Source organism: Mixophyes fleayi, chromosome 6 (assembly GCF_038048845.1).
Source record: "Mixophyes fleayi isolate aMixFle1 chromosome 6, aMixFle1.hap1, whole genome shotgun sequence".
Lineage (NCBI taxonomy): Eukaryota > Metazoa > Chordata > Amphibia > Anura > Limnodynastidae > Mixophyes > Mixophyes fleayi.
Window position 1 is genome coordinate 182,150,232 of NC_134407.1, and position 144,179 is coordinate 182,294,410.

Consider the following 144,179-nt stretch of genomic DNA (forward strand, 5'->3'; position numbering starts at 1 on the left):
CTCTCTCTACAGTTACAGATTTAACTAGTCCCTTCCACAACACAGGCTCACACTTTCACAACTCTCCACAACTGCCACCAGCTACGTATAAGGACTCTAGCAAGCCTATGACTTAATTATCCAATTGTGCACACTCTGCACTCTGATAGGTAAAAGAATTAACACTTCCCACCCTGATATACTATGCTCCTTGTTACACGCAGGTCAGTCCTGCACACACCAGTAATCAAAGGGTTAATGCTTAACACCTCAAGGCCCTGTGACACAAGTGTACATGCAGGCACACACTAGGCTTGGTACACAAATGTATTACATTTACATAAATGTGTACCTTTCACACATTAGCATTTAAAGGGTTAGCGCGGTCAAGCAATCTTCTTGATAAAAGGCTGTGAATTTGTTTAGAGCAATAAAGACATCACTTATTAAATATTCAATTTAATATACAAAAAGTGCAATGCTTACAGGTTATAAGAACAATTAATAAAAGATGGCATAAACACAGCAAAACAGATTTACAAATAAAAAGGACAAAGTTTCAGAATTATAATCTTACATATGAGTTGTATAATCTGTGTTTCCCCCCTTCAATAAAGCGGTCATAACCTCCCGCACATTTAAATACCAAATATGATGGGTTTCCAACAATATCAGATCTCATTCCGAAAGACATGTGACTACGGCTGTTCCCTGTATAGTTGGTATCTACGCTTTATAACTCTTGTGTGGTTTTTGCCCCTCAGTACGGAGTGGCACACTGATTTCCCAATATATGAAATATAAAGGCATTTTAGTTCAAGTTTCTATTTCTATATTTTGACCTAAGCCAGGGTTTCCCAAACCCAGTCCTCAGGGCTCCCCAACAGTGCAGGTTTTCTGGATCACATGTGACATAATTAGGACCACCTGTGAATCTGTTATAATGTGTCACTCAGTAATGAATGCACCTGTGCTCCAGCAAGAAGATATGGAAAACCTGTTGGGGAGCCCTGAGGACTGGGTTTGGGAAACCCTGGCCTAAACTGTTCCTCTATCACCTAGTTCTACCTAATTTACACCTCACACCTAGTGGGTGCTTTGCTTTGTACAATGCCTTGTTAGACCATCTCCTCTAAATAGGAAACACATGACTGATCTGCATATCTTAATTAACATCCTGACACAATGTCTGATGAACCTAATTGACCAAATGTTTTAAAGAAAAAAACAACTTTTATCTGAGGGGAAATCATGGTCATTTCTATTTATCAATTTAATATTTTATTTGGGGCCCTGACACTTAATATTCTATTTAGGCCCTCATCCTGACAATATATCTATTAATATGTTTTTATATTCATATATGTTATAGATAGTTTATATATTATATTATGTTTACGGTATTAATGCTATCATGTTCATTGTATTTATACATGCCCTATCTAGTAGTATAGTCAGGAAGGGTATAGAGATCCAAGAAAAGAAGGAAAACACTCCTAAAACAACCCAACCGTTGATGTAATTTATTTAAAAACCCAATTAAAGGGTGTCATTAATTGGGGTACAGGAATACTCCATAATGGAGACATATGATCAGTTAGTTCTTTTCTGTCCTTAAAATCTGTTAATATGCTGGCTGGCAATAATTATAATGGCCAATGTGTTTCTACTACAAAACTGAATTTCTGAGCACTGACATACCTCTAGCCACTGCGGAATATTTTACATTAGATTTCTTTTTTCTAGAGCTAGTGTAAGATTTAAATCTTGCTTCTTGTAAACATTCTTTTTACCAGTAGAGGGAGGGCTTCCTAAAGACTTGACTATAATGTGAGTGTAGTTCACCCTCTTGTAGACTTTTTGCCTTCAGTACTTTCCTAAAGTTGCAAACAACAAAACAATTGACCAAATCAGTCATTACATACGTGGAACTTTATTCAGGCATCTTTGTCCCTGCATTAGTGGAGCTTCTGATCTTGTTTCCATACCCCAGACACACAACACAAGCTAAATACGTCTTTGGACTGTAGAAAGGAAATCCACATGAACAAGGGTAGAGCATACAATCTCCTCCCAGATAGCACCCTGGTCGGATTTGAATACAAGGCAATGTGGCAGAAATTCTAACCACCATATGAATTGAAGCCATGTCAATAGGTTTACAGGTTTCAAAGTTAAAAAATAAAATCGATATATATATACGTATTGTCCTTTATTGCTCCCAAGTAGTTTTTAATGGTCAATAAACCAAACATTCTTTATATATAACATTCACATATATAAATTAAAATGTTAGAAAAAATTGTCATAACTAAAAATATCTGAAATAAGGACATGCTTTCTGGGTTAATAATATTTATTTTTTTGTAAATCTATTGAATAAAAATAGAAAGAAGCATTTCTAAAGTGAGAGCCACTGTTGTGTAATGTGCAGACAGTAGTAAAATAAAGGCTTGGACTGCCCAGCATTGAGCCATGACATTAATATACTATACATGATTGAATGGTTTTCCATGCAATAGGGCAGAGGTGCTCAAACCCAGTCCTCAAGAGCTACCAACAGGTCATGTTTTCAGGATTTCTGTCTGTAGAAACAGGTGGGATCATTACTGACCCAGGAAAATAGATTAACTCACCTGTGCATGATTAAAGAAATCCTGAAAATATGAACCGTTGGTAGCACTTCTGCCGTAGGGTGAGCACCTCTGCCGTAGGCTGAGCTAATCACATTAGCTAAAATAGTGCTTCTACTTGTACCAGGGCCAAATTTACCGCATTTGAGCCTATAGGTACACAAACTTTGGTGCACTAAGCCACACCCAAACTACTGGTCTTGTCAACCAACAGAATGCATTGGAACTACTCTACACAATGCATATACATAACCTTCAGTTAAATCAACAGGTCATGATTTCTGTCTCTCCCCCACTTAGCTATTGTATATCTTATGATTTTGTGCAGGACGGTCCCATGTCTTGGACACATAAAAAGGTGCTCAATAATAGAAAGTAGGTACAGCTTCATAGTGGTGTGGTTGGAGTTGGCAGATCAGAGTATGGTGTGGGCACGGCCTGGAAAATTACTATTTTGTTCCAATTGCGTTTTTTAAAATGTTGGAAGGTATTGTACTTGCCCTTCATCATTTTAAATGCCAATTCAGTTTTGTGAATCCCTTTGTCAGTGCATTTTTTAACAAATTTTGCTGCTGAAAAAAGCCTGACATATGCACTGTGCGGAGAAAAGCTGTCTGCCAGCATTGGCCTCTCACACAGGCCTTGTGTGCTTCATTCTAAATCAGAGTCCACTTAAAATAATGGGAGAGTACTCTGGTGTCACTAGACTGGTTGACAAGCTGGACCTAAGACTGGCCTGTGTTGCTTTTTTTTTAATAATATTTATTTATTAAGGTATAATATGTAATAAAAGGTATATATAATATAATAACAATGAATTGTATCATAATAGTAAAATTGAACAAATCAATTGGCCTGTGTCTTATCAATCCAACACATGAGAGGCAGGTGGCTAAATCGATTTAGAATCTAATAGTGTATTTTTATTGCATGATTAAAGTCCAATAATCCCACAACAAACCAATATTATGTTTCCATTGCAAATGTTTTTTCTGCTTTCAACATTGTAATGTGTGAGAAGCAAACACTTGTTTTGTGATTATCAATCTAAAAATGTGATAGTAACATGTGTAATATAGTGCCATATGATATGGAAATGTAGTTGAAAAAAAATGTTTATGTGAGGCAAGCATTAGTAAACCTCAAAGTGCTGAAATGCCTGAAATCTTGTTTATTAACCATTAACCACAACATTTCCCTCCCCCTTTAACCCCCCTCTTCTTCTTTCTACTTCTTTTCTTCCCCTTTATACAAAGCGTCACATTGTCAGACTTCGTTTCTGGGGCTATTCTCAGTTTTGTGTAACTATTATTACTACATTTGTAAATCTTAGACCTTCACTTTAATTATACTTGGTCACCACAACTTGCCTTTATCATAAGATATCATATATCTACTGTATCTTTTAACCTTGTTGATTGTAATTACTTCTTGTGACGAATCACGTTTTCTGTCATTACCCCCCTCTTACCTGCCTTCATTTGTGTCACTTATTATTCTGTGTCCTTCCTCATTCCCATAACAAAACAGTAGCAAACAATTATAAAGATGGAGATAAGCACCAGAAATACAAGACTTGTGTGGGCTTGGGGCTTAAAATAATCAGGAATTAGGAATTTCCATCCTTGAAAGATGTAGAGTGATTTTTGAAGTAAACACTTTATTTTGTGTGTCTGATGATAGGTCCACTTTAACACCATAAGGTGCTGAGCTGGCCATGCCCCCCGCCCCTCGTCCTCACTCTTCTCTACAGCCTGTCCTCTTGACCCCGTTCCCTCCAAGTTCCTCTGCTCCCTATCTCCCAATGCCTGTCGTCACCTGCTCACCTCTTTAACCTCTCTCTCCACTGGTATCTTCCCCTCAGCCTTCAAGCATCTCTCCTATTCTCAAGAAACAATCCCTTGACTCATCTCCTCTCTCTCTGTCACGGGCACTAGGAGTCTTTACCCAGGTATCACCAGATGATGGACTTACCAGAGCAGTATAGGTGGTAATATGGTACTCTGGTAGCGGGGTGATCACGGAACAGGAGACAGCAGATGGTAAGAGAATGCTCGTGGAAAGTCTATGACTAGCAGCACTGGTAATATGTAGATAATTGACACGAGGAACTGGATGGACAAGGAAACGTGAGGGTAGTCAGTGGTCTGCGGATAGCAAGTTGTACCACTGCTCTAGTGAGGAGGGATGTCCAGAAATAACGAGGAGGTGATGAGAGTCAGCGGTCTGCGTATAGCAAGTGGTACCGCTGTCTAGGTGAGGGAATGGAATCCAGGTGAAGGTATCCGGGAAGTCAGTGGTCTGCGTTAGCAAGTTGTACCACTGCTATGTGAAAGGATACTGGAAACGGGTGACTCAGGAAACAGGGAACAGTGGTCTGCCTCTAGCAAGTTGTACCACTGAATATATATATGTGAGGAAGAGCACGGGGAGATAAATGCAATGCAGAGTATACACGGGCACACTGAACTTGATCCCACAATGATATGCACAAATAGTAATAACTGAACAGCACTGCACAATAATACAAAGTCACAAGAGCTATCCAGGCAAAAGGTAACACAGTCAAATGATGGTAAATAGTCTCAGCGGATAGGCAACTCCAGAGGAGAACAACTCAGTCCAGCAAGATATGCAATACACCAGCACAGTCAATGAGAAGTATGCATACCGTGGTTCAGGAGAGCAGGCTGTCAGACAGAAGTGCAGGGATACCTGAACGGCTGGAGGCCGGCAGGATACCAAGTCCCAGGAGGGTAGAAGCGGTAATCAAGTAGGTGCAGCGCACAGGTAGGTAGACCAGCAGAGATGGAAACAATACTCAGGAAGCAGTAGTATATCGAACTGGAAACCTGGAGAACGCTGAAGAGTAGAGATGGTCTAGACGAGATGGAAGCAGCGGAGCGTTGATCCAATGCAGACAGGCGAGTTGACACAAGCGGAGACACTGTAGAAGCACGGAGAGCGGATCAGCTGGCTGCAGACACGAGGAGTACTGGAGGGTTGCGATGAGCAGGGTACTGCAGATACACGGAGGCAGCGGATAGGAACCAGCTGGAGCAGTCACGATGAAACACGGGAGAGTTGAGGTGAGCAGGATACTGTAGATACACGGAGGCAGCGGATAGGAATCAGCTGGTGCAGTCATGATGAAACACGGGAGAGTTGAGGTGAGCAGGATACTGTAGATACACGGAGGCAGCGGATAGGAATCAGCTGGTGCAGTCACGATGAAACACAGGAGGGTTGAAGTGGACTGGAAACAGTAGTAGCATATAGGCAGCGGATAGGAATCAGCTGGCACAGTCACGATGAAACACAGGAGAGTTGAAGTGGACTGGAAACTGTAGTAGCACAGAGGCAGCGGATAGGAATCAGCTGGCACAGTCACGATGAAACACAGGAGAGTTGAAGTGGTCTGGAAACCCCAAACGAACAACAGGAATCAGCAGGAGCTGAACACACGAGGAAACACAGGAACACCTTCAGAGGCTCATGGGGAATGAGACTCCAAGATCAGGCAACGAGGTATAGACAGCAGGTGCTTTAAATAGGGAGTGTTGCCTGATCAGCCAATTAACTAAAAGGAACATGAACTGAAGGTTTGAAAGGGCTGCACATGCGCAGACCCTCAGGATGGTGGACGGTCACAGTTCCTAAACACACGAGAAGTAGCACTCACAGTCCAGTGAGTGACACTCTCCAATTATCGCCTCAGATCTCTGCTACCCTTTGCTTCTAAAATTCTCGAACGATTGAATTGTCCGACCCACTTTCTTCCTGACCCTCTCCAGTCTGGCTTCCATGTCCTTTACTCAACTGAAACCGCCCTCGTTTAAGTAACAAACGACTTACTCTCAGCTAAGTCCAAATGTCATACCTCCCTTCCCGTGCTCCTCAACCCCTCTGCTGCTTTTGACACCGTCAGTCATTTACTTCTCACCACCACCCTTCACTCCCTAGGTCTTCATGAAACTGCTCCCTCCTGGTTTGCATCCTACCTCTTTGGTCGCTTCTTTAGTGTCTCTGCTCCTGACTCTACCTCCTCCCCTCTTTGTCTTTCTATTAGAGTCACCCAAGGCTCTGTCCTTGGCCCTCTGCTCTTCGCTACCGCTCTCTGCAAACTTATTCAATCATTTGACCTCCAATAGCACGTCTATGCTGACGACGCACAAATAAATTTCCTCCCCTGACCTCTCTCCCTCCTTCCTATCCCAAGTATCTAGCTGTCTCTCTGTTGTAACTACCTGCATGTCACAGCGCTTCCTCAAACACAACATCTCCAAATCCGAGCTGATCATCTTTCCTCCTGCCAATGTTGCTATCCTTCCCAATATTTGCCTTTTTGTTGACAACATAACTCTCTCTCCTGTCACCCAAGCCCATTGCTTTAGAATCACCCTTGACTGTACCCTCAGCTTTACCCATCATATCCAGTCCCTCATCAAATCCTGCCACTTCCTCCTCCATAGCGTCATCACGAAAATCCGCCCCTTCCTCTCTCAGGAAGAAACCAAAATCCTGAAACATTCATTCATTTCTCATCTCGACTATTCATCATCATCATCATCATCAGTTATTTATATAGCGCCACTAATTCCGCAGCGCTGTACAGAGAACTCATTCACATCAGTCCCTGCCCCATTGGAGCTTACAGTCTATATTCCCTAACACAAACACACAGACAGACAGACACACAGACTAGGGTCAATTTAGATAGCAGCCAATTAACCTACCAGTATGTTTTTGGAGTGTGGGAGGAAACCGGAGCACCCGGAGGAAACCCACACAAACACAGGGAGAACATACAAACTCCACACAGATAAGGCCATGGTCGGGAATCGAACTCATGACCCCAGTGCTGTGAGGCAGAAATGCTTACCACTAGGCCACTGTGCTATTGCAACCTCCTTCTCACTGGCCTTCTTGCCTTTCACTTTTCCGACCTTCAATCCATCCAAAATGCTGCGGCTAGGCTCATCTTCCTCTTCCGCTACTCCTCTGCATTAATTCATTCATTGGCTCCCTATCCATTTCAGAATTCAGTTCAAGCTCCTTACCCTTACTTACAAAGCCCCTTATCAACAGTTCTCTCCCTTACTTCTCTGTCATTGTCTCAATGTACATACCCTCACGGCCGCTCCACCCTGTCTCTGACCTCTTCCCATGCTCGCCTCCAAATCTTCTGCCGTGCTGCCCCCAAACTTTGCAATGCCCTATTCCTGCCTCACTCAACTCATCCCCAGCCTTCAATCCTTCAAACGCTCACTCAAGACTCACCTTTTCAAGCTTGTTTACCCTACCACCTCCTGTCCCTCTTATCAATCACTTCCTCTTCCTTCTCCTGAGTTGGTCCTACTGTCTCACCACCCCTACCTCTAGAATGTAAGCTCTCATCGGCAGGGTCCTCTCTTCTGATTGTCCCATTTCTGTATACTGTCTAAATTCCTAGTACGTCCTGTCATATCTTTGCTACACTCTGTGAGTCCCCATAGCAGTATTCACACTTATCTTTGCTGCTTATGTGTATAACCTCATCTATTTGTTACTTGCATCTTTATCCAGTGCTATGGAATCTGTGGCGCCTTAAATAAATAATAATAATGGAGCTCTTCCATTACTAATATAATAGGAATCACAGCTCCCAGTTCCAGGCAGCATACTTACTTTCTTCTCAAAATAGCATTGTCTCATTGTGAATTTATCATGCTATACTCTTCCCCACTATTCTGCCAAGAGTTCGGTTTGGCTCACTGATGGGCTAATAGGAATAAATAGTGCCAGAAAAAAACGAAAAATATACAACCACCTACTTGTAATATTTTTTACAATATGGTTGCTTTCCAGCTCATTAGATTTTAAGTGGACAGCAATGGACTATGACAAACCACAACTCACATTTTATTGGAAATACAGTAAAAATGAGAGCCAGACACTGCACAGAACCCTAAATATATCTGGCTTAGTAATGCATCAGTTTGGAAGAAACTAAGACTATTATTCCACTCTCTATTTTTATGGCCTCAAAATGCTTGAATTTGTCATCACTACTAAGCAGAGTCCAAAACAGTGACTTATTTTTCAATATGTTCACTATTTTAAAACAAGAAATTAAAGCACAGATATCTATCTTTTACCTTGGGTACAGACCAAAGAAGCAGCAGTTTACTAAAACCTCTAAAAAGTGGTGAGAGGCAGCAGATAGTTTTGTTGCATGATAACTAGTCTCATTACGCCATCATAGTGAGCAGGACAGTCTGCCAACTGTTCTAACTCTGGTGGGTAGTCTCTATTTTGCATGATTGTCTGGCTCAGTCAGGACTTTATCAGGGTAATTGAGAGGTATGTTCCACGTACTCTGCTCTGCTTTTGAAGGGGGAGCTGCGTGCACCTAACAATAGTGCTAACAGCATTGCCTGTAAAGAGATGAGAAGGGGTTGGAGACCATCTTAGCACTGTGTACAATGATAGCCATGCCCCATGCATGCTGGTCATGCCCACTGTGGCAGCGTGGAAACCCTCTTCTATCATTCCTGCATTCACACCCTGAGCATCCTCTCTTTATACAGTTAATCATCTGCTAAAGTCTGACCACAGTGCATGAAATAAAAAGGGAATTAACAAAGTGGCTCAGGAAATGTGTGACTAAGAATAGACTACTTAGAATCTGTCAACACTCTACACTTACTTAAAGCGGAGATATGACCTAAACAGTGGAAGCAGCATTTTTGGGAAGCACACAAAACTGTTGCCTCCACTGGGTGTAAGTGACAGGTCTACTCAGGGGCTGGCTGGCAGAATTTAGCCCGGGGGAGCAAGCACGTAGCATTGGCCCATAGGTAACGGCCCATCCTTAAAGGGTGGTTTTCAGTACAATATATATTTATCAATATAAAAAGAGGCTATTTTAGTGTTGCTTAACCCAGCGATACTTTATTATAAATGATAAATCTTAAATAATGGAAACAAATAATGCAACAAAAAACAAACCTCACTTTATATTGCATTTTATTTTATATCTTCCTTCTCCCTACAGCACTTTATTTATTTAAACACATACCTGGCTGATTATAATGGGTATAAATCATAGGTTATAGAATAATGTTCTATTACAGTACTGAGCATAGATGCTGATTTATCAAAATGCAAAAAGCCCTTTTGCTTTAAAAAGCTAAGGGTATATTTACTAAACTGCAGGTTTAGAGATGTTTAGCAACCAGATTCTAGTTGGCATTTTGTACAATGTACTAAATAAATGATAACTAGAATCTGATTAGTTGCTTTAGGCAACATCTCCACTTTTTCAAACCCGCAGTTTAGTAAATACACCCACTGATGTTTTTGCAGCTAAAGGGTTTGTTTTTTGCTTCACACTATATACTAATAGGGTTATTATTTGCTTTAGGGTTAACCTAAAACAAATATGAGGGGTGCTACTGGGAAGAGTAGTAGAGCACTAGGTGTCAATCTGACACTCTGGCCCAGTGCTTGATTAACACTCTGGGTGGCGCAGGGTAATTTAGACAGGGGGGGCCCTATGATGTAACATGGTTATTATTTTAGACAAATACACAGGCAATACTGTGTGCACTACTGTTAGGTGCACGCAGCTCTGCCTTCACGGGCAAGTGTGAAGCAGTACATACCTCCCAACTGTCCTTCCGATCAGACCAAATACTGACTAAGTGAGAGTCAGCCAAATTCAGGACTGCCCCACAGGACAGTTGGGAGACTATCTTGCTCTCTCCTACCTGTTCTCGGGGCCATCTTTTCCATTGGGAACGACGGGCAGGTGCCCGGGGGCCCCATGGGCAAGGGGGCCCCATAGGCAGGGCTCTTAATTAGAATAAATAATCCTGCAAAAGAAAAAAACTGCAAAAAAAAAACCTTCAAGGGTCACTGAGCAAGTACATCTATCTATCTCTATATATCTCTCTCTATCTCTATCTCTATATATATATATATATATATATATAGGGGCCCCGGTGCACTGCTTTGCCCGGGGGCCCATAATGTTGTTAAGATGGCCCTGCCTGTTCTTGTCACCACCTGTGGCTGCTGGTGTCTTTAGATCAGTTGCTGCTTGTCTGGATCCTGGAATGTTGATGGACCTATTTGTAAAAAATAAGGGGTACATAAGATTTAGAAAACTCCAACCAGCCCCGATGTTAAATCAAAATAGCACCCACGTTGCTCGCTTCAACCTGAAACTCACTTTTCACTCTGGTACGCAGAATTCACGAGTGAATTGTCACGGGCACTAGGAGTCTTTACCCAGGGATCACCAGATGGTAGGCTTACCAGAGCAATGTAGATGGTAATAGGGTACTCTGGTAGCTGGGTGATCACGGAACATGAAATGATGGCCGATGAGATGCTCAGGAAAGTCTATGACTAGCAACACTGGTAGTAATGAGGTAATAATACACAAGGAACTGTATGGACAAGGACACGTGAAGGTAGTCAGTGGTCTGCGATAGCAAGTTGTACCACTGCTATAGTGAGGAGGAATGTCCAACAGAAACAAGGAGGTGATGAGAGTCAGCGGTCTGCGGGTAGCAAGTTGTACCGCTGTCTGAGTGAAGGAATGGAATCCAAGTGGAGGTATCCAGGTAGTCAGTGGTCTGCGGTAGCAAGTTGTACCACTGCTATGTGAGAGGATGATGGAACAGGTGATACCGGAAACAGGGGTCAGTGGTCTGACATCAGCAAGTTGTACCACAGAATATATATGTGAGGAGGTGCACAGGGGAAGACTGCAACACAGGATATACACAGGCACCTTATACACGATCCACAGTAATATGCACAATATAGATATATATATGGATATAAATGACTGAGCAGGTCAGCAATCTAGAAAGTCTCTTGAAGTAGTCCAGCACAATGATAACACAGTCAATGATGGCAATAGACTCAGCGGATAGCAGACTCCAGAGAGAACCAAACACAGTCCAGCAAGATATGCAATACACAGCACAGTCAATGAGAAGTATGCATACCGTGGTTCAGCAGTAGCAGTCAGATGGGATTGCAGCGGTACCTGAGCGGCTGGAGGCCGACTGGATAGGAAGTCCCTGGATAGGTGAAGCAGCGGTCTAGCAGGTGCAGCGCACAGGTGAGTAGACCAACAGGGACACGAATCCACAGGAGTCAGCAACACGTGGAACTGGACTCATAGGAGACCCAGGAGAATGGAGATGATCCAGCAGAGGGTAGTAGATGAGATACAAATCCAATGCTGACAGGAGGGTAGAGACCAGTGGAACACGTGAAGGCGTGGAGAGTGGATCAGCAGGAGATGGACGATAGCGCTGACCACAGCAGCAGGACTCAGCGGCACACGGAGGTAACCAGTAGCAACCACAGGAACCAACAGCGATGGGAAACAGGAGTGCAGCGCAGGGCAGGAGCTGTTGATCACGAAGTGTAGCAGATGGTAATGAAAGCGGCAGTCTCGAGGAAGTCACTGCAAAGATGAGATGAGACTGTAGTGCACGGAGGCAGCGGATAGTAATCAGCTGGCAGTCACGATGTTGAACACAGGCGAGTTGCAAGCAGGAGACTGTAGTGCACAGAGGCAGCGGATAGTAGTCAGCTGGCAGTCACGATGATGAACACAGGCGAGTTGCAAGCAGGAGACTGTAGTGCACGGAGGCAGCGGATAGTAGTCAGCTAGCAGTCACGATGATGAACACAGGCGAGTTGCCAGCAGGAGACTGTAGTGCACGGAGGCAGCGGATAGTAATCAGCAAACAGACTTGATGAGAAGCAGGTGAGTGAAGTAAAAGCTGGAGTGCACGGAGGCAGCGGATGGCAATGAGCAAACAGTCACATAGATATAAAATAACGTTGAAGTGGTTTAGAAGACTGTAGTGCACGGAGGCAGCGGATAGGAATCAGCAACAGTCCCAAAGATATACAATAGCGATGAAGTGGTATAGAAGACTGTAGTGCACGGAGGCAGCGGATAGGAATCAGCAAACAGTCATGATGATACAGTAGATGGTAGAAGTGGTATGGGAACCACAGTAGTAGAAGTGGTTTGGAAACCACAGGAATCGAAGTGGCTTTGAAACCACAGGAATCAGCAGCGCTGAATACACGAGGAATACAGGAACACCTTCAGAGACTCATGAGGAATGAGACTCCAAGATCAGGCAACGTGGTGTTGACCACAGGTGCTTAATATAGGGAGTGTTGCCTGATCTGCCAATTGAGTTAAAGGGGTATACACTGAAGTATAGAAAAGGGCTGCGCATGCGCAGACCCTCAGGATGGTGGACGACCACGGTTCCTAAATGTCCGGGAAGAGGCACTCACGGTCCGGTGAGTGACAGTACCCCCCCTTTTAAAGGTGGGCACAGAACGCCTGGAACCGGGCTTGTCCGGATTTTTGGAGTAAAACTTCTTCAAAAGGGCAGGAGCATTAAGATCTTCAGCTTTGATCCAAGAGCGCTCCTCAGGACCAAAGCCCCTCCAATGAACGAGGAAGTGGAGGACTCCTCGCGAAATTTTTGCATCTAGTACCTCGGTAATCTCAAAATCCTCCTCCTGATGGACTTGAACTGGCTGCGGAGCTAAGGGAGGAGTTGAAAAACGGTTGATAATAAGAGGTTTGAGCAAAGATACATGGAAGGCATTAGAAATCCGAAGACTCTTAGGAAGAAGGAGTTTCACACATACTGGATTGATAACTTGAATGATCCTATATGGACCAATAAAACGAGGGGCGAATTTCATGGATGGAACCTTCAAACGAATATTTTTTGTGGATAACCAGACACGATCTCCAATTTTTAGTGGTGGAATAGCCCGCCTCTTCTTATCAGCGAAAGATTTATATTTGACAGATGTCTTCTTTAAACAGGTTCTGACCTGAGACCAGATATTTTTAAAGGTCTGACAAACAGTTTCCACCGCAGGAACTTGGGTGGGCGGGAGGGCAGGAAATTCCGGAAAAGACGGATGGTGACCGTAGACCACAAAAAATGGAGTTTTGGATGATGACTCATGGTACATGTTGTTATGGGCGAACTCAGCCCAAGGGAGTAACTCTACCCAGTTGTCTTGATTGGCTGATGAAAATATCCTTATAAAAGTCTCAAGATCTTGATTGACACGTTCGGTTTGTCCATTGGATTGTGGATGGTAAGAAGATGAGAGTGCTAATCGTATGCCCAAGGTTTTACAAAGGGCTCGCCAGAATCTGGACACGAATTGTACTCCTCTATCAGACACAATCTCAGATGGACATCCATGGATACGGAAGATCTCTTTAATGAAATGTTCAGCCAGGATAGACGAGGAAGGCAAACCAGACAGAGGGATGAAATGAGCCATCTTCGAAAATCTGTCCACTACCACCCAAATAGTGTTATGGTTCTTACTAGGTGGTAAGTCAGTAACGAAATCCATACTAATATGGGTCCATGGTTTGGACGGAATGGGTAGTGGTCGCAGCAACCCTGCTGGGGTTCTGCGGGAGGATTTGAATTGCGAACATAATTCACAGGAAGCAATGAACTCTTTGACGTCTCTCCTCATAGAAGGCCACCAGTAACTTCGAGAGAGGATCTCAAAAGTCTTGTGTTCACCGGCGTGTCCAGAAAAACGAGAGGCATGGAACCACGAAAAGATTTTCCTCCTTAGTATAGGAGGCACAAGGGTCTTCCCAAATGGTAGCGTTCTGGTGGATGAAGCAGCCAGTGAGATACATTTGGGGTCTAGAATGGTATGGTTGGAAACCTCTTCTATATCAGAGGACGTAACAAAGGCTCTAGATAAGGCATCAGCTTTTTTGTTCTTGGCAGCTGGTTTGAAGGTAATTATTAATTCAAAACGGGAAAAGAAAAGAGACCATCTTGCTTGACGAGGGTTCAAGCATTGGGCAGACTGGAGATATGACAAGTTCTTATGATCCGTGAAGATCGTCACCGGATGGCGAGCTCCCTCCAACAAGTATCTCCATTCCTCTAATGCGGCTTTGATAGCCAGTAATTCCTTGTCCCCGATGGTATAATTCTTCTCTGCGGGTAGGAGACCCCGAGAATAGAAGGCACAAGGGTGGAATTTTTGCTGTTCCGAGCGTTGGGAGAGAATAGCTCCTAAGCCCACATTAGAGGCATCTACTTCTAGGAAGAAGGGGAGTGTCACATCAGGCTGTCGAAGGATTGGAGCCGAAGAGAAGGACTCTTTTAATGTTTGAAAGGCTTGAATAGCCTCAGTTGACCATTGCTTAGGATTAGCCCCTTTTCGAGTCAGGGCCACAATAGGAGATGCAATGGAAGAAAAGTCTTGAATGAAGCGTCTATAGTAATTGGCAAAACCTAAAAAACGCTGGATCGCACGAAGAGTAGTTGGCTGGGGCCAATGTAGTACAGCATTTACTTTGTCAGGATCCATCTTCAGGCCAACTCCGGAAACTATATACCCCAAGAATGGAATCTGGGGTAATTCGAATGAACATTTTTCTAATTTACAGAACAATGAATTTTTCCGTAGCCTGGAGAGGACTTCTGCCACATGTTGGTGATGAGAAGGCAGGTCCTGTGAAAAAATCAATATGTCGTCCAGGTAGACGACGACACATACATATAATAAGTCCCGAAAAATCTCATTGATGAAGCCCTGAAAAACAGCGGGGGCATTACATAGCCCGAAAGGCATTACCAGATATTCGTAATGCCCGTCTCTGGTGTTAAACGCTGTCTTCCATTCGTCACCGGAACGGATTCTGATTAAATTGTAGGCACCACGAAGATCCAACTTAGTAAAAATACGGGCTCCCTTGATGCGGTCAAATAGCTCAGTGATCAACGGAATGGGATACCGATTCTTGATAGTAATGGCATTGAGTCCACGAAAATCTATACAAGGGCGTAATGATCCATCCTTCTTTTTGACAAAGAAGAACCCAGCTCCAGCGGGCGAGGTGGAAGGTCGAATGAACCCACGCTGGAGGTTCTCCCGTATATATTCAGATGTAGCTTGAGTTTCAGGTAACGAGAGTGGATAGACCCGGCCCCTGGGAGGAGTCTTGCCAGGAAGGAGGTCAATCGGACAATCCCAAGAACGATGAGGAGGAAGACGTTCAGACTGAGCTTTATCAAAAACATCGGTAAATAAAGCATATTGAGGAGGGAGTCCCGGTGAAATAGCTGAGATGGAAGCTTGCTGTACCTTGAGAGGAATGACTTGGGAAAGGCAATGATGGTGACATTCAGGCCCCCAAGACGTGACTTGAGGGGTGCGCCAGTCAATCTGGGGAGAGTGACACTGAAGCCATGGAAGGCCTAGGACAATCGGACTTGTCGTAACAGGAAGAATTAAAAACGATATCTCTTCATGATGCAGAGCACCAATCTGAAGGGTTACTGGAGACGTACTCTGGGTGATGAGACCGTTGATGAGACGTGATCCATCGATAGCCGTCACAGTAATGGGAGTTTTTAAGGTAATCACTGGTAGAGACCATTGATTTACTAACGATTTGGAAATAAAATTTCCTGCTGCTCCGGAATCAATCAATGCCTGTGACTCAAAGGTTTTGGTAGCAAAGGAAATAGTCACATCAAAAGCGCAGACTTTAGATTTCATAGACGATGGAGAGGACTCCAGGGACCCTAACTTCACCTCTCCAGAACTAGTTAGGGCCTGGCATTTCCCGATCTCTTAGGGCAGGAGCTGAGGACATGAGTGGAATCAGCACAATAGATACAGAGTCTATTCTTGACTCTTCGTTTCCTCTCCTCAGAAGATAACTTGGAACGTCCTATCTCCATGGGAATCACAGCGGGTGACACTGGACGAAATTGAGGGTTAGAGCGAAGAGGTGCTTTAGCAGAAGTCGTTTTCTCAGCCTCTCTTTCACGAAATCTCATATCAACACGATGGCATAGAGAGATCAAATCTTCAAGTGACGAAGGAAGCTCTTGAGTAGTCAGTGCATCTTTAATTTTATCGGAAAGCCCCTGCCAGAAGGCGGCAACTAGGGCTTCAGTGTTCCACTGAAGTTCAGAGGCTAAGATCCTAAATTGAATGACGTACTGGCCTACAGTATGAGATCCTTGTCGCAGACGGAGGATGCTGGAAGCAGCGGAGGTCACACGACCTGGTTCATCGAACACACTTCGAAATGTAGAAATGAATTTGGCACTATCTTGTAATATTGGATCGTTCCTCTCCCACAGAGGGGAGGCCCAAGCCAGGGCTTGTCCTGAAAACAAAGAGATAAGATAGGCCACTCTGGAACGATGGGTAGAAAAATTTTGAGGTTGGAGCTCAAAATGGACTGAACATTGGTTAAGGAAACCCCTACAAGTTTTGGGGTCTCCATCGTACTTTGACGGAGTAGGCAGGTGAAGCGTGGAAGCTGTAGACACCTGGGATGGCAATGGGGAAACGGAGGAAAGCACAGGAGCTTCAGTAGTAGCTGTCACAGTCTGTCCAGATGTTCCTTGGGAGGTTAATGACTGATAACACTGAAGTAACAGCTGTTGGCGGGCATCCTGTTGCTCCACACGGCTAACCAGATGTTGCAGCATCTCTTTGGCGGTAGGTTCCGCATCTGGGTCTGTCATGGCCTGATCTTACTGTCACGGGCACTAGGAGTCTTTACCCAGGGATCACCAGATGGTAGGCTTACCAGAGCAATGTAGATGGTAATAGGGTACTCTGGTAGCTGGGTGATCACGGAACATGAAATGATGGCCGATGAGATGCTCAGGAAAGTCTATGACTAGCAACACTGGTAGTAATGAGGTAATAATACACAAGGAACTGTATGGACAAGGACACGTGAAGGTAGTCAGTGGTCTGCGATAGCAAGTTGTACCACTGCTATAGTGAGGAGGAATGTCCAACAGAAACAAGGAGGTGATGAGAGTCAGCGGTCTGCGGGTAGCAAGTTGTACCGCTGTCTGAGTGAAGGAATGGAATCCAAGTGGAGGTATCCAGGTAGTCAGTGGTCTGCGGTAGCAAGTTGTACCACTGCTATGTGAGAGGATGATGGAACAGGTGATACCGGAAACAGGGGTCAGTGGTCTGACATCAGCAAGTTGTACCACAGAATATATATGTGAGGAGGTGCACAGGGGAAGACTGCAACACAGGATATACACAGGCACCTTATACACGATCCACAGTAATATGCACAATATAGATATATATATGGATATAAATGACTGAGCAGGTCAGCAATCTAGAAAGTCTCTTGAAGTAGTCCAGCACAATGATAACACAGTCAATGATGGCAATAGACTCAGCGGATAGCAGACTCCAGAGAGAACCAAACACAGTCCAGCAAGATATGCAATACACAGCACAGTCAATGAGAAGTATGCATACCGTGGTTCAGCAGTAGCAGTCAGATGGGATTGCAGCGGTACCTGAGCGGCTGGAGGCCGACTGGATAGGAAGTCCCTGGATAGGTGAAGCAGCGGTCTAGCAGGTGCAGCGCACAGGTGAGTAGACCAACAGGGACACGAATCCACAGGAGTCAGCAACACGTGGAACTGGACTCATAGGAGACCCAGGAGAATGGAGATGATCCAGCAGAGGGTAGTAGATGAGATACAAATCCAATGCTGACAGGAGGGTAGAGACCAGTGGAACACGTGAAGGCGTGGAGAGTGGATCAGCAGGAGATGGACGATAGCGCTGACCACAGCAGCAGGACTCAGCGGCACACGGAGGTAACCAGTAGCAACCACAGGAACCAACAGCGATGGGAAACAGGAGTGCAGCGCAGGGCAGGAGCTGTTGATCACGAAGTGTAGCAGATGGTAATGAAAGCGGCAGTCTCGAGGAAGTCACTGCAAAGATGAGATGAGACTGTAGTGCACGGAGGCAGCGGATAGTAATCAGCTGGCAGTCACGATGTTGAACACAGGCGAGTTGCAAGCAGGAGACTGTAGTGCACGGAGGCAGCGGATAGTAATCAGCTGGCAGTCACGATGTTGAACACAGGCGAGTTGCAAGCAGGAGACTGTAGTGCACAGAGGCAGCGGATAGTAGTCAGCTGGCAGTCACGATGATGAACACAGGCGAGTTGCAAGCAGGAGACTGTAGTGCACGGAGGCAGCGGATAGTAGTCAGCTAGCAGTCACGATGATGAACACAGGCGAGTTGCCAGCAGGAGACTGTAGTGCACGGAGGCAGCGGATAGTAATCAGCAAACAGACTTGATGAGAAGCAGGTGAGTGAAGTAAAAGCTGGAGTGCACGGAGGCAGCGGATGGCAATGAGCAAACAGTCACATAGATATAAAATAACGTTGAAGTGCTTTAGAAGACTGTAGTGCACGGAGGCAGCGGATAGGAATCAGCAACAGTCCCAAAGATATACAATAGCGATGAAGTGGTATAGAAGACTGTAGTGCACGGAGGCAGCGGATAGGAATCAGCAAACAGTCATGATGATACAGTAGATGGTAGAAGTGGTATGGGAACCACAGTAGTAGAAGTGGTTTGGAAACCACAGGAATCGAAGTGGCTTGGAAACCACAGGAATCAGCAGCGCTGAATACACGAGGAATACAGGAACACCTTCAGAGACTCATGAGGAATGAGACTCCAAGATCAGGCAACGTGGTGTTGACCACAGGTGCTTAATATAGGGAGTGTTGCCTGATCTGCCAATTGAGTTAAAGGGGTATACACTGAAGTATAGAAAAGGGCTGCGCATGCGCAGACCCTCAGGATGGTGGACGACCACGGTTCCTAAATGTCCGGGAAGAGGCACTCACGGTCCGGTGAGTGACATGAATGCTCTTTCTCGGTCATTTGACTAATCTGATGTGGCACCCTCAGCTGAACCTCCTCACATTCTCGAACCTTTCAGCATTCTGGCTCTATCCAGTGCCTCCAAGACACCTCCAGTTGGATGCTCTTATCTGGATCCCCACCTTCCCCTCAAAACCCTCCGTTGGGCCCATGCTACTAAATTTGCTGGTCACGCTGGGTTCCAAAAATCCTTCTCTCTCTTGTCCCGACACTATTGGTGGCCCACCCTCCGGACTGATCTTAAACAGTTCTTAGACTCTTGTGATATATATATGCCCAAAACAAGATTCTTTGCCTCCCCCTCTCTGGATTGCTTCTACCCCTACCAGTTCCTGAGCGTCCTTGGGTGAGTCTTTCCATGGACTTCATTACCGATTTGCCTCACAGTGAGAGTTTTAATATTATTTGGGTGATAGTCGACAGATTCTCGAAGATGGCCCATTTGGTACCATTGAAGGGGCCTCCATCTGCTCCCAAACTTGCTCAAGTTTTTATAAGAGGTGTTCCGGCTTCATGGTGGTCCACAGGAGATTATATCGGACCGTGGGGTACAATTTATATCATGATTATGGAGAGTCTTCTGTAAGATCTTGACCTAAAGTTTTCCTCTGGATATCACCCTCAAACTAATGGCCAGATGGAACTTGTAAACCAGAATCTTGAACTATTTCTCTGTAATCAAGATGATTGGTGTAACTTGCTTCCTTGGGCTGAATTCGCCCATAATAATCAAATACATGATTCCACTGGATCCTCCCCCTTCTTTACGATCTCTGGCTCCCGCCCCATCCTACCTGGTTTCTCTGCTGCTTTGGCACCTACGGTTCCGGCCGCTCACTCTCTGGTCCGAGATTTTGCTCGTATTTGGACCTCAACCAAAGAAAATCTATTAAAAGCTTCACAGTGGTATAAACAGGCTGCAGACCGCCATCGCAGATGAATTCCCATTCTACATCCGGGTGATAAAGTGTGGCTCTCCACACGGAATCTTAGCCTCCGGGTGCCATCTATGAAATTGGCTCCACGATTTATTGGGCCATATTTGGTGACACAGATCATCAACCTGGTGACCTACAGGCTGCGACTTTTCCCCTCTCTGAAGATTCACAATACCTTCCATGTGTCTCTGCTGAAACCACTGATCCTCAATAGGTTCTCCCGCAAACCTTCTCCTCCACAGCCACTGTTAACTGCATCTGGTAACAAGTATGAGATCAGTCACATTTTGGATACTCGTAACTTGCATGGACGTTCTCAGTACTTGGTACATTGGAAGGGCTATGGACCCGAAGAACGGTCATGGGTGAATAAGGAAGACCTTCATGCTCCTCGTCTTTTGGCTAATTTCATCAAAAGACAATCCTTGATGGACGCATCTTTCAGTAGAGAGGGGGGGGTACTATCAGGCGCGGTCCCCGTACACACGCTAGCTGCCGGAGACGGTCGCCTACGGTTCTGCCCGGCCGTCCCGTTGTTCCGGGGCTCTACAGGAAGTTCACGGGCAATCGCCGGCCAGCACTTCCTATTGGCGGTCAGAACAGCTGACCCCCGAACCCACATCCACCAATGATAGTCAGCACTCAGTATTTAATCTTGACTCTGGCACAACTAGGGTGCCAGAGTATCTAGTCCCCAGACTCCAGCACTGTGTATATCTTGTACTGACTGATTATTGGATTCTGACCCTAGCTCTGCCTGACCTTTCTTTCGGATTTTCCTTTGGACCCATCCTGACTCCCTGGTTTTGACCTTTGGCGTCCTGACTCTCTTCTGCCTACTCCTTTAGTACCTGCAAGCCCGCTCGGTTTTGACCTTTGGATTGCACGACTCCGCTTATTCACTTATACCTCACTGGTAGCTAACTGGAAGGGCCGCAACCTGCACACCTGTGCAGCTAAACCCAAATCTCCTTGCGGGGATCCCTGGAGAAGACCTGAGGCGTGTTTAGACTCCGCGCCTCCAAGGGTAGCAGCAGCAATACCGGCAGGTAAGGCCATCAGAGCAAGTCTGTTCGTAACACAAGGTTAACAGTGGAGTACACCTGTATTTTTTCCAACTACTAATAAGACTTAATATCAATAAAAGACAATCAGATAGGGATCAGTGTTAACATCAGTTTATGATCAGTGTCCATGATAAAATTAAATAAAAAGGGAACGGGAAAGGACAAGAAGAGAGGGCAGGTTGAAAAGACACATGGAAGGCTGGGTATGTTAGTACAGGGAAGATAAGAGGAAATGAGGGGTAGAAGAAAGAAATTAGGATAGTAGAGAAGTATGAACTCTTAAGGCATTTATAAATCATTCAAATTGAGGGATAGAGAAATCAAGTAGAAAATAGTTATACCAGGACTTCCAAGTTGATAAAAATTGGTTGGGATGATCATTAATGATACTGGTAATGTTCAAATTTGTAAATCTGCCAGACATTGTTGATCATAGTTGAAATAGCAGGGCATTCTGTTTGTTTCCAATTCTGGGCAGCCAAACATCTGGCTGCTTTTGGGATGTGGTTGGGGAGTTTCTATATCAATCTGTGAACTCCAGGATACAGACGTGGAAGAAGAAAATAGGATAAGCAAAACGGGATTTGGAGTTGTGTACTACACACCAAAAGGAGATAGAAAGTAGAAATGAGGCCCCCGGAGGAAGATCTGCGTTAACAGAAAGTTTCTAGTGGGGAGGGACAGTAGGGGGCGCACTGATCGATTTGAGTGTGGTACAGGTTATGAATTTGAAGGAACTGATAAAAAGCAGAGTGGGGAAGGTTGAGATGATCACGGAGCCCAGGTTAGTCAGGGAAAAAAACCATCGGAACAATGTCAGGGAGGAATTTAAATTTATGCTTTGTCCAATGTGAAAAGTACTTAGGGTTAAGCCCGGGGAAAAATGAGGGATTGTTTCAATGGGGAACATTCTCTTTGGATTGTGTAAAAATGTGAAAGTTTGAGTTCAGTATTTCCATACCGACAGGGAGAAGGGGGGAGGCTATGAACGGGAGATTGGTCTTTGGGATCTAGCCAGAATTATGTGTATGGCGAAAACATCTGAAGGAGATAAGCTTCTGCGTCTACCCAAAGTCTAGTGTGAGGGTTGGCATGGGCTAGTACTGCGTAAGTGAGATGGGCCGATAAGTAATATTTATGTAAACAAGAGGACCCAAGCCACCATCCTTAGAGTGGCGATAAAGGATCTTTTGTCGAACCCTCAGCCGTCTTCCCGACCAAATAAATCGGGAGATACTGGCCTGAATGTCTTTAAGAACAATAGATGGGACTCGGACTGGTATGGTCTGAAATAAATAAGAGTAGTCTGGGGAGGATATTTATCTTAAAGGTTTGTTTTCATCAGTCTCATTCACTAATTTGGATGGTAACCTGCGATTGGAATAGCCGCAACACATGTAAAATCAGGTGAACAACTCTGTGGGGCCCACATCAATTTAATGGTGGGATTCACCATTAAATTGATGTGGGCCCCACAGTTCCACCGGCCCAGAACATAACCAGACACCTTACTCCTCCTGACCCCCCTCCAATCATTACCCATCAGGGTTAGTCAAGATAGGAAGAAATAGGGTTGAGTGAAACAATTCTGTAAGTTGTTAGTGTGTCTGAATTTTGGTGCCCAAAACAATAGTGTGAATGCTAATCCAATCAACGTTCCATGGCATCGTACACTGGTGATAGACAAGAACAACATAGCTGCCTCTTTAACCTACATGGAGGGGATTTCACAATGTAAATTACACTTGGAGCTATGCATGATGAAATTAACAAGAAACATGCTACAATATTTCCTGTATACAAAGCCCCTATTTGTTTAACAGGACATGGCCCAGTATACACTAAAACCACTATGGCACTTCCATTTTGTTCACATAATGATCAGAACAAACAATCTTTCCTGAGCAAACAAGCGGAGCAAAAAATTGTATTAAAGCAAATTGTGAGAGGTGATCTGTAATCAATAGAAACAAATGATTATGTTGAATCACTTGTAAGGTGGCTCCTTCAAACCATGGTTACGTGGACATATGTCTAAAGTACGGATGTAAATGTATAATGATGAATGGCTGGGAATAAATAAGTACATTCCCAGAGAAAGGATGACTACTCTAGGAGTGAAGATTCTACTGCCACCCTCAGGACCTGCACACTCGTGTACTGCTGCTGCCCAACAGAATCAGTCAGGGGGACCAGGTTGACAGGACATGATACCATCATCTGTCTGGGGACGCCAGGACACTAGTGGCAGTTACACCACTGACTCAAAAGACTGGAGAGGCAGAGTGCGGGATAAAGGGACAGAGCCAAGTGGAGGAGTTTAGAGGCCTCCTGCTATAGACAGTAAGAATAAGATCTAACATGCAGATTAGGTGGAATTTTATTGTGTAGTTGCGGAATACGGAAAAACAGGGCATTCCTAAGGCAAATTTTGAAAACTTGGTACAGTCCCTGGAAATAAGGATCAGATGACAACTATTGAAGGGTATATACTCTGTAATATACCTCACATTTCAGAAAGGGATTAAAATCACCCTTTCTCCACCCAGCTATAGCTTACTGCGACCACAAACCAAAACTGCTATGATCACCCCCTTTTGGATTCCAAACACAGGACTGTTGGAAGGGTATAGTATAGGCTCAGAATAATTTTGAATGTCTAAGTCAGGGTTTCCCAAACCCAGTCCTCAGGGCTACCCAACAGTGCAGGTTTTCCGGATCACATGTGACATAATGAGGACCATCTGTGGATCTGTTACAATGTGTCAGTCAGTAATGAATACACCTGTGCTCCAGCAAGGAGATATGGAAAACCTGCACTGTTGGGGAGCCCTGAGGACTGGGTTTGGGAAATCCTGGTCTAAGCTGATAGCATTCCAATGTAGGTGTTCTTACCAGTGGAACGTATGTTCATATAATACCAGTGATTTATTAAATGACTATAATAAACAATTCAATTCAATCTGGTCCCAGTGTGAGGCTGGCATTTTTTTGTTTAACCCACTCTTATATAGATGTTTTCTGAGCGATGGCTCCCTTGACCATGACCATATAATGTAAGGCAACAAATGTACATATCTGATTCGCTTAGCACAGCATGGTTACATCATTTAAGCAGAAACTATAGCTTCTAGCAGTGGTTCCCCAGCTTTCTCAGTTTAAGGCACCCTTAGGGTCTCCATAGTTTTTTCAAGGCACCCCTAAACCAAAATAATTAGAGTAGTTTTTTTTTTTTAAGTAGTTGGGTCAAAATAACAGAATAATTATTTAAACCCCTTCACCATCACACTGTACCCCTTGATCAGTTTCCCTTTCATTACGCTGCGCCTTTATCACACTGCCCCCTTCATCCCAGTGCTGCCCCTCCGTCTGTTCTATTACTTACCTTTTACTTGGCCTTCTTTCTTCTTTTTCTTAAGCACTTATTTTCTTCAAGTTCAGGCTCCTCTCTGTCCTCGCTCCTCACTGAAAATATTGTCCGTGGCGACGTCACACCCGACAGTCAGTGCGAAAGGAGGAGGCTGCTGGGCACCGTCGCCCCAGTAATGGAAGTTTTTGTTTTTTGGCCGACCGATGGACAAGCGGGGATGGTATGCTCTCAGGCTTGGCGCCTTCCCCGCCTTGCTTACCGCCGTCCCTGACCATGGCACCCCAGGGAGTCGCGGCACACTTTGGGAGCCATTGACTTATAATACATGACATGAAGATATATAGCCACATAAAAAGCCTATTTCTATTTAGACCTTACGTGTTTCAGTTACAAGGTGTGTGTGTGTGTGTGTGTGTGTGTGTGTGTATGAGCGCATTATATATATATATATATATATATATATATATACATACACACACAGGAATCAGAACACATGGTATGTGAGAGGGTTGTATTTTGGATGGTAATAATGAGATACAGAGCGGCACCAGGGGCACATGCTGTGGCTATAGTACGAGATACTTGAATAACTGAAACTTGATTGAATTCGGACACTTCTATGGACTCAAACTTTCAATCTGGTGCATCAGATGTGACTGCCCTGCCCTCAAACACCAGACTTGCCCCCACAGTTTGAGGTTCACCGTTCTTAATGATAGTAAAATAAGCTAAACATTTTGCCTGTTCTAGGTTATATGTTTTAAATGTTATTGTTTTATTATCTGAACAGTGAACTTTACTGTGTTTGAAGTCCAAAATTTAGGTTTTGACATTTATGTGGAAAACCATTTAAAACGCTGCACAATGTAACAATTGAGCTTGAACTTGGTCCAATTAAAAATATCAATCTAATGTAAAGTAAGTTTTGTTGTCGAAATTTTCAAAACTTTAGAACAAGTCCAAGAACAACTTTCAAACAGCTGCAGCCATCTCTAGCCCCTTCATCAATCCAGATCTTATGTGGTAACTAGGGACTCCCTCATTATCCTGATTCTGCTCTCTTCACAGACAGAACCTTTCCAAAACACAATAAAATAAATCACTAAGTGGGGCTCAAAAACTTCCCAAAAGATTTCATGTTGCAAAATAAAACTCCCTTACTCTCTCTGCAGTGTACAAAGTGCTTCCTGTATAAATAGGAAATAGCATTTCACGTGATTCTGGGTATTCTGAATCCTGTTATTGCAGAAATGTCACATTTTTCAAAGCAACATGATTTGAAGGTCTTTCAAACTTTTGTTTTTCAGAATTTTCAGACAAAGCTGAGAGAGGGATGAACAGATAGCTAGACTAAACCACCCCCCCCCCCACAAAAAAAACACAGCACTTGTGGAAATAAAAGCTGTAGCAATGACTCTCCTCTAGTCTACAAGCTTTCAAGCGTTCTCTGAAAACCCATCTCTTTAGACAAGCTTATAATATTCCTCAACCACCCTCTTAACCTCAGTACATTACCCTATTACCACCTGTTATACAACTACCCCTTGATCACCATTGTTGTGTGACAGGATCATTTAGCTTATGAGTCACTTTTACCTTTGCAGTCTGGCTGGGCCGACTGCAATTGTAGACTTAACCTCATGTGTCAAACTCCCATTGTCCAATAGATTGTAAGCTTGCGAGCAGGGCCTTCTCACCTCTTTGTCTGTTTTACCCAGTTTGTTTATTAGTTTACTATGTTTGTCCCCAATTGTAAAGCGCTACGGAATATGTTGGCGCTATATAAAAGCGCTACGGAATATGTTGTCGCTATATAAATAAATGATGATCGTTCTAACATAAATGTTTCATACAGTCTAACGTTTTACCATTTAACCATATCTTACCTGAAGTTGCTTAGTTGTGGTCATTTTTTAAATGTTAATATCGTTTCCACTTGGGCAGTATCAATTGTACTCTGTGCCAATATTATTAATAGGACAGTAACATAATAGAGATGGGAAGACCAGTTATTTTCACAGAACAACGTATGTAAATAGATGAAGCTCTGTTCTGTAGTATACATTTTTGTTTGTTGATCCAAGTTAGTGATGTGAAAGTCAAATAATTGGATAAAGTTGTTTAAAATTAATAAACATCAATTTAGTTGGTTACGGCATGTAAGGGCTAATTACGCAATCACACTGGCGAACACTTCTAAATACATTTACACTCACACATACATTTGTAAATAGTTCACTTTAATAAAGTTCCAGCACATAGTCTTTTATATTCAAATGTAATAGATCTAATAGTTTAATATAAGAATATAACAACCACTTTATTGACATCTAAGGGTCAGGATAGAAGAAATGTATCATGTTTAGTCTCATACTAATCTACCTTTTACCATCAGAAATCTGCTACCCCTGGGACCGGGGGGTAATGAAGTCAGGTTAAGGACGAGTTCATGTATATCTACTGCAAATTTACCTGGTGTGGAAGGCGATCGGGGTTCTAGGAGCAGTTTAGCCTTAATATGGCCCTGTATGTACCCTGCTGATTGTAAGCTTTTCAGTTTTAGCAGGACCCTCATACCTTTAGGTTTGTCTGTTAATACCAAGTCAATTTCTGTGTGTTCCCAATTGTAAAGCACTGCAATTCTGCAAAGTGTGTTGACACTATATACATAATAATACAGTAATATGACCGTGAGTAGTTTCAGAATGATTCTTGAAGTCAGGGCCTGATTATCCAATATGCTGACTAGGCTGTAGCCTAGGCTTTTTTTTCTTTTCTTTGCAGGGGGGGGGGGGGAATCAAAATTATAACAGTGATATAAACTGAAATTCATTAAAAAAAATATAAGAGTAGATGTTCTCCAAAGTCAGAAGAAAACATGAAAGAACAATGTAGTAAGGGTTAAATCATGCTGACTCGCCATGGTAAAGGTTGAGGACAATGAGTTATCTTTGATCCAGGTGTTTGAGGATGAGAGTGTAGGAGAGACAGAGATGGTGACAGGCGTAGGAGCGACAACCCACAACCTCGTAACATCTTCACCCTCGGCAGCGCTTATTCATGACTCCATTCTGCTATACAGTTCTGAATTTAGTGAAAACAAACTGAGTGACAGAAGATTGGAAAAGTGGAGCTGAGTTTCAAAAACACAGGAACATAAATAGTGGTGGTGGGGGGTGAATAAACCCTGATTTTTAAAATTAAGGACATGTTCATTTTTCCCTACTGCGTATTAGCCCGGCGTGGAAGGTAAAGCGGCGCTATGACTGTACTAAGCTAGGGCGGTCTGATGAGTACATTTAATCAGGCCCTGATTGGCATTCAAGGAAAGCTAGAACATGTGAATATAACTAGTAAATTCGAAGACCCTTGTCTCAGGCAACAGGTTTGGGGAGAGAGGGGCAATGTAGCGGAGTAAAAAAATGCATGGAATTAGAAGGGAACCATTTCAATTGACATCTCTGGCAGCAGAATGACAACATATGATAATGTTTAAAAATAAAACAAAAATAATTTTTTTTATTTGCATCTAAGGCAATAATAGCAAGTAAAACAGGAAACATTGTACAGTACATTTGTTTCCAATATTCTCCCTAATTTGCTTCACATGTTTCATTTTAAAATGCTATTTGTGTCACAAAAATGTTTTTCAGGTTTGAATTCATCTGTGACTAGTTACATATTTTAATCAGTAGAAACTATTTTCTTTTACATATTTAAAATGTTTTATTTTTCTTGCCTTCAAGCTCTCTGAAGTGCAACTATTCAGACTATGTTAATGTTATACAATTGCAGTATAAAAGAATACATGTTTTTCAATCTGTGCTCCAATGGACACACCTGAACCATTTGCTCCAAATACATCATCAGATTGACAACAGATGGTGGGTTCAAGGCCGACAAATTGGTGTCTCATGACAGAATAACTATTAGCATACACACAGTTATTGTCGTATATATGTAAAACCCCAGGGGAGTATGTATAGATATTACTGTATTTCCTCCTCCTAGGTGGTCTTCCCATATCAGGTATTTTCTTTCAGGTTTTTGCGCAAAATTAATTCTGTGGGGATATTAATACATAAAGGTATTTTGTTCTGGTTAATACAAAAGAGTTTGTTAGTAATGTTTCAATTGATAAAACACATTTTATACACCTGTGTGAAAAGATTGAAAACAAAACGTTCTACACAGTTGGAGATATTTGACCGTTTTCTGAAAATTCCGCAACACTGTACAGAGAACTCTCTCATCAGTCCCTGCCCCATTGGAGCTTACAGTCTAAATTCCCTAACACACACACAGACCAAGAGAGACTAAGGTCAATTTAACAGCAGCCAATTAACCTACTAGTATGTTTCTATATAGATTGTATATGGTGGCAAGGACCTGTACTGTTTTGGTCCAGAATCTATAGACCGATTCAAAATGTAGAGACATTATCAAACACTCCATATACCTTCTCCTCCTGGGAAGTACTTTTAAATAATACCATGGAATCCATATTAATCTTTTAAGAAAAAAAATCTGTCCCACCTATTAGCTACTAAAAGGATGATGGCACAATGGAATGTAATGGTTTCTCTAAACCCAGAACACGATTAAATCTAACTGCTACACTGCATGATTCCATGGAATAATTCATCTGGTTTGGGATGCTAAGCCATCAGTAAGTAAGATTAGTTTCCCTCACTATGAACTAGTCTCTATAGGAGACGGTCACATTTTGTTTTGTTGGTTTGTAATCGTAAGATTAATTATATACTGAACTGCCCCCACACACCTGGTTACACAGCCAGATTTTGCTTACTACAGGACACGTGGGACCAGTGATGTTATGGAGTCACTACAGCCGGATTCCCTCTTCCTGCCAGCCTCCAGTTTTGCAGCAGTCTTCTGAAAAGGTTCGGCTGTACTGCCTCCCTGGAGAGCATTATAGCTACGTCGTAGACAAACCTCACCCCAGATAGCACGTAGTTCCATGGAGCCTCAGTGGGAGCCTGAGGTTTTGGCCTTTGTTTGCTGGAATATTTGTTTAGCTTATAGCTGTGCTGGAACCCATCAGTGGTAACAATGGGAGTCTAAAGTACAGAGGGTGGTTTCATTGTAATTTTACAGCAGTCCTGACGGAGAGTCTAAACCCTTTTTCACCAAAGTCCCTGGCCAGTCACGGGTATATCCCAGGTCACCGGCTTTCACACTGCACCTGTATCTGCCCAGCATTATCAAGTGGAGTCATAAAAAGGGGACAGCAGAGGCTCATATATAGGACGCAGCAGAGGGCAATGAGCTCCTTTTAACAGAACCCGGGAACACCTTTCATACCGAAGCGTATCCGGTTCCAACACGACCCGTTCACACAGACACACGACCTGGGTTATTCCCGGGTTCTTGCCTCGGGGTGAAAGGGGGATCACAGTGAAAATGTAAATGGAGAGATAAGTAGTCATTGCTAGTTATCACATGTAATATCTATGATGTTTATATAACAAACAAGTTTTTATTCAAATGGGCCTACAGATATAGGAAAGCAATAGTGAATGCTATGTTAAACACTGAACAATATTAACTTTAAGTGACTAAACAGTCATTATTTGACTAGCTGCAAGAGCTGCATATTAAATCGGGCTCTATTTCACCGATATTTATTGTTCATCATCAGCTATTTATATAGCGCCACTAATTCCGCAGCACTGTACAGAGAACTCTCACATCAGTCCCTGCCCCCTTGGAGCTTACAGTCTAAATTCCCTAACACATACACATAGACAGACAGACTAGGCTCAATTTGATAGCAACCAATTAACCTACCATTATGCTTTTGGAGTGTGCGAGGAAACCAGAGCACCCGGAGGAAACCCACGTAAACACAGGAAGAACATACAAACTCCCCACACATAAGGCCATGGTTGGGAATCGAACTCATGACCCCAGTGCTGTGAGGCAGAAGTGCTAACCACTATGCCACCATGCTGTAACAACAGTTCTCTAGTACATATGACACACTGACCTGTATGCAAATGCTGCACATGATATTTGTCTAGTAACCATACTACAGAATTACTCACCACTGTCTCCTGATCACAGCTATGGAGGAATTTGTGCCGCATCTGCCAGGTTTGTCCTTCCAAACGATCCACAATGCCCTTCTTGCATTAAACTCCAACAGGCAGTCAAAGTTCACTGAACTCCCATTTGCTGCTAGAGAGCAACAGTGAGGAGGCAGCCAGCACATGAAAGGCTCTCTTCAGCATAGGTTCTCTAGTGATGCAAGACTCTGGCTGCTGTAGTCACACTTCTGAACAGCTGGTTTTACAATCACTACAGTAACACTGTTTTCCAAAGTCTTTTATTTTCAGGTGGGGAGGGGGGGGGATATGAATGAAGAATTATGAAGATGCATTTACTTTAACTTTCAAGGCAAACTTATAAACTCTTTATTAGTGTTTTTGTTCTGCAGCTGCAACCAGGGGCCTGGAGAGAAATGCAACATTTAAACATTTATAGGCATTTGGAATAATAAACAAAACAAACAAACACATTACACTGTAAGATATTTTTTTTTTATTGTTTGCAGAAAATACAAAAGCAGGTTAACCTGCCGTTTAATGCTCATACATCTTACAGCCAAAATAACAGTTCCAGTGTAGAGTACGTTATATAACAGAAACAAAAAAAACAAAACAAAAAAGAAGCTGCAATTACATACTCAACTCAGATACAAATGTTTTAGAACCTCAACCACTTTTTAGAAAATATTTTTGTAAAGAAATCCTGCACGATGGCACAACAGTAAACAATAAGGAACTTCATATCCTGGCAGTCCAGGTATGGAAAAACCAAAATAAAAGTGATATACTAATTCTATACACAGCAATTTATACACCTCATAAAATGATTGTTATATTTCTTATGGCAAACGCTGCACTTGTACTTTGAACTTTTGTAAGCTGTAATATGTATTGAGTTGGCTGAGAATGGTTTAACAAACAAGGCTGGGTCTATGACTTGTAAGACACTGTGTAAAATGGGAAATACAACCAGGAGAGAAGTTGGCATTCTATGAAGAACCAGTCTATCCACACACCTTCCTACCCGCTACACTGTGCCAGCACCCTAGAGAGACCGAGAGCTGACCGGAGAGTGATTAGCATACTGGTTGTGCTCACCTGGGGAGAAAAAAAAAGTGGGGCAACTTTATTTATTTTTTTGCATAAGGCCATTATGATCTAGCCAATTAAATAACTTGTGTCCTATTGGCAACCGGTTCTCTTTATCGATCTAAAGTTGGTCCTTTATTCTTTTGCTGCCTATACGGGTTTACATGCAGGAAAATGTTTTCCAAGATGGTAAAACGCACTGCAGTACCTGCAGGCTGTTACACCGTACCCTAATGAAACTGCAGACATGCGTTCCTTAAACACTTTTGAAGGATACAATTAACCTAAGATGATGGGAACATCCAAATAAAAAATACATTAGGAGAAATGTCGAAAACTTATTTGGCTGGCACCAATTTTTTTTTAACAAGCTTATGTTTACCATAAAAACGCTTCAATGACATCAGATGTTTTATTGTGTTCCGGTTTAGTAATCTGACTTTTTTTTTAGCTAGGTATACCTATACCTATAGCAAAGTATAAACATATTTAACATCAGAAACTTCCAAACCTTGGTAAAATAAACTAAGTAACCATCACATGCATACAACAGATGAAAGAGTTAGTCCACCTTCTCATAATGTCAGTTCTCCAGCAAAGTTATTTATTTTAGTTGCTCCTAAACTGGCCAAAATGTGCCCTCTGGTCCCAAAATGAACCCAATAATAAACTGATTAGGCACCAGCAATCGTCTCCAACTCAGCCACAGACTTTAAAGTGACCCTGTCACGAGCAGCAGGATCAGTTTGTGTCTGGCCATAGATAGTAGGTTACTCACTAGTGTTAAGAAAACAGCAAGGGGTATATTTACTAAACTGTGGAGTTGAAAAAGTGGAGATGTTGCCTATAGCAATCAGATTCTGTCATTTTGTAGAATGTACTAAATAACTAGAATCTGATTGGTTGCTGTAGGCAACATCTCCACTTTTTCAAACCCGCAGTTTAGTAAATATACCCCCAAATGTTGTGTGTGACCAGTGCATACACCTGCGGGAATGTGAGCAAATGGAGCAAACAGCGAATAAAAAACGCTGTCATTCCCCCAACGATATCGACCGCAGACGCAAGCAAAAAAGGGTATGCGGTCATTGGAACCATTATCCAATATACGTTTGCATAGTTATATTGCAATTACAAAGCAGACGTTTTAAACCCAATAAGACTACATTGTAGATCATTTTTGTTTCCAATGCACAAACCTAATGTGTGAAAATAAATCTGCCCGGGCGGACTAGGGATAGCATTCAGATGTATACACAAATAAAAGCATTAACAGCACTTATAACAAAACAATACTTTACAACAGAAATAAAACAACAATGGTTTGGATTTGTACAACAGTGAAATTTGCTAATGGGGCATCCATAATGAAGGCTGAGCCCATAGCGACCTATAACATTTTCCAAAAAATGAACACAAACATTTGATTGTTTGCTATGGGTTACAACATATTTGTGCCCATGGCACAACTGGGTGATAAGTGTTCAAAATGAGCGAGGGCCGGATTTAATTTGGTCATATTTTTCTATGGGTATTGGCAGTGTTTATTCAATGCATGGATGTATACTTTTATTTCTTTGAATAAAGACACATCTTGATAAGTCTGAGCACAGTAAAGTATACATGTCATTGTAACCTGCAGCTGCCACGCTTATGGTGTATTCCAACCTTACACCAAATAAAATCACAGTAACAGTGTGGAGAGGGTAAGCTGAAGGAGACAGCACGTGCTTCCCCAAATCTGTAAGAGGAAACAGTGCCCAGTCACTGTATAGCAAAGTTTTCCATAGCTGCCAACATTACTTTGCTGCCGAGCCAGTGACTCTAACCACGTTCTCAGCAGAACATGGCACACGATCATCTCCATCTTGTCATATTTATTGTAATTTACTATAACACACTTTCTGTATTTTAAATATTCTACCTCAATAAATATTAACTTAGAAAGCCCAAAGATTAGAGGTAAGAACTGCATCCAACATTCCAAAAGAGGAATACTTGTTTTGTGTAGTTGGTCAATATGAAACGAAGGGACATTTTCAGGGAAAGATCTTTAAAATGTTGGACTGACCCTTTAAATGAGTTGGCAAACATGGTAATCCTGGATCTACTCTTCATGGTAGAACAACATTAAGCTCAGGTGTAGAGCACCAATGTGTTACCAAACGATGGATGGGCCATGAAGGTAGCAGGTGTTTGTGGTGGCAATACGCAATTCCATCTATACATTGTGTAATGTAAACATCTAGCAGAACATATCTTCATGTATAACCAGAAATCATCCAGGGAGTATTCCTGTCACTACTTTCTGTCCCTGGCACCCATAGAGATGGCTTGTCAGGGCTCAGGAGTAACTAGTATTTTCTCTTTTTTACTAAGGCTTGTTTTTGCTTTGAACAGACACAGATCATTCTAGCGAATACTTAACTGTGTCAACGGGAAACAGGAAAAAGCTCTGTACTGTTCCACAGGAAAACCGTAAAATCGAACAGGTAGCATTAAATTACAATATCCTGAAGCCTATTTGTGCTTCCTAACAAAAGGCAATGGACAAAGCCATAATTCACATGAACAGTGCATTTACCGACTAACAGAGGTCTCTTATACAAATGGAAGCTTTTATTTTGGGATGTGTTGCGGTAGGAGCTCTAGTACTTATAAGCCCTGGACACAAGTGTACTCCAAAGCCAATAACAAATGGTTACATCAGCTGGAACTGTGAGGTCATCCGATAATGTGGCTTCTATTTATTGGCCTATGAGCATGATTTAGGTTTGTGCTGCAATCCAGCACAGAAGTGGATTACAGCAGTAAGAAGTAAGGAACCAACACATCGATAGATGTTATCCTTGAAAAAGTGATTACAGTTGGGAAACGGCCACTTCACATTTTTGAAGCGGAAGTAAATCATTAGCTGACTAGGATGCCTGACATTATATATCAGAACAAAGCCACTGATGACGGGTAGCAACACTCAACCGATGAGCTCTAACATTGAGGTCAAATCTAAAACACCAAGTTACAAAAAAACCAACAAATAATTATAATAAAAGTAAAATATATTATGAGGCACGGTCCCTCCAGAGCGAGTAACAGAAATAAAAAGCCTCGATTCCTAAACATCTTACAAGGACTCTAGCCTCATTTTAAAGTGGCTCTGAATGAGGTAAGTGTGAAATGAAACACTCATTGTAAGGATAAAGAAGCAGAAGTTATTGGTTTCACATTACTAAAGACCAGACATGATTAAACAAGTTCACAGAGCGCTTCTGATGAAGTTAAAGGTTTACGGTATTTTTAGATGCCTTTGGCACCAATGAGCCATACAGACAAATTTGAAAAAGTGCTAGAAAAATCCTGAGAATTTTGTACTTACGAGCCCCCCTGAGGGACGTCCTCTTCCCCCCCCCCTGGTGGGACCGCACCCATCAACTCTCAAGTGGAAAAGACAAAAACTGATATATACACAAGTAACAAGTTGAAGGCCAGTGGTAAATTGCACCCTCAGAGTACACCTCTAACAAAACTGGTGTCTAGATGAACAATCAGCATCCTCAAAAAAGACATCTCTTTTCGGGTATTCTCAAAGATAATTCTGGGGTCATCGGACTGGCAGCGCAGGCAATTTGGAGCCATAACCATAGCAAGATTGTTGACATCCATCTTTGTCGTGCCCACGTTGGAAGGCTGAGAGAAAATCTGTTTTGGCAAAGAAATGTAAAAAAAAAAATAATAAAAAAAAAAAAATGAGAAATAGTCATCAGAATTTTTAAGTTTGATTTTGTCAACCTGTTCTAAAAGTATAATGTTTCAACATTATAGTACCCAATAAATTGCATTTTTGACCTAAACAGTCACTGATGAATATGTCCTTTTCCATCTGACGATTGTCAACAGCCTGACATATAGACCCTTACCAGGGTTAACCAAATATATCTAACTAATCTTTCTCATGCAATTGTCTTTTTTAACCTAATAATTCAAGATGGTTTCCATGAAAGAGTTGAAAAAAAAAATCCCCAATTATTATGCAAGTGTTTCAGGAATGATATAGAACGTAAGATAACCAAGTCTCTAGCTCTATGTAGACACACGGAGGCCACAAATAAATGTACAATGTCCATGTATATGCAGATGTAATAGAATTTGTTTATAAAAATTAACTTATAATATTCCATCCTTCAAATAAAGGCAGACCCGGTGTCCCCTTGTTTCAGAGATTATCAAGTGAAATGAGCAGCATTTTAAGAGAAATGTGGAGAGACTGTAAATTAATAGAAAGCAATGCAAAATATCATAGCAGGCCATGCTTAGGGGTTACATATCATTTGTGTAAGTAATGCACACGATGCATGTGCAGATGTCCCACAAACTTGCTCAATGTTTGCATGTACTGCTGTATGTGTATCCGTGTAAACGTAGGCACACTTGCGTGTGTGTAGATGTACTGTACATGCCTTGCTGCTTTAAACAACCCCTCGTGCTGCCAACACATGGTAGTAATCCCGCGCCCTGCTGAAATTATTGTTTTTCCTCCAATACTGACAATGAGATTTTCCACCTACACGAGCTGTTCTAATAAAACTAAATTTGTTTCAAGTTACTCTTCCTTTACACACACATCCATTTCCCTCAAACATCTTCTTTGAACATAGCAATTAAAAAAGAAAGAACGGTAAAACCTGTACATACGGCACCATCACCCTCTCTCTGATCTCAATATTGAATTCTGCACAAACAGGAACTAAAAAAACTGACTGTAACTAATCCAATAAAACATTTCTTTATGTTCCAATTATAATGAAATATTTCTCACTGTTCTCTTCTGGGACATAACAAGACTTGACTAAGACCTTTTATTAATAAATCTCATATGTATCATGCCAGAAATAAAAGCCAGCAAGCTGAAATACTATGTAGTCCCACAGAGCTCTATCTGAGCGGCCTTGCTCTACCTAGAGTAGTGTATAGGATGCACCTTCTTTGGTGGCACACAATGCAGTGCGAAGACAACAAAATATAATTTTAGTGTACAAACTGTGTCAGACTAACATTTAAAATAATTCCAGATAATCATTCTTTCCCAGACTGGAGAAGTCTGTGTATGCGATCAGCTGTGTGCAATAAGCCAACAGACAGACTGTGTGTGATCTGTGATTAACACAGCAAGTTACAGTACTATATGTGGAGAGGAGAGCTCCTACTTGATAGAAGTATATTAACAAGAAGCTTAAGAGCTACATATATAAATATTGTGATAGAATGATATATGATGGGGATATAAAGAGACGTACTTCAGCCCGGGTACTACATCCTGGATTGATATATCGATATCTATTGATTGATAAAATTATATTGTACATGGAGAATTGAAACATTACAAGAGAGACATTAAAATAAATAAACTTTGATCTGTAAGACATATAGGGAAAAAAACTGGCAATTGTGCCTCCAACACTAGAACCCTTTATCTTGTCTTTTTGATGCCTTATGTGGTACTAGTAAACCCCAGCAAGTCTTTACTTCCGGGACAACATACAGCAGATGAGGAAGCGGCCTGCACTGCAGAGATAACCTACCTGCAGGAAGTGGATGAGGTAACACAGCACCAGTCTGTTCAGGTCAGGCAGCTGCTGGACCACAGACACGGCGGCATCAGGATTTTCATAGTTACTAATGCACTGTTTGTAGAACTGCTGCGGGATAAGCGGCTCCTCCAGCTCTCGGTACCAAAGCTTCAAGAGGGACGCTAAAAGGGCGCAATAAATACATGTTAACAACTTATTGGGAAAATTTGATCAGACCGTTACAGTATCGTTACTGTCCTATGCGGAAGCAACCCATGACCAAACGATTCCTTGTCGTGAAACAGTATCTACTCAGTGGCGCACGCAGGGGGGGTTTCTGAGTCTCCAGAATCCCCCCAGCGCTAACTAAGTGGCCACCATAGCGGCACTGTCCTATACAGCAGCTGCGGCGCTGTCAAAGAAGCGTCCGCGGCGGTGCTGTATTGTATAAAATGAAGTCATTGCTCTGTATTTGTATCCATACAGTTGTAGTACATGTTCACGTTAGACAGGCCAGTTTATAAATCTGCTCACTACTCCCTTGTATGGCATAATGGAACAGAGAAACTGTAGTGTTGTATACAGCACCGCCGCGGACGCTTCTTTGACAGCGCCGCGGCTGCTGTATAGGACAGCGCTGCCGAAACTAAGCCGCTGCGCATGCGCAGCAGCTCCCTCTATTGTTTTCGGGGTTTTTTTCGGTCGGGGGGGGGGGGGGGGGGGGACCCCCCCCTGACAATCCTGCGTGCGCCCCTGCTACTTACAGGACAAAGGAAGCCGAGTGACAGAATACTGTCACATCCCATGGGAGAATGAGATCATGAATCCTCCAAAACAATCAACACAAAAATAATAAAAGAAAACTATAAAAGAACTATTGGAAACCACAAACCTTTTGTTCTCTACCATGTAACAATAACATGACCATATACTCCACTGCTTCCCATTTAGTCATCCATAAACCACATTTCTAGCTGATGGCTCATGACAAGTAATATAGTGAAAAAACATTTAGGGTTCTCACATAATAACCAGGCAAGGCAGCGAGTTGGATACATGACAAACGGATTGTAATTCCTTTCTCCTTTGTCTCAGTTTATTACCTCTGGGGTTTAAATGGTTCTGTGAAGCTGTAATTTGTCTACATTACCAAACATCGCTCTCTATAGCGTCTCTCTTTTCGACTGGCTAGTGGATCCCTAATATGAATATTTAATTGGAACACGTAAAACAAAACAACGTCTCTCTCTCTTGTATACATTCTCCGTCTCCTTTCCCATCTTAGGAATTTTGAAAAATGCCTGTATGAGCCAGGGCAGATCCTTAAAGTCAAACACGCTGTGTCTGCTAATGTTCACAGTATATTTGAGGCATTTTGTTTTTTTTTCTTTTTAAAACGACGGAGCCTGTAATTCAAAACCAAATGTGCAGCATAAGAGATATTTAAATTTTTCCCAATCATTTGGGCTAAACTCACTGTGCTGTACCAGCAGCAAATTGAACCAAATGATAGCAGTGGGTTTTACACCGAAAGATTCTAAATGGGCCGGTCTGTTACCTACAAATTTAGCTAGTAGTACAACTGTACCAAAAAATTGGTACAGTGGTATACAATATTTGACCGCATTGTTAATTACTGTCCTCCCAGGAATCTGTACAATCTCCATTTACAATATGTCCTTCTCAATAACCAGGCGTTGCAATTTGTCATCACCATCCTATGTCTTGATATGAGAACACTTGATAACAGCTAGCCTCAACACGTGTATCATCAAAGTGGATCTGCATTTTTTCCCAACCTGTACGGTAATGTCATTACATCAACTGCACATTCCACAAGTTACATAAAACAGCTGCAGCTGACTGAGGAGGATACGCTCGACGTGGCTTCAACGCAAGAATTTGAAAGCGTATTTGGTTGTATGTTACCGAGAACCATCACAGCTCACCCAAAGAGGTTTTATACACTGCTAGATGACATGTCAAGCAGACATGCAAGAGAATTTGTCATCGTTATACTCCTAACTACATGCTGAAATGTATTAAGAATGTCATGAAATGTACAGGGTTGGCCAAGAGATGTCCATAGGTGAAAATCACATTTAAGGCTTGGAGGAGTTTAATGTCACTAAGTATTCGGAAAGTGCTAAATAGATAGAGATCTACTATACATTCTTTGCCCAGTGGCCTTTGATTCAATATCCTGTATATGTAGATTTGTGATTTTTCATCTAAATGGGAGAACAGACATTCTCTCAGTTTCTCTACATCTTCTACCTTTTGCATTAACTGTAAAGCACACAGACAACAGTCATGTATTTACCAGGGATAGTGGGGTCAGATAGACTGTCTGGTATTCTCCACTGTTCCACCTGCAGTTTTAGCGCATTCACCTCATCAATATCTCCAGGGACCCTATGAAAAATAAGCCATTTAAATGTGAAGATTAAGTAAATTTGAGCACACAATAAATGAATTAGTTTTCATTAGTACAGAGTTTTGTAAATGGTTAATAATTAAACATTTTCATAATGGCAGCAGATTCGAAAAAATGTGGCATACATTATAAAGGAGAGATCTATGGAAGGTCGATTTTGATCAAGTCTCCTGCTATTCAGTGAATTAAATGGTGAGTCACAATAATGAATGTACTAAAAGGCAAATTGCCATGTTATTCTCCACTTTTACAAGTGTCCACAAATAACTAAATAAATCTCCATACATCAATCATTGACCGGTGCATTGCACAGCCTAAAACAGGGGGAAACTTGCAAAATCACCAGTGAAATCCCCACAAATAATTTCTCTGGTTTCAGACAATTCAGAGATTTTCTGAAAATCAACGAGATGAGCAAGATTTCACATTAATTTCAACAATTTCAATGGCCAATGCATTTCAATGGGCACAGAAAGCCCATATAAAAAAATCCAATAGGCAAAGCATTTCTAAGTTAAAGTTTGAATGTGAAACTACAAGTCCCAGCAATTCCTTGCAGCCACTTGCAGAGCTATAATACTCAGCTTGTCCTGTCAGCAAGGGCACGCAGGAACAGTTACACAGTAGTAATTCATTGCTTTGTGCCCATGACCAATGTGAATGTCTGAGCTTTTCCCATTTATTTTTAGGGTTTCTGCACATTGATACAGCATTTGATATTCAAATGACAACAACTTTATTCAGCAGTAAGTGTAAAATCGCCCCAAGATTCATGGTGAAGTTGGGTGATTTTAATTTCTGATAGATCTCCCACTAAATCAGCTGTGCCTATAAAGATGCATTACCCCAGAATCACAATTTTAAGAAGAGTGACTAAAAAAGCCACAAAGCAAGATATATTGGCGTGTTAAAATAGTAAATAAAAAAGGATCTATAATGGTCATAGAAGTAATGAAATGTTATCAGCTCTGTAAAAACAATATGGCTGTACAGTAAAATTAACCATAAAAAAACAAAAACATCACACTACATGAGTTTGAGTTTCTGTGAAATACACACCTAAATATTCCCTCTGTTCTTTCACCTCCCAAGGACAACACCTGCTGCGAGAGCTGTGTCTGCACCCAAGGCAGTCGGCGGTCAGGATACACGTCCTTCTGCCTTTCCATAATCTCTTCCAGGGAGCTACCAAACAGAGAAGGGGTCAGGATGGCGCCTCTAGCTTGCTCTATTTCCTCCAGTGTCGGCTTCCTCAGACCCTAGGGTAGTGAAAATAATTAGTGCTATTTAAAAGAAGCCCTACTAGATTCTGAACAGGTACAACGATGTAAGCAAAAAATAAATCAATCACATTGGAATAGCTGACAAAATGCTGACAACTCAAAAAAAAAAAAAAACTGAACTGGTCTTTTCAGTAGAGTATCATGCACAGGTTATAGCCTGGGGTGTCTGTCTCAAAAGCTGTCCCTTCATTCTGCTGCACTGTTCTTCAGTCTGGTCTCCACCGTCTGGTGTTAGGAGCTGTTCCCTGATATCACAGTATTCCTCCATTTTACTGCACCCTGGTCTATGGAGAGATTACCTAATCATCACCACCATCATTTATTTATATAGCGCCACCAATTCCGCAGCGCTGTACAGAGGATATTTGTCATTCACATAAGCCCCTGCCCCATTGGAGCTTACAGTCTCACAAACACACCCTAAGGAGGATTTTGTCAGCAGCCAATTAATCTATCAGTATGTCTTTGGAGTGTGGGAGGAAACCGGAGCACCCAGAGGAAACCCATGAAAACATGGAGAGAACATACAAACTCCACACAGATTAGGCCATGGTCAGGAATTGATCTCAACTAAGATTTCATTTCCATGCACTCTGGGTCTCTGTTCCCTGTCTTAGAAGAGGTTACCTGGTCATAGTGCCTGTCTTAGGGGCAAATCAGAGTATGAGGAACCAAACTTACAGAGCAGATAAAGATATCTGGAAAATGAAGAGGAGAGTGACATTCCCCAGAAAAAATACTTATTGGAGACCAGGCTAATTTAGGATGTACCTTATCTTTCCTCTGGGTGGCATTTGGTGTAGGCAGACATTTAAGATAGTTTTTGTTCAGAATTTGCTAGAAGGCCCAAATCAGCCTCATTTATTTCATGTGCACTATCTGTCCTATAAGAAATGTGCAGAAAATACCTGCGAGGATAAAAGACACCCAAGCTGTGGAAGTCAGGATACTGACAAATGCATACACTGCACAGTGGTTAGCATTGCTGCTTCTCACAGAACTGGGGTCATGGGTTAGATTCCGCCCAAAGCCCTTTAGTTTGTGTTCTCTCCCCTTGTCTGCATGTATTTCCTCCCACAGTAAGAAAACATACGTGTTTGTGGGGTAGGGAATTTAGATCATAAGCTCCAATTGGGTAGGGACTGATGTGGATGATTACATATCCTCTGTACAACACTGTGTAATATCATTGCCTCTATATAAACAATAATAATGGTAGTAATAATTGCACCATAAATGGCCTCCACAATCCGCAATGAATACAGCTTTCATGTTGTGTATATTTTCATGCTCCAGTTTGTTTGCTGGTGACTAAAGCACTTTTGGCTTTGGCAGAAAACGCATAGCTGTGAAATGTGCCCCTGCTGAGATTTAATGGCATGTCCTTACATGGGGATGTTAAAATCCACAATGGAACCACAAGCAAAAATAAATCAAATGAACAAAACCGCGGCTCGTGCAGGGAGCAGAGCCCATCTGAGATGAAGCCAAGGACACATGGGGCATTATTTAGATTTAGTGTGACTTTCACGAGCAGAGTGGGGACCAAACACTGTGTTCCCAGACACACACAATCATGTTTATTCACTTATGTGTCAGAGCTATTTAATTCTGCATAACAGGCTCCAGCACACAGTGCCGTCACCGAACTTCATGCATGGTATAAGTCATCTTTAAAGGGGAAACTTGACCTGAAAAAGATAATATATCTATAACAGAGTGTGAACTGTATTGCCTTACATCACAGAAACTAATTCAGAAGAAGTTGCTCTATGTATGCTGCCATATTTCTATAAAGGTTTATTTCTCACACCTCACCTAGATCAGTAAACAGTCATGCTACCAGAAAAGAATGATCCTTCTAAACATGCCACATTATTTTTTTTTTATTACTTTCTCATCTTATTCTTTAGGTATACAGCCTAATTCTAGAATAACCATCTTGTGTTTGGGCACATTTCTTTGAACACATCATTCAGATTTGAATGCAGCCGTCAGCAAAATAAGAACTAATACATGAATGAGAATTTAATTCCATTCACATAAAAAAAAAGCAATTTATGTTATGGCTACAAGAAGCTCTCTGGCAGAAATAAGTCCTTTATCACCATACGTCCAGCTGTAGCCTATGAAGAGGACAATTCTCTAACAGAACTGATGCATTTATCCAGCACCTCTGGTGGGTAAGTAGGAAGTAGATCTCAGAATAGGTTTATTTACACCGAACATGTTTTACATTGCTCACTGGACGCTGTTACAAAGGTCCATCCTAAATGCCAAGTCACAGCATAAACAAACGTACTACATACAGGCATGTTCTGCCTTTTACTCATTTCAGCATCAGGATTTTATAAAAGAATCAGTGCAGAGAAGTATCCTTTGTACAGGGCTGTATATACTGAAAAAAAAACGAACTGTATATTTTTAAAAAGTTTCAAGTTAGTAAAGGTTAGAAAACTAATTTTTTACACATTTTCACAGGTTTGTTTTTTTTTTTGTTTTAAATGTCCCTTAGACAGTTTTAACAAGTTCCCCACTAGATGATTCATGGCACGCACACACACACACACACACACACACACACACACACACACACACACACACTTTACCTTCTTTCCTCCGGTAATTGCCACTTTTTGCAGCTTGCGGTAACAGTATTTAGCATAGGTGCTGATTGGAAGACCTAGAATGTAAACAAGCACAGAGGTCAGATCTCCATTTGACAGGTTCAGTGGAGGCAATATCAGACAACACCTGCAAGAAAAGGCTGGGGGGCTGGAAGGAAGCTTTTTATAGACACTAGCATAAAGTGAATAAATGTAGATTACTCCTATTACTAAACCGCAGACTCTAAATTGTGCTAAATATGCACCTAGCAATGCAAAGAATGTGCACCTACAGTACAGGGTGGAATTATGACCCCCCATATACACAGCAATAGATGTTCTTGTGTGATCTACCAGTATTCACCACCTAATCAAAAACAATTAAATTTAACCAACCGCTATGTCAGTTTTTAAACAGATTGCCACAAATAGTCGTCCAAACTGAGCAACCCAAATGACCCTGTGTGTGCTCACATTTAGGGAGAAATATAACTTCTACAACATTCGTTATACGCTTAAAAGGACATTCCGGAACACCAACTCAAATTACACACTGAAAATATCCAATTACACAAGCTACTAGCAAACAAACTACTTATATTCCCCTTCAGCCTTCTACTGCAAGACACAGCAGGAGGGAACAAATGTTCTAATTTATCTGTATTTTCCCCTAAAGAATAAAACCTACCAATTTACTACTGTAAATATAAAATTAAATATACAAAGTGGATACACACATTAGACATGGCAATATATGCAGAGAACAGGTATATGAAGAATGAGAAATGTGTTGCTGAAGGTAGGTGTGTCAGCTGCTGAATTAGTTCCTGTGAATGTTCAGATCAGCATATCAAGTGCACAGAATGGGTTACAGCATTCCAGAGGTGTTAGATAATCACTAAGAAGCATTGTAATAATGACAGAACGCGGAGATAGGCCAGCTTGCAGCCAGCTTACTCATCAATGGGAGAATCACGAGTAGAAAACCGTAGGGAATATTTGCTTTTAACTTCTAATGTTTGTGGTAACCATAAGTACTGCTTCAAAGGCGGTCATGACAACTTAGGTTAGCGAGGATTACACCAAGAAGTGCTCAGAATTTTCAAGTGTAATTTTTACCCACAACAATAAGAAACACGGTCATGTCACAAATATGTACTGTTATCATGTCATTTTATTTGTGTTTAAATAACGCTGTGTTTTAACTTTTTTTAAACATTCTCAATAGGCAAGGGAAACATGGGTTTGGATGTGGAGGGCCAGGAGATGAACCTGGAACATGTATTCAGTTTAATAATAAGTAAGAATAAACAAAAACAACAGGTAAAACACCAAACTACAATCTTTGCTGGAGACAGGTGATCCAGAGGTTTGTTCGGTAACATTTACATTTCTGACGCTTCATTACAAAGCACCCAGGTAATGGGGCCCCAGACTGCCTCTATCCATACAGCCTCTGAAACACTGCAGGTGGACGTGAGCTTACACACTGTCAGTGGTCATGTACCACTGAGTAAGGACTTTGTACATTGTTTTATAGATTTCTGGCCCTGCAGGCTGTCTGATCTACAAGATCACAGGCATAAAAACATTTTTCTTGCCCCCAAAATCTTTATTTAGGCCACTCTGTACTTGCTAAGCAAAACTAATTTAAAATACATTACAGATGAGGCTTTGGAGAGAACAATTCTTTACCACGCCTGAGGTTCTTATTGAGGTACACTGTATGTGCGGAACTGTCTCAGATTATATCCTAAATAAAGATTATATAAAAATGTACAATGCACATCAATAAATCTAAGAGTGACAGCTCCCCTGCCCTGTTTATACAAACAAATGACAGCTAGTCTAACTGTATCACAATCTGGTGTAAACTTGCTTTGTTGTTCTGTCATAGAAATAAACTTCTCTTCCTCAATATTCCTCCACATCACTATATTTGAAGAAGTCTAACAGTAATTGTAGGAAATTATGTATAGGACCGTACTAGCTAGAATTCTGCTTTCACGTGAACTCGTCATCTACACAGGTAAAAGAAGCCAGTCTATGGGTTGAAACATTATTCAAGAGAAGACGAAAAACAATTCACTAGGGGACCAAGGACATCACAAGGCTGCATTCAAACACAGGTTCAGCCCAAAATATGGCTGCATCCACTGTGTCTAAATCAGGGCTCAACCAATATCTCCCAGAGTTAAAATCCTGGGTGAAGGAGCTAGCAATTTCTTAAGCGGTGCTTAGCCTCACAAGATGCGACTTGGATCATGTCTCCTGTGCGACTAACAGCTCAGCAGTGCTTTAAGCGAGTGACCGTGCACCAGCAAATCATGTAATATCTGTGGCCATGGCAGGAGACATAGAGAAGGAAGGGGGACCTACGAGGCCCGGACGCTACCTGTATACTGCTTGCCAGGGTGTATATTCTAGCTGCCATGGTGAACGTATTTTGTCAAGCTCTGGTCTAAGCGGAACGCAGCAAAAAGGCAAAACCGGTAACACACCTAGATATGCCTTCATACGTAGCTCATGTCACAGCACTATGAACGTAGGTAAGAATTCTATCCAGGGAGTATGGACACAATATGTAATTACATACATAGAGATAGATTTTCTTTTATTATTTTTTTTCCCTGAGTCAACTGAAGGAAACACCCAAATCTCAGTGCAGAATAAACTGTGAACCATTTAATAAATGGTAATAAAACAAAGTGAAAGAAAAGCTGCCAATATGTAATTAATGCTAAAGTTATTCAGCCCGTTGACAACAGGACAGATTGTGACAGACCTGTATAAACGGAACGCTAGGAGAGTCGCAGAACACAGCTCAGTAATGTCCATTACATAACATCGCTGCTTGTAAACCAGACCACAGACACCTGAGACTACAGTCTATCACCATCATCACACATCTGAAGTTCTATGGCAATGGAGGGAATACAATAATGGCAGAGGGGAAATTTAACATGACAAAAAGCAAAACTGAAATGAACATCCTGAACTATGCTGCTAAGTACACCAGATTCCGTTCCATTATTCCATATAGTGGTCACCCAATATTTTTCATGCAACATCTACCTATTACTTATAATGCCAGTTACCCTACTGGCAGTGGTGGAACTACCATTGATACAGCAGATTCGGTGCTCCGGGGCCCATGGAGATAATGACGCCCGCTGCACAGGGAACAAGCGAGCTGTGGACCCTGGGTCCCTCCTCCCCGCACCAGGGCCCACAGCTCGCTTAGTTCCGCCTCTGCCTACTGGCTTTAATAAACAAAACAGAAAATCAGGCATGTATTAGCGTTGTTTTGTAAACGCTTGTAAACAGATATGGGGGTGGAATCTATTGGTCCCAATGACCTCATAATCACTTCTGCTTGCTCTGTTTACTTGTATAAATGACCCCACACAACAGTGGGTAAAACACCCTAAGACTAACCTATATCGGGGCAGAACAAACCAATAGAATCACTGACCCTATACAGACCAGTATTTCTGTATATAAGTACTTAAATCTTAATTTGTGCACTCAAGAACAAAGACAGCATTGCTCCCCAGGCCTTCTGATGGTGTCACTGGTTGTCATGGTAGTTACTGAGTATGATCTCACCTAACCATCCTCTCCCATGGAGACTGCAGGAAAGGTGATCGTATGTGAGGTAGAGTCTTCCTGCCGTGCAGAGGATGTGCACACTGCGTCACTGATCACCATGGAGAGAACCTCTATGCATTTCAAAGCATTTCTTCCTACTTCTCAGAAGGTATTCACGGTGTTGGGGCCACAATTGATACAGGAAAGAACTAGCGACTATCCACTTAATACCAGCCAATTACTTGGGCATTAACATACAACACTCCCTCCAGAAGTAGCTCCCTTCCAAGAAAAAGGATTAGGGACAGACCTTTGGCATGGCTTCCCAAGAAATCAGTAAGCTTCCTTACTTGGAACACAGCTGTTATCATGGTGCTTTCATGTTACTGGCCCCATGTGAATTAAAACCGCTGCTGTTCTGCAAATGGATAGTGTGCTGGTATAATGGTAATCTCCTCATTAAATGTTACTCACCTGCACCCTCCCCTCCCCGGAGCAAGCAGCCATTTTCCCCGAGGCTCTGTGGTTTGTCTCACAGATCCAGCGACACAAGCTTGTGACACTGCGGGATGGGTTGGATGTGGAGAGGTTTTACAGAGAATATTAAATATTTCACATTAGTCCCTGCCCCAGTGGAGTTTATAATTTAAATTCCCTGCTACAAACACGCTAGGGTTAATTCTGTCAGATGCCAATTAACCTACCAATAATGCTTTGTCTTTGTTTTTTTAAAATCTCTTTATTCCTGAAGTTTAAAGTTTAACAGTAAACAAACAAACATGGCAGAACAAAGGTCATGTAGGCGTAATGCAAAAGGCATGTTCCAGGTAGAATGGCTCAGCTTAGCAGGCAAGTCACAGGAGGTGGTGTTTCAGATCCCGATAATGTTTTTTGAAGTGTAGGAGGACACTGGGAGAACATACATAATGCACATGGATCATGCCCTGTGAGAATGCCCCCACAAAGTACTGTCAGGCAGCAGTGCTAACCACTGTGCCACCGTGATGCCATCATTTCCATTTAACAGATTCTGAAATTTTCTAGTCTGCATATTATCTAGCACCTAAACCAAAGACTAAAATGTATGAAACCTGCTGACACAGAGACTCTGCTGTGATGACGGTGAAGTACTGTAACTTGGTCTTATTTAGTTATACAGCAACTTCTTGTCATGGAAACTGTATGTTACAATGGATGAGGAAGGAGAAAGCCAGGCCTAAGGGACAACCAAAGCAGTTGGAAGTCTGGGTGTGTTTAACAGTCACTCCTATCCTTAGTGAGCCTTATTTGTCCCTCACCCTTTATCTTTAATCTGAAAACATATCAGACAACTTGGTGAGCAGATTCTTTCTTGTGTTCTGATGATAGAACCTTATTTTAGAACCAATACCACAAACAATTCTACTCCATATAATACATAGTGAATTTGATAAATGTTCATCTGCTATCCAGTAGCAAAACCTGACAGAAATAACGGTAACAAACGATACGATGCACAAGGCGTCTTATACCATATAAACTCGCAACCCTTCCATCCAGTGAATAAGCCACAGCATATATCTACAGTCTATATTTAATTACTATCATTTATTATTGATTGAACAACTGGATTACCCAACAAGATAGAAATTCCCTGTCCAGCAATGACTGCAAGTGAACAAGTGTGTGTGTGTCATGTTGAAACAATTGGCCAAACGCATGCAATTACAGGTTAGTTCAACTGACAAAGAAATCAGAAAACAACACAAACAGTTGAACAGATAGAAGTCATTCCTGACACCAGGTTCACATGTATCACAAGCTTATGATACAGCAGGCAGTTACTGGACATGTCACAAAGAAACATGTTTCTGGAGACAGAGCAGATTTCAGTTACATCCACTTGGGTGCAGATTTACCTTCCTCGTCATCCACATTTTGCCTTCTCTTTTTCCGTGACTTTGAGATCTTCTTAGATTTCAGTTCCTGTACCTCCTGAATTCGCTGGTGAACTGCAAGCAGAAATCAGCAGCTTAGCACTTGGACTAATGTCGAAATAAGAAGAACCTCAGACCTCTATCTGTGCGTTAAGAAAGTCAGTACTTTACATTAAAAACCAGATTGTAACGGTCATGAGATGACATTTCGATAATGTGGAGAGATTACATAGCTACGTGGGCTTGTGTTTGAGATCATGGTTGTGTGTGTGGTATCAATGGGAGAGTAATCAGGTTGGAAGAACTAGAAAAAGCAGTCAGGGCTGACAGGCACAGACCCCGAGAGAAACCATCGAACTATGCCTAACATGTAATTCTCTTGTATCAGGCAAACTGTTGCGCAGATGACGTTGCAATGGGCTTTTTAGAATGTACCGTATTACAAGTTTTCATCTTTCCAGGGTGATTTTTTTACCCATCGTATGTATGTATGTATGTATGTATGTATGTATGTCTCGTTAATCCAGTGTTGTAGGTCCTGAAAATGTATTTTCTACCTATGCAAGTTCAGAATATCCAGGATATAAAGTAATGTCGTCCTTACCTTTCCATCCAAGCTCTATACCCAACATGGGTCTTTCAAACTGTAGGTGGCTGTATAAGGACCAATCATACATTTATAAAAGGCAATAAAAATATTTTTTGTGAGTGATCCTCTGACCGGGGGGGGAGGGGGGGGGGGGGAGGTGGGAATCATTCACAAAAAAAACACAAGAACATAATTACACAATTTATTTTAAGACAACAGACTAACATCGATTGCAGGCACAGGCAGGCTAGTTTGTTAATACTTTTCACAAATAATCTTGTTACACAAACTGTTAAATTCACATGGCTTGCAGATCATGCATGAATCAGTTTGTGTACCCATGAGTGCATATTACTATGGAGTAACTACCCAAAGAGTGGCGAGAGGTTTACACAACATCGCTGCTTCCTAACTAATAATACGTCTGAGTGAATTTAGTACACGGCTCACATATAGAGAAAATTACACCGTGTAATAATGTGCATGCTCTAATCAGTTTTTTTTTTTTGTTTTTTTTTTAAAATACATTCAGCATTAACCTGTAAAAGAAAAACCAGTAGGAGGCAACCAAAACCCATTTCTGCATGTTTTGCATGGTAAATGTTTTCCTGTCTTCGAAATAAACCTTAGTCATATGCTGATTTTTTCATGACATTATTATTCAACCTTGTTCTAAGAGTAAACTTATCAGTAGAACACTTTGCTGCAACAGAGCATAACCCATGTAAGAACCTGCCAAGTTGATATACAGAGCTAAAAAAATGGCATATGCTCACAGAAAATCCAATAGAAATTCACACCTGCCACTTAAAACAAGGCACACCAAATGTAATATGCCCATCAACACCAGAGTGCAAAAACGAGATAATAAAGGAGGGCACAAACCGTTCAATTATAAAAATGTTACTACTAAAAAATAAAATAGTATTAAAATTATAGCAGTAATGAAATATTGGCAAGAACAATCGTGCCAATAACCACAACATAAAAAGGGACAAATAACCACAATATAATAAAATATCACCTATGTATATTTTTATTTTATAAACCAGTGATGGCTACAAGTGGCCAGGGGTTTGCCATAACCCTCCTACTTAAAAGGGACACTCAATAAATGTTCTTACAAACACAGAGATTTATGGTTGGATGGTGTCAATGTCTCACCTAAGCAATCAGTAAAACAAGTTTCCGCTGTGTGTATAGACATTGAGTCCCTAATTTATTAATATTTGGTGAATTGTGTACATTTCGTTGCAAGAGAGGGAGTGAATATTTCACTACCCGCTCCAGTACAGTCAAGATCCCCCTCCACCAAGATCACCAGAATCACCTCAGCACCCCGAACAACCCCAATCTGACCAATAAGGGGCAGCCTTTCACCTTCGCCCGATACCATGAAGAACACTCCAGTCACTGAGGAGGTTACAGTAAATCAATAAGATTGGATTCTGGCACTTTATACACCAGGATCATGGTATTCATTGGTATTATAGAGCTCAGGAAGGTACTTAAGTGATATTATATATAGCTGGACAACTATACATATCCGTGTACTAAAGGCTATTTTAGGAATCGAGGACAGATCTCCTGGAATGTTTCCTCCCATACATTAGCTCCAGATACACAAGTGACGGTATAATTGCAGTGTATATAAATAGTAAGAGACAATTTTTGTGCACTGTGATCTCTGGGCCAGGCCAGCGCCCACATTACAAAGAGGATGTGTTACGCCCCCTGATTACAGGCTGGCCGCAGATTATATAGTCTGCCGTCTACAAAAAGCACATTGACACATTTTAATTGCACCCTGTAATGTTTACGCTTAGTAGCATGAAATTGAAAATTGCTTAAGTATATAAAAACCTGGGTCTTGTATGTCATGGGTTCCATGGGTGAACCAAAGTGGAGAATTAATATTATTGGTTGTGCATTATGTCATGTGATCAGATGTTGAATATTCTCTCTTATTGGCTATTCTAGGGACATTAAATTACCAAACATCTACGCAAGACAAACTTCTTCCCCAGTCCTGATGCAGTATACAAGAAGCGACTATATCACGTACAATAGGCAAGAAAGTTAACCAGACAGAAAAAAAACAACACATGGGGCGATAACATGAGCCAAATGACTTGTGTTCTATTATGTGCAACATGATAAACCACCTATTGTGGAACAGCCAGAGGCTGTCAGTACACTTTGTAGACTTACAATAGCTGGAGTGTTACTAGTTGCCCATGTCCGGTATAAAAACTAAAATTTGTAAATGTGCAAAGGCCTTATATCATCGGGTATGACTACATGTTATTACACCACCAATAACTTGATAGAATTAGCACCACATAAAAAGGAAAAACATCACACTCTGTAGAACTAATTCATTAAAATACAAGCGGGTTAGGATGGTTTAAGCTCCATGTATGCATAGTATTATACTATGCATACGTGGAGCTTAAACCATATACTATTAGTATATAAGCAAAAGAGCTATACAATATCCCATAAAAGGGTAGTATAGAGAACACCCCTACTTAACACAAGTCTAGACCAGGGATACCCTTGTTCAGCTGCAAGCCCCAACGTCAACAGCACTATTGTACAGTACTCAAGTATCAATACGCTGGCCAAAGTCAATATGTGTTCCATTTGGTGGCTTATACTACGGTAATACTACATTTGCATTACCGCTATGTGTCCCCCTTTTTATGCAACACAGAATTTTATTCACCTTTGCAGCCACTACCTGGCACTGTGTGCTGCTTTGGCAGCCACTAGTATTCCCAAGTCCTGTTCCCCAACTGTATTCTGTTTGATGCGAATGTAAAATAATTGCCACAGCCTAGGCACATATCAGCACATTTGTTTAAATTCCATTTAAATCTTCTGCAGGATGCTATGATTCTGCCAGTTTGAATAAACCTACATGATTTAGTAGGTCAGCAAATATGGATAACTTACTTTCTAGGCCCTCTACAAAGTAATTTGTAAAAAGACCGGAATGAAAGGGTCCAATACTGATCCCTGTGTTACACCACTAATAACTTAATCCCAGTCTGAATATGTTCTGTTTAAAACTACCCCTTGTCCTTTATATACTTCAAACAGTATTCTACCAAGGCCAAACTGTTTCTCCTGGACCTAGTACTCCCATCTTATGTACCTGTATATGACTTCTATGTGGAACGTTATCAAAACACTTTTGCAAAATCCAAATAGATTCACATCAATTTTAATACAAAGATCCAGTGTCCTCACTTCTTAAAACTAAACATATTTGTCAAGCATGACTGATCCCTTATAAAACTACATTAACTATAATATATTTCAGGATAGCATCCCTCGGAAGCCGTGCTCAGAAGTCTAGAACTTCCCTGTTGCAATTTTGTTACCTACAGGATGGAACCACATCTGCTTTCCACTAATCTTGTGGCATTGACCTAATTAGGAGGAAGTTCATAAATATAAGAAAATCGTGGTCTACTGAACTTGGTTCCTTTAGCACACATGGGTGAATGTTATCTTGTCCAGGTGCTTTATCTGTATTAATCATGTGTAAATGCAGATCCTTCTGTTGTATCGGACAACTAACACTAAAGGCTTGTTCACATATATATGCTGAAAAAATGTGAACAAAAGGCATGAAAACATGCTTTAACACTTAACACATACTTTGCACTTTTAACAATACAATCTTGGTAAAACGCATTAACACATGAGGAACAGTAGAACACAATGTTGGTGAAACGCCCATATTTTATGCACTTTTCATGCATTAGTGCAGTGGTTCCCAAACTGTGCGCCACGGCTCCCTGGGGTGCCTCAGTGATCTCACAGGGGTGCCTCGGGCAGGGCCAGTGGTAAGCAAGGCGGGGGACTACTTGGTAATTATTTTGGCTTAGGGGTGCCTTAAAAAAAATTTGGAGACCCTAAGGGTGCCTTGAACTGATAAAGTTTGGAATCCACTGCATTAGTGCTTGAAATGTGAAAAACCAGGGGACCAGATGTGTACAAGCCCTTAATGATAAGCATAGGCTATATATTGGTATCAAACTAATTCCTTGTTTATTTATTGTTTCTGTTTATGCACTTGAAAATAATTTTGGGATTAAACTTATTATTTTTCAGTCCTTATAGTTTTAGCATTGCAAATGCTCAGTTTTGTCTCTCCCATCGCATACCTAGTTGTCAAAGATAAAAAATGTCTTCCTTTGCCACTACCACTTGTTTCATCTTCCCAAATAATATCTGGATAGTTGAAGTCACCCCATGAAGAGAAACAAATTTTTCTTTGCTGTCCTTTTAATTTGTAAATTATTTTAAATGTAAGTATAATGGTTTATGCTAGATGTATAGCAAACACCAGTCAGTATTTTACAGGTGTCTTTCTCCTTGTATACAGACTCTACCTGGTCAGATATCCCACTACATAGTCCTTTCCAAAATTCCTTCCAAATTCAATGCTCAGACATGACTTTTATCCAACCAAATCTCAATTAGAGAGACTATATACACTATAATATTCAGACAACGTTAATTCTAGTAGACTACTTTTGTTTGGTAACAAACGTTTGGAATTTTACAAACATTTGATGGTGTATTAAAGCACATTTATAAGTTTCATCATTTATGATAATAATCATACTGGATTCCTAAGAGATTTAGGACAAGATCATCACATAAAGTGAAAAACACAAAAGGTAACACTCGTGACCACTTACTGTTAAGATCGCTGGTTTCATCCAGGTGTCTGTAGATGTATCCTTCCAAGTAGGACTGAAATTTTGGAGACGGGGAGAAAATCCCCAGACTGATGGCTATAAGTTCCCATCCCCAAGACAGGCTTCTGTAAGTCATATTGTTGGTGGTCTGTCTCACCAACTGCATGTACAGTTCATCCCGCAGCCCTTGCAATGTCCAACACTTGGTCACCAACACCAGCGCCACCTGGTTTCGGTCTGTCCGGGCCTGACGATCTCCCATGTAGATCTGCACCAGCTTGAACATCTCACAAGCTTCTTTCTTGATGACCCGATTGCTGGTGATTAGCATGGGTTTCTTGATGGAGCCACCATTCCAAGAAAGCATGTTGGAGATTGAAAGTCTTCTGCGGAAAATGCCCTGTGTGTGCATGTTAAGGTTCTTTGAGGCCCAGTCCACCATGCTGGTTTGAGAAAGCGGTTTCCTCAAAGTGGTGTAAGGAAACTGGTATCCAGGTCCAAACGTTGGCTGCCCCCGACCGTCACACGTAGGATTAGCCTCCAGAGTTCCACTCTGCAATCAGAAGAATTAGGTTACACTGTGAAACAATACCTCTTTGATTTGGGAAGCTATGAACTAAATATCAATCTCTATACTACTACTTTTCAAGCATATGGTCAACTACTATTATTACTTATGACGGAAATTGAAGCACAGTGTCATCCTTTTCATCCCCAGAAACAGAATGATAAAACTCAGCAGAGGAAACAAGAATAAAACAAATATATAAAATGGTTATGTGCGTTGCATGCATCCAGAAATAGAGCTTGTATCTGTTACAAGCGGCATACATATGAGTGGGAGAACAGATTGGTTTTGTGTATTCAGCATTGTACACCTTTGCTGTATGCAGTGTTATAAATAAAATGAAAAATAAAACAAACATTAACAAAATAAAAAAAAATAAAAACAGCACACAAGCAGGTCCCAGCTCTGTTTTTCTAACGTGTAAATTATTAACTCCACGTAAAATAAAATAAAAAAAACTATGAATCTAGGTTTTCTTGTTTGGGTTTTTTATTTATTTATGGTTAGTGTTGTATTTAGCTATATTTGTGTTTCTGTAAACTTGCTGTTAATAGCAGTAAGAGTGCCAGGAAGTTGTGTATTTTGGGACATTAAAGCAAACCACCTGAACAGGATATTGTGCAGCTCAACTTTATATACCATTACCGTGTAATATTTGTTAGGGAGACACTAGTTTTGAAGAATTAAATTAACCATCCCTCCCTGACGCTAATGTAAGCGCTAGTTTCACCAGGCATCACACATGCCGTCGCCCTGCAGTGTCAAGCAGTGGGTCACTGGTCTATATACTACTAGTAATGATTGAACTAGTAGACCTGACATTACTAGCCGGAAACCATTAACTTGCATGAAATGTGCACATAGTTATAAAGCAGTCAGTCCTCCTCCGGCAGTCAGGAGCTGACAGGAGAGGGTTGTTACATCCCCCCCCTCACTATGCAAGATATGTTTCAAATATTTCTGAAATCTGCAATATGAGAACTGAGCACCATTAGACAACACGCTCATTGCGGAACGGTGACTGCGTGGACCCCGCTGGATACCAACGACAGATTACTCTGATTCTCATGTTGCCCTGCCAACGACTGCTCACTGTGTGACCTGTAATGCTTTTCCAGTTATTTAATTATTGAACATAAGATAAAGTCCAATACCTCATGTATTATCAAAGCAGGAGAGTGCAAAGATTTAGAAAATTGAGCAGGACTGAGGCTGGGAGTTTAAAGCCACTGCTTGGATGCTGCCAAGCCTAGTCAAGATATGTGCCCACAACACCCAGACTTAGTCCTGTCAGGCTTTGGGGGGTAAGAACGGCAACAATGGCTGGCACCATTTCCACTTTAATGCATTTGTGAACAAGTTAATTAGACTGCAGTGTACTTGATTTTGATATATTGAATTAATTATTGTTAGGATGAGTGCTCATAAAATGTGCTAATTACATGGGCTTAAATAACAAATTCCTTTATGCCCGACGTGCTCATGGGTTCAGTGAACGGATAACCTCTGTTGGATCGAGCTATAAACCGTATAAACACACCAAAGAATTTTGTGCAAAATGTTAAAGGACAACTCCACTCGACAACCAAAAATGCTGTTTTGAATGTAATTAGGTGACTAAACAATAGCTATACTCCACGTGTATCAAGTGAATGAGCGCTTATAAAAACTTGCTCAGTTCGCCTATTAGAAAACATCTACATTTCAGTGAAAAGTTAAGGTAAACTACACTGGACAAATCCTCAACGTCGTTAACACTGCTCACAATAATCAGCAGGGCTGGTAGTAAACATTTTCAGAGTCATTTTTGTTGCGTCGCTGGATGCACATGTTCCCTGGTTCCTTCCTTTAAATGACTAGCTCCTGAATTCTACATTATTTTATCCTCTACTAGTAATTGGAGCTGAACTGTCCGTTAAAGTTCATAGAAGATCCTTCTGTAACCCTTGCAGCGCGATTCATTCTAGGAAAGTGTGACACTTCCTTTCTGATGTTTGTAAAGCATTAACCAGATAGATAATGTATGTGTTCTATGTAATTGTGTATTTAGTCTAAAATGTGTAATGTACATAAAATATATTTTGACCTTTAAACTAGTCCCTTGTATATAGATTTAGCAGAGGATACTGCATACTTCGTCCAATGCTGACTGTAACAAACTGTTAAAAAGTCTGTAATCCTAAACCTTGAAATACCTGGCTGGCCCCACTAGCAGAGGAGAGGTAATCTCCATACCTAAGCCAGAGAACATTTGTCTTATGGAACACGTTCAGCCAGTTACAACAGTGAGACTGCACGTTTCTCTGGCCACGCATTCTATCTATAACTGCTATGTCCAGGGCTGTGGTAACTGCTGTATTTAGAGCAAACAGATTTGGCTGTGATAGGAGGAGTTCAAGGTAAATTAAAGAGTAAACCCACTCCAGCCACACACAGTGTGTTCAGCAAAGCAAAATTTGTTTGTACACTTTGCAGAAGACATGCACACCTTACAGGACTTGTATGAATAATAACATTGCATTATTCCATTAGATATTTTCTTTCTTACAATTTATCAAACTGCAGACATGTTCAGTTAAGTAAAAAGTTTTAATTGCAAATGTTGCTTCTGGCCCATTTGGGGAGGGTGGGGGGGGGGGGGGAGTACCTTTCCTGCATGGTTACCTCCTAGTAGTCCATTTCCAAAAACAACAAAAAACAACTGCAAATTTGATAAGCAAATGTGTGCTAGCAACATGATGCTCTATGATTTAATCACTAGATATCCTGGTATTATTACTTTGCCATCATTCAGACCACCGATGAATGTAGACTAAATTAAATAATAGGAAAGGAACCCGATGACAATTTTACTGCAATCTGACACCAAAAATAAAGATGGCCTTTCATGGATTAAACTTGTGTGCCCAATTTCTTTTTTTTCTAAAAACATGGGTCACTTAGTTATGAATGAGTGCTTAAAAATGTTATCTCATAGCTCGTCCGTGTTCTACGAACATTGGGACTGATTTAGTCAGGTGCAAACCATGTTGCCCTACAAGGGGTACAAAGGCAAACCATATCTATTTTCACACTGAATTTTCCAGGAGGGGCTTGGCCGAGTGCCTCCGACAACTGTAAACCAGGTGGTGCATTTTTCATTTACCTCTTGTACTGCAGAAAGTTTTTCAAGTGGAAATTCTGTGCCCAGTAACTGGATGTGTCCCTAAGTCTAAATCAGCCCTAATGTCTGTTAGAAATATGTTCCCATATACCTCATGTTACCATCTATTAAACTTGTTAATAGGGAGCTCATACTTTGGTGTTATGAATTTCTATAAGCACACAAGACTACCTAAAGATCACTTTTGCCTATTTCTTTAGGCAAATCTTTACCTGATAAACATAACTTACCAAAGATCACCAACATCTCATTTCATTATAACACATGCAACTGGCACTTTACACTCAGTACTACTGTGCAAAACGAACAATATTCTCAATGGTCCAATATAAATGCTTAAACAAGTGTGAAAAGCATGTCAGATGCTCAAAGTGCAAATTTGCATATGCTTTTAATTTTAATGTATTGCTATTACACAAATATACCATCTGTGGAAGACTTTACATATCAAACAAAAGCATCTGTTAAGCTAATATGTAAAGCAAAACCAAAACAAAATTTACCTGCGATACCGTTCTTGTCGATTCCGATGAAAGTAAACTTGCCTGGCTGGTGACCTTCTTCTCCAAAAAGTCTATTTTCTCATATGTCCGTTTCTGCCGTACCACTTCTGGCTGAACATTTGTCTCTCCCTTACCACACTCTCGGATATCTGTTCCCGTTCTGTACAACGACCTGCTGCTGGCTGTAATGTCATCTCTTGACCCTCTCCCTACACCGTTTTTTAAGGAGTCCGTCTGAAACCGTACTTTGCTACTCTCTGGAGCAATGTTTTCTATCATATCCGTGTCCAAGCTAGTCTTGCTACCCCTCCCTGTGGTGGTCCTGCAGACCACGGATCTCATCTCCGCAATTAGTTTATCATTCAATGCATTGAGTTCACTGCTGCTGCCCACAGAACCAGGCCTTGTCTGAACAGTTCCTTGTCTCCTACCCTTCCTTTTCCTCAAACTAGGAGAAGGGCCAGTGGAGTAACCAGAGTCCTGCTGACTTACCACTGTAGGGTAGTCTTGGGGAAGGCTGTTCTGTCTGTTATGGTGAGCTTCCACATTCTTGAGAACATTAGCTTCCAAGACCCTCCACGAATGTTTAAAGCTATCTTTTAATGCTAAGTGACCAGGCTGGTGTTTAGGTGCAACATCAAGAGATCCTGTAGGAGAGATAGTCTGTTTGGAGGATTGGTCAACATTGACCATGTGCTTGATGTATTCCCTGCCTGCTGGACTGTATTCTGTAGCAGATGGATTCCTCTTGTGTTTATTCTGATGAACACTGGGGTAAGGCAAAAGTTTAGGCATCTGTGATTGGCTCTGCAGGCTGTTAGTTGGGGACAAAGGTGGAGAAATTGAGTGTACAGTCATGCTTTCAAAGTCCATCTCTGCTGGTGGCAAATCATAAATTGGAGAATCCACTGAAGGCTCATCGTATATCGGTGGTGGAGAGCCATACCTGGGAGACGTGGGCTGCAGTGTCCCTGTGGGAGTCCTTTGTGGAGTTTGACATGTGGCCCCATTGGTTAGAACAAGGCAGAATCCACCATTGTCTGTTTTCTTTACTTGCATGGATTGCTTCTGATCGAGACCAGATTTTGCCTGCATGGCAGAGGGTGAAACTTGTGCACAGCCAGTGGGCCTGGGAACGGGACTTTTAGGGTTGCTATTTTGAAGTGGTGTGCAGGCTGGAGACACGGGGACCTGTTTCAGGCTATTCACCTTCACCAGCATGGCTGCTTTAGTTCCAGGAACTGGTTGCCACCTGTTAGAAGAAAAATGGTATAAATAGTGAGAAAATGACAATATTTAACAATTATATAAAAGTGGAATCCAAAAATGACAATAGTTGTTACATTTGGATAATTATACTAACACTTGTAATATTTAGGTTATTTTAAAATGTAAAAGAATTATATATATAGGTTTTCCCAGGACAGAACAGTGGCCTAGTGGTTAGCACTTCTGACTCACAGCGCTGGAGTCATAAGTTCGATTCCCAACCATGGCCTTATCTGTGTGGAGTTTTGTACAGCGCTGCGGAATTAGTAGCACTATATAAATAGCTGATGATCATGAACACTAAATAGAGCCTGATTAACATGCAGCTCTTGCAGCTATATAAATAAATGATGACAGATCAATATTCAGAGTCATGTGACAAAAAGTAATATTATGTCATCAATTCTACCATGAGATCAATTTATCAATGCAAAATAAGTTTCTCCCCGCAGTATTTAAATTGTAGTCTATCAATTATTTTTTTTAAGGCGCAAATTAAAACCAGATGGATATTTTCCTGCCTTCCATGATCATGCTTTCACCAGAGGTTAATGCAGTGCCAGCCGGATCGATCTGTGCCTGTAAACTGCTTAGGGTTAGTAAAACCTGCAGTGAGGATAATTACTGCACTTGTCATAGTGAAAACAGTGCAGGGTGACTGTGACTACCTATACAAAGAGCTCAGCTAGGACTCACTTTCTGACAGCACTTGTTCACTTAGACCAGGCTTCCCAGGTTACAGAAGGCAATATTAGCTAATTAGTGGCAACGACAAGTACCTATTGTTGGAAGAAAAGTGGAAGGCAACTGCTGTAAAGGCCGATGGGGAAAGGCAGCTGTAAATATAGTTACAGCTCAACATAACAAAAGAAAAATGTAGCTGTATTATTTCAAATATTATCTGCCTAAAACAGTTTGAGTAACAATGCATTTTTGAAGATAATGTTTAAACAAAAATTTAAATCGCCCACTTTGATGGTTTCCCTGTATGGAATGTAAAAGGGCATGGAAGTAGCAAGAGATAGTTTGATTATTTTCTCCACTCGATCATACACACACGCACACAAACTGGAGACATCAGATTTATCATCAAACGTTTAAACCAGGAAACCCATAGAGAGATTTTTGGATGCCAGAGCAGCTCTAAATCGAGTCCTTCACACTCAGACCCTGTGTATCCGCTGTCAGATTACTACAACAATGGGATTCTTGTACTGTTCCAAACTGAATTCAAACACAATCGCTTGGCAGAGGCTGAGCAGGGTGGGTCCTGCCCTACTGTGGACAACAGGAAATAGGAACCTGATAAATGGTGCAGGGTTTAGGAGCAACAATCAAGCTTTTGTCATGAGAACTTTCTTGCTAATACCAGTGACAAAGGGAGAAAGAGAAAAAGTGGGGGCAGGAGACAGTGGTGGCTAAAAGAAGTGAATAAACTTGGTTAATGGGGTACTGTAAGGGATAGAGTCAGAGTCAATCTGAGCATAAACAGAAGCAAAGAAAGGGACAGAATATGAATAAGGCAGATGATAAAGGAGGCAGCGGGGTAGAAAAAAATAAAAATAAGATGAGAAATATGTTGGAGAGTTGGTGGGGGCCGTGGGTAGACCAGCGAAACAACTACATCCATATTCCATGAGATGTGCTCCTCCTTCTCCTGTATCTGTCAGCACACAACCTACATGTCAGCATGCAGGCAGACAACCTATTAGCCAGCTTATACTTCATTACCAACCAATCTGGAAAAGAAAACATTATTGCCATTTGCAGAAAAGATAGTGTTTTGCAGCCCTGTTGTGCTTGGTGTGCCAACTTGGAGACCCTTAGTCCTTAAACAATCTTCATGCTTACTTGGAATTGTGCAGATACTGGGTTTATGGGCCGCAACACACTCTCTTTAAAATCTCCTGAACCAAGATCAACAGGAGCTGCCAATTGGTGTCTGGCTTTAATAATGCAGAATGTGATCTTAATTTACTACAATTTCCTTTATAGCCGCCCTCCCTTCCTGCAGATCTGTATTCCATTTCTAGATAATGATCAGATTTAAATATGACACAATTACTTAATTACTTTTCTTATGTTTGCTACCCCCCTAATTCAGAGCTTGGTAGGAGCAATAGCAAGTTGGTCAGTCACATGCCGGATGTGACTCTCCAGCTCTTGAATTACAACAGCCAGCTGGCTGATCATGTTGGTACCCCTTGACTGCCTAAAACTGTGTTTAGGATATCTGAAATAAGGACTGAATTTGAGCCTAGACAAAGAAATCTTGATGCTTTACACTTACACAAACTCCTCGTTTTACATCCATTTACCAAGCTGTTTTCACTACATTAATTAAGCACCTACACATTACCCCCAGATTCTCCAGTTCCATATTGGAGTGTTGAGCGGTAAGCCTACAGTCCATCTAAGAAATCCCAGCAGCGCATACAATTGCGCACTGCAGGTATACTACACCTTCCCATTACATTCTCTTGTCAAATCAGAACTGATTTCAGCACCTCCTATATGACCGACTGGTTTAATACCAGAGCGTATAAATATAAATAATAGGATTCAAAATGGTAATGATAAATAGCCATTTTAAAACATGGTAGTTTTCAATCTTGTACGTCAAAAGACATTAACACATTTAGCAACATGGAATGTGAGACTAGAGAATAACTAGCTATATTTTGAATTCACCTTCTTAGGTATCATTATGTTTGGGAGCACTAAAACTCCTGAGATAATGTTCCTCTTGGAAGCTGGTCACCCATGTGGTGATATTACCTGCATATTCAGACAGTTTCTAACAACTCGGCTTGAAGAGAGAGAGTGTATGTGTGTGTGTTGCACCAATGAACTGAAACGGTTTTTATCCTTCAGGTAGAAAAAACGGTCAGCTGACGACTGCAATCTTTGTGTAGTCACATGATTATCCTTTCCAACCACTGGATGCCTGGACCATTACAATTTGGCTATCAACCTGTGTTGACAAAATGGACACAAGTCTAGTTGTCTGGTGCTCAGACTCTGTAACCAGATCTAAATGTGTGTCTGGCTTGTACTCCAGAGTAAGGTCCAAGTACTGGAACACAGGTGTAATCTATAGTGGGTTCAACTTGGTGCAGCACAGCCCTGTTTTTGCTTACTTGGGAAATAGTATTTAGACTAGAAAAATAATCATATTGTATCTCACGGATGTTCAACTGTGGTATTGTGTGTCAGACTATTATCTCTAAAGTATTCTATGCAATGCACTTTTCCCTGAAAGCTGGCATTATCTACTATGTCTTCTACGCTGGTCATTTAGGAATGCCTTGATTTTGCACTTGTGCACCTCTGCTGGACCACCCAGAGCACGTCAAACTGCAAGTCTACTTACTGCGCTCAGGAGATGCCACCGTAACGTAGAAGTGCTGCACCTCCACTACACAACTGCCTTCCTAGAATGCTAGTGTTCACCAAACAATACTTCTGAATTGGTATTGTGTTACCCTTCTTATTTAAAGCTAGAAAAGTAGCACACACATATATATATATATATACACACATATGCATAGATACATACACACACACATACGTACACACGTACGTACGTACATACATACAAACACGTATACATACACACAAACATAAACATATAGTACACACACACTTATATTCATATAGAGACGCACACACAAACGTCCCATCGTGCCCTGGGTAGCTATACAGTCACTTGTACACCAATAGGTTGCCTCTTTCTGACCTGAATCGAACATAGTTAATGTAAACAGTGTTTAGTTTCAGAAGTACCAACCTCTTCCAAGTTCCTTGTATCCAAGTTATTACCTCCCAGTGTTGGAACGTCTGAGTTTCAGGTGGCACACCTTGCTCTCTCTCATCAGTCTCCCGATTCAGAGACAGTTGCTACTTCCCTGCTCATCTTATAACTTCCTCTGTTCTCTACACACCTCTCAGACTTACTCTCACTCCTTGCTTTCAAAATAGGACTGGTCACAGCTCTTGGGTACAATTTTCCTACCGCCTGCTCCCCAGGATAGCTCTTCCTGTCATTGTCAACCTTTAATTACATGTGTTATTATGTTCTGCTTTCAGGAAATAGAGCCTTTGCTGAAAAAATAAATGCCGCCCTATTCATAGACAAGAAAACAAACTCTTTGATTGGAATGTGGGTAAGCTTACCACAGTTTTACCGGATATATTAACTAAAAGTTATATGGAGACAGGAGTATGGTGAGATAATTACCTATAGATTATAAATGTAATAAGATTACTGAAGCAATTTATTTAGCATCAGACCTTTGTGAAATAACATTTATTAACTACTAAAAGAAATTACAACAAATAACACCTGTTGCAGTTACACATATAACCCATTAATTCAGTACCCTTCACACAAGCATGTGGTCGAAGGTCTAATACCACAGATCTCTTGTAAAATATAATACCTACAATGCACAGAAGTGTGATACTAGCCACTCATTGGCTAATCATGGCATTCAGTCTCAATGCCATATCCAATTTGGCATCTAATATTAGTGTAGTTGTCAGACGACCACACCTAGATAGCAGTCACCTATTGACCAGATTTACTAGCATCCCAGAACACCGTCCACACAAATGTTGATCAGAATTTTTTGAAGCACCATGCTTAATTTGTGGACACATGAGCAGCTAAGTTCAGCTATTCCACATATATCTTCTAGATGCAGCCATCTTTATCCTGTAAGAAGACAAAGACCACCGCTGTCAGATACTTCTGTGGAGTGCCATCAGATCTTTCTCTGGTACTGCATTTGTTTTGTGGCTACCTCCAGCATGAGTCAAGCTTAAAAGATGAAGATTTGACGGTGCCTATCGAAGATCACCACCAATTCCTTGGTGAAGGTAAAAGAAAAGCAATATAATTTTGGATGGATGCCCATGTGAGAAATTAAATGTCAGCTTCCAAAATAATTCACTTGCATCAGGCTGAATCATACTGTGACTTATTTATCAACAGGCTGTATACAATCTGCTTCCCTTATGAAAATAGGGGCTTGTCTGCTACATTTGTACTGTAATTTCTGTTGGCAGCCCTGGCTGAGAGAGTCATAAGAATAGGTAAAAGAGTTGAATTTTATATAAAGATATACCGGACTAAAAGCAACCATTACTGGATATGCAGAATTATGTATACGGCTGCAAAACCTTGCGTGACTGCTGTTTAAGACGTTGCATGCCTGTCTTTATTTATGAGAAGATGTGGTTGAAGGGAGCTTCAACCATAGAAACTGTACATTTAGGGGGTCCTTACCACTACAGCCACAGTGTCTACCCGCACCCCAAATCTACATGATTTTTGCACAGACTCAGAAATGGTGGAATATGGGAAATAGAATATTTAGGAGCACAAATGACAATTAAAATATAGAAATGTGAACTAAAAACGTGTTCCCAATGTCGCTTTGGTCTCAGAAACTAGGCCTCAAAGAGCAGTGTTTTAGGAGTAAAATGTAAAAGCTTCAAGTAATTAAGTGGATGGTTAAAAAGTCATAGTAGGCATGTGCATTTACATGCTCTTTGTTTAATTAACATAAGTAAGAGTTTCTACAATTTTCCATGTGTGTATGTATTACTATATAAAATAGTTTATATTACTTACAGTAACTTTAGCTACTGTTTAATTATATCTATGTTTAGCACTGGATACATTAACAAAAGGGCTGCCGCTCTAACAATCTTCCCAGAATTAGCACCATTCATCAGTGGTGGTGGACTATTTATTTTTAGAGTACTGTCAATGTTTCCACTACAATGAATTCTTGTGCCTTCTGTAGCCGCTTGTCCATTGGAGGTGTTAACCTTTGTGGAGTACAGAGGAACTGCTGTTCTGGCAGCATTAATCAGCAGCAGTCCGACATTCTTTTTAAGGGACGATAACATGCCAAAACATAATCTGCTTTCTTCTAAATCCCGGTTAAATAATGCCTGGCGTTAACAATTTAAAATACCAAGAATAAGAGGAGAAACACGTGCAATGTCAATGCAAGTCTCTTAGATCGTCTTTTAAAGACTGCTATAAAAATAAGCACGGTTTAATACACAAGATTAATTGTGTATTAAACAGCTTTAAAAATAAAAAAAAAACAGAAAATAAGGCTGACATCTGAGTAGCTGTTACTTTTCACTGTGCATCTTGTACCGATTAGCTGAGAAACAGAAAATCCAGGTTGTTTAAGGTCACCAAGGACCAAGATTAAGAACTCATGATGTGAACACTAGGTAAAGCCGAGAGACATTAGGAATAGGAAACATAAGGTCAACTGACAGTCAAGCGTTCAACTAAATCCTCACATTAAAAGCAAAAATGCTCAGTAAAGCTACTGTCATTGCAGGGGAGTTGCAGCCCAGCCTCAGGGCTATAGCATCCTGCAAGTGCGGTCGTTCCACCACCGTATATACCATATATATTATATGCCACTGTTTCTGATACCAATATATACAAAGCAATAAATAATCACATCTAAGATTCATGCTATGCGAGAAACATTTCTGCATTTAAAAAGATTATAATTTCAGTCAGCAAACCTCACTGACAGATGTGCAACTTAATTCATCATCACTGCATGTGTTTTCCGTGCCTCATATACGAGATTGATTAGCTAGGTGTGGAGGAGTAATCATATTACTCAAGGAACAAGGCCTTTCGTGTATTGCTATGCGCAAGTCTAAATTGTGTAAACAGGAAGATGAGATCCGCTACGTTTGTAAACCTATGAACATGGTAATTTCCTGCAATACATTATTTAAATTTACACATGTCCGTGGCGCATAGCTCTGTATATGCGTTATGTTCAGCTTACTATTAGCATCCATCCCATGCACTATGCAGACACATGCAAATACTACATACACTGTGATATATCTACAAAAAAAAAAAAACCAAAAACCTTTAACTCAGCTATTAAATGCACTAGATGGTTGTGCATTGCTAAAACAAAGAAAATCTACTCATTTTTTTCTACTATGGCATTTAATATTGGTTCAGTGCATTATGTACAGGCAACAGGTGCACTCTAATTTGGACTGCTCAACATTTTTCACAACCTCCGCAGGTTTTTCCCTAATTATATCTAATTTAGGCACTGGGTCACCTTCATGAGGCCTGGACAGTGGATTAGACACTCACATGCACAGGTCCTACTTGCACTCAGCTGCTATACTTGGATATCTTAATAGGACTATATTATTGCAAACATATCCCAGGTTTTGTAAGCTACAGTGTTATCACAGGGGGGACATGAATACACAGGGTCTGTGCACTGCTGTGATGGCGATCGTAGAGGGAAGGAGGAGGGGAGAGCGATCGGTGTGTGTCTGCCATCTTGGTCCTCCTCTACGTCATCAGCAGACATCCAGCATATTACTAAGAGAGGCAGAGGACAACAAGAGACAGGGAACAATGCCAGTACTGCAGGGGGGAAAGCTTGTAAACAATGTGCTTAATGTTCCCCTATCCTGTCACTGGGCCTCATTTACAAAGTGCAAAATTGCTGGTGCATGGGTCTAAAGCAAGATAGCAGCATTTACAAAACAGCAGTGCCGAATGGGAGGAATTGGTCGGAGCCGGGCAAAAGGAGATTTCCTTTAGAAGATTGTTGGAATGCTATAAAGTGGTAGTGAGGGCGAGTTTTAATTTTTAGGGGCTAGTCCAATATTTGAACCTTCCTGTTGCACTTTGTATTAGCACATTTCTAGATACACTTTACTCCATGCTAAAGAAAGCATCAAACACACAAGAGTACCACATGTAATGAACATGGTACCAATGTCTCCTCACTCATCACTAGTTTAGTCTTAAATAAGGCTAAAGGATGCGTCCATTCTGTCAGCCACCCCATTGCTGGTAATGCCAGCGGTGGTACAATCACAGATTGCTTTTTAATATACCCCAAGACAGACCACAGGCCCTCTTCTCCAAAGCCTCTTACAGAGCTTTCCAGTCAGGACTCCAGAGGTTCTAATTCATAACACAAGATGGATTCTCTCTTAAGTTATGTCAAGTAAAGCTAATAAAGTATTTTTATTTATTTATTTATTAAATCGACCATACCAGGAAGTTTGAAATACTTGTGGAGTGGGTAATCTTGAATTGGGTCATTTGCCTTCAGTGTTTTTCTCTTTTGATGTACAACTTTTGTACTTTTCAGTTCATTATATTGTAGCTTTTATATCTACCGTGTTTTGCTTGGAAGTCCTTATCCTTTTATTGCCCAGGAAGGCTCTGCTACCTATAGTAACCAGATGGATCAGAAAGATTCAATAAGCCAACCTGGTTACCATCACACACAGCTTGCTCGGGTGGTTGCTGCATTGATATCCTTATTTCCCTCATATGGGGAGTTTCTTACACTTGGTATCTGTATGCTACCAGTTATACACGTTTTATATTACTTGAAAAATAATATGGGGATGTATTTATCTTATTCTGCTGCAAACATCCATCTTCTCCTAATATAAGACCTATGGTGCACTTCGCATACTCATCTGTACATTATAAATAGAATACATATTACAAAATACACCTACACATTTTATGTAGAATACGTATGTAACTGGAAAGTTCTGATGTCAGAACGCACAAATTCCAAAGTTGTTTTGCATTACATAGTTACTGATAACGGTTCTTCATTCCTAGGTGTGATTCACTGGTTGTAAATATTCAGATGCAAGGAGTCAGCAAGAAAATGAAGAACTTTGTAACTTTACAAAGAACAAAACTGAAACTTCCTTTTATAACAGTCATCAACTCCTCCTTACTACCAGAGTTCTCCCTCAGTAATGAACAGGTTCTTTGATTTATGAGTTTGCAAAGTTATTTTACTTTGCAAACTCATAAATCACCATTCATTCAATCATAGTAATTCTACTATTGTAACATTATCATTTTAGCATTATAAAAGGGATAAAGTATTGTGCACTGTTTAGTTTTGAGTTCCTTTTCCAAATAAAAAGACACAAGGCCGATTAGATTGTTACAATCTACATCACAGGATACATTAAAAGGGTTTTCTAATTTACCTGTTTTTTTTTATAAGACCCCTGTCATCCCAAAGATAGTATGTTAGGCCCTCACTAATCAATCTGCATTTACATATAAGTTGTCCCTCTGCTTGGCTCTCCCCATCGCAGGGTGTTCCTAAGCAGAACCTCTAAGGCAGGCCTGTCCAACCTGCGGGCCTCCAGATGTTGTGAAACTACAAGCCCCAGCATGCCCTTCCAGCTATCAACTGGTTGTCTACTGGCAAAGCATGCTGGGACTTGTAGTTTCACAACACCTGGAGGGCCGCAGATTGGACAGGCCTGCTCTAAGGCTTTCTATTACAGCCTCTGTATAAGATTTCACTTTACAGAGGCAGACAAACAGCTGAAGGTGATGCTAAATGGGGATATTTGGGACTCAAGAAAGTGAAGTAAAAAAGTGGAAACCGCTTTAACCCTATATATTTCATGCTTGAAATATTTCAACACTCATAGCAATGTATAAACTTGTGGGCTCTACTATCCCCAGTTTGGCAAATAAATCTCTGATGACTTACAGTAGCACATAATATGCAACTTTACTCTTAATTAAAAGAAAAAAAAAAAGCAGGATTCCATTATTAAAGCAGTACAAGGAGATACATATAAGATCTACTCATCCCTTATTACAGCTGCCCATAGAGAGGCAGACAGGGTTCAGTGACCCACTGGATCTTTGTCCAATTTGACCAAACACAGACACTGATAAATAGGAAAGATTTGACTGATCAACACTTGGGACCTGCTCTTACAAGGCTTGATGAGTGCAATTGGCCAATGACCACAGTAAAACTGGTAAAGCATGGGCATCGGGCAACCATGTTTGTTTTTGCTAAGAACAATCAACATTGTATTAACCTTAATCTGATTTAGAGAGACTAACACTCATTTTGGGGTCAGGCGAAGAACATTATTGTCTAACACAACCAAGCTGGCCATCTAAACCACTGAGTGTATGGGCAGCCCAATGATTTCTCATACACTGCAGACACATACATACATTCAATCTGTAGAAGTTGATTAAAGGCCACAATTAGAAAATCGAATCTATTATTCACATACTAGCGGTTATCTCATTCCTAGCACACACACACACACACACGTCTTTCAATCCCACAAACACATGATGTAGATTGCAGACAAGTCCAACATGGCATCTCTACCAAAATATAGCAGCTGTCGCTTCTGATTCATATTTCTCTTCTTACTGAATTACTAAGCGCACCTGCTTGCACGCCCCTGTTAGGACACAAACCAGCATCTATTTCTGTGCCGATGGGCTCCTGGCCAGCACCTCTCCCTACCGGAGATGTAACAGTACAGCAGTGACACGTTACAAAAGGACAAAAAGGTCAATATATATCAGCTACCCCGAGATGTTTAAAGGGAAAACTGTATTTACAAAACATGCATGTGCGTTTTACAAAAGCGGATTATTTGAAATCTTTCTGTTTTGCCTCAAAACGCAAAGATTTTGAAGTTCACCTGGCTCACACCATATGGAGGCAGCCAATATTCAGGAGAATGCAGCCAGCCACATCACCAGGTAAAGAAGTAGAAGCTAGACATCAATACAGGTCAGGAAGTGCCTCTGCCTCTAGAGCAGCACAGTGGCCTAGTGGTTAGGACTTCTGCCTCACAGCACTGGGGTCATGAGTACGATTCCCGACCATGGCCTTATCTGTGTGGAGTTTGTATGTTCTCCCCGTGTTTGCATGAGTTTCCTCCGGGTGCTCCGGTTTCCTCCCACACTCCAAAAACATACTGTTAGGTTAATTGGCTGCTATCAAAATTGACCCTAGTCTCTCCCTCGCTGTCTGTCTGTGTGTGAGTGTGTGTCTATATTAGGGAATTTAGACTGTAAGCTCCAATGGGGCAAGGACTGATGTGAATGAGTTCTTTGTACAGTGCTGCGGAATTAGTGGCGCTAAATAGATGATGATGATGGGTTTGTAGTGAAAGAACGGTGTGTAGAAGACTAATGCTCCAAGCTCTAACAACGTATGGAAAACCTATACATTGTCAGAATATAAGTATTCCCCCATATATACAGACTTATTATGTAGCTTCTGGATAACAACTAATCAGCAGCTCTATATATACATTTTAAAGAAGAGTTTCTGTTCCTATGTTTCTGGACCACAGTTAGTCATATGATTACATTATTTCCCCATAGCAAGTGGTGCAGTGAATAATAAAAGTTAAAAATAAAACACACACACCAAGAACAGTGCCCAGAAAAGTGCTACGATTCATGGATGCAGTAGTAGTGGTCCTTTATATTAATAGAGAGATGACCGCATGAAAGCTTGCTATATAACCAAGCTCAGTTAAACAATAAAAGGTAGCACAAACTATTTTTCTTCAGATGCTTAGGGTCAGCCATTTTATTTGACCTCTGAACTCCATTGATTTTACCTTGGTAAGTTGTAAGCTAGGCTATGAGCGGACTACAAATTGTTCATTTAAGAATGCAAAAAAAGGCTGTTTTCGTATTTAGATGAAATAGAACTCGGCTGATTTGTGGGTTCATTCTGATCACCTCAGGGTATTCCAGACAGCGGCCTTAGGAATGGTTAGTGATGGTATCAGAAAAGCATCTTGAGGAGTTTCCTCGGCAATTCCAGAGCAGACAATGCTGCAGCTGTCTGTCCTCTCTCTGCATTGACTTTACAAGCAGCTCATGAAAGAATCTATTGTACGCCAGGAGTGAGATTCGCACACTTGGATCTGCTGACTGCACGGAATCCAGCAACAGCTGCTCTGCTCAGACAACTTTATGTTCCCCTGCCAGCCAAGATATCTGGGCATTTAGGCGTGCGAGTGAGGGAGACCAGGAATACGCAAGTGTGAATATTAGGTTATTCAAACACAAGCCTGCACAAGGAAGAGTGATGATGTTTACATGTATAGTTCCCTATTGTCTGAGATCAAACCATCCAATGTCAGCACAATCATGTTCATTCCATTATTGTTTGAGCCTGTTTGAAGTGTTGTTGCGTTAATATGTGTTCAGGAGACTGGAAATGTGTGGACCAAGAAAAGCGGGTCTTATATCTATTTTTAAGCAACTAGAATGCTGTTAAATCTGCCTCCTCCTTCATCTGCATAAAGATATGATTTGGATGGTGCAGAAAATGTAATTTCTGGAACAGTACAGTTTTGGATATACTATTGAATCAAAAAAATATTATTCAATTTAAAAACATATTTACCCATATTAAATAAGTGTTGTAAACCACCATCTCCCCCATACAGCTAAGCGACATGGGTCTAATGACCCGCTATTTAGAACAGACAAAATTGCACCCTGTTTCCAAAGGTGGTTCTTTATTATATCATTATCCTACTGGAGGATTTTTCATCTTAGGAATTCAACATTTTGTGCGATTGGATGACTGGGGCAGGACCCAGTGACGGATCTTCCGTGGGTGCAGGGAGTGTGGTCTCTATGGGTCAGTGCCCCCATCTGATGGTACCATCTTTCTTCCTTTCCAGAGCCAGAGCAAGGGGGCAGGGAGACTACAGCAGCACCACTGGGTACTTGCCCAAGTTCTGCTATGGGGCTCACTTGAAAGATGACCATTCATAATTCTCCAGCCAGCCATGTGCTTACAGAATTAACATTTGGGGACTTTGCCCCGAAACGCTGAGGGTCCTGTATGAAACGGCCGACCACTCCTCCATCTTACTCGACCACATTATTACTTGGAGAAAAGTTTTAAAAGCCAAAAGCTCCCCTTGCAGTTAAACTACATATAGTATTAGGCACATTTTCTTGCCTCTGCAACTTATTGGTTGGCCAGTGATAACACAATTTAGCAGTTAATATGTGGATTCTCTGTAACACGCACTGGGGGAAAAGATGAAGAAATAAAAATAAACTGCTCCGGTTTACCAGGAATCAGAAGCTTGCGGCTAGTACACTTTACGGTGGATTACAGTTTAGAAGGCATCAGACATCTGTTAGCCATAAAAGGTGTCATTATCACATCTCATTTGCCAATTTGCTCTGAACAAACTATATTCTAAAGGCCTGTTTGCCAAGTCTTGAGGGACAAGTCACAGAGTGTGCGTGTGATCACTTGCACATGTGACAGTGGTGAGCTGTGAGCCGATCCTGACAGAACTTCAAAGTCAGAACCAGTTAATATCTTATCCAGGTCTAAGAGCAAAATTAGGTTAAACCTGTGTACGGTTTTATTTATACAGTAGAGCAAAAAAAAAAAGTGTTGTAACCCATAGTAACGAGACACAGGTTTTCATTTTGTGAATGATACTAGATATAAAACAATCATCTTGTTACCTATACGGTTACAGTACCTGTTGGCTCAGCACCATTGCCGCAAATTTGTATTACAGTCTTCATCAGCTATGTATACAAATAAATTGTATCTGTGTTTCGCGATACATGTTTATTGAAGCTACATTTAACAATAGTTGACTTGGTGAAACTGATCACAGCTCGGAATATTCCTTATTCCCTCTCTGCCCTCCTAGAAGCACTATACGTTACAGCAGCCATCCCACCAGACTGCATTTAGTGGTTTATGAAAGAAGAGCATTTCGATTGCAGACGCTATAAATCCTATGATCCACGAACTCTAGCACAAATACGCTCTATCACGACATTGGGCAGTGTTACTACATCTCATCCACAATCTTGTGCCAGGAACACGGCTCTGACACTGCAGACGTGCAGGTCAAAACACAATCTGTCCTGTGTGGATAAGGTCAAAATAAGCTGAAGAAAATCTATATGCAGGTGGATGTTCTTTGTCTGCAAACTCCCTTCTAGATGCTATATCTAGAAGTGTATACACAGGTACATATAGCTGCTATTCTTGGGGTAATTACAATCCCCCAGAAAAAGATCAGTCTTATTCAACATCGCACACAAATGAAAATAAACGCAGCACTGATAAATCTGTACCTATTACGATTTCCCCAACCATGTATATTAAACATATATATTATTGAGGTAACTAATCACTGGATATATGATAAGTATACAGTACCTATATCCACATAATGTATCATAAATTAACAAACAAATCTCAATGACGTAACAATTCAGGTACATACAACCGAATCCCAATATTAAAATAATAAGATGGTATACACAGGTCAAAATTCATATTTTGGTTATGTGTATATATTAACCAATATGCCCAATTGTATTTTCAAGCTAATAAAAACTGTGTGCAAGTGTGCAGGATAGAAGTAAAACATGTGTACCCTGTAACAGATACAAGTAGTAATAACGGGCCAGACACTGGATCCCTTCCACCAGATTCAGTGATGTCCATTCCGTAGAGATCACAGCAGGACATACATCTAGCTACCACAATAACATATACACTTTATATTAGGGACACTGCTCTAATAGGTATGAGTATGAGCGCTGTCCTTGTCTCTGTTTGTTCTGATGTAAATGGTATTACCCAAAAGTAAATTTTTCTATTGGAAGGCTTATTTACATGACATACTGAGAAAATGTAATCAATGTATGGTGCCAAAATGAGCAAGGTGTCTTTGGTGTCTCACCTTCCAGAATCCTTTCTGCTATCCATACTGTCTCCCCTTCTTTTAGCACCATCCTTGCCATACTCCGAATCCTGCAGCATGAGGATCTCAATGGGAGAGTTTGCTCCCTCGCTGCTGGTGCTACTCCGATGAAAGATCCGCTCCTGACTGGCACGCGAGGCGAGGCTGGGCTGTGAAGCACGTTTCACGGCTTGTAACTTGGCCAGAGGCACAATGTCGCATTGCTGTGGGCGGTGCCACACCGTCTGGCGGCTCAGGGCATTGTAGTAGTAGAAGCGGCCACTTTGCTGATCATACAGCTCCCACCACTGGTTCTCATCAGACTGGCGGATGTTGACGTCTGGTGGAGGATCCCAGCCACATTCACCAGTCGTCAAGTTGACGTACATCCGCTCATGAGAGCGTGGCTCGATGATTTCCACCCAATCCGAGCTGCAAGAACAATAAAGACAGTAAGTAAAAAAAAAAAAAATAGGGAATACTTCCAAGGCCATGGCCTGCACAATTCTTGTAATTTTATTAATATATTAACTTTTGTTATTTACCGTCAATATTAATAAAATATAGTTTACAAAAATGAGACATTGCTTTTGAAAATTACATTTGCATTCACAGCACAAGCTATTCGACTGAAAGTAATTCTTTAACCAACGCCTTAAATGAAGCAGCACGGTGGCTCAGTGGTTAGCACTTCTGCCTTACAGCACTGGGGTCATGAGTTCAATTCCCGAACATGGCCTTATCTGTGTGGAGTTTGTATGTTCTCCCCATGTTTGCGTGGGTTTCCTCCGGGTGCTCCGATTTCCTCCCACACTCCAAAAACATAGTGGTAGGTTAATTGGTAAATTTACCCTAGTCTGTGTGTCTGTGTCTGTCGTAGGGAATTTAGACTGTAAGCCCCAATGGGGCAGGGACTGATATGAGTGAGTTATCTCTACAGCGCTGCGAATTAGTGGCGCTATATAAATAAATGGTAATAATAATAATAATAATAATACAGACCCAGTGATTGTAGTGGGCAGCGGCCCCCAACTCCAGCACTCAAGACACACCCTTTAAGAGCCCAAGTTTTAAGGATATCCATGCTTGAGCACAGGTGTTTGATCGAGGGGATTATGGCCAGCATAATTCACCTGTACTCAATCATGGATATCATTAAAACAAGGCCTGGGAGGGTGTTGAGGACTGGTGTTGAGGACTACTGTTATAAATACCTTTTGGGCTAGGTTTATTTACTTTGTAAAAATAAAAATGGTGCTTTAGTGGAGACCGAATGAGAATTATATATATATAGCCACTACAAAGATTTGTCAAGTTCACTGTTGTACAACAGACCAGAGAGAGAACAAGGGGTTAGTTGAGAGTGGAAGAAAGCTGGTGTGAAAGGAAGGTGTACGTCACTATAAGGTTGGTTAAGCTGTGGGACCTCTTACAGCATGAGGTAGCGAATTCAACATAGTTTTAGAACGGACTGGATGCCTACATTATAAGAAGTGGTATATGAAGCTATAACGTAGTGCAGGGCATCATGGAAGTTATTGACCCAGGGGATTTATCAGATGGCCATCTTTGGGGTCAGGAAAACTGTTTTTTTTCCCCCATGTTGTACTTGTGGTTGTACTACTGGTTGTACTACTGTTGTACTGGTGGTTTGTTTTTGTCTTCAAACCAATTACATCAGGAATGCAATCAGGAGTCACAATGACCACCATAGATGTGTGTATGGGGTCACCTTTCACCCCTGACGTACACACATCACCACTTGCATTCTATTCTGCACAGGAAACAGTCAACTGTATTTGGCCACAAACTCTACTGGCCAAACTTCCCACTGTTTGGGTCATTTAGCTCTGCCAAACAACTAGACAGCAATGTGCGAGGATACCAGTCAAATAGGAGTATAGACGATTACAAATCCTACAAATGGTTTATTCATCAAGCTAGACAAATAAAATTACAGCTTCCCAACAGAAGACCTAAAACCTAAATTACTTTATAAATAATTTACCTTTTAAATGTGTATGTTTCAGGGTCTAATCAGAAATAAAGGATTGTGAGATGAAGATTTGATTTCCCTATGTGTTACCGACCATGTCAGTCAGCCGACTACAGCCTATAAAACAGCTGCTACCAGGAGGCCATTGATGCAGTAAGGTAGACAGTAATGTAACATTTCTAATTCTGTATGTTACAAGATGTGTTTTCATTTTGTGTTCCAGACCAGCCTCGGACTGGCCTGCCGGCCAGCCGGACTAAAAACCGGTAGGCCCGGCCGCGATTAAGCTCCGGCCCCTTCGGCGTTAGGGCGGAGCTTGCAGAACAGACAAACACTTGCTGCAACGGCGGCGGGGAGACTCTGTAACCACGCGCAGGTGCAGAGAGCCCAGACGCGGCTCTACCTGTTATAACCAATTTAGTGGCAGACTGGCAGTGAAACTGTGGGGGAGCTCAACGCCAATCTTCATGTATGTCTGTCAGTTCAACCAAAGGTTTTATATATTCTGTTACAGCTATGTTTCATTCTTTTAGTAGTAATCTCCCCATTGTGTTTATACATGTCTGTATTGTGGATAATAATCTAGGTTCAGAAGCTGTCGATCTCTCCTTTCATCTAGGTAATTTGTGTGAAATGATTCATTTCTGATTATGGAATTTATAAAACCAATCAGAAAGGTAGCGACTATTGCATACGTGAAGGTCAGGAGGATCTTTTATCTTACCACCAGACCTGAGTTTCCCACACATCAGCTTAAGCCTGACGGTGATAATAAGCGATTTTAAACTTTGTATTGAAGTACGTTTCTCTGTTAGTAATAGAACAATAAAGTACAGCTTGCCGCCAGTAGCCTATGTAGGGATCAGTAGATTTAATTTCTCCTATGCTTAGATTAACAGGTCAAAGTAGTGGCAACTGTGGTGGTGGAAAATGTAGTTCCTGATGGGTGAAGCTGGCAGAACAACTACTAGGTGCAGGAAAACACCTTATTTTATGTCCACATGCAAATCTAGATTTTGTGTTGCAGGACAAGATACTTAAATAAACTTCTAGGTGTGGAAATTGCATGTTTAGGCAGGGGTGTACCTGGTTGAAAAGCTGCCTGCAGGCCAATCCATCCTTGAAGGTTTCGGAGATTGAACAGCCAGGCCCAAACTTTGCACCATCCAGATGCAATTTCTATAGTCATTACTTTATTATAGGGTTGCTCCAAATCCAGGATTCGGTTGATTTATAATGCAGATCCTTATTTCCCTGTAATTTTAGTGCACAGTTCTTGTTTGCATAAACAAAATTACAGCTATCATTTTAACATTTATATTCCTCCCGCTTCATTTATAGTTTGCCATTTATGGCTTTGATTTGGTGAAGTATGCAGCGAAATCTCTTGAAAAAGTATTCGGTATTGATGCTGGAATAGGTTTGTTCATACTTCGTTATGTACTTCTGGAAGCAGGTAGCTTCTCTCAATGCCAGTGGTATTTTGTGCAATGTAAAGAAGACATGACAATTAAGTTGATTTAAAATAAAGATGGTCACTACCATTTTCTTCTGTCATCATCTAGAGACAAGAGTTATAGAATGACAGTTTCTGGATTTTGCAGACACTCTAGGTGCTACAACACCTGGAGTGCCACAGGTTAGCCAAGCCTGGTCTAGTGGGACAATCCCGATTTTTGGTGACTGTTCTGCCCAATCTAAGGGGCAGGTCAAGACTGTGTACTCTTTATACACACTGCATTCTTTATATACTACTCTATGGTGCGAGCTGTCCTTCGTGGGTTGACCACTCCCCCTCTAGTGTCAGGTCCCGCCTCTATGATGACTGGCCACACCCCCTCTGGTGGGCCCCTAGCGTTGCAGTTTCCCGGTGGGCCCTTCATGCCTCAGTCCGACACTGTTTCAGACTGTATACTTATATAATGACCTACAGAAATATATGGAGCGTGTGTGTGTTGAAGGTAAGGAACAGTATGTATGTGTGTGACTTCAAAGATGGTTATTACCTCCACGTTAGAGGTAAACCTAAGCTTTTGAGCCAAAGTAACAAGGCTTTGTCAGAGTAAACGTTATCAGTGTTCTTGTTAGTTTTAAAAAAAAAACATAACAAAACAAACAGAATCACTTTCAGATGCAACAGTAAGAAACACATTAAACTGGATACATTTCCTAATCTAAAACAAAGCTTAACGCCTTTATTGGAAATGCATGATCTGTGAAAGCTAAATTGAATATTCTACCTCATTTTCATAATCATGTGGCTCTGATCTGTTGTCATCTATGGATTAGATCCACCCTCCCCTGAAAGCAATAGTTGCAGACAATTACCACTTACATCTAACTCTCACAAATGTGATTTAGTCCTGCACTTTGCTAAATCCCTAGCCTTAGTCAAAAGGGAAATCCTCACTTATTAGTAACTTTTCAGTCATTAACAATTTAGGTCCGGGTGCTGTTTTAATGGCTGTATGAGGAATGTTTCCATTGGTGGAAGCTGCAGAATCCACAGATCAGGTCTCAATGTTTTTGCCATAGTAAAGCTCAGAGCTTTCCTCCGGCTCTTTAAAGCATGAGTAACGCAGAGAGATTTGCTGGAAGCTGTTCTATAGCAACACAAGTTACTGCACAAATAAGGTTCAAGTCAGGCAGTCAAGGAAATACGAGTTTTATCCCCACATCTGTCCAAGTCAATCACTGTTACCTAGGAGACTGCAAGACAATCAATAAATAACTATGAAGCTTCTACACAAAGACCCACTTTTCCTTCCATTTTAGACTGCTGTAAAATATAAAGATTTTGTTCCCAGATGTGCTTTTTTTTTTTTTAAAAAAAAAAAAAAAAATTTCAACTTCCATAAAAGAAATATGCAATACATGTCCAGCATACTGAGTAAAAACAATATTTCAGGTATATTATTTAGCTTAGAAAAACAGATCAGGTCAGTAGGAGTTACTTTTACAAAACATGTGATTTCTCTTGCCCGTTTTCTTTTTAAGGGTATTCTTATCTACAATTACAGAAGCCTGGAGTACATAGGAAAATATCCCAGGTTAGAGAACACTGTTAGCAGTGTTATGTGACATAAGATGCCGGTTTATGTATCACATTGACAGCACAAACAGAATAAGTGCAGCTACAGCCTAAGTGAGTCCATTTGTGAACATCAAACCGATACTGGTGGGAGAAATGATCAGTGTTTAAATGCAAAGTAAAAGGTAGAAAATAGTTTGTTTGTAAAGAGCTGTAAAGCACTGCTGTGCTAGGTCTGTCCCAGATGCTCTCGGCTACAGAGCCATAAAACCGGACAGGTGCAACACTTCATTTTCCCAGATGCACCTTGTACTCCCAAGCATGCCTGTCGTACCTGTCAGGAACAGTAACCCAGGTATCCTACACCTACAGTCCATTTCCTATTAGAGAGAAAACTGTGTTTACTCATTAGGTCAATTATTAACTAAGGTTTCAAAGATTTCCCTCAGGGTCTACAAATAGATACCATCTGAAAACCAGCTTTTAGTTTTTATGTCCCAGTGAACAGCAACAGCAAACAACAGTAAGTGTAGAGCATGGTTACACCTGAACACTTATTTTAATAAGTCAGAAGCATTGGTTATATGTATATATTGTAAATAAAAATAGTTCCACACACATAACCAACGCTTCTCACTTATGTATTATTGAAAAGGAATTTAGTTTTTTACTAACTGACCTCTCCTATAGCTCCTGTATGTGAACACCAATGCACACAGCTTATGAGAGGTGGGACCGCTCAGACCAGTAGGAAGCTATTGGTCTGCGCAGTAACTTTGCCCAAGCTTTTATGTTGGGGTTGCAAACCATAACCACCGACAGGACCCCAAGGTATGCGTGGCTCGGGTTTTGGGTACCTTCCCCACCCCCTCCTTCCTAGCACCTCAATGCATAGTCAAACGTTTGTCATCATCAATCTCAAATTCAACTCAGTGGGTCTCATACACAGCAATTTTTACAATTCTAGTTTTAATAGTTGCAAACTGTCATCAAAAGGCAGTCTACAAAATGTCCCAAAGTTCTGCAGGTCAGTAAATCGGAAACAAAACACATTGCTACACAGGTGACATTTTTGCAACAGAAGCTCAGAACACAGGTTAAACATTTTCTTCCATGTGAAGACACATACGTACAGGTCATATTAAGGGCCTGTTTACTGCATTCAGGTGCAAATTACATGGCATACATAAACAAGTCAGCAGAAGACAAAATAGGGGCAGAGAGACAGCTTACATTCTAAAGAGAGGTGGTTATAAGAGACAATAAGAGGGAATTACAATAGGCATAGTTGAGTCCACTATGGTACAGAGGTCTGCAAGACACTGAAGCCATGATGTAGAGAGGCCTAGATTGGGCCATGATGGTGCAGGGGCCTGGACTGGTCTGGGTCTGGGCTTAGAAAATGTAGAAGTTCTGAAAGTGACCAGGGAAGTAGGACTGTGGCACGGTAATCAACAATGCAATTAAGTGGTAAAACAACAGCAATGTAACATTACGGCAAAGTAATGTTATGGTAGAGCAGTACAATAATAGTAGAGACAGGAAAATAAAGAGAGGAAACAAATATATAATTACCAAGTAACAATGTCCAGGACAGTTAATACCGGTAAGTTGTGGAGTGGCAGGCTGCAGCAGGTAAAGCTTGTTACTGGCAGGTATCGGAGGTTGTTCCCTGTTCGTTCAACTATGTCACTTAACTGTGCATTCCCTAAGACTTTGTGAGCAAACCCACTTAGTGTAGGAAATCCCAACACTTCCCCCCCCTGAGAGTGAAAGCTAAGGTATAGTTGGGAAGAATACAAACTAGTTACATCTCTGGTAATTGGTCAGCTATTGGTCTTAGGCTAGACGAGTGCCAGGCCAGTGTCTATTACATGCAAAGAGAGCTCTGCTCCTGCGTCTGCATGATTTTAGTCAGTATCATGATATACTCATGTGGACTGAGTCAGTGTACAGATATGGTTATGCTTTATTGGAGGGTTCGTTTTTTTTCTGTCAACCCACAACCCATTGAGGGAAAGTGGGAGCAAAACTTTATAAAAGAATTTTAGCCCCAGGAAATGTCACTTTGCTAAGTAAATAAAGTATAAATTAATTTTTTTTAACAGCTGGTAAATTTAACTACTTTAATGTTTTAAAAATGCCAATAATTTATGTGGGAATCAAGTTTGTGTTTAACGCACTGCTTTACACCATTTACCTCTATTCACTTCAATTCCTATGGAACCAAAAGGCAAAACCATGGGCGATTGTGAACCAATGCCAACAGCAGTCAATATAGTCCCAGTCCCAGTGGATAGAAAGACAGAGGAAAAGCAGTCTGTGTAGTTGTGATTATATATATATATTTATATTCTTTCCCTCCTTAATCTGTAATCCAAGATAAAACATCACAAAGGATGTGAAAATGGAACATATATAAAGTGCTATAAAACTATATTATCTCTTGAATCAGATCCCAAAACAAGTGGTAGGGTCATATTTCTTTCTACATAACTAGAATGTCTGCTGAACATACTAAATCTATCTGCACTGCAGATGGCTGAGGTAGCAGCAGCCAGCAGGGAAGGGTGGTAACAATATATACAGCTAAATCTGTGGGGCAGCTGGACTTCAATTATTTTATATGAACCTGGCCTATACATTTGTTTACGATAACCCCATAGCTCACTTCAAATTTCTTACACTTGTTAAGCTGATGAAGGCCCCAGATGTACCAAAGTAAAAATATGACGTGCATTAGGTTTGTTTCTTGCACCCACTTTAATTGGACACTGCTGCGTGTGCGTGAGATTGGCGCGCCCTTACTGTACATTGACTACGCCAAACGCCCCATCCCCTTCGCTGAAATCATAGGCTGTAGTAAGCGTCCTTTGCGCTCGAAGATGAATTGAGCGCTGCTGCGTTCTGTGGTGCATGAGCCAGTTCTGGGCATGCGCAGAGTAATTTTGCAGACTGCACGCAAAAAATTGCCGCTTACATCCATTAAGAAATAAAACTAACCTCTTATAATAACAGGGGGTAACAAGGCCACTTGAACATTTAATAGAAAGACAAATTTTAATGCAATCTTGTTTTTCAAGTTTACTTCATAAGTCATAAATTTGCTTTGAGAAACAAAAAATAAATGTAAACAGCGATGGCAAATAGCGCAGCCACAGTCAGTTGTAGACATGGGAAGGGAGTGGGTGCAATGGAGAAGTAATAAGATGAGTGACCGTGGGAAAAGTCACAATATGACTCATGCCTCTGTGAGGTCTCCAGTTCCTGGTGAATTGATAAGACTGCATTGTCATGAAAATCAGTCCAGCTCACAAAATGGCTGCCTCCACTGTGTGTAGGCGACAGAAACATTTTAATTAAATAAAGCTTAAGGGCAAAAGTTTAAGTATTGGCAGCAATTTAGCCCACTTAAGCTTTTTATAGCGTTGTTTTAATGACACAAGAAAGGACAATGAAAATAGTGGTTTTTTCCCCCCCATGTTGTTTCAAGGGATCAAACATTTCATCAATGCTCAGACTTAAATAACTACATGCATCATTTTACAGTTGTTTGTGCAAGTTATTACTAACTTAGTGGCCCTGGCCCATTAATTCAAGGAATACTTTATGGGGTTTGTTTTTTGGTCAAAATTTATAAGGCTTGCCAAGGAAAATGTAGAAATTATGCACAATACGCAAAGCCTCATCTGGATCTGTGAATAATAAAAACATTGGGATATAGAATTCTGGCTTTATTAAAATTTTTGGGAGGAATGCCATATGTAAAAATATTATTAAACATTGGTTTTAGATGTGGTATTAGATGTTCATTTAGTATTGTCAAGTATTTAACACACAAACCATCTGGCAGAATTGTTTAAAGGATTTATTACTTCTAACCCTTCTATTTCTGTATGGATGGATTTAACGCTCCGGTGTCAGGATTTGTGATTATCTGCAATCATGCATTTCACAAACAGTGACACCTCACACTTCCACAACACTGTACAACAAATGAAATATTCTAATACTTTGTATAGGTGGTCTGGTCACTACTTGGTTTATTGAACGGTTTCAAAACAGAAGTGAAGAATTTCGTCTCTCTCTATGCATGCAAGGGTGTCTTTCCTGCGATGTTTGTGGACACACAACTGTATCTGCGTCTAAGTGTATGTGTTTATTTGTATGTAAAGAATAGTGTGTATGCATGCAAACATGGAAATTGTATTAGTGTATGTATACCTGTGCAAGTTTCCTTGTGTGTCCAGGACTATGTTACTGTGTATGCAGAGCAATAACTTAGAGTATTTTTTATTGCAAATTTAAAAAAAATATATAATAATAAAAATGTTGCAGTGTGTCTTTTATATCAAATTCTTTGATTTGCATTTTATGCATTTCAAAGGACAAGATGTACAGAAAGGTACAGGAAGGGAAATAGTGGTACATATAATAAATTGGCAACTAAATCTTACATTGGGAGATAGATACAAAGTGATATGAACAACGATCTTAGAAGTAAAAACACACAGGTGCCAAAAGCACCACAGTGTTTCAACTAGGGTGTGAGGAGGGGAAACGTATGGCTGTTAGTACAGGGCATGAAAAGGGGGCAAAGTATGAGAGAGAGAAGAGGACCGGACACTATTATCATCATCACCACCATTTATTTATATAGCGTCACTAATTCCGCAGCGCTGTACAGAGAACTCGCTCACATCAGTCCCTGCCCCATTGGGGCTTACAGTGTAAATTCCCTAACATACACACACACAGACAGACAGACAGAGACAGACTAGGGTAAATTTGTTAGCTGCCAATTAACCTACTAGTATATTTTTGAAGTGTGGGAGGAAACCAAAGCACCCGGAGGAAACCCACGCAAACACGGGGAGAACATACAAACTCCTCACAGATAAGGCCATGGTCGGGAATTGAACTCATGACCCCAGTGCTGTAAGGCAGAAGTGCTAACCACTGGACACTATGTAAGGAAATCGAAGAAAAAGATGATTAAGACAAAGAGCCAGGCTCATAGTAGTCCAAACATTCCAGGTACTAACAAATTGCTTAGGAGGATTGTGAATTATCCTGGCGATATGTTCTACCTTATATATTTGCCAAACTTGTAAATGAGGACGTATATCGAGTGAGGACCTGTTTTCTTCCAATTAAGTGCCATGAGATAATAAGGATAGGTTGGAGTTATACCTATATAACTGGTCTCTGTCTTGGGGCTGCCCCCTTAAATATGACACTGGGTGCTCTCTGTGCCACAGTCTCACCAGCAGAGATTGGAAAAGGTCAAGTCCAGGAAACAAGTGCACATAGGTTGAAATAATCCAAACAACTAAATTAATATATAGCCGATCAAGTCAGACGATTGGTTTCGGCGAGATGTTGCTTATGTAAACTTTTATTTTAGTTTTTATCAGGGTTTTTAAAAAAAAAACAAAATGCCATTTGAGGTCATACTTTAAAATGGAGTTTTACAGCATTCTATGATCAAATATCATTGTGTATCAGCAAAGGGCAACTAAGCTCCATTTGGCTCGGTTTACTTGCCTCATACTAAGGATATTACTTCGCTAACAGTGGCTCATCTTGTTTGTATCATGAGTACATGGTGTGCCTCATTTCTAAAGCAAATGGAAGGAATCAAATTGCATTAGTTGTCCACTTGGCATGCCTGCAGAAAAGATTCTGACAATGACGAGATTAGAAGAGCACACAGTCTGCATATGTGGTTATAAACTGGAGGAGTCTGGATCCTTTCAGGAGCTAGGGGCAGCTTTGTACTCTCTTCTATTTACTGCAGCTCTATTAAAGTCTGTTTCCATGAAGCTTTCACGGCGTACACGAGTAAGGCACAAGCAGTTGTGTTCTATTCCTATCCTGGCACCCCGGCCAATCCGCCTGCACAGAAATACTCTAAGACGAGGGCTGTCACAGCCAAAAAATTGTCTAGAACAAGGACTGGGCTGCGGTCCTAGCGTGCAGGCAGCCGCTGGCCGCTGTCGAAGAAAGACCAGATGCCAAAGCAGAAATTCCATCGCATCCCCAGCAAAAACCAGACCTATTGGCAGGGCCAAGTCTCACATGTAACTGGGATGTATTTAATAGGTTAAAGGTTCATCCCCACAAGGCTGGACGGAAAACTACCGCTTCTAAAGGGTTTACCAGTTGCTGAATTTCTCTAGATCAGTCTGCACATTGCAAGGACCTTCCTGTTATTAAATGCAACCACTTACTGGCCATCAGTACATTGCAGTCTCATCAACTGATCAGGAAATTAGGATGTTTGTCTGTATAAATAGCGCTCGGAATTGTGAAGAGCTTTTTAGTCTGAAGTGTTAAATAGAACCAATGTTAAAACTTGTATTAGTCCTGATCTTTTAGAAAAGCCACCACACTGATAGATGACTGGTGATGGGTTATGAGAATAAAGAGGGGAACAAACACCCCAACACACAATTCAGTTAACTAATGCCACAGGACCAGCCAGCCTAGAAAGCAGCTGGAACAAGGATGTCTCTGTTCCCCTTGCTGTGCTGAATATCTCATCCCACATTTGCTGCAGGCAAAATTACAAATAGGACAATGCTATATACAGGAACAGTGAAAACTGGTGAAAGTCTTTTTTTTTTTTTCTTCTATGTGATCAATTTAAAGTAGTATTTTTTCCTGAACTATCTTTGACTGTATGTTGGTGAGAAAGCAGTTAAGAGGGAATTACAGACACTTCTAGATGCACAATATCCAACCAAGGCATAATTACAATGGAGAAAAATGGATTGCTTTCATAGCAACAACGTGCACAGGTTTATAATTCTGCAGCATTTCCAGTGTGTCATGTGACTACCCATGGCAACCACAGTCACATGGCACATGTAGTAAGCGGAGATCCTCATGGTGCACTACAAAACCCTCCCCCCTCTGCCTTCACAACATGCTGAGAGCTGTGTGTGTGACTGGCAGCCATACTGGTCCCCCCAGCAGAGACATTTTGAAAAGGATTAAATGATTTGTAGGAGGCCAGCTAAGTAAAATAAATATCAGACGCATGCTTAAAAACAGTACTTAAGCAGCTATTTAAAGAAATACAACTTGTGTGTGGGATTGCTGCTTCAAGGTTGACCTGCTAGGACCATGAATAAAAGAAAACATCTACAAATACAACTGAATTCTAAACAAACTTACTTTACTTTGAAAAGTAACTTCTATGCTGCTGAATAAACAGTATTCCGTGTCCCACAATGTGTCTCGCCAAGATAAGGACACGTTCTGAGTGCATGAAATTTTATATATCAACGACAGACATATATTTATATGAACCCTCTGTAGATTCTATTAGAAAACGCAAGAGGGTTGTGCTTGCTCTCTGTTCTTTCCACTCCTGGTCATGCCCCCAATAACATTACATACCACCTCCACATATAGTCCACCTTTCCCTATCCAAGATATTGTATTATAAGGGTATTACTAGAGCTATATAAGACTGACAGCACAGGGATTAACGGTAAGAGAAGACAAGAAATGGCGCCTCTCCTAAAGTGGTTAGTTTGCATAGAGACTTACTAGTTTCGTCATAAAACTAGGTAAAGAATATTTTTTACAGTCAAACCAATATTTACAATGCATCTGTGTAAAGGAAAAATAAAAGTTCCTTTAACATACTATATAAGAAAACTTCAACGTCAGCTGCTCTGGAACGCAAGACTAAAAAAACGTAAGCAAAAAAACAAGCAGTTTGCAGTAATCCATTAACCAACGTGGAGGGAGTTTCCTATGTACTAAAGAACTCAAGCACTGTGAAACAATCTTAGTCCAGGTGAGTGGAATTAATAAATGTTCATCATGCTGGATAGTTAGCAAAATTCATCAGCAAATACATTTTGGGTTACAGAGGAGGCAAGAAGTGTCCCCTGGGTTCACCATCAGCTCTTCTGCACAGATGTAGTTTTCCCCTCAAGCTTGCGACACAATGCAGATTTGTCAGCACAAAACTGATTACATATTACACTGGACTGGCCATTGGTAGACTAAAACTAGCAACATGCAGCAATTTTGTTCTCCAAATTGGTCTTTACATGTGTGGCCAAACTATCTACAGACTGTTCAGTGGATGTGGCTAAATACTCATCACAGCGACTCTCTTGCCTTAGACATTCTCCCCAATAATTACAAAGCAAATGTGTCATCACTGAGCATCACACGGTTTGTACAGCATCATACTCCCCAAGTGGATGCTGTTGTATTCTCACCAGTGGCTGGTTAATCACAGTTTAATCTGCATTTCAGCATTCAGGTTTCATTGGTGCTTGGATAATGAGTAATGAATTGCACACAAATGCAATAAATTATATATTCACTTGTTTAGTGACCGCAAGTTCAAGGGAAGATAAATGCACAGTCTATTTTTCCATGATCCCACCGCACGCGGCTCTCCTATAGCCCTAGTACGAACCACATCATCCATTATTACAACACTTTCTGAGTTATTATAATGAAGAACTAAAAATAGGATTAAATAATATATGAAAATAATTTAGTTAGGACATTTCCTCCCCAAATAAAAGTGTAGTGCATCTGTACATGATTGTACCTAATGAGTCTCGGTATAAATGTCAAGTAGGGATTAAAAATAAATAAATCAAAAAGCCACAAATAGCCTAATTTCCTCTCTTTTATTCCAAACTTTAGGCTACTCTCCAACCAGAAAACAAATCAGAGGGACCCTGGGAATAATGCCAAGATATTTGAAGGTTGTATTCTGTGCCAGGGATGTGCATTTTAAAAACATTTCAACGGACACTGTCTCTCACATTATATATTTAGAATCCTATTCTAAAGACCAGAGACCCAAGAAAATGAATTTCAAGAAGGAATAAGGAAAATATTAATCCCATTTATAAGGCCACATTTCTGTATGTGCATTTGAAAATGTAGCCATCATTTTATATTACAAATGGGAAAAAAAATACAATTTAGACATTGTTAGAAACGCTTCGGCATACACAATATAACTTTTCCCTGTGATAAGATGACACTCACAAGCCTATCCTGTTAGCTCAGCACTAGCGGCCAATACAAGAAACTGGATCCATTGTGGAGTGCCCGAGGACAGGACTAGATACACACAAACAGATAGTGGTCATCTTCTAGATCAGGCCTGGCCAACCGGTGGCTCTTCCGATGTTGTGAAAATACATGTCCCAGCATGCCCTGCCAGTTATCGTTTGGTTATCTACTGGTAAAGCATGCTGGGGCTTGTAGTTCCGCAACACCTGGAGAGCCACAGGTTGGCATTAGCACCCCAGTCATATTCCAGCTGCCGCTATCGCAAAGTATGGTTTTTGTAAGCTATTTATCCTTTCACAAATTAGGACAAAACTGATGTCTCCTATTGTAAACGTTTAAAACTTTCCAGGGATTCACTGAATAAATCCACTGTCAGATGCAGAAAGGGGGGGGCATTAGAATTGCCGTACAACTAGAGCCAACACACACCACAAGCTTACAAGCTAAGTCCATGACCAATTTGGCCATCCACATGGGTGAACAAACTGGATAGGTCTGTTTGCTCATCACTCAGAACATAGTCTGCCAGTGACTGTATACAGTGGCAGATTGTAGTTGTGGCAGCACTAATATATATATATATATATATATATACAGCTCGGATGTTACCATGCAATTTTTTTGCTGTAAAATATATGACAGATACATCACCGACCATCTGCTATTGTGCATAAGCACAATACCATAGAGATTTATGTGTTCCTAAGCTGCGCTATTACCCCACTTTTCTAACTTTGCTTGTGGGACAAGATAAGAGTCTTGTGTGGGTGAACCTTTAATATTTTTGGGGGGTTATTGGAAAGGGTTAAGTCAAGTTACAGCAGAATCCTGAGGTGATCGTGTATGATTGGGAAGGTGTCTCCTCTCACAAAGACCAATTGTCCTCTGCTGATCACTTCTTTCCTCCAGCCTCTTAGACAATACACATCAGCAGACACCTCCCTTATGCATTGCAGATTTAATTGGCCACCACACATCACTAATAAGAGGAGATTTAGGAGACACCCTCATACATAGGCAAGTTTATCTGCTTAAGATACAATTTCTGCTTCTACAACGCGCTGTCTGACACAAGGGTTATAAAACACATTTTGTCTGGAATAAGTAGTACACCAGTAAACATAAAACCATAAGCAATTTTTGTGGGACTATGTATGTACCCTTTTTTTACTTGATGGAACGTGCTTTGACTGCACCATTAGAATCCCAGAACAAAAAAAAAAAAAAAAGAGCATTTGTCTTTGGATTGAATTGTAGGCAAGTAGATAACAAAACATACCTGCTCTTTCTTTGTAGCCCAATTTACTTGGAAACAATTAAAAAAATATATATTATTCTAAGGGCAAAGTGCACATGGGCAGTTCTGGTCCACCTAATATACATTCTAGTACTTGAACACTGAGCTGATTTGACGTTTTTTGCTTATCTAGAAAGCAACACAATTTGCCTTATTCCACATTTGACAGTGAAATTTTCCATGCTCTCCTCTGGCAGAATTTGTTTTGTTCCTGGTCTCACCCTAACCACGCAGCAGAATGAATGCACAGTCATCATGCCTGATCTACTCATATAGTATAAATTCCACACCATTACAAATACAGCGCGGAAAGGAGAAGCAAAAGCGGAACTTAAAGACTGTGTCTCCAGAACTTTAAAAATCGGTCAGTACCACTGTAAAATCCAATAGATATATAACTATATATAAACATCACCCATCTCTGTACTGGACTAGGACACAAAAAAGTACCACTGATCCTTATCAAGAGACAGAAATATATGAAGTTACTGAACTTTAACAAAATGTATAATAAACCATTTTTTTTCTATAATAATCCAATCTTAGCCTGTGTGCACATAACACAAGTGCACTACCATCTCCGTCCACTGTTTGACCTAACTTTCATTAATTTCTAATAATCCAAGTGCGTTTGAGTAATGTTGGCATCCATGATACATACAAACAAACAAATATATATGCAAATTCAGCGAAAAACAAACATCACTTCATGTGTGGGCCCCTAAACAGCCATCATCTGCTTGGGACCAAGCAGACGGCTGTGGAACCACCTGAACATCTGATTGGCCAATGACCAGATTCTTCCATGGTCATCCGGTCGGTCAGCGATCCATCCAATACATTCTTCCACATTTAAAAATTGTCTAAGTTATTCCACTGACGTTCATTTTCTCATTGCTACGTATTATGATGGCACTTTATAAACAGCCATTAAGAATTTTCTCATAAGTTGTATAAAGAATTCCCAAAACAGCAATCACTTAGTGCCAGGATGACCCACAATGCACTGAACGTCTCCTCTATAATACTGTTTTGTTCAGCTACAACTCATTTCCTTATCTTGTTCTCAGTCCGATTCTCTTTGAACATAAGAGTTAAAAGGTGAATATGCACACACAGGTGGAGTGACAAAGACCCAAGCCGTTCTATTTAAGAATGTATTGGACTGTGAAAATTATCTTTCATAGTTGAAAAACAATATTTCAGACAAGAGAGCACAGGACAGGAGAGGTGTATTGCAGACAAGCCCCAACATGTCAATGTATGAATAGTACAGCCCCAGGAATTCTACACATGAGGCTGGCTGCACCCCTCTCTGTTTAATTTGGATTAGATCAACAGACATCTTCTATTCACATCATTCTTTAACGCTCATAGAAAGTACAAATAAGAAAAGTAATGTAAGGTGACGGTAACACAGCTGGCTATCACAAACCCACATGCTCTGCGTCATCCTCTGTCTAATATCTTACAGTCATCTACAAAAAGCACAAAACGGTTGTTTAAATCGTCACTTTAAGGGCGCACTACAACCATCATGTTTTTAGTAATTTTTACATGTTAATAAACACGTGAACAGCGCACAATAAAGGGGAAATGGCTTATACCACACTTTCATTTTAGGAATGCGGCAGGACCCATCTTCCTCAGATTTCTATCATGAAGGTTACCTTCTGAAAGTGTACCTGTCATTTACGCACAAAATGTTGGCAGCTGTCCCTAATGTCCATGGACAGACAAACGTTTTCTAAATCTGTCCTTGCAGTTGTCCTGATTTTACAGAATTGCACAATAAAATGTCCCCTATTCTGCATATTAGATGCAATTCTTATTCTCTAGACTTTAGAAGTAAATATGTTTTGAAAATGAGGAGTATTTACATTGGAAAAAAACACTTTCAGTAAAACAGAATATTTCTAGGGAACTGTGGTAACTCCTATATCAGAGACAGCATCACAAGTAACCTGCAGCAAACTGTTCCTGGAAACTATTTTAAAATGCTAGTAACTATGAACACATAAGCAGCCATTTGTGGATGGAACCAATAATAGTGACAGAGCAACCTATTAACTCACTAAGAACTACGTAGCACGAGGCAACTAGTGTCTAGTGAAGTTATACGCTGGAATCTCATGGATATTGGCTCAGTCCAAACAATTGCTATTGTGTGACAGATACACTACATACTTTGCCAACTTTACTATATTCCCCCCTGGGAGAACCCAAGTGGGAGGTGAAACTCAAATGCAGAGGGGGACGAGGGCATCACAAATCGCATCTTTTTGGCAGTCACAGCGTTGTGGGGCCAAAATGACTCGATCTGGCCCACTTCACTAATAAGTAGGCAGGATGTGGGAGAATAACCTGCTCTCCAGTGAGTCTGGGAGACCTATCCAGAATTTGGGAGCCTCACGGATTTTCTGGGAGAGTGGGCAAGTATGATATACTATAACTATATTTAAAAGATATTTTTCTAACAAAAACCAAGAAATCAGTTTTGGGTGGAACATCATTAGTGACACCTAATCCTCAAAGATTACTTTCCTGAGGCCTGGTGTTCTGGCTCTCTAAGGGTCCACCAACATCCTGCATGTGTCCGCCTTTGCACCGCAAAACAAAGACTAGGTGGGAAGACAACCCTGGACCTTAAGCGTGCAGGAGCAAGAGGAACAGAAGCCAGCATGTGCCTGAACATCAGACCACAGCTTTCACTTACGACTTACCGGATTCCAGTTTGGGGTTTTCTCTAAATGCAGTCATTATTCCCCATAAACAAACTGTCGTGCTGCACCAAGTCACTTAATTTAATGTATAATGCAACCAAGAACATTCAATATATATTGTATTTGATATAAAACGCATGCTTATCATCTGCAGGAAAACTTAACTGACCTCAATTGGACGACATAAATATACAAAATATCTGTTCATCTGTCTGTTTTTTATTATATGTACATACAGACAAGTAAAGCTCATGTTTCCTCTTAAACCGCCTCTGTGAATCTTTCCTAAGGCAACGTTTGAAAAAGAAATCCTAAAAAACGACTAAAGCCAGATGGCTGGGACAGGTTTTACTAGGATAATGACAAGAGTCACACCACCTTCCTCATTTTACAAAATGACTTCATACGCAACTACACAATCATCATCATCTATTTATATAGCGCAAATGTCCAAATACACAAATTTCCAACCATAGAGGGGGAGATTCAATTGGCCGTGTTACTGTAGAAACACGGTAATAGTGTGCTTACATACCGTTATCACGGTAGTTTCAACACCGGCTCAGGGACCTGCGAGCAGAAAGCCAGGTTAACTGTACCGTAATAACGGTAATAGCGTTATCGCGGCGCTACTTCGGGGGGAAATTGAATCCCCCCTAGATGTTTGTGACTGATTAGCATTAAATGCTCTTTCATACTTTGCCTAAGACCTGGTATTTGCCGATTGTATACCTCATAGTGACATGTTTCTATGGTCACTGAGGTTCCCCCTGTCCTCACTATAACATGCGGTTAATTCCACCACATTTAAATGCTTCAAAAGTGTGAATTGTCAAGGGGTGCTGTTAATCTGTAAATCTTTTTGCCCCCACCACAAAAGCCATTTTTTTTTTTATTTACACTTTCCTACCCAGTGATCCCTCTAATTTTTTGTCAAACAACAATAACGGTGCATTTTCCTGGCAGTGCCAGGTGTGTAAGCTCCATGCAAGTTACCACAAAAGTTTCTCCCCACCCTAATTTCTCTAGCTTCATAAAATAACATTTACACTGTGGAGAAAACCATTTTCAGAAACTATCATTGGCAAAAATTCAGACTGCTGTATACTTTATTTGTTTAGTTTTTAAAATCAGAATTGCATTGACCTCCAAATGTATTCAATATGAGAAGGAATGTTTGATATTCACATAGATATAGGTACAGGTACCTTACTATGAGGCACATTAAGATATTTGACATTGTATGAAACCTTGCCATCAAACTGCACACGCTATTGTCCCCATTAACCGGCCATTTTAGGCATCAAAAGTTGTTGTTTTTTTAAATAGACTTGCTGACAGAATGTCCGAGATACAGTGTTAAAAAGCCCTCACCCCCCTCCCCTTTAATCAAATTCTCGGATAGATATACTAACGATATAAAGAAATGTAAGCTTATGGTTTGTTAAGATTACCAGTAACAAGTTACATTTTAAAGAGTATTTTCAGAGTGAACTACCTCCCTGTCTTCAATATCTGCCACTGGTAGTACTCCTTCCTCTTCATCAATACCTGAAAAGGGTCACGAGGTTTCAGAGTAGGGAGAGCAGCATAGAGATTGTAAGTGTGAAACACCACAGGAAATTCAAATCTTCCAGATTGGAAGACAGTTCTATGCTCTCTGAAACATGACATTCCAGTGGCATTTATCAGGTAAAGGTCAAGGTGCCAGGGGATGGACTGTCACCAAAGTGCTACAATGAAGAGGTCGGGAGCTGTGGTCCCAAACTGAGCAACACCTTTAAGTTTAGTGACCCTTTCATGTTCCTTCACAAATGTGCAAACCCCCCATTTCTCCCTACTGCCTTCATCTTTCAATAAACATAATAACTGAGACAGAGCGGCAATAGGGATCACTGATCCCATGGCATAACCAGGAGATCGCTAACGTCACTCACAAAAAAAAGCAAAAAAATAAACTAAAAATCACAGCAAATTGAGTTGCAATAAATTATTTTTGTTATAGGAAATAGCAAATTTGTTTAACGAAACCCAACGTAAGGACTTACTTACACAACCAATTAAACCACAAATTGGAATACAAATTTGTTCCTTTTTTTTTGTGTGACATCCCTCACATCGATTACATGAACTCACAATGAAACTCAAAATATTTAATGGACGAACTGTTGTTCTTGTGTGAACTTGTAACTCAGCCAGCCCTCAGTCGCAATGGCGGCAAAAGATTATAAAATCTAATTCTAGTAGTAAGTTATATGTCTACTGATAGGCAAACAGTGACTACAAATCAATAATAATGCAACACATTATTACCACTTACCTTTGATAGTATTTTTATGATCAAAGCACAGCACTGTTTACGTTGGTCAGAATGCAAACTATATCCTACAACTCTATTATAGAGGAAGGTATTAAATAATAATAATTTACCACAGAAAGCAGTATAGTGTTGGGATTTTAAAGGGCATGGCTAAAACACTGTCACCCAAAAATTAAAGAAGTCTATTTTATTTTTTGTTTTTACCAGCAAGTTGCTGGTTGGTTAGCAGTGCTCCATTTGTCAGGAGCAGTCCTTTTTTGTGAGCAAATGATCCGAGTCTTGTCTTACCCATCATGACTGTAACAGACAGACCTGCAAACTGGGCTTTAAATAAATACACTCGAGTATCATTATAAGAATCATCTAAAACAGGCCTGTCCAACCTGGGGCCCTCCAGGTGTTGTGAAACTACAAGCCCCAGCATGCTTTGCCGGTAGACAACCAGTTGATAGCTGGACGGGCATGCTGGGACTTGTAGTTTCACAACACCTGAAGGGCCGCAGGTTGGACAGGCCTGATCTAAAACAAAACTCAAAACTAACTTTTTGAAACTTATCTACCACCTACACCAGGGTTTCCCAAACCCAGTCCTCAGGGCTCCCTAACAGTGCAGGTTTTCCATATCTCCTTGCTGGAGCACAGGTGTATTCATTACTGACTGACACATTGTAATAGATCCACAGGTGGCCCTAATTATGTCACATGTGATCCAGAAAACCTGCACTGTTGGGGAGCCCTGAGGACTGGGTTTGGGAAACCCTGACCTACACACAACAGTGGCAACCATTTTGTGGGTTGAGACAATATTATTGAGAATTTGCACATCAATAGGCCTAGTATTGATCCAGCCCACAAAATGTCTGTATCCACTGTGTGCAGGTAAACAGGAACACTAAGCACTTATTTGATCTTTAAAATAATCACTCAAAAATACTGTCTTGTGATAATAGCCTTTCTGCAGGACGCGATGGGAACATGGTATCTGACACGATTTACATAACCACTGGATAGTGATTGGAGCACAGCTTTATTATTCAAATTACCATTGAAACTTCTGTCCAATCAAAACAGACAGATACCACAAAGAAACTATATAAAGTTAACACAGAAAACGGACATAAAACAGCAAACAGGATGCAAATAATGGACCTTCATGAGGATGTGCCAAAATTGTCTGTTATACGCCCCCCCCCCCCCAAGCTTTCAAAGTGCAATGATGTAATGTAGGGGAGTAAGTAGAGGGTCTGCAGGAAACATGGAGAAGAGCGACTGAACTTTGTCAGGCAGCACCATCTAAGGAATCAAAAAATGTCTGCATAATAACAAACCAAAAAAGCATCATACTACCAAAACAGCCCCTGTTCCCATATGCAGCTCCTTACACCAGAGAGGGTGACAACTAAACTCCTCCACACTGTAACATCAACACCCTGTGAACAATGGTGTACATTTTGTTATATATTGAAAATTGCAGTCTGCCTTAATGCAAAAAAAAAAAAAAAATGACTGGAGCTACATTGGTAGCAACTCCCTACATATAATTGAAAACACTAGATTATGGAGTTCAAATAAATGTAAAAATTAAATAATAGAACTATAGCGACAGAAGAAATCCCTGAAATATTTTTATATATCAGAACACTGAAGCCAGTAAAATGCATGTAGCGGTTTAAGTAAAATAAGATTTTATAACTGAAAAGTAAAGAGTGACAATTACATTGTGGAGTCAAGGAGATTATCCCAGCCAGTTTAACGAGATACAACAGTCAGTCAGGAAAACCTGGCTGTAGCACAGTTAACACCAAGTTAAAGAGTTTTGCAGCTGCTATTTCTACACAGATCGAATTCAAATCCCACATGTAGGATTCAGCCCCAAAAGCTGCCAAACAGAAATCACTCTCCTCCCACCCCCCAAAACCTGTCATGGACCATCAGCTGCAGAGTACATGTCCTACAAGGGGAATACAACTGAAGTATGGGGTTGGAGTGGTGCTTTCAACACTATTCCAAGTTAGATACAACATTCACATGCTCAACACAGCAAATAACTCACTAATGTCAGCATCACAGTGCTTTATATGTATATAAAGTATATTTTAACATATACACTCACATTACTTCTTTATAAGCATAAACTGAAGCTATAAGAGATGTATTGTGCCCCTATATATACTTTCTATACAACACTGTGTCCAAAACCCTATGTTTATATACAATACTTTACTAAACTACTGTAATATCTAGTCATATCTACTGAACAATGCCACAACATCTTTAAGTACTGTATTATGTATAGCTCTGCTATATATATATATATATATATATATATATATATATATATATATATATATATATAAATAAAATACACACACACTAGTACACGTACATATAACTCCACCATGGACAATACTAACGTACAAGACAACCAGGCTGTAATTGAAACATACAACATATTTCCTATAAGAACGTTGGGAGATTGAAGTGAATTAAGTAGCATTGTAGGTAACTGAATCACTCCTAGAAGGTCAGTTAGCCCAATAAGGCCTCCATGATCACCCCCAGAAGTGCACAGCCCTTGTAGCACGAACCCCTGTAGTGTTTTGTCACACTTGGGAACTTTAACCACACAATTAGCTGCCCGAGTTAATCCCACGGTGTAACCTGTTAGCAACAGACTGATCTGAAAACCACCCCGTATCCCATTCTTACCTGTCAGCCATTTTATGTGTCCCCCTCACATGGTCCGGAGGAAAAGCCTAAAAAAAAAGTAACCCCCAAAAGTCCTGGTAGACCTGTTGATTGCCCAGACCTATAGTATCTGCTGTGAGCCCTGTGCAATGATATGACAAAGTAAGATCATTCCCCTCCTTCGCTCTCCCTTCCCAGGCAGGATGTGTAATCTGATTCCACTCCCAGTATATCCTCCCCCATCTACTGGTTTGTACAGGGCTGCCTGGGACATGCATTACCCGGCACAAAGGAGAGGCGATTGTTAACCCATCTCCTGCCAGACAGCTCCTCAACTTTTCGGCAACAGAGGAGTTAAGGGAAATTCCCTTTTAGAAAGTCCCATGCAAACGTCAGTTGTCACTTGTCCTCTCTTTGCAAGTTTCTCTTTCACAGAGACCTGGAAGATGTAATTGTTGAATGACATACACATAACCATAAATAGAATTTGCATTGTACAGTATATGAAAGTATATAAAATCAAGGGTTCGAAAATGTCCTAAATGAACATGACCACAGAATCTGCCCTGGTTTATTTTCAAACACTGAAAACATTTACTGGAACCTCCTGTACATCTAGTCCTACGCTTAAAAGACACCAAAAGAAAATTATTTTCAAAGTAGCATGTTGTGAATTTAAGATGCACTTACAGCGGGAGATTTAAGTAGCCACAATCGGGCGCGATGTGTCTCCGAAATGGTCCGCGGAGACGCATCACATCATTTTCCCTAGCGCAGGGCCGTAACTAGGGCTGTGCGACAGGGGCGACCGCTCAGGGCGCAACGCTGAAGGGGGGCGCAATTTAGGAATATTTTAGGTTAATTTGGTTAAAATTGAGGGCTAGGGGGGCGGCATTTGTCGTTCTCGCCCAGGGCACTAGAATTCTAAGTTACGGCTCTGCCCTAGCGTCCCATAGGGGGAATTCACTTCCCCCAGAAGTACCGAAGCGCTAAAACTATTACCGTTATTACGGTAGTTTAACCCTGGCTTTCAGGGAGCTGCGAGCAAAAACCCGGCGTTAGATTTACCGTAATAACGGTAATTACGCACACTATTGCCGTAAGAATGTGCAGGACGCGTTACTTTTAACAGTAACGCGGCCAATTGAATGCCCCCCATATAGTTCCGAGGGGAAATTAGTCGAGATTTCTGTACCATATTAGCCGACAATGCGCGCAGCCGGACATCGAGGCGATGTCTGGGGGCACCTCGCGACTATTTGAATCTGCCCCTAAGGAAGAATGTCAAATAGATAGAAGGCGCTAGCATTCATAGTGACATATTCAATTAGGTCTGGCGCTCACGATTACGTGCGGCTGCGCGTACAAAGTAACAATACGGTACCGCAACATCACGGATTTCCCTTTGCAATCCTATGATGTGCGCACGGAAATTCGCTGTGTTGTGGTAGCGGGACATGTGTAGCCGCGCGTAATTGCGAGTGCCGGACTATGAATATGTCCCTTAGCGCTCACATTGTTCCTGGCACACTAATGGGAATAAGAAGTACGTATCCCGTTAAAAATCATGCAACATTTTCTGAGCGTATGAGCTCCTGCATGTCACAAATGAGTGTTCACCATTCACTACAATGTGACAGCGCAGAAGCGATTAAGATGTATAAATGCTAATGTTTTCTATCTGGAAAAAGCTACTATACAAAGCCTATGTGACACCAACCTTAAGAGTAGATTTACTAAAAGTTCTAAAAAGGAAAAGTGGAGGTGTTGCCATAACAACCAATCAGATTCTAGCTAGCATTTATGGAATGGAAGCTACCATATTGGTGCCTCATGAGAATATTGGACATTCTTCGCAAGCAATACTTTGTGTGAATATTTGCAAGACAATAGTATTTCAGTGATTTGCTAAGCATTGCATTACTGCTTTATAATGACTGACATCACATGTATTGCAAGTTTTAAAGTATGCACTTATGATTCTGAATATACTATACTAATACATAGCATTCTGCTGCTTTTAGTACATGGTCAATATTGTTTCCAAACACAGCATAATGTAAAACAAATAGAATGCAAATTTTTGTTCGGCTACATGCTCCCCCACCCCAAGAAAAATAATTTCAGCTCCACCTAGTGTGTGAATCATAATATACAGTTGTAAAACCATTCACAAACAAATGAGCAGTCTATCAGTTTAACACTCTGTAAGTGAATTAAAAGTTCCATGGGGTCTCCTATTAACATAGTGATTTAATTAACCTATACCTTTAGCCTGAGGCGAGAAAACTCACTTTTGCCTTTTCTTTTCTTTCTATCAAAAGCAAAACACAAGTTAAAGAAAGCATTGGTCGCTCTGGCTGATACACAACATGTAGCAATCAGTCATTTAGACATACAAACCAAGATAATGAACATCTATAAATGCGTTTGTGTGATAAAAATGGAACACGATTGTTTTTTTTAAATTTTGTCAAAATGTCACATCTAAACGGAAAGTTCAAAGACAAGTCTTAAATAAGCTGTAGGCCAACACAAAAGTTGCAAATCTGTCCCATTTGGCAACAGTTACCTGCTGCCTGCCATGACCTGTAGAATGTTTTTTTTACTGTTTACTGTACAGAGTAAATGTCCAAGAACACAGTGTGACATTTACTCTGAACTATGATGTCAGAATTTCAACACTTGCTCAAGGGGGCATATCAGTGAATAAAAGTGAATAAAACATATTGTAGGATAGCTGGTAAATATGGTGCAAAATAAAAAAAGAAAATAAACTTTTTACATTAGAGATAGTTTTAGAAATATACTTGTGAATTTATTTGGTATGGGGAGTTTAGGGGAGTGTACTTACTTACTAACAGAATTTTCCTAGTTCAAGTATGTTATACTTCATAATGTGACTGTAATGTGAATGTGAATATATATACTGTATATAGCTGAAATGGGCTGGTATACGGGGGTATGCCATACCGCCACTTTTCCTACTGGCTTCATTGTAAAACTACCATTCACTGATATTTTACATACTGACACCTCTAAATAAATAAATAAATATATATAGTCATGGCTCTGATTTGCTTTACCCTGTCACCTGTGTTTGTACATATTTGTGTATCTTGTTGTGTCTTTGTTTTCTGTATATGTAATGTACGGCGCTGCGGATCCTTTGTGGCGCCTTATAAGTCAAAGATAATACTAATAATAATAATAATAATGGCTACAATTCTAATTTAATATAACATACTGCCCAGGGTTACAAAGACAAAATTTTTAATATCCATTTATCATTTTATAACTTTATAGAATGATAGACTTTAAAACACATGTTGGGCCTGACTTATCAGGGTACGTATTCTGAGCGCAAACCGCATTCAGTATTATACTTTGCGTCCGCCCAAATTCAGCAAGGCACAGATCTCCAGATGCATCTGCTTTTGAAATCAGGGGCAGGTCGCTGTGCTCTACTACACCGGACGCAGCAGGATACGTCCAATACCTATGTGGATTATACATTCTTCAAAGAACGAACAGTGTAGAATAAAAAAAAAAAAGCTTGCATGATTGTTACCTAATAATAAATAATAATAAATAAAGGCATTAATGTTAAAACAGTAAAAAATAAAAAAATGAGGGGTTTTTTTCTTTTTCCCATGAATTTATTAAAACGATATTAATGTCTACTGAACATAAAATATATTTTTACAGTTGATCTTGATTGCAAACACATGTTATAGCATGCATACGAGACTGTCATCACTACTGATCGGGACTTAGACTAGACCTGTACCTGGTGCAAGAGGCAGAACAAGTAACTTTGAGTTGCCTAAAGCTTGAATCGGACGTAGCTGCGTACACTTGAGTTCGTCAGGCCCCTACTGCAAACTCCGTACGGCAAAGCGCCTCTTCCCTGCCCAGTTCACTCTCAGAAATCATAGGCTGAAGGAAACAATGCATAGGAGAAAATTAAGACATAGAGAAAAAACAGAGAAGTGTAGGCTAGTGATGCGCAAACTATTTTCAGTTGTTACCCAAGTGTCAATGTGCTTTGATAACACAGTACAAATGTGCAGTAACCCATAGCAACAGCGCAGACATTTGTTTTCATCATCTAACTTGTACTAGTTCTACGTAATTTGTGATCAGTTGCTATGAACTCTATTAGTCAATAATGCCTTACTGTTACTTAAAGATTGATCAGCTATAATTCTTCAGCAGCATTATATTCACATGTTTACTACTCTATATTAATGAAAAGCATCTAATGTAGGACTACTTCTTTCTTTTGAAAGAGTTGCTAGTGATTGAGCTGCGAGGGTGTGAACTGACTAGCGTTTGTTGCTAGGCGCCAAATGTGGAATGGACCTTTGAAGGGCAGGGGAGAAAGCCGCTCTTATATTCTAGTATTGGAGCAAAACAAAAGCATAAGTGATGGGTCACACTCTGACAGATCCTTCTGTCTGCTCAACTAGAAGAAATAAAAGAGCTATAGATCTAAAATGTATAAAAGACTTGTAGAGATGTACATATTAAAGTTTCCAATTCTTGGTAGGACGTAAGGGCTGACGCCACTCTTTCAAACAAAGTACATTAATTTAAAACTCCATGGTGTAGATTTACTAAAGCCTCTTAAAGGGACAAGTTGAGGTGTTGCCCCTAGCAACCAATCAGATTCTAGCTATCATTTTCTAGACTGTACTAAGTAAATGATAGCTGCAATCTGATTGGTTGCTATGGGCAACATCTACACTTTTCCTTTTTAGAAAGTTTATTAAATTTACCCCCAAGACTCTATTTATAAAAAAAGAATTACCTACCTGGCATTTGTTCTTGATTACATTCTCTATTAAAGCACATGTAACAACTCCACTTCCCCCTCTCTTTATAAGAATTGGAAACCATTTGAAACTGTAAGGTAAACTTTACACAACTTCCTGCCACATAATTATCCTGATATCATAGGGGTTTCAAATCATCCATCACCATTATCTTTCCATGTTGGGTGTTTTAGACCCCAGTATGTTGGAAAAAATGACACAACTTGGCGTATAGTCCATGTACCTGTTTCCACACACTTAAAATGTACTTGTACCAGGATGGGACAGCATTATACTTGTTACACTACAGCTACATATAAGATTACATCACTGGTCTTGCAGTCTCATGGATGCAGTGCCACAGGGATGATGGCTACTGCCCAGTCTATCATTTTCCTGCAGGATGGCCTAATACACATCACTTTTGAGACAAGTCTCTTGTGTGGAAAGTGCATGCCCAGGAATTTTAATCATAGAAGAATGGCCCTACTGTGTCTATGGTCTGGCAGTTAACAGGTCATTAAACTATTTACGAATTCCAATGTAAAACCTTTTGCTGTCAGACATATTAAAATAAAAATCACAATGGTGTATTAACGTCTCAATTTGCAATGTCTCAATATTGGGCGTTATGCATATGGTCTATTACAATTCTTTTAAAAACAAAGACAAAACAAAAACAAAGAAGGACTGTTAGGTACCCTCTTTTACAGAGTATCTAACCAACCATTCATACTAAGGAAGTAGGTAAATGGCCCTCCTAGTCTCAAACTTCTTTTTGTAATCTTTTTTATTTCTTATATGCAATACTGCAAGTAATGTGCAATTCCACACGTTACATCATGTTGACCAATATAGAGAAAACAAAATAAAAATGGTCTTACTACAGCTCAGTTCTGGTGATCCAGGTCAAACAGACAGCGGCTTGCAGAGGCTATTACGTTACTTTACAGAGCAGAAGGGATTTTGTGGTTCGTAACCTAAGTACACTTAAGTTTCAATAAACATTGTGCTACCAGTAAAATTCTGGTTGATCATTACTGAACGGACATGTCAAATACCACCACAATAGCTTAAAAACGTTATGAATTTTCCTTTTAGTTTCCGGGGATAAAGTGTCAATAAAGCTTTCTCATTTCTGAATGAAAATTTCCATTCATTTTTCTTTTAGCAATGCCATTTCAACTCAGTCCATATTAGAAACATGAATCAGTTTTTCTCTACACAACTTAATTGTTATGAGACGCGGTGGTGCCCAAAGCCGCCGCGACTCATTATTTACCCTCAGGCCGCATCCTGGCAGTCACTATGACTACCGGGATGTCACTTCCGCTTTGTCCTGGCTATCACCTAGGCAATGGCTGGGACGCTCTGCTAGTTAGTACAGCTTCCCGACATAGAGAGGCAGCCAGGCGCGTACTTATACTGTATATTCAATTATTAATAGCCTGATGAAGCTGATTATCCCTGCTGTGTCCCCTCTCCTTGGATTGGTTCTCCTAGGTATTTAAGGCAGGGAGGACTTAGCCTTCCTGCCGGTTATAGCGTCCTCTGTGCTTGCACACATTGCTGACCTGCTCTTATTTCCCTGTGTGTCTTCTGCCTACCTTGCATTGATTCCCTGTTGTGACCCTTTGGCTTGACTCTGGACTCCATTTTAATTCCTGGTCCCCTTGACCTCGGCCCGTTTCAGGATTACCCGTGTTTGCTGCTTGCCCTGACCTTTTGCCTGCTCCTCGGCTATCCTGCTCACATCTGACCCACGACCTTTGGACTGTCTCTGGTATCCGCCTTCAGTATTAGGATTTATCTGTACCTGGCGCTACAGTTTGTTCTGATAAGCTTCTACTACTATAGAGCCGAGTCCTGGGCGGATACGAGTACCTCCGAACAAACCAGTTATGCGGGAAAGGCGGCTGCTATAGATGAACATCTTTACCAGTCTGGTTCTAGAAGTTTATCAAACAGCCTTGGCCCATAACATTAATGAATGATGGTGTTGAGTTTATATGTGTAATATGCACTTTCATACTGACATAGACACTGTCAGTATTAGTTTGTTAGGTCCCCAAGTAATATGTTAGTGGTAGTACGATTGTGACCAAGAATCACTCATTCTGGTGATAGCAGAACAATAGTCACCAGAAGCTACGATGATAATTTGTCACTTGCCCTCAAAATGTCTGGATTATGGGATATGTCCACAGACAATAATAGGAACTAGAGATGTTCACTGACTCCCATGTTCTAGTTTTGGTTTTGGATCTGGATTAACTTTGTGTTTTGGTTTTGTTTTTGGCAAAATCGCCCTTGCGTGTTTTGGTTTTGGATCCCGATTTTTCTCTAAAATTCCTATTTTTTTTGCTAAAACCACCTATTTTTGCTTTTTTCCCCTCCTACATTGTTATTAACCTCAATAACACTAATTTCAATTCATTTGCAGTCAATTTTGACCACCTCACAAGTCACAATATTATTTTCATACACTTTTAAACAAAGACTGCAGATTTAGAAAACCAAGCCTGCCAGACCTATTATTTCTATTTCAGCAATGACAATTAGCAATGGAGCTCTCCTGAATGTCACTGTAGACTTTGAAGAACACTGCTACCCCTCCTCTTTCATTTCTACCTATGACGCTGCCCAACTGCACTAGATACTGCCAAGAACTGTGCTACCCCTTCTATGTCCCTCTGTGAAATGGTGCTGGATCGCCGTTGAGGGCGGGACTTATAGAGTCCAAAGCTCACGAGATCCGAGATCCGATGACGTAACAATGACATTTTGCCTCATTTTCAATTCCGAGGGCGCGCGAAAGTACCGAACCGGCTCGGCTCGGAACTCGGATCTGCTAAGTCCGGGTGTGTTTGGTTCTCGGGGAACCGAGCCTGAGCATCTCTTATAGGAACCAGCTTTGGTTGCACTGCAGTTAAGTAAGAAGTAGACAAGCCCCATAAAAAGAATTGTGCAGGAAGACATAGGCACTGTATAATATATTCAGAACATTACTATAACAATTTTACCATGGTCTCTACTAATTATTTAGGTACCCAGCAGCTTAGGAAGGCTATAGATCTCTGCTTCTTAACTATGTTCTCTATGAGAAACAAACACAAGCAAGAAACTGCGTGTTTATCATATTTTTTTGGGGAAAGCATTATATCCAATGGATTGTCCCAGACAGGTAATTGTCTAAAGGTTTTGTCAATATAGGATTGTAACTGCAGAAAATATAAAACACCCCCAGCTATTGCTTACTCCTTTTCCACTGCTGCCCTGAAGTATAACTTCTTGAATAGTATCTGTCAGGTGGTAAATGAGGCTTTACCCTCACAGAAGTCTAGGTTCCTCACCACTGGTAAGAATAAAGTGGTATGAGGATCAGGGCCGGATTAAGGGAATGGAGGCCCCTGGGCTAAGGGGGCCTCCATTCCCCCGTGAGGCCCCCCCCCCGGTGATCCGAGCCGCCCTTCCCCTTCCCCGGTGAGCAGAGCCGCCCCCCCCTTCCCCGGTGAGCAGAGCCGAGCCACCCCCAAGGCACTTACTTCCTCCTGGCATTGCAGTCCTTCCCCGGCGCGCTGTACGCTCTTTACTGAGATCTCGTGAGAGTGAGACTCACGAGATCTCCTCAGTAAGGAGACTACAGCGTGTCGCGGAAGGACTGCAATGAAAGTGCTCAGCAGCATTGACTGCGACCGATCAATACTGCTGCTGAGCACTTTCAAGGGCCCCCTGGATGCCCGAGGCCCTTGGGCTGTAGCCCAGTTAGCCCTATGGTTAATCAGGCCCTGATGAGGATATAACAAATTACATATTTGTAAGAACTATATGAAAAATAAAATTGTCCTTTTCTTGGTTGGACAATGTTTTATGAATATGACTAAGGAGATTTTATTGATCCCCGTTAATATGTTTTGGTTCAGTGCAGCCAATATTTCAGATAGTTTAGGAACGCAGCATCACTAGATCAATATAATGAAAATTTACCATAGGCTGCTGAAGCACTCTAACACTCAGTGTTGATTATTTGTCAGTCCATATAGCATTTCTAAATAAGCAATTTATTTTTAAAATACACCCACCATCAAGCACTTAAATCTCTAGAAAATACTGTAATTGCAAATAAACTACACAAAAATAGAGGAAAGAGAGAAAACAATCAAAGAAATGTAAAATTGGATAAGAGTAAAAAAAGAGTGTATCTATAGAACAAATGTGCAGTATTATCTGCAAATAATAGGATTTTTGTATTCACCGTAAAATCCCTTTCTCTTACTCCATTGGAGGACACTGCTATACATAGTGATACAGTAGGTGGTACCAGGAGTCCAGGCACTTAAACATACTCACGTGATCGCGGCGCCGGCGTCCCTCCTCTCTGCTGCTCTGTGCTCCATACTGACTGAATGCCGGGTGTGACGTCATCGTGTCATACCCAGCATTCAGTCAGTCTGGAGCAATGGAGCACAGAGCAGCAGAGAGGACCATGAAAGAAGAGAGAAGAAAAGGTAAGTGAGGAAAGGAAAGGGGTTTACACAGAGGGGTTAAAAAACGGGGGGGCAGCTTTACACAGAGGGGTTTAAAAAACGGAGGGGGGGGCAGCTTTACACAGAGGGGTTAAAAAATGGGGGGGCAGCTTTACACAGAGGGGTTAACAAACGGGGGGGGCAGCTTTACAAAGGGGTTAAAAATCGGGGGGGGGGGGAGCTTTGCACAGGGGTTAAAAAAACGGGGAGGGGGGCAGCTTTACACAGGGGTTAAAAAACGGGGGGGGGGGGCAGCTTTACACAGAGGGGTTACAGAAAAGAGGGACAAAAGCAGCATGGCACAGAGGGGTTAAAGAGAAGAGGGACAAGAGCAGCATGGCACAGAGGGGTTAAAGAGAAGAAGGACAAGAGCAGCATGGCACAGAGGGGTTAAAGAGAAGAGGGACAAGAGCAGCATGGCACAGGGGGTTAAAGAAAGGAAGGAGAAACGTAGAGAGGCACAGGGGGTTAAAGAAAGGAGGGACAAGCAGCATGGCATGGGGGTTAAAGAAAGGGGGACAGAGGCAGCATGGCACAGGGGTTAAAGAAAGGGAGACAAAGGCAGCATGGCACAGGGGGATGATGAAAAGAGGGGGAAAAGGCAGCATTGCACAGGGGGATGAAGGAAGGGGCAAAGGCAGCATGGAGGGCGCAGTGTGATCATGAGGGGGCATAGCGTGGTGATGATAAAGGGGCACAGTAATGTGTGTGATGGCACGGAGCTTTTGGCAATGTAGTGTGTGTGAGGTAGAGGGGTTAAAAAAACGGGTGTGACACACACACACACACACACGGACTGCATATAAAGAGAGAACTGTACACACACACACACACACACAGAGGGAGACTGCATACAAAGAGATCTGTATATATAATTAATGGTTGCTATTTTGTTTGCGGGGTAATGGGAATACTATTTTAATGTTTGGGCTGGAGGAAGGCCTAATTATTAATCATGGATGCTATTGATTTAATGGTAGGGCTGGCTGTAATTTTCTAAACGTAGCCATTTTTTTTTCCAAATAGGTCCTCCAACATTCCAGGATCCGGACAAGCCGCAACTAAAGAAACCAGCAGCCACATGTGGTAAAAGTGAGAAGAACAGGTAGGACAAAGCAGCATAGTTATGAAATGTTGTGATTATAGTAGGGACAATGGCAATGTTTGGTGAGTGTTTGGTGAGCCCAGTGGGCGCAGGCCAAGACTGAACTCTTTCTGTACACACTGCATTCTTCCTATACTACACAAGGGTGCTAGATTCCTGAAAGTCAGGAGTGCTTATACAAATGTCACGGTCCAGTGAATTCAGGACCTAGTGATTTTGATGTGCTAGCCACACCCCAATGGCGCATAGTCACACCCCCAATTGTGTGATCACACCCATGAAAAATGTTTTGCTTGCTCAACTATAAGGGGGGCCCCATAAATTTGTTGTACCGGGGTCCTGAATTCCTCTTGGCAGCCCTGCGTGCGCCCCTTTATGTATTGTAAGTTTGATTTTGTAAAGTAAAAGACTTGTATCTTTATGCCTGTTTTGTATGTTTAGATAACTGGAATGAATAGGATGAATGGATGTTTATATAGATAATGCAGTATAGTGTGTGTGGTAAATGATAGATTGGTATTAATTTAGCGATTGACACATAATGGTAGGCTATCGGACGTGGAAGTCAATAGATGTGTAATATGTAGGCGATATATATATATCCTTGTCAAACACAGGGATCGCGTAAGTCGCTCTTACGGATTTCTAGTTGGGATGCTCAAGCATAACAACTGGGATACCTTGTTTACGGTTGGCGTGGTACAAAGCGAAAGCTCAAAAGGTTGAGTGAAATAATGCCTCTAAAGTACATCTGAGATGTCACTGGTGCGTATTATTCGATGTGACTAAAATAGTGAAAAAGACGCAAATTGCATTATATTCCAATAATTAATGAGATTAGTTATTAATAAGATCAAAAGCATTGTATCATTATTATGGCGGATCTCAGGATCCTATTACAGTTTCCCTCAAGGATGCAACAGACAAAAAATTTGATTTTTTGCTTAGGTCTGCTTATGAAGCAGCTGGTAGAATTTTTAGGCCGGGCATGTTCACGGCCTGGGTCAATAAGTCTATCCAAGCATGGGCAGAGCAGTTGTCAAAAGGTCTCCGGGATGCAGCCCCTAGTGACGAATTAATGGTGCTCTTCGATCATATTAGAGAGGCTTCAGAGATTGTTTGGCAGGCTTCATTGGATGTCAATTCTTTCGTGGACAGGCTCTCGGCATTGATCATAGCAGCAAGACGTTCTCTATGATTGCGTTCTGTGGTCCCTGTGTGAGGTGCAGCTCTGGTCCCCCTTCTTGTCCGGCAATGCTCATTGCCTAGGGGGGAGGGGGACGCGAACGCAGCACCTGTCTGTGTGCTGCGGTCGCGGCTGTCAGCGCTCAATAGGGTTGTCAGCCGCTGATGCCAGGAAATGTAAAAAATTAACTGCTGCCAATGCTGGGTGTGAGATAGCTGTCACAGCTACTCACCCCGGCTCAGGGACCCAGGGTGGAGGAAGGCCGCAGGCTATCCACCCCCTGGGAGGCGTCCCTGAGCCCAGCATTTCCCCCCCATAAAAAAAAAGAAAAAGAAATATTAAATAAAACTAAAAGAAATAAATCCAGAGCAGGAACCCTGGAAAACATGCCTACTCCTAAGGCACAAAAACTAAACGGATTCTCCTTCCTGTGGGAGGGGTATAGCAGGGGTGGAGTTACTCTCACAGACTTAACTGTTCAAGTGCCTGGACTCCTGGTACCACCTTTTATACCCCTATGTATAGCAGTGTCCCCTAATTGGATGTATGAGGAATACCCGTTTTCTCCATAGGTACATTGGAAAAACTGAACGACTAAGCAACTTTAAGACTAAACAGTCTCTATGGGCTAGATTTACTAAGCTGCGGGTTTGGAAAAGTGGGGATGTTGCCTATGGCAACCAATCAGATTCAAGCTGTCATTTTGTAGAAGGTACTAAATAAATGAAAGCTAGAATCTGATAGGTTGCTATAGGCAACATCCCCACTTTTTCAAACCCGCAGCTTAGTAAATCTAGCCCTATGTCTCTAATTAATTCATTTTGGACAGTTGAACTGACTCCTTAAATAGCCTATCCAATGGTTGCAGTAAGAAATTCAGTTGCATTAGTAACAGTATACATATTACAAGCCAGATACTCCTGAGCTTAGCAGATCAACACTTACTTATTGTAGCTTACCTGCAACACACACATGCAGCTCTGACACCTTCTCTGTGTAGCTCTCATCTGTAGTTCACGCCACCTCTGCGGGGGTGATATCACTAATTCCCCATTCACACTGCCTCAAAAACCCGGGTTATTACTTGTGGCAAACCCAGACTACCCGAGTCGAGGCTCAGTGTGAACGGGCCCTCTGCTAATTCCCGGGTCAGATGACCTGGGAATTATACCCGGTCTTTTGGAGGGTTATTCCTGGGTAGCCTCTAGTCTGAACGGTGAGACCCGGGTTGAAAAACCTGGGTCTTAGCGAAATCTATAAAGTTAATCTATAAAGTTATTAAAAAAAAAAAAAAATCACAAGAGGAGCCAATCAAAGCTCCTTTTTTGATGTTACCAGGGAGACCCAGGCTGACCCGTGTTCAGTGTAAACACAGTCTACCCGGTATTTACCGGGGTGTCCTGCACTGTCACCCGGCACTATCCTGAGTTCATAAATCCGAGATATTGCCAGGGCGCCAGTGCGAAAGTGCTATTACTCGGCTCTGGCGCTAGCTCTGCTTAACTCTCAGCCGTAACTCACCCCTCCTTTATGAGAGTGACTTTTCCATTTACTTAGACCCTTACACTTTCTCTCATGTGTGGCTTCCTCCATTGTAGCTCTCAGCCACTTCAATACACACAATGCTGCCTCTTCCTGAAGTTAATATTTGATAAAACGCTGTTCACTCACTGATCTCTGAGGCATCTTACCATATCTCACCATAAGACAATATGGCTTCTCTATCCTCCGGGTGCCTAATATATGCCCGGGCTTACTGCTTCCAACGACTGAGCCCTTGAGCCTCCTCCGATCTGCCAGGGCTTTCTCTCCCCCCCCCCCCCCCTCTCTGTAGAGGACCAGGGTATTACTTTATGCCCCACTCCCACGCAGCAGAGCTTACCGATGGCTCCAATTTATTCTTTTAAATACTATCCAGAGTCACCAACAAGATGTATATCATAAAAAGTTTCATTAACTGTCATAAAGAGAGTTGTTTTGAATTAGCAACTTTATATCCTGCATGTCTAAACATCAACCTTGATTGTAAATGTTTTTTTTTAAGTTGACTAATTTGTATATAGATTTTGTAGGAGTTTAGAACAACACATAATTTATAATAACGTGTGTTATGTTATTATTTGGCTCTTACTGATACAAAATGATAAGACAGATGGCGAATGTTGCTACGTGTACAAATGGTTACTTAGTCACCTCTATGTGGGATATTTGAAGTGTTTATTAGCAGTAGAGTATGAGCAATACAGTTAAGGACAAAATGCTTTGCTTTGTAGCCACAACTGGATTATATTATATAGAGTGAGTGTTTATTTTCACTGTTGTTTGTTTTTATTATTATTTTCTTTTAATTAAAATATTTCTCAAATATGTCATTTAAGGGAGGCATTTACTTGTAGCTTTAGGTGGCTTTGATCTGTTCACAATGATTATCAAGGTGACTAGTGTTCAAAATAGGAGGTCTCCTTTTTAGATACATTTTTATATAGATACTAGATTCACTTTTGAAGCAACATTCAATAGTTCTATGAAGGTGGGGGGAAAAAACAAGCACTACTTTTAACTGCTGCGTTATAAAGATATACCAATCTTTTAGATATACAATAATATAAAATACGTAAATACTGGAGAGGTATAATCACAAAATGATGTTAGAAAGAATGAGTAATCTTAGTCAATATGTGTGAGCTATTTCTTCTTCTTTAGATTGATCCTCAAGTAGAGATTGAAGACTCCTATAGGAAAAAAACATAATATACTGTAGTAGGTTGAATTATTAATGACATTTATGGAACAATCTGAAAATTGTGTATATCATTGTGGCAAAGAATGGTGCTCACTTCTGTTCACCCAATAAAATGTTGCGATATCCGATTTCTTATGCACTTACAAATAAATACAATAAAGTATTTGGATAACTGCTCTCCTTTGGGTTGATATCCTTAGATGATTCCCTTCTTCTCTTTCAATAATACTTGTGTGTATCAAAGAAAAGATAAAAAGAGATGCTCCACATAGAATATTACACTTGTATATTCATCATAGCCAAAAATATTAAAAACTCTTACATTCATTAATATTCTGCTGACCGGACTACTGTAACCTCCTCTTTGCAGGTCTTAATCTGATTTGCCCTTTCCTCTTTAATCTGCCCTAAACGCAGCGATGAGATCAATCTTCCTCTCCCTAGGTTCCTCATCGTCTGCACCACTCTGCAAATCCCTTCATTGGCTCCACATTCTCTCCAGGATTCAATTCCTTATGCTCACCCTCACCTACAAAGCCATCACCAACGCTTCCCCTTCATAAATCTCCAACCTCCTCACAAAAAACACCCCTGCTGAACATTTCTGCTCCAACCTACACCTCTCCTACCCTCTAATTAGTGTCTCCAATACTTCTCCCATGCTGCTACCTACCTATGGAACTTCCTTCACTACCAAACCAGACTCTCCCCAACCTCCAATCTTTCAAGTGCTCTCTCAAAATCAATACCTACAATACCCCCTTCCTAGACCTCTTCTTGTTCACTTCTTCTACTTCCTTCTACTTCTTCCTCCTACTCCCACATCCACTTGTTTCCCATTTGCCCCTATTGTCTCTGTCTTCCCCTTCTATCTAGACTATAAGCTCTCACAATCGGAGCCTTCTCTACCCTATGTTTCATGTCTCTGCTTCTTGTCTACCTCACATTTACATGCTACACCTCTCACTTAACTTCATTTTTGTGAGTGTTATGGATTTGTGTCCAAAGTACATGAGTGCTTTAAATGTACTCGTCAAATTTGTGCATGTATGTTCTCGTTAGTTTTGATCATGTTTGTTTATGCAAATGACTATGTTTGTTTATGTTTGACATGTGATTATTACACTGACTGTCCGGCGTTGTGGAATTAGGTGTGCCCAACAAGCAAAGGATGAAGATAGTGTTATATGTCACCGAAACTGCTAAATAAGGTTGTTTGGTACACAACTCATTTTCCAAGCATCCTCACCTCACTACAGTTATACATATGGATACACATTACACAGACACAGCAAAATAAAAAAAAAGTGAATACAATATACTTATACTTTCAACAACAGCATGTAAATATACTGTATACATCTGCTCTTACACACTTAGGGCTAGATTTACTAAGCTGCGGGTTTGAAAAAGTGGGGATGTTGCCTATCGCAACCAATCAGATTCTAGCTGTCATTTTGTAGAAAGTACTAAATAAATGAAAGCTAGAATCTGATTGGTTGCTATAGACAACATCCCCACTTTTTCAAACCCGCAGCTTAGTAAATCTAGCCCTTAGGCTCCTTACAAAACAATGGCACAATGTAAATGTCATACCTTGCAGAGTGTGTAACTAATTCTATAGAACTTGATGTGCACTGTGACGTTTGGAAGAGGTCAGTTTTGCACAGAACAAAGTGTTGCTGGACAGGCTCATTGGTGTGGTTTACTATGAAGAACTACTGCAAAAACAAGAAGCAAAATGAGCTGACAGGATGTAATCAGTGAAAGCATTCCTAATTTTATGTGGTGCTGCAGGACTTTTAACCAACATAAAATGACCAGAAAGTGTATATCACTTCAGGAGGAGTTGCAATCAGTTTTGTCTATGGGTTTTTTCCCTATATGTGTTTACTTGAGGGTCAATCTAAAGAAGAAGACAGTTTTCATTAAACTAAACTAAATAAAGGAGCAAGAAAGCCAGAAAGTCGTGAAGAACGTCAGGAACAATGTGTATTTACTGTATATGCATACTTGCCAACAAGATGGCCTCCTGGGGAGATGGCCGTGTGGGGGGGGGGGGGGGGGGGGGCGTGGCTTGGTGAATCACTTCATTTGGCCCTGCCCCCTAAACTGTCATCACAATTTCTAGCCTATTACAACAGGGGGCGGGACCATGATGATGCAAGACTCGTGTCATAAACCCCGCCCCACCACTTAGCTAATGAAGTGGCCAGGAACAGGGAGGTTGCCCTGCTCTCTCAGGAGTCCGGAAGGACTCTCAGAAATCCGGGAGTCTCCCTGACATTCCGGGAGAGTAGGCAACTCTGTGTACATGAGCACATAAAGTGCTGTGTTTCTAAAAATAAATAGAGCTTTGGGTTCTGATTCATGTTCAGACATGCGTCCATTTGCATTGTGTGTCTTGCGCAAAATAGCTGTGCACATCCCCAGAAACGGACACTTACGACTGTCTCCGAATTGAGAGGTGCAACGGATGAGGGAAGTGGTGGACAAACATAGGCCATGTACAGTAAGGGCGTGCCGATGCAGATGCAGACCACTCGGATCCTGGCTTCTGATAGTGATGACTGTCACGGCATAGTCTTTGTTTTAAAAACTACACATATGCAGACCACTAGAACATGTGTATACAAGTAAAGTTGACTATAAATGTACAGTATATAGAGTACACATTGAAAACATCTTTATGTATTTAATATTAAAAAATATATAAACATTTTTTTTTAAATCCATATTTTTATTAATGATAACACTGTTAGGAGTTGTTAATTTATTTTATAATATAAAATCTGTTTTATGCGTTCTTTATGTTCCTTAATGAATCAGGCACTATGCCCCCAATGACTGTCTGCAGACAGGGTCAGTGTCAAAACTTTCATATGCAATATAGTCTGCTTCAGACTCGGTCACAATCACAGCTTCTCATTGTTGTTAAAAAAAACATGCAAAGTATTTTTATGGGGCTGCAATGTTATATATTTGAATTGCAATAAGCCCACACATTCATTGAGACAAAATCTGTTTTATAACTTTTTTCTGTTATGACCTGTGTAGTTTGTATATTTTCTTTATTACAAAACTGTTGCCAAGAATCATGTGCCTTGAGAAAATTGGCTCTGGAAGAATTGTTCTATAATAATTTTAGCAGGGCTGTGTCCACAAGAAATCCCAAAATCGCATAAGAGAAAAAAAAACAAAGCTCCAGTTTCAGAATAGTGATCCAATTGTGGTCTGGTCACATTTGTGAGTGTACTAGTGTGTTTAGAGGCTGATTACAGACTGACCCCCCCAAGTCAGAACATATTAAAGGACTACTTAACTTAAAATACACATTGGATTATAAGAGAGCTTCTAATAATATTCACAAACATATAAGTCCACATTTTAGGAGCTTTTCATAACGAAAGATAAAGTTCTGACTGTGGGGGAAGATATTTTTCTACACACAGTAGACTTCCTGTCAGTAATGCCATTGAAGATCATCAACATGGCTTAAAACAAAGAACAATGGTTTGTTCTAAACTGCAAACTGAATTTCAAATATCTGTAGTTCCCGCATGTGGAACAGCATCATCATATACATTGCTTTACCCGGTTGATAATGCGAATGGAATCATCAATACCTCATACTTGCCAACATGGGCAAGATGATTCCCGGGAGGTCCGGGGTGCAGGTGGGTATGGGGATGGGGCTAGAAGAATTGTGTCATTAGCCCCACCCCCAAAACGGACATCACTACTCTGAACCAATAAAAACAAGCGGCGGGGCCACGATGCTGGGTCCATAGCGTCACTAGGCCCCGCCCCCTCCATTTAGTTTACACAGCCGGCCAGGATCAGGGAGAATTGCCTGATCTCCCAGAAATCCGGGAGTCTCCTGGACATTCCGGGAGAGTAGGCAACTATTTAATACCTCCCACCTCTTTTCAAAACTCTCTTCATGCATGACAGGATTGAAGAGTAGGCAAGTATGAATAAAGACTGTCTTAATATACCCTTACTGTCAAATCTTATTTAAGTCATGAGTAAGGCGGCTCGATTGAGAAGTATTTTAGGAGAAAAGTTTAAAATTATAAAGGGCATGGCCCTCATATGATACTGGGCTTCTCCATCTGGGGCACAAAACTCAAGAGATTGTAATGCAGAGGGCCTGATCCAAGTTCCTTTGCGCCACATATCTTGTGTGGAATAGCTCTGCAGATGCTCAGAAACGGACCTCATTCCAATGAATGCAATTTATGTCTGTACGCAAATGACATTTACGATGGCCTACAACTTGATGGGCAGAACGGGGATGGCAAAGGGTGGACAAAACTAGGCAATGTGCAATAAGAGCATGTAGGTCATATGCCTAGGGTGTTTTACAATGCGGCAGACTCAAGTCCTGGGTTTCTGTAAAGTATTTTTTTTAGCCCTATCATTTGCACCCGCTACAGGACAGGTGTATATGCTGGCTGATATTGATGACTGGCCCAACACTGTCTTTGTATTAAACATGACATGTATGCCTGCCACTAGATAAGAGCATTTATATGCAAGTAAGAGACACTATAAAAAGCATTGTATGTACAGTACGCATTAAATAAATCCTGATTTATCCATTTAATGTATAAAAAAAGAAGACAAGAAATATTTCTTAACACATTTTTATTAATGATTATAGATAGTATTATGAGTTATTAATGTATTTTATATATTATTATTTTTTGCACGCATTTTGATGAGACTTTATATTGCATATATGCATATGCTTATCCTGCACTGTGTTCAGTGTGTCTACATATGGCAAGTATCGTTTAGGCAGAACGTACATACCCCCAGATTCAAATAGAAACGTACCTTGAGTTCCGCTTGAATTTGAGTATGTCTGGAACTGCGCTCAAGTTCCGCGCTCGTTTTTCTAAACGCAGGTTGCGTCTGAACATGAATCAGAACCAGAATGTTTGTACGGAGGAAACTCCCAATTTAAGAAGTAGCTGTGCTCCATAGTATGTGCTAGACAAACAAATGCATGTATATGTGCTACATTGCATGTCTGCATATTCTGTGGTTGTTAGTAAATGAGCTTTTTTATAACTCAGCTGGATTGTATCCATAAGAAATCTATAAACGGCACACAGCTCCGGTTACAGAATAGTGAGACAATGAGGTCATACCTTGAAATCAATCTGCTGTAAGTGGTATGTAAACTTTAAACTGCTTCTCAGTCTTGTTTGTAGTCCACTAAACTGAAGACTGTAGGATCTCAAGTAAGTTTTATACTTCCAGGTGAGAAGAAATGTATTTCTCCTTTTGTGCCAATGACTTAGTAATCATTGCTCATTAGCCAAATTTGTGTTTCATTCTGTCCTATTCATGGCTACCTGTCAAAAATGTGCACTCTGGCATGATAATCTCACGCAAAGGGAGAATTTACATTACTATAAAGCGATGATAAAACTATTTTCCTGGCAATACATTAATACAAACACACATAAAAATATATATCTTTATTTTATTTTCAAATAAATATTGTCGTTTGGGTCAATAAATTATTCAGGCCGGCCAAGAAAAAATGCTGCCGGTGCATCATTCAACCAAACTAAAGGTTGTTAGCCCAAAATGTTGAATCATGAAGGTTCTGGTGGAAGGAATCCAATACTGGCACAGGTTTTCAAATGTCACTTCTGGTTCTCACCTATTCCTGTAATATCTGTGTTCCACTCTCCTGGCACCATTTGTATGCTTTCTGGAAGACGTGCTGGTTGCTGAGGTGGCAGGGTGAAACTGGGTATCCGTCTGTTCTCTAATGATTTGTGGCAACATGCTGCCTGTCTGCAAACAGAATGGGTCAGCAGGAGCGATGAGTAGCCCACAAAGTTTGCCAAACTCTCCTATCAACCTGGTCTAACATCATTATCATCAGCTATTTATATAGCACCACTAATTCCGCAGCGCTGTACAGAGAACTCACATCGGTCCCTGCCCCATTGGAGCTTACAGTCTAAATTCCCTAACACACACATACACAGACAGTGAGAGAGACTAGGGTCAATTTTATAGCAGCAAATTAACCTTCTAGTATGTTTATGGAGTGTGGGAGGAAACCCACACAAACACAGGGAGAACATACAAACGCCACACAGATAAGGCCATGTTTGGAAATTGAACTCATGACCCACTGTACGGTGAGGCAGAAGTGCTAACCACTAAGCCACCGTGATTCCCTAATGTTATTTTGCGTGAATGCCTTCTGGGTTTGGGTGTTACTTAGGATACTCTACCCAAAACTGGATTTTCAACTTTGGGTGCAATTATACTTTAAGTAAATTAATATTCACAGAAAATATCCTACTCCATGCACTTTACAATAAACAGCATGCACATTTCCTGAAGTCAAATGAAAAAAAAAAACCAAAACCTCCAAACTCATTCTACTTCTTCTCAAGATCCAACTGCAGTAACACCAGCTGCCTACTGTGCCTATTCTGTGTCTGTGAATAATGGGTAGGAATACCCTTAGACAGTTTCAGGGATCCAAAGAGCCGTACCCACAATTCCCGCAGGGTCAAACCACATTTCCCAGCATGAACCAGCTCTTAGTACTGCTGAGAGTAGCCTACATAAATGTGAGCAGCACGGTGGCTTAGTGGTTAGCGCTTCTGCCTCACAGCACTGGGGTCATGAGTTTGATTCCTGACTATGGCCTTACGTGTGTGGAGTTTGATGTTTTCCCCGTGTTTGCGTCGGTTTCCTCCGGGTGCTCCAGTTTCCTCCCACACTCCAAAAACATACTTGTAGGTTAATTGGTTGCTATCAAATTGACCCTTGTCTGAATTTAGACTGTAAGCTCTATTGGGGCAGGGACTACTGTTATCTTGCAGGTCGGCTTTGACGCGTAACAGTAGTTGTGCACCACTTGTAGGCTCGGTAACATTTTTTGATCTGCCACTAATAGACAAAGGTCTCATTCTCTCACTCATTCTCTCTTTGCCACTGCATGTGTAGAATGGCATGTTGGCAATTTTTTTTTATCGGCAGTCAACTTTTCCTCAGTTACACTTCTTTTTCGCTTCAACATGGTAAATTTTTTTGGGGTGTGTGTTTTTTTTGCCTGATTTCAAAAGACTGTGTAGTTTGACATTGCCTTTCCCAGATGACGTACTGGGAACACTACCATCAGGACTGGTGACAGAACCTGGTTGCTCATTCTGCTCATATGTGGACTGCTTTGAATCCATTATGAGCCCAAAGCACTTGTATAGCTACAAATTGTTTTGATACTGCTGACAAATATGACTTTTAACACCCAGAAATATTAATGCAAAAGAATGGGGGACACCCCAAAAGCACTTGTAGTGCCAAATATTGAAAAAAAAGACTCCTCTATCCTCCTCTGTTCTCTATCAATTGTTATCAGAATTGTTATCAGAATTGGATGAAGAATAAGGTATATTCTCCGTCCCTGCTCTAATCAGCTTGTGACTACACCCTGCTCTGTCCCTCTGTCAAATGGTGATGGATTGCTGTGGAGGCGGGTATTTATGGATTTCAATTACCGCGAGAACCGAGCCCCGAGATCCGACGACGTCACGATGACGTTCCGCCTCGATTTGGATTCCGAGCGGGCGGGAGAGTACTGAGCCTGCTTGGCTCGGTACTCAGACAGGCAAAGTTCGGGTGGGTTCGGTTCTCGGGAACCGAGCCTGCCCATCTCTATATAAAATGGAAAAAAATGAAAAAAAAATGTTGCTTACACACAATGCTCGACCAACGAAGAATGCACCTATCAGCTTCAGTGGTAGTATCGGAGGCTGTCACCAACATCATCCGTTATTTACCCCTGCCCCTGACCACGTGTAAATAATACAGCTCTTAGGCGTAAATATGTCTTTTTCCCAGTCTGCATCCCTCATCATCATCATCATCTATTTATTTATATAGCACCACTAATTCCGCAGCGCTGTACAGAGAACTCATTTACATGACTCCCTGCCCCATTGGAACTTACAGTCTAAGGGGCGTATTCAATTGTCGGCAGAAACGGCGAAAATCCCGCGGTCCACGCACGATTACCGTTATTACGGTAATCATGCGCGGAAAAAGTTAATACCGTAATTTACTCGCTGGATTTCAGCTCGCAGCTCCCTGAGCCGCGAGCTGAAATCCAGCTACAAATTACCGTATTAACTGTAGTTGTTTTTCCACGGCGCGGAAAAACAACAATTGAATATGCCCCTAAATCTCCTAACATACACCCACACAGACCGAGGGAGACTAAGGTAAATTTAATAGCAGCCAATAAACCTACCAGTATGTTTTTGGATTGTGGGAGGAAACCCACGCAAACATGGGGAGAACATACAAACTCCACACAGATAAGACCATCCTTTCACAATTGCACATACTCGGCCTATGATTAAATGCCGCCACCACATCCCGCCTCTCTAGGCACATGCAGAATCACGCAAATTTGCATTGGTGCATATATGTGTGACCACTTTCTGGACATGCAGAGATCGATTTCATGCAAGATATAGTACGCAATCTGGCATATGTCCCACTCAGACCCTGTGCTACAAGTATGTTCTTTGGAATATACTCTATCCCCTACTGTAGATTACTGTATTTCTTGTCAAGGTATTACAAGTTTGAGGCTGCTACAGCTTCCACACCTATTGTAATCAGCCACTGGGTTTCCTTACTAGTTATCTTACCTTGCAGAAAAAGCATTAGGAAATGATTCACTGGGGCAGACATAGGAAAACTTAATAAAAATGCCAGTTTACATGCGGTATTATTAAAACTGTCACTGTGCCATGAATTGGTCATGTTGCAATTATGCATATGCACCCAAATAACAGTCTTTTTGCATTGTAAGTAGTTTCACTTAAGTTTTTGAAAGTCATTTTTAATTTTAACTATTTATACATTTTTTTCTAACACAATTACATAAATGATAATAAGTTGTCACTTCTATAAATAAAGGGCATATTTTATGCAACATTTCCATTCTCATTACATTATTTTATAAATAACAGTCTTTAAATGCATTGAACACGGGTTTGTGGTGTTACTAATTTCCACAATGCCTTTGTTTAGACAAATTTGAGTGTAGACTTACTAAACCGTGGGTTTGAAAAAGTAGAGATGTTGACTATAGAAACCAATCAGATTTTAGTTCTCATTTATTTAGTACATTCTACTAAATGACAGTTAGAATTTGATTTGTTGCTTTTGGCAACATCTCCACTTTTTCAAACCCGCAGCTTAGCAAATATACCCCCAAAACTAACCTGTAGTCACTCAAAGCACCTCTGCAGCAAGAACCTGCACGCTCTAAGCTGTCTAGCATATAGTGGGTGGTACTGTGTTCCTAACCTAGGCCACATAACTCTCAGCAGATATAGATCCACCAAATACAAGAGATCAAAGCTGATTCAAAATGTATTAGTAGGAAGTCCAGTATACAATAGAAGGAACAAGCAGTGATATTAAGGTAATATTGAGAAGAAAAAAGTAGTAACCTCCACTTAACTTCTACCCAGTGAGAGCACTAGACAGAGATGAAGAGGGTGTCTTTAGTGGCCAACCTTTTAAAGAAGATTAAAATGATAAATGCGCATGAAAAATATGTCTGGATCAAGAGAGTGACATAAAGACAGTAAAGAAAATTAAGATTAAGCAAGATAGAGATGGAGGAGAAACTGGCTAAAAGAAGAGGCTATAAAGAAAGGGAATAAATGGGAATAAAAGGGAATAAATGAATGGCACCCGACAGAGTGTGAGGAGGAGAGTACTCCATTCACCAAGACTCTCACTAAGGGGCCAGACTATAGGGTCTGGATCCCTTGTAAAATGTTACCATCAAATCCAAACTTTTTAAGAGTTTCTAAAATAAAAGGCCAAATAATGCAGTCAAAGACCTTCTCTGCATCTAGAGAAAGCACTATGACATGTCTGGTGTTGTCACGTGCTTGCCTGCCTGGTATAAAGCCAACCTGATCTTTATGGATCAAGTGAGGCAACACTGTGTTAAGGCGCTCCGCAAGAGCTTTCGCATATATTTTAACATCTGTATTCAAGAGTCAGATGGGCCTATAATTGGCACAATCTGAGGATTCCTTGCCCTCCTTAGGAATAACAATGATTCTAGCTCTTTGGAGAAGGACCCAACATTAAGTACACTGTTGAACACGTCTGTATATTTCCTGTGGGGTAAAATCTGCTCCCAAGACCTCAAGTGCATATGGTAAAAGTCTAGGCATATGACACTGAGACACTGGGACACTGGCATATGACACTGGGATCAGAAGTCCCAGATTGATTCCACAGACACCAGAGGAGAACTACTGCTAGGCGTGATATTGTAAAGTCTACTATAGAATCTCAGGAACTCCTTGGTAATTTGGTTAGGGTCATGTGTGGTTACACCCAAATGGGATTTGATTCGAGTTACATTACATTGGGATATTTTGGATCTCAGCCTGGACGCCAGCAACCTGTCCGCTTTGTCCCCTTTTTTATGAAAGGTTTGGTTCAAGCGCTTAAGTGTGTTTTCAGCTTTGTAAGAGCGCAAGCTCAACTCTAGCTGCCACAAGATTGTTGTAGCCCTCTAGCAGACCTGTAGATTTGTGGATTTCTCATTCTACTTATTTTGACTCTCAGCCAGTTGCTAATTTAGACTCATGGGAAGGAATAAGATTTAAAAATAATTCCTTACCTCAAAATGGCAATCTGATAAATTGCCTTGATCAATCACCTCCATAATTTCCTCTATTAGTAATAACTACAAATGTACATTTTTAAATTCTGTTAATGAATTTGCCTTCACCACCTTATGTGGAAAGGAATTTCACAGTTTAACTACCTTTACAGTGAAGAACCCCTTCCTATGAACCATATTTCTCCTTTTATTACATTTGCCACTGATGACTCCTTGTCCTCTGTAGGGAAGATTTATCCCAAACTGCATAGATACAGAGCATGGCATTCCTACTTGTCTGCTAGCTAGGGGAGGGGTTGTTAAGCTGGGACACACTACAGTGTTTTCAGCTGATTATCGGGCCAATCAAACGATAAATGACCGTTCGGCACGATATCGCATTAGTGTGTACACTGCAACGATGAGCGATTATCATTCCAAAGCACATTGTATTGTTTCATTTTATTTTTTCCCTTATTACTATTTTTATTAATTTTAACAAAATTGAAGGGATACAGAAAGCAAAATGGGGAGGGTGGGGAAAAAACAGAAAAGAGAAAAGGGAAGGGAGGGTACATAGGGGGCTAGGAACACAACATTGTAATGTCATCAATATGAAGAACAAGGATTGTTTGCGGAAGATGTTATCTCATTCAGATACTTCGGGATAATCTTACTGTGATGGTTGGGGAGATTTTATAAGCGAAGGGGTCATGGTCAGCGAGATGGACTTAGAGTGAATGCTCGAGGTCCCCTCACCCTAAGTGGTGTACATATGCCAATCGAACCATTTTGAGCAATAGTGGCCCTTGCTGCTATGAGGATATGACTAAAAACGTATTTAGTGTGTAGAGGGAATTGAGGGGGGTAAAGATGTAGGAGGGCCACTTCGGGCACTGGGGGAAGGGTTTGCTTTGTGACCTTATTGGCGAGCGCAAAAACCTGAGACCAAAACAGTTGGATGAGTGGACAGCTCCAGAAAACATATAATAAGTCACCCTCTGTATTACATTGATGCCAGCAGAACTTTGACTGGGCAGGCCACATCTTATGTAAACAGGCTGGAGTGAGATAGAGTCTGTTGAGTAGTTTTATGAACAGTTAACGTTTCATTTGGTTTTTAAACTGGACTAAAACTGCTGCTTAACGACAAGCATAGAAATCAAATCTAAAACAAAGTATGATATGGTACAGTAGTGGTACAAATATTTTTTTGGGTTGAAAAAGCCAAGTAAGTAGTCTTCAGTTCTGAGGATAACTTGGCCATTGGTGCCATTTTTCGGGTCCCTGCCCTGTGTATCTTCATTTTACAATTTAGAGCAGAATGTAGTTCCTTTTTTTTCTTGCTCTCTCCCATAGAGGCTGAGAGATAAGACATTGCTTGTTACCTCCTGGCTATACAGATCTGTACCTGCACCTGGTACATGAATACAGCCGCTCCTCTCTTGGCGCTGCCTATTATTCGACACAACCCTATACTACTTGTAGCTGGGAACCCTGGGAGAAATTGAAGTTAGTCACCTCGATTCATGCCCACACCCTCTGGATCCCAGGGCTATGCACGCATATAAAATTATCGTTGGCCACGTGTTTTACTATACAATTAAATAAAAATAATGGTAAAATAAACTCAGCTTGTAAATAGTCTTCTTTTTTCCCCAGTATGTCCTAGTTCTAAATCCGATTCCTAAACGTAGAAAAATAGAACTAAAAACTTCTATATTAGCCATGATTAACCAATAAGAATACTTTTAGTAGTTGTTGCTAAACGTTCCTATTTCCCAGAGGCAGTATGAGAAGGGTGTCCTAGCTTTTTATTACTGATCATCAATACCACATATCTTGTTCTGTATTCAATTCCCTTACAGTTTATTTTGCAAGCTAAGATTTCCTTTATTAAAAATGAGTAGTTAAAGGATAACTTTCGAGAAAGGGTTTTATAACATGCAGAGGCGGAAGTAGCGAGCTGTGGGCCCCGATGCAGGGAAGCGAGGAGGATGGAACCAGGGCCCACAGCTTGCAAGTTCCCCATGCAGCGGGCCCCATTATCTGCATGGGCCCCGGTACATCGCACCTGCCGCATCAATGGTAGTCGCGCTACTGATAACATGCTAACTTAAGTAATATTTTTGCAAATAGAAAACTCTTAACTGCTTTACTTTTCAATGTATAGATACCAATAGATACCTATAAAGGCATAACCTGTTTTGAAAATTCCTGCTGGTCTGCCAGATCAGCATACAAGCGCCTCACCGCACTGCTACATCTTCCCCTGATGTCAATGAGATGCAAACTGGTAGTCAAATCTCTATTCGCCTTGGTAGTCTGAGACTCGCCCTTTCCCGCATGCCATTATTCTGACATCTGGGAATTCAAACTGCTAGCATGATTAGAGATCTGCACTGACAGTTTTACCCCCCTCACTTCAAGGGATGAGGCAGAGTTGGGGCAGGTGCTTGTAAAATGTTACATCATAATAAATATGTCAGTGGTTTGGTTGTGGTATAGCGCCGCTTTGTCTGCTTAGACCACACTGTGTAATTGTAATTATAAGAGTGCTATAATGTCCATGGAAGTTATAATAAGATGTTGGCAACTCTGTGGGAGGGAAGAGGACACTGCTTCAGGGCCATGTTCAGACAACATGGAGTTCTCAGCGCAATTTATGATGGGGCCTCCGATACAGTGCATTCTGGACTAATTACTCACTCCAGTTCCAAGTGCCCCATTGCCATACCTATTACACAACGCCCCCACTTTTTTATTACGTCCCCTTTTCCATAGCAGTTTGGAGAGGGACAAATTAGTGTTTTTTAAAAACAAATAGCAGTTCCTGCTGCAGATAAAACTCCTGGTGCCTGCATTGCTATATGCTTACTGAACCAGAGCTGAGGGAATAGGGTTTTTCGGCAGGTCCAGGTTAGTAAACAACTAGCAGGGCAGATTCTGTAAACAATTATAGCAGACCATGACAATCTTTCCAAACTCTAGGAGCAAGCTTACAGAAATAAGAGTTGAGCCATATATGGCGCACAGTGAAATAGAATGTATTAATAATATGCAGAGCCACATCTGTCACTAAGTAAATAAAGTTAAACCATATCTGTTGGTCAGTATAATGTGCTGAGCCATACCTTGTGCCATGTACACAACGCTGAGCCTTAACGACTGCCAAATAAAAAACAAAGCATACAAAGGTGACCCATGTCTGGTGCTAAGTATAATATACTGAGCCATATGCATACTTGCCAACTCTCCCGGAATGTACCGGGGTGGGGCCAAAATGATGTGATTTCCGGAGCCCCGCCCCCTGCGCGCCCACCTTCCCCGGCTGGCTCCCGGATCATACTTTCCATAAGTTGGCAAGTATGGCTATATGTGGCACCAGGTCTAGTATGTTGAGCCACATCTAGTGCCAAGTCTATTACGCAGAGCTACGTCTGGTGCAAAGTGTAATATAGAGAGCCATAGCTGGTGGCAAGCCTCATCGCCTATGCATATGGTGCCAAGTCTATATACATATGTACAGAGACTTACTTATCAACCCCCACTTCCATTCTGACACTCTCTACTTCTTCCTACTGGGTCCTGCTTTGAAAAGCTGTCAGCGTATTGGCAGAGAATGCGGCTTCCTGCCCTTCACTACACATATATAATATTACTTCCACTGCTGTAAACTGTAGTTACCTCAAGATGAACACAGTTCCAACACCTTTATCTCTATGGTAACCCTGTTCTCGGTACACACAGTACCTGTCCTCAATACACTGAATACCAGATGCACCAAAAATAGAATATGATGTGTTCCAAGTGCACCCAGCACCAGCACTGTACTAAGGATGTTTATTGGGTGTTCCAATAAATGCACTGAACATAGATACCAATGCTCTTTATAATAGCAAGTTTTCCAGGTGCGTCCACCACAGAGATGAATCGCTTCAAGCACCAGCACCCAAATGCTTCTTCTATAACAATTGTGTATGAGCCCTAAATGTGCCTCAGTAGCAGGCCTAAAATGAACTAGATGTCCCTTGATGTTCCAAAACAATATTTTGAAATAATTAACATGCAATTAGAGCACCCAATGGGCCTGATGTTGGACATATACCCGTTGCGTAGAGTAAATTAGGGACATTTACACTGCTCATACCCACGAAGAGATCGCACATGTGTGCATGCAGAGTAGCGTGCATCTGTCTCTTGCTCCACCTGTCAGGAGCCGTATCTTTTACACCTGCTAGAAGTGCAAATACACACTGATGACTATGACGGTTACCGGCACTAGCCAGCCGCCTCTGATTTGGAATTCACCTCTGAAGGTGACAGGTGCTTTTGCATTTATCATGCATAAATTATAGGATTTTGTGGGTGTATTTAATATTTGTTTTTAAAAAGCCTAATAGCGAATACGTTTTTCGCTATCACAACAAATGTTAACAAACTTTTGTTGAGCTTATGACCTGGTTGCGTGTATGCAAATTTGGGTGTGTGTAGGTTTGACGTAAGACTAATGTAAACTGGTGTATATTCCACAAGTGCAGAGCTTCATGCATCTTAAGATGCCTACGAGTTAGCACATGGGCATAACTACTGGTGGCTTTTTTTTTTTTTAGCATAAATTATACTCAAAATCCATCTAACTCAGGATCAGGCCCAATGAGTGTTACATAATTTATTATTTTCAACTCCAACCTTAAAATTGCACTTATTCATGAATCCTGCATACCCCAGTCCAACACTGTCTTACGGCACTGTTCATTCTATGCCCTTATTTGCTGTAATTGCAGAAAGAGGTCAGCTGGCTCCAACCTTGTAGGAGAACATTTTTTTCATCTTAAATAATAGAACTTTCTATTTCTTAAGCGAAAATAATTCACATTCTTTGTATTATCTGGAATGTTTCTCTTATTTCTTACTGACCTGTAAAAATTGTCTTTCATTGAATGGTAAAGAGTAAAGTACACTGCTGTTCCTATGTGTGTATCGCTAGATTGTCTTTCTAACCTGTTTATCCTTTGTTTTTGCAAGGAAGAAAGCTGTATAGACTCGTTACTCCCACACTTAGCCATGACATTATCATATGTAAGCAAAATTGAAGACAAGCTGGTTTTTCTTGTAAGATATTAGCTGTATAAATGTAAAATAGACTCACTGCTGAACACGTGAGGTGTTTAACATGTGGATAAAACTGTTGCCTTGCTAATACATTACTCACAGGTATTTTAAAGTCAACAGAACATACCATGCATATTGATGAAACACATTATAGATATAACTAAAATAAGAGCTTGTTTTGTTTTCCTATGCGTAGGTTTCAATTAACACTACAGAAAGTTTCTCCCGGCGCGATATCATTAACGATTTTACCAACGTCTGAAAGTCCTGATCAGCATGCCGATTCATGTGTACACTATATATATGTTTTACAACATTTACTTTCATCTGTTCTCTTCATCTGTCATAACCATCAACTGAAAAGAGCCTGGCTCTGTAAACTGTATGGATTACATAGGCAAACCAAGGAGGGGGGGGGGGGGGGGGGGGTTCCTAGTGCATGTAAACCCCCCCTCCAAGCCTGGGGCACTGTATAATTGAGGTGGCTGGACCCTGTCCCCGCTTCATACGGCTCTGCTTGAAAAGGGAGATCTGTGTGCACACAGCATTGCCCGTGTATATGATGGGGATAGAAAGAGTTGGAAAGCAGCCAAGCACTGTCTAAAATTATAGCCACGCCCCATGCATGCTTGTCACGCCCACTGGTGGCGTGGTGTGGAAACCCCCCTCTACAAATCCTGCGTTTGCCCCTGGACTACACTGCTGGTCTTGAGTGCATACACACTGCAGAAATGGAAGGACATTAGTTCCATCATTGAACAAGATTTTAGTCCTTTTATAAATACAAATCAAATGATAAAATGTGCTTTGGATCGATAATCGTTCATCGTTGGAGCGTACACACTAATGCAATATCGGGCCGAACGGTCGTTGATCATGTGATTGGCCTGAAAATTGGGTGAAAAAACTGTAGTGTGTACCCAAGCTTACAGAACAAGGCTTGATAAACAAATCATTTTGTGGCTTGCCCTATATACTGCAACAGTGTTGACTAAATACAGTTGTGCCTCATGTCTCAGTCATGTCACTATTTCTAGTGAATTCATAGGCTGCATTCTAGTGGGTATTGTTTCATCACACACAATAGATACTTGCCTTGTGTGTAGACTGCAGGTACACTTTAAAAGGCAGAAACTTACAGTACAGTCTCTGAGCCTGAATCATATTCAGAAGTAAGTCCATTTACGTACCATACATTGCGTGAAACAGCTCAGAAACGGACCTTACGCCCATGAAAGCAATTGCATGCAATTCTTGTGAAAAATGAAAAAGTGTATAAACTGTCCAGCCCTACTATGACTGCCGCTGCACCTTCCTTATGAAACAAGACCGCTTTTCAACAAAAGACATCAATGGAAATATAAATAATAAACGCACTGCCGTAAAAATAAATAAACAATTAAAAACAATTAAATAAAATTAATATTTCACTTATTCCCTAAAACCTGTGATTTGAATGTTGTGGATTCGAAAAAATATTTTCTCTCCAAAGATGTCCTTATTTTGCTAACCTATAAAAAGGAAATGTAGGAACAACATAGTATAATATAGGCATAAAAATTCAACTGCTTATCCCATTTTTTTAAACCGTCCCAATTTGAATCAGACCCACTGTGTATTCTGTGCAGGATAAGGCTCAATGTTATAGTTGTCCTTTGTCATTTAGTGCCATAGTATTCCTCAATGCTGTACAATTAGATCATTTTATTCATGCACAATGGACCTTAGAAACCAGTGTTACTAGGCACATACTAGAGCCAATTCATTGAGTAGCTGGTCAACCAGGGGTGGAACACTACATTTGCTGGGCCCCATAGTAAAATATGGGGGGCAAAGGGGTATGGATCAGTGATGCGGTCCACCCTACCGTAGCCCCCATTCCATTCTTCTGTAATGCACAGGGGGGAAACATGTGCAACGCTGCAACCAATGCACCACTATGTCTTTATACCAATGGAGGATACCAGAGCACCAGGAAGAACCCCATGCAACCATGGGGTGAACATATAAACTTCACAAATATAGCACCCTGACTGTAGAAAAACCTAATGCTGCAAGGTCGCAGTGCTAACTGCAGGGACAAGGCAAGGATTTCTAGAGAGTGATCTCAAACGTGGCTTTCACCAAAACATAATGAATAATCTACTGTATGTATATACATATTCTATAAAGATATCATCCAATGTATTATGCATACATCCTGCTCTGTACAATGTACAAATTACACTGCCCTGTACAGCCAGAAGCATTTCTGAAGTACTAGTTTTTGTCACAGTCATAGCAGGATTTCTGGTCTGTCAGGGGGCACCTGTAATCCCCCCTGCGTACGCCTATGGCCTGTATTCTAAGCCAAGTCTACAACCGAAAGACTGGTTTCTGGTTCTGTTATTATCAACATATTATCTGTATATTTCTCTATTGATTTGATTCATCAGCCAAGATGCTACTGAATTTATTGCGCAATCCTTCATAGTACATCTGTTATCTTGTTGTTTTTTGCGTATTTTATATACATTATTAATTTATAATAGTAATAAAGCAACCATGATATATTATGATATATTAGCTTTATCTTCATGTTCATTGGATGTTGCCATCTGTAATAAACTCTATTACAGTTAAGTCATTCATGTAGGTATATCAAATGCCTACTTAGCAGCTGGGGTTTTTTGTATAGGTTTCATCAACAGAATAAATTCTTACGGTGTAGCAATTACCAGATGTTTTATTAAGTGCTTCCAATAAGTAAACCAAGGGGAGTGGATAGAAGCTGACTCTGACTGTGATTGTGCACTTTGAATAGTATTTTCTATAGGGTTGGATCTTATAATTGACCAAAGTGGAATTTAGAATTTATTACAGACTCTGTTAAATCATGATTGCTATTACATAAAGTGATGGACAAAAGTTTTGAGAATGACACACATTTTGGTTTTCACAAAGTTTGCTGCTTCAGTGTTTTTAGTCCTTTTTGTCAGATGTTGCTATGGTATACTGACGTAAAATTACAAGCATTTCATAAGTGTCAAAGTCTTTTATTGACAATTACATTAAGTTGATGCAAGTGTCAATATTTGCAATGTTGACACTTCTATTTGAAGACCTCTGCAATTCGCCCTGGTATGCTGTCAATCAACTTCTGGGTCACATACTGACTGATGGCTGCCCATTCTTGCCTAATCAATGCTTGGAGTTTGGCAGAATTTGTGGGTTTTTATTTATCCACCCGCCTTTTGAGGATCTGGGGAGTTTCCTGGCCATGGACCCAAAATTTCGATATTTTGATCCATGAGCCACTTAGTTATCACTTTTGCCTTATGGCAGGGTGCTCGATCATGCTGGAAAAGGCATTGTTCGTCACCAAACTGTTCTTGGATGGTTGGGAGAAGTTGCTCTTGAGTGATCTTTACTCATGGCTGTGTTCTTAGGCAAAATTGGGAGTGAGCCCACTCCCTTGGCTGAGAAGCAACCCCGCACATGAATGGTCCCAGGATGCTTTACTGTTGACATGACACAGGACTGATGGTAGCACACAACTTTCCTTCTCGGGACAAGCGTTTTTCCAGATGCCCCAAACAATCTGAAAGGGGATTCAGCAGAGAAAATGACCCCAGTCCTCAGGAGTCCAATCCCTGTACCTTTTGTAGAATATCAGTCTGTCCCTGATGTTTTTCCTGGAGAGAAGTTGCTTCTTTGCTGGCCTTCTTGACACCAGGCTAGCCTCAAAAAGTCTTCGCCTCACTGTGCATACAGATGCACTCACACCTGCCTGCTGCGATTCCTGAGCAAGCTCTGCACTGGTGGTGCCCCGATCCCGCAGCTGAATCAATTTTAGGAGACGGTCCTGGCGCTTGCTGGACATTCTTGGGCGCCCTAAAGCCTTCTTCACAACTATTGAACCTCTCTCCTTGAAGTTCTTGATGATCCGGTGGTTGATTTAGGTGCAATCTTACTATCAGCAATAGCCTTGCCTGTGAAGCCATTTTTGTACAAAGCAATGATGACTGCACGTGGTTCCTTGCAGATAACTATGGTTAACAGAGGAAGAACATGATTTCAAGCACTACCCTTCTTTTAAAGCTTCCAATCTGTTATTCTAACTCAATCAGCATGACAGAGTGATCTCCGGTCTTGTCCTCGTCAACACTCTAATCTGTGTTGACAAGCCAATCACTGACCTGATGTCAGCTGTTCCTTTTGTGGCAAGGCTGAAATGCAGTGGAAATGTTGTTTTGGGGATAAAGTTCATTGTCATGGCAAAGAGGGACTTAAAAATTAATTGCAATTCATCTGATCAACCTTCATGACATTCTGGAGTATATGCAAATTGCCATCATAAAAACTGAGACAGCAGACTTTGTGAAAGATAATATTTGTGTCATTCTGAAAACTTTTGGCTATGACTGTAGTATATATTCTAATACATTTTAAATGGATTTATATTTTGCATTTTTATTTTTGTCGGAACCAATTTGTAGTAGTCCTTGGATCATAAGCCTCTCACAGCTCATTAAGGAAAGCAAATATGTCCACTAACCTGCTGCATTAACAACCTATTATTAAGGAAGAGGATTTTGCTCTGTTATGCCAAATGTTCAACTAATCATCAGAATGTTGCTCAAGTCAGATTCCAAAATATTTTCAAAAGCTATAAATAATAACAAACATTACATGCTAAATATTTCGTCCAAGTGGACTGAATCCACTTATGCGTTAGATGGGGAAAATATTGACCCTACATAATTCACCTTGGCACCTTCAATATTCTTCGTTATTGTTGCTGATTTAAAATTTATTTTTGAAGAGGAAATTGCTAATTCTATTTGTCTTTTAGTTAGAGACATTATGCATATTTTCTTTTTTTTTTAAATGTTTTGTTTATTAAAGGTCAAAACCATACAATCAAAATAACAGTGATACAAATTCAAGAAACCTGATTTGAAGACAAAATCACAGCATATAAAAAAAAAAAAAGGCTCAATCATGTCCGTCATGACCAGTTTTTGTGTATATGAAAGAGGATAGTCGGGCATTGGTGGACTGGGTCTAAACATATTGTTTGCCAGGAGACAAAGGGGCCCACCCACAACTATAAGGCTATCGTTTAATTTTTATAAGAAATAAAACAATTTTCAAAAAATACATAAGTGGAAAAAGGGTACAATTCAAATTTTTGCACAATAAATGTATATTTTTTTAGTAATTACAGTTTACATATATTTTACATATTACTGGCAGTATACAGTAGATACTAAGTGCACTACAAGTAACTAAATGCTGACAATATTGTTTCAAACTTTTGAAGACTTTCAAGTAAAACATTTGCTTATTGCTTTGTTTTTGCATCAAACTTTTCTGAATCTTGTATCATTGATAAGCGTGTCAAGAGATTTACAAAAGTACTGACAGCGGCATGAGCAAATCGTCCAAATATAGTTGTTACTGTATTGGCTTTTCCTGACAATTTTGTCTCACCAATCAGCTTTAATAATTTAATTTTTTTCTTGTCCTAGATGTTTTCCAACAAATTCTACCCATACAGCCATTCTCTTGTATGATGTTTTCACAAACGTTGCTAATTCTGAAGCAACTTGAAAAAAGAAACTGCAGGCATGTAACATTTAGTTTTTTTCAGTTATGACCAAATTCAGGAGATGGGCACAGCACCATATATAAACATTCTGATCAGCCACATCAGTAATATTACTTTGTAAACCATTCTACTAGCCATGGTAGCTTGCAGCTCCATCTATACTACAAGATAAACATTTTTGGGATCAATTTTAAGATGCTGTAATGTTTCAATCAATCAAAGGGGCATATTCAATCACATTTTTGGTCTACAATTACGTGTGGCTGCGAGTGTAAAGTGACAGAATGGAACCGCAACATCGCAGATTTCCCTTCGGAAACCAATGGGGTGCGCACAGAAATCTGCGATGTTGTGGTATCAGGACTCCTGCAGCTGAGCATAATCATGAACCAAAAAGCTTATTGAATATGCCCCAATATATCATAAAGTCCCTGTCATGTACTATCATTACTTGGCACAACTGAAAGTAGTCACTCACAGATAACACCTTTACGCACATACCGAATAATAATGCCAAACTGATTTCTGCTTTTTCTTTTCCATGCAGGTAGGGTTAATATTCCTGAAATTAAAACGTAATTAAAAATATTCCACGCTAGGATAAATGAAATGTTGAATCCAGCTTTTGCCATAAGTTGGCTAATTGTAGTTTTGCATTTAATAATAATTGTAGTTGTTATTATGATTGTTGCTGTATTCTGCATTTTGTTTGTAAACTGTTGTAGCATATTATAACAAATCTCTACAGTACAGTAGCGAGGTCCATTATGTATTTCTGCTAGAAATACATAACGGACCTCGCCGCAAGAACACGTCGATGGGAATATGTATTATAGTTACATCTACTATTAACAAAAAAAATTATAATATCACAGTAATTTTAACTGCAGAGTAAATAAAAGGTTTCATTATTTATTGAACTTGCATTATGTGTATATATTATTATTTGAGAATGCAGCTTAAATATATATCCTACCTAGCATTTTTGCACTACTTTTATACAATGAAAGAAGATACATTATATTTAAATTAAAGGGCATATGGCCATAGTATATAAAAAAAAAATATTAAATACAAACCTTTTATAAAACACATCAAACACAGCAAGCAGGAGGTGAAGAGCTGACGAAGCACACTCAGACTGAGGCCGACGCAATGAAAAATATTTGCTGTCTTTGCAATGTATGCAATAGGTCGATACAAAGGTGACTCCGGCTGCATGTCATGGTCCCAGGCTGGGATTCCCAGCTGAGCTCCATTGTGCAGTCGCAATAGTAAAGATCCGAGGCTATACAACGTATGCGTCGGCCTCACATAACCTGAATCAAAATTATTTTTTTCAGAGTCATTTATTATATTCTTAAATATAAAGTAACCTCGAAAAATTGTTTTATTAAAATAGTAATCCAATGTAAATTTTAGTTGCATACAGTAATAACATTGGAACAATTAACATATTATCTAATGTTTAAGGGGGCCCACTGCATCATGTTTTGCATCCATACTTGGAAATGCTGTTTTCATAACACACAGGAGATAGCACATAGTTATGTTAATTAAGGAATAATGTATATAGATTTTATTGGATAATTAATTGTAGGCTTCAGACTATGTTAATAAAATGAGTGTTTGCCCTTGCTACATGTGATGTACTGCTGATTTCAGTATTTGATTAGCAACCTGTTATTACCAGTGTCCGGAATGTTCTCTGTGCTAGATTTATAGAAGGATAGGAAATGACATCATAGATCTTAATGCAAAGCTACCATGGGGAACTGTCCTCATTTAGTTTTATACCTCCTAAAACTGATCTTTACCTGTATTCAAAGATACAATTTATTGGGTGTGGACTGTTGAAAGATACAATCTTGGTTGAGGACAACTTACCATCTTAATTGTTTCTAATGTTCATTTCTGTCCAACATCTCAAGTTTAGGTGGTCAAACTCCATGGTGGAGGACCTAATAGCGTGATATGATGACAAGTAGTGTGAATGGTATAATGAAAATTTTAATTTTACCTAGTGTGTTGTGCATAGCATGACACACATTATGGTAAAATAAAATACTTAGCTTGTGTTGTATGGTGAAACAAGATATAGTGACTTCACTGTGCAGCCGCGGCACAATGAAAAAGTAAATATTTAATATGTGGCAAAAATAATGTAAAAACTGTGTATTCACCTCAATCGGCGGTACACATTATCACGCTATTATTCCGGTCATGTGACCCTTGTTTCGAATTGGCATACTTTTATTAATTTGCTTAGGGAATATATACACCACGATTACCATCTTTCTGTGCGTGACCATTTACTAGTATATTATTTACATTTTGATTTCTATGTGGTATGAAATATATTTTATTATTGGATATCATGTGATTTGTTTTATATAGATAGCATATGTTTATTAAATGTATATGGTTTTTATACATGTTTCTGTGTTACAATTGATATTTTATATATGGAACAATATGGATTTTGTGAATATTATTGTATTTAGGGGAGTTTACCCAATCAACTTGCGGACAGAAAACATCAGGATACACATTGCCTTGAAAAATACTTAATGGGTGAAACACGACAGTGGCTTCCTGACTTCCCCTAAATGACACTGGACTTCTGCTATTCTAGCTTCATCTACAGCATCCCTGGGGTCCTTTAGGATATTGCTGAAAAACGTTTACATCTTATGTTTCTGGTATGCTGATAGACTCTATTGTCTTTATTGGAAAGTGTCATACCTGTCTATACTTTTATCTATTTTTTGGAAAAAAAAAATGTTTTCAAATAAAAGTGAGATAATGCACTATGTTATTTCTCCTTTCCTTATTTATCCAAAATCTTTGAGGATTTATAGAAGATCGCTGTGAAGTCTCCATCCTCTCAACAGGATTTAAATTGTATATATATATGTCTGCAGTGGTGGAAGTGGGTGTGTATGCCATACCGCCACTTCCCCTACTGCCTTCATTGTGAAACTATCAAATTCCATTCACTTACATTTTCCATACCACCACTTACAAATTTCCATACTTCCACTTACAAATTTGCACTTCGACCACTGTATGCCTGTCCTTCTTGTAATCAAGTTAGCACATTCACATGAGGGGGAACTTCAAAGAAGATCTTTACACATTAGGGGGTATATTTACTAAATTGCTGGTTTGAAAAAGTGGAGAAGTTGCCTATAACAACCAATCAGATTCTTGTTATCATTTATTTAGTACATTCTACAAAATGACAGCTAGAATCTGATTGGTTGCTATAGTCAACATCTTCACTTTTTGAAACCCCCAGTAAATATACCCCTTAGTGTAATATTTGTTGTTCACTTATTGTTTTTTGTTAGTGTTTGTGGTGACATATGCACACAATACTTGATGGTGTTCCACTAATCACGTTTGAATTTATATTAAAGTTATATTGTATTAATATACTACACTATATATATTTTTTCTTTCCTCCCATGTTCTGGAGGTTCTGATTGAATACAACAAAGCAGAAGATTCACCAGATTTATCATGGACGTTTAATAACACAGTATTTTTCATTTGGAATTGTTTTAGGTGGTGATAGGGTGTAGCGCCCATAGAGGTGAATTATTTTTTCTGTATTTACATTATTTGGTTCTGGGGTAAGGTGATAGCCCTTCATTCACATTGTAGGCTGCCACACTAAGCGGAGTGCTCTTGTTTGTATATTTTTATTTTGTTTAAAATCTGTGTATATCTATGCCCACAGCATACAGGTCAGTATTATTGCTGACCAACCATTTACAGACGAGTGCCCAGCAGAACAGACCCATGCGCCCCATATACAGCCTTGTGCCCACACTAATAGCCCACCATACAGATTCAAGCTGCCTTGGAAACACAGCAGTAATATGCCCTTACCTATTCATGACTTGTGAAGTTAGTAAGTTGTGGTTATAGTACAGTTCCAGAGAATAGCATTATCTTTCCACAGATTTTTCACATTGTGTGGTGGATTGGTATAGACAAATATAGAACTAAATAGAATTGATAACTCACAATAGTAGAGTAGAATAACCAAGTACATCACCAGCACATCACCAGCACTCTTACAGTTATGCCCAGATGTCATCAACAGAAATCTCACCTGTCATATACTTATATGTTTCATTATTAACACATGCAGCAGTAGGTCAGGGAAGGTCTACGGAAAACTTGTACAGGATCCAACTGGTCTTTTTATATTATAGGCAATAAAATAGATTTCCGCTTTGGCACTTAAGAACATCTGAAATAGTTTGGACCAACACCTCCTTATTTACAAGATATTATACACACTTTTGTTTCAAGCACTTATATGAATCATCCTGCAACAGTTTATTAAAGGGTAAAACTTCAACTTGATATTTTATGCTCCTTCAGATGTTCAACTCCATCTGTGCTAGATGTGGAAACGCCAAGCTCTCTCTCAGTGAAGCAGTATACAGCCGATATAGATATAGAGATATATATATATATATATATATATATATATATATATATATATATATAGCCATTGTCGGACTGGAACATGAAGGGCCCACCAGGGAAAAGGAATAGTAACAGGGGCGGATCTAGAGTTTTATTTAACGGGGGACGATTTAGTCCCCGTCCCCTTTTTGACAGCTAGGGCTGCCAGCGGTTGCACACTATGTGCAGGTCTGTTTGGCAGAGACAGGCAGGGACAGTGTGCTGCCCGGCTGCTCTGATTGTGTTTTAAGCACAATCAGAGCAGCCGTGCAGCACACTCTGCCTGCCTGTCTCTGCCGTACAGACCTGCACGTAGTGTGCAGCCGCCGGCAGCAAGCCCCTGCTAGGATCCGCCACTGAATAGTAAGGACCCACAAGATAGTGCATGCTCCACTAAAAGGGTATGGCAAACCGCCAGAGAGGTATGGCCACCAACTAGACAGAGGGGGGGACAAAGTCATCACTGCCCCGGTCACCTCACCTGAGTGATTTTCATCACTGCCTTCAGGACCCTTCGGTAATTTTAAGTTTTTGATTTTTAACCTATAATACTGCTCGTTTTAGTTTCTTTTATGTCTTAAATAAATCATAAGAGTGAATGGACATCTGGATTGTCTTTATTAAATTCGTCACTCTTGTGCATTTGACGATTTTCATCACGTGGATATTGGCATGCATATCTATCCACTTACACGTATAATCTGCACCCAGATGCTTCAAAAGCATCCCAGTGGAAGTATAGGATGACCCAAACACCTCCTGCGCACTGGTAAAAAAAAAAAAGGAGAAAGTGGCTTTAGGGCTAATGCGGGATGGGACATCCACCATTTGTGTAGTGCACATTGTGTGAAATTGCTCTGCGTATGCTTTGATAGTGGGTGTGCACATGCAGACTCCTGTGATTCTGGCAATCACGGCCCCCCTGCACTTGGAGAGGCGGGACAGGAGAGGGAAGGGGTGTTCTAATGTTATCCAAGTACAGTAATGACACATTCACAAAATGTGGCTCATGCAGACCTGCAGAAACACGCTTATACGCCTATTAGGAGTCAAACCATCTACACCTGCTATAGGGCAGGTGCAGATATATGGTGGCAATGATGACTTGTCACAAACCATATGAAGAGGCTATTGATGCAGAGACATCGCCAGATGTGTACAGCTCTGCATATGGGCAGAAATATGTTATTTTTCTGTGCTTTTTTTTTATAGAGTAATTTACTTCCATTTTGCGGTCAACTCTGCATTAGCCTCTGTAAATAGCTTGTCCAGAAAAACAAAATCTCAATATTGCACGTGGCCACAGTGTGAGGTGCATGGGTTTCCAGAGCCTGCATTTCTTTACCAATGGTCATAAATAATTTTTATTCACCCTTAATTGGCAATGAAAACTATAGAAAAAAAACTAAAAAAGCTAAATAAAGCAGAGGCTGAAAAATGTACCTACTCTAATTCAACGCTGAAATCACCAAAATAAGATATTATTAAATATAATAAGGGGCGCACGCAAATATATATATTTTTTTTTTTTTAAAAAAGTACTTTTCAAACACCTGCATGTAACACCCAAAAGGTAGTTTGAATAAGTGAACATTCTTTTGTGTGCTAGGACATTAAATTCTGCTATGATTGCTTAGAAGTCTTAGAGCTAAATTTATCAAGCTGCGGGTTTGAAAAAGTGGAGATGTTGCCTATAGCAACCAGATTCTAACTGTCATTTTGTAGAATGTACTAAATAAATGCCAGCTAGAGTTTGATTGGTTGATATAGGCAACATCTCCACTTTTCCAAACCTGCAACTTGATAAATTTACCCCTTAGGATTAAAAGTGAAGTAATTTAGGTGTTAATGGGCTTGCTCGACAGCAAAAAAATGAGAGAGCTCCTCTGGCAGCCACCGGACTTTCTTTACTCGTCCTTCTCAGTTCTTTGTTATGTTTGTTTCTATTTTAGACCTCATTGTTGGCAGTAAGCTCCTGGACCTCTCACCTCTGGATAAAATGCTTGAGGGAATCTGCAGAACAGTCCAACTCATTGGCACATTATTCAGTATATTGCTATTTCCAGGTACAGAGAGTCTGTTTTATTTCGTTAACATAGCATAGTAGTATAATGAGGCAGCCATCAGGTCTGCAGAATCATGTGCAGTAGAAGAACCTGGATGCTCCAATATGGAAGTTGGCTCAGAAATATAATCAGAAAGAGATTTTGTCGATGTCAAGATGATTACTGAAAAAGTAGATAGTTCAGCAGGAAGGGTGTACATGCTCCTTGTTGACAGATATAGATTTCTTGGATGCCCATAACAGCGATGTACTCTTTATTGTCACAAATCCTGAGTCTTCTTTACCCGCCTTATCTCGAATATTACAAGAATACTCAGATGTGTCCTATTATAAGCTCAACACTACCAAATTAGAAGCTCTGGGGGTGGCCCTCATGCATGATGCTTTGAAGCTCCAACAATCTCTATACAAATTTCAATGGTGTTCTCTTCACATGACATATCTAGGCATATATATACCTTCGGACACTAATCTAGTTATTGAGTGTAACTACCAGCCACTGTTGGGACAGTTTGATAAGCTTACAAAATCCTGGGCAAACTTTGAGATCTCCTGGGTGGGTAGAGTGGCAGCCCTAAAAATGATGCTTCTCCCAAAGATCCTGTATCTGTTTCGCTCTATTCCCTATCTAGTGCCTATATCTTATCTCAAGAAGTTTTACACCATTGCGTTTAAATTAATTTGGAATAATAGGCGGCCCTGACTCTCAAGAGAAAGACTGTTTAGATCTAAAAAAAAAAGAGGTGGCCTAGCTGCTCCTAAATTGGAAACCTACCAACATGCTCTTATTCTAGATCAGCTTAAAGATTGTCAGGCTCCTTCCCCATCAAAAAAACCTTGGGAGGTCATTGAGCAACATAGTGCTTCCTCATTCCCACTAGCAGACCTCTTATGGTTGATGAACCCAGTAGACCGCACCCAGCCCATGCACGATGTGTTAGGGATTCTCTTATTGCTTGGGACAAGATGGTGACTCTCTTACCAGAATATCATCTCCCCTCTTCTAGTCTCTCCACAATTGCATTGTCACAATTGGTCCCAGACCTCCGTCTTGACCTTTAGTATAGGCAAGGTGCCAGAGGAATACAGGATCTTATGGAGGGAGGGTTTCTCCCCCCCTTTTCACAGATACAAAATAAGTATGATATTCCAGCTCGAGATTTCTATAAGTATCTTCAAGTCAGACACTGGATACAATCCCGTCCCTCACATCCACCGGTGTTGAGGCCAACCCCCCCTGGTATCCAGTTGTCTCTCTCCCCTGTCTCCCATGCAGGAGGTATCTCAATTTGGTAACTGCTACTGTTGGCCCCTTTTGACAACCGTGACCTGCCGATCTAAGCTATCTGGGAAAGGGAACTAGACACTACTATCTCAGCAGACGTTTGGGAGAAAATCTTCCAAATTATATATAAGATGTCAAAGTATATTAACCACTCAGAAATGTTGATCAAAGTGGTCCATAGGTTGTATCTTACCCCAGATAAGCTCCATAAAATCTGGCCTTCAGAATCTAAGTATTGTTGGAGGAACTGAGGTGAGACTGGTACGCTTATGCACATTTTATTGGACTTGCCCTAAACTTCAGCCATTGTGGGCTGAAATCTTTCAATTAATTACTCAGGGTACTAAGGCTAACACTTCCCTATCTTCAGCTATGACACTTCTACACCTTTACCCTTCACATCGCCAGCGTCATAATCATTATGTCACTGGACACATACCTATCGCAGCTAGAGGAGCAATAGTACAGAATTGGAAATCCCCTTTAATTCCATCTATTTACAAAATTATTGCTAAAGTTCAACATAGTTATGAGATGGAAACTATTGGTTTTAAATATACTACAGCGATTTCCTCCACGCTGATCAAATGGTTTATATGGTATGATTATTTCACGGAACATCAATCCATGTCTGACCCTTAATCTCTGATGAGTGTTTCTGAGATGTGTATGTTTGTTAGACACAAAGGTACTCTCCTAGTAAACTGACTGTCTCTTGATTTGTCTCCACACCCCCCCCCCCCCACCTCCAGTTGTTTATGTCATAAGTATTATGCAATGTATTGTATGTTTTTATTTTCTTACCTGTTTATCGGCAGTGTTGAGTGAGCATTTTATTCCATCTTCTACATTGTATCCAGTAATCACTGTTATGCTTGTTACATGTTTCTCTATGAAACTCAATTAAAAAAACCTTTAAAGTCAAGAAGGCCCATAATAGCCAAATGGATCTACTATATTCCAAAATCAACCTCCCATGATGCAAAGGTAAGATGCACAGGATGAAAAACATACAGATGCTCACACAAACTCACTTGCTTATGATCACAGAGTAGCCACACTTATTGTATGTAGTATTGTATTTAAACATATTGATAGACATACCTGATTATTAAATATTGTCATTTTATGCTGACATGACAGGTCTATTTTGATTGATCTGTATATTGTATATGGCCAGATTTTCCAACATGTGCTATTTGTACCCTAAGGAGTTCTTCAAACGCATTCAAGGTAGTTTTGTTAAATGTAACTATTATATTAGTAAATAATAACAATACACAAAATGCTAATACTGAAACCAGTAGGCAGCATGATGCCCCTAAACTGGATGGCAAGGATCTCTCCTGCATTGTGCCTCAATGCTGCCTTTTACCTCGATGCTAGGTCAGTACTGCCATCTAGTGATCATTTCAGGCACAATCTGCATAATTAATGAATGTTGCTTAGCCATTAAAAACATGACCTTCAAGTTTTCCTTAGTAATAATTATTCCCATGTATGAAAGTTTTTCCCCGCAATTATATGGCATAAAAAAGTGCTCTCTCTATGGGGGGGAGGGTGACATTTCCTTAGTGTCATATTCATGTCATTACACATTTCTCTCTAATGGATCCATTTATTAAATAATTAAAACAATTTTAATTAATCAACACCCAAATTATTTCCTGTGTGATATTTCCATGACCATGTTAATAATCATAACTTACCAAGTAGCAAGTGACTTACTGAGGATTTTTAGTTTTTTATTGTTTGTTTAGGTTTGGTTTTTTTCACCCTCCCATAAATGATGTCACAGTCTATCTTAGATCTGTTTCAGTCTCACAGACATTGACCAGGAGGAAACTGAAGTGCCTTAAACTATTCTTTTAGGCATGCTCACACTGCACACCTCTATGCACGGTCTGACCAGAGAATTTCTGTCAAGCAACGGACCTGCAGACTAGCCTGCAAGGCTCCGTCACACGTACCTTTGGGTCCCCGCCGAGGCGCTGCGTCCAATCGGTGATGGGCGCCATCTTGGATTCAGTTACCCATCTTTTATCTGTCATTCAGCCATAGGCTGATTAATTATTCCTTCCACTTACTTCTCCCAGTTATTTAAAGCACCTGTGTCTTTCCCAAAGTGCCAGATCTTTGTGGCCTTTAGCCTGCTCAATAGAGGATTATTTGGCTCCCTGTAGTTAACCTGTCATACTTGGAATCCAGCGTCTCCTGCCTCGCAGCGAAACCTGGTTATCCTGATCACCTGTGCCTGGGGGTTACCCTACTGCTCCTGGTTTCTAGCACTCCTGCTTCCGAGCTAACCTGGAAATCCCAGTAGCCAATACCTGCAGCTTCTAACCTTACCAGGTATCCAGCACTCCTGCCTTACAGCTACCTGTAAATCCTGGTAACCTGTACCTACACTACTCTACTCCTAACACCATCTCCAATGCTCTTGTGTGGTGCCTGCCCGAGATCCGCATCCTGCCGGGTTGGAGCAGCTAAGGCCAAACCTCCTTGCTGGGGTCCCTGGTGAACACCTTCATCATGTTAGATTCCGCCAAGAGGGTAGCACAGGGTACGGAAGGATGAGAAGGAACAATATATGAGCCAGAGCAAGAGGCACACTTGGAAGACATAGTGAGCCCCCCCCCCCCTGATATCCAGAGACCAGGCTTCCCACACTGCCTATATGAGGCACACAGGGAGAGACAAAACAGACTCC

General features: G+C 40.8%; 1 protein-coding gene across 2 annotated transcripts; it reads right to left on the bottom strand.

Annotated features, from left to right (window-relative positions):
* Positions 1-31,311: 31,311 nt before the first annotated feature.
* LOC142094890 (rho GTPase-activating protein 39-like) lies at positions 31,312-98,061 on the bottom strand. 2 transcript variants are annotated; one of them, XM_075177485.1, is made up of 10 exons: positions 97,884-98,060; positions 74,745-75,176; positions 58,872-60,123; positions 54,638-55,190; positions 49,313-49,405; positions 43,827-43,900; positions 40,994-41,193; positions 39,821-39,912; positions 37,510-37,679; positions 31,312-35,629 (listed from the first exon to the last, which is right to left on the bottom strand). In XM_075177485.1, the coding sequence occupies exons 1-10, from the start codon at positions 97,892-97,894 to the stop codon at positions 35,435-35,437; spliced, it is 3,072 nt and encodes a 1,023-aa protein (XP_075033586.1). In that variant the 5' UTR covers positions 97,895-98,060; the 3' UTR covers positions 31,312-35,434. The 2 variants fall into 2 exon arrangements, with proteins under 2 accessions (XP_075033586.1, XP_075033587.1); XM_075177486.1 differs by lacking the exon at positions 49,313-49,405 and having other exon boundaries at positions 97,884-98,061.
* Positions 98,062-144,179: the final 46,118 nt, after the last annotated feature.

Bases quoted from the DNA above. Each gene is read 5' to 3' on its own strand.
- LOC142094890 (XM_075177485.1), bottom strand. The intron at 55,191-58,871 runs GTAAATTTTGTT...TTCTGATTGCAG, and splicing joins CGACAAGAACGGTATCGCAG to AGTGGAACTCTGGAGGCTAA. The intron at 39,913-40,993 runs GTGTGTATTTCA...TATTTTTCATAG, and splicing joins AGAACAGAGGGAATATTTAG to GGTCCCTGGAGATATTGATG.